Source organism: Cupressus sempervirens, chromosome 5 (assembly GCF_028749045.1).
Source record: "Cupressus sempervirens isolate cs-2001-9-10 chromosome 5, ASM2874904v1, whole genome shotgun sequence".
In the NCBI taxonomy this organism is placed as follows: domain Eukaryota; kingdom Viridiplantae; phylum Streptophyta; class Pinopsida; order Cupressales; family Cupressaceae; genus Cupressus; species Cupressus sempervirens.
In genome coordinates this window covers 572,439,837-572,584,015 of record NC_143122.1, presented here as the reverse complement: position 1 = coordinate 572,584,015, position 144,179 = coordinate 572,439,837, and the positions used below count along the sequence as shown (strand labels likewise).

Here is a 144,179-nt window from a genome sequence, read left to right as displayed (position 1 = left end):
CCAAATTCACATTCATAGCACCCCCTAGGTTTCCACTTAGCATGTTTATAACATAGACATGTCCATGTTTCAATGCAAGCCTTGCTCCTACGTGGGACCTATTGTTTGTTCCCTCCTATTTCCTCTTTATTTTTGTTACAACCTTCCTCTATTATGGCTTCTTTCCCTACATGGTGTGTCCTTTGTCCATTTCCTTCCTCCTTGACACTACCTTCTTCCCCTTTCACATGTCTCGGATTTCCCTTACTTCTTAAAAATTATTTGAATTCACTCCTCTCCTATTTTTTAAGTTTTGATTCTACTCTTCTCTAATCTTCTTTAGAAGTACCCATTGAGTGCTTCTTTTAGTGCATAACTATGTCCTCAGACCCTCCCCATGGAACTATGCATACTTCTTGACCTCTGATGCTTGATCCACTCAAGAGAATGACAATTTCTAAAGCATAAGGCTCCTTAAAAGTCACAAATGAAACTCAAGCATACCTTCCTATATATATGTATTGCATTCTCACACTCAATATATGGATACTCAAAAGTCATCATCTCTAACAAGCACATGCTAAAAGAGTAAATATAGATCAGTTCATTATATTTTTCTTTATAGAGTTCTGGGACTATGAATTTGGGTGCTCCAATAATGTTATCTACATGTGCCTGATGGAGAATATTCTCCATGCCAAGATCTCTAACTTTCACCCCATCTTGCCTTCCATTCACAAAAATATTGTCACACTTTAAGTCATAATGGATAATTGGAAGATTATGACTATACAAGTATAAAAGACCCTCCAATATTTGTCTTGATCAAAAAAAAATTATAGCTTTCATATCTACTTGTTTATGCCTCTTCTGGTATTGCCTAAGGGTTCCAGACGTGAATATCTCTATTATAATATTTATGTGGTGGTTCTCTACATCCACCTAGTAATTGTAGAACTTGATAATATCCTCGTGTTTGAGTCTTGAGTAGATGGACCTCAGAATATAGGTGTTCCAAGTCTCCATAACCTTCGGTGACCTTTTTGACTTTCACTTGGTTCCAAGCAACCCCCATACCCTCTAATCTATCAAAGGCCCAATAGACAGTCTCAAGAACTCCCTTTCCAAGAATCTTCTTATAATCCCTAAACAAAAACTTCATTCCCCATATCTTATTAGTCTAATGCAATTAGTCGAGCCCTAGAGTGGGTCTGACTAAAAAAAATTATTTTTGGACAACTGATATTCCAAACTAGTCTATTGAACATCTGATACCAATTTGATGAAGAATCAATCAATTTGCATCATTTTTTCAAAATTTTAAAACTCATTTCACCTCTTTCTGCAACTTGTCAATTTGGTGCCAGGAGCTCCTTTGACTAACTTTGAAAACTAACAAAAATTTTGACCGGGCTCTGAGATCAATAATACCAATTCTCTGTTCTGCGTACTCTTACCTTGTCAAATCTCTTCTCATGAAGAATTCTCAGTCAAAAGATATTGACTATCAAATTTTCCCTCTAAGAATTGCCTACAAGAAAACATCTTAGAAAATAATAAATTGTGTTTGGATTTGGCTTTAAAAACTAGGTAAACTGACATTTGGGGGCACAAAAAATGGGACATTGGTTCATTTTCATGAGGAGAGTATAAATCTTTGATTAGGGCTCATGATGAATGAGTAGACACATTTGTCAAATGGTCAAAGTGGGCTACTCAGAATTTGTTAAGTGGAAACAATATTAGAAAAGTGGTTTTTGCAAATGGAATTGACCTGGGAAAGTGTGTAAATGGATTCGTCATGACTTGTAAATTGGCACACTTGAAGTATTTTTAGATGAGACCATAGTGGTATAATCTATTCAATATCACCTATCATAGGTTTTGAGTTGCAACATCATGAACACTTCTTGACACCAATAAAAAGCTAGAAATTGCATTTGGAATTGCATTTGAAAACTAATCAAACAAATTCTTCATAAGCTCAAATTTGAAACATAACAATTTTTTGACCTCTAAAATGCAATGCAAAAGGAATTTTATCATTTTGGTCAACTGGGTCAAAGTTATAACAAGTCAAATAGGGCTTGCCAGAATTCGGAACAAATTCCATCAGCATGACAACAATAAATGACCAACTTTGAGGGATTCAAAACCTAGTCAAATAGATTCAAAATGACTCAAAATCTAAAACATAGGCTCTTTGGTATGGACACTAAATAATCTCAAAGTGGAAATTCATGAAACAATACTGGGTGCAAGATATTTAATTGCAAACACAGCCTCCTATTGTTGTTTCACTTGGGCAAAAAAGTAGATTTGGCAATTGCTCAAAGCAAGACTTCACAAAATGGCTTAGAATGAAAATTTACATTCATGGGACACATAGACATACTTAATGCATGGTGTTAGAAACATTAAACACCTCATGGGCCTCAAATGGATAGCCAGGTATAGAAGCATCAAAAGTGTTTATAGGGCCTAATTTTTTCAATGGTACTCAAAATCAGGGCTTCAAATTTTAGTCCCAACAATTCCCATAGTAACCATTAATTTGGAAATATTCGTAGTGGGTTTTCCAAGCAAGACCATTTTTATTTGATAATATTTTGGAGTCAAATGCTCAATATTTGCATGTAGAGGAGGGATAGAAACATGGGAAAACAAGTCTTGATTTTGATCACTCATAACAAAGGCCAATGTTCATGCATCACCTATGGCTGGTTGAGGTTTCTTGAGAGCTTTAATTAATTCTATCATTCCCTCTTCCTTAGTATAATATAGCTACCTTTTTTTTTTAACCATCACCTCTTTTCTCAACCATCTTGAAGTATCTTTCATCAAAAATTTACCCTTAGATGAAAAGGGAGCTTGTACTGCTAGGATTTTTCCCTTATCACTTCTCTCTAGAGTCTTCTCCATTTGTGAGAGATCCATATCAGGCATCTCTATATCTATTGAGTCCATAGTCCTCACCTCTATATCGTGGGAATTTTTTTGAGGTTCCTCATATATTTTTCCTTCCTTTGATACTTCATCGGTGGCTCTTTGTTGTGGCTCTTCTATCTGTTCACCTTGCACCTATTCTTCATTACTTGGAGGGAGAGGAGTAACTAACCCTTTATCCAAGAAAGATAAACCTTCACTTGGTGGTGATGGAGCACTTAAAGCTCCTTGTGGTTGAGGTAGTAATTGACTCCAATCTTTTTGAGGAGGTTGATTTGTTAGAGTATCCCTTATTTTATCACCTACTAGCTCAATGCCTACAGGCATGAAATCAAAATTTGACATCTTAAAGACATCACCCCCTTGATCATCTTGCTCATTGATCTATTGTTGTAACTCATCCTCTGAAGTCATAACCTGAATAGGTTCTGTGGGAATGGATGGTGGTATTATAATATAGCTTCTTCTCTATTCTACCTTTGTAGCCCTAGCAAGATGAGTCCTTTGACTCAAGGGAAGGTTATCTTCTTCATCTTCATCATCCTATTCTACCTTCTCCAAAATAACTTATGGGACTGATGGAAAAAGAAAAAAAATTCTTATCACCTTTTGCCTCCTATTAACTGGATTTTTCATCTTTCTTTTCTTGGGAGTCAAGGGAGAGGCTTTTCCCTATTGTGTAGGTGGAGACACTTCTTGTGCTTCTACTTCTACTCCTTACCCTTATTCTAACAGTGGCACTAGCAAATTATACTAAGTCTGGATGATGTCTACAATTTCTACCCCTTGGCTCCTAGGTGCTTGAGTTATCTCTTCTTTGGGCTCAACTTGTTAAGGGGAAGTTCTTTCCCCTTTTTTTTTTACCCTTTTGTGCCCTAAAGTATCCAACTTCTCTATCAATATGATGCACTATTTTTGGCCTTACTAGAGATTGAGTTGTGAATGTTGCACTGTCACGTTGGCTTCTCTACCTTTCATTGGGCAAGTTGTAGCTTGGGAAACTACAATTTGTGGAATCAGATCCAGCTTGTATGGTCTTTTGATCAATCCCTTAGTTAATTGTATGGCATGCCTCACCCTATAATTGATATCTACATTTTCTTCTCTATCAATCTTTTCATTCATGATAGGTTGATCAATATGTTATCTCTATTATATAAGGGGTCTAAAACCTCTTCAGTATCTTGCTGCACAATCTTTAGTGGGACCTTCATTTTTAAGGCACTACCTACCAAATAGAGATTAATCCTACAATAATCCCTTATTTAAATTTTGTAGTCATCCACTACATTCATCCAATGATCCTCTATGGCATCTTTATGTTGGAATTGTTTTCCTTCCAAGTACTGAACTCTACCAATGTTATCAAAATAGGGACAAGGAGAGTTATAATCCTCCAAGGGATATTGATCCCATTTAGACTCAAAAGTTGCAATATCTTTCTTCTGTTTAACACTAAATGACCTATAGTGATGAGCCATACCCAAGTCTTCTTATGTTGCTTCCTTACTCCCTCGTATGCAGACGAGAGTTGTCATGCAATCTCTAGCAATATGAGCATATCACATGGATATCTAGGTAGCTTCTTTGGATTAATAGTCATGTTCACTACCCTTAAATAAGTGAATGTCTTGAATTGAATGTAATAGGTGCCTATTTCTATAATCTTTGTTGCTGCCTCTTCTGACATCCTTTTTGCATAATCTCCCTCAATGAATCGGATGATTGCAAAAATGAAGGCATCATTCACTATTCTATATTCCTTTTTGTGATGTGAAAGCTTTTTCCTCACCAACTAGGGACATACCACATAAGTCCATGCATTATCATCTTGCAAGTTTCCCTTTTTGAACAACCCCAAATAATTTGTTGCTCTTGCAACTAACAGGTACACCAAATAAGATGGCATATAGAACCATTGGTTGTTCTTGACTACCACTATTTTTTCATTTGAATTCTCAATGAGAATTGAGGCCTAGTCAATTGGCATCTTCATCAATCTTATGGTTTCAATGAAGTGTACTATGGCCTAGCTTAGTGTCTCAAATCTTTGAATATGTATCCTAGAAGTGTAACTTTGCTAGAACACCTTGAAATTTTAAGTCCACCAATTTTTTAGCCATCTTTGCAGTGATAGAGGATGAAGAGGAAGCCATTTAATCTACCCAAAACCAATATCCATTAGTCCAAAAGGTTGAAAAAAATAATTTAACTACAACCCTAAATACTAAAAAATATGGCCCAGAATGTAAAAATTCTTTTAAAAAACACTTAAAAGCCTATTTTCTAACTCTAGAAGATTAAAAAAATTGGTGCACATTAAGGGTGCGCTAGGTGTGCCATCGGTAAGAAAAAACCCTCAACACTTAAGGGTGTGCACCTAGCACACCTTTTGGGGTGTGCTAGGTGTGCCCCCTAATAGTATTTTTGTGTGTGTTATGTATGCAAATCTTTGAATATTTGGTGCACCTTATGGGGTGTAGAGGTGTGCAATGAATTCAAGTAGAGGGAAGAATGAGTGAGAGAAGGGAGGGGGTCCCAACCTTTATGGGCCTAAGAAGGAGCACACCTTTGGAAGTGTGCACTTGTGCATGAATGAATGAGAGAAGGGAGGGGGTCCCTAGCTTTTATAGGCCTAGGATGGAGTGCACCTCTAGAGGTGTGCACCTATGCATGTGCATAGGTGCGCACTTCTAAAGGGAAGTACTCCCACATTAGCACCCTTAGCATACTAGCACACCTTATGGGGTGTGCTATGTGCGTTAGGTGTGCTAGTGCACACCTTTAGCTCAAAAATTCAATTTTCTCTCAAAATTTCTAATTTCCAACAAATGGGTTTTTTGGTAGAGAGTCAGACTAAGAAAAAACACTAGGTAAAACCCTAAAAAGACTTCGACCCTAGACTAGAGATCTGAAATGCTAGAAAATATACTAGGGGATCCCCATTTCTATGTGAGATGGGGTGTGCATTGTGAAACCACAATACCAACCTTCCCTACTCAATCCCCAATAAGGCTAGAAATGGTACATTAGCATGAGTGAGAGGTTGAGTACTTTGAAGCTAATTAGGGAAAGAAGAGGAAGAGAGCACCTCCTAAGGAAAAGAAACAAGCAACTTAGGCTCAATCACCTCCATAATAGGTACAACCTAAGCAAGCCCAATTTGACCCTCAAGTAGAGCCAACACAAGAGCCTCCATAATAGACACGACCAAAACAACCAAAGGAGGAAAAAGTAGAGATGTAGAGGGTTTCATTAGTGACAATGGTAGAGTAAGAAGCCTCTCCCTCTGCTCCAAACAAAGAATCAATTGTAATAATATGGTGGGAACTTGGTGGATGAGAGTAAGAAGAAATATAGCTCATCCCCACAAGTTCCTAAGAACATCAAAGAAGCTAAGGATGAAGAAGAAGAGGAATAAATAGAATTTTTCCCCTTAAGCTAAAGGACTTGCTCAGCCAAAGCCACAGAGGTAGAGAGGAGAAGAAGCTCTAGAGAAACACCTCCATCTACTCCAAGAGAGTCTATCCAAGTGTCAACTTCAGAAGATGAATAACAAAAATGGATAGCAGAGATGGAGAGTGAAGGAATTGATAGCTTTGATCTCTCTAACTTTGATTTTATGCCACTGGGTTTTGAGATGGTGGGAGAGAAAATTAGAGATACTCCCATGATTGAACCCTTAGGAGAAGATTGGAATCAATTCCACCTCTGCCTCAAGGACCTCTAGGAAATATACCACCACCATCTTAGGATTTTGTGGTTTCGAATAAAGGGTCAATAACTCCACTTCCTCTAGTTACCCAAGTAGAAGAACAAGAACAAGAAACCATTATGGGCTCACTCTAGGCTCTTAGTCCAAAGTCCTAGTTAGTTTGGACCCTACCCTAGGTATGGGTCAAACCTTAGTCTTTCATTTAGAATATTTGGGCACTTGGAGAGAAAATAAATTCAATTTTGGGGTCCTATTATGCTTTAAGTGCACATATGTGCACTTGTACACATGTGCATTGCACCCCTAGTTCAAGGATGCATATGTGCGCATCTGTGCACCCTCAAATGGTGTGTAGTTTTGTAGGTGTACACCAATGGGCATGTGCACTTGGAGCTTGGGGTCTATATAAGACCCTGACCCCCTTACATATCTCCATGTATTTCCATGCCCACTTCAGTCCCGCACCTTCATACCCTAGTATAGTGTGTAGTTCCACTTCCTAAGTCCCCTACACACAACAAAAGACTAATGTCAACATTCTATTAAGTGTTCACATGTGCTCCTTCATGATGTGTGCAAGTATGCACCTCTACACATTAAAGAAAACCAAATAAAAAATAACTAAAACTAAACTAAACAACTCCTAAGGCTAAGAAACAAGAAGCTCAAGCTCAAGCACCTCCACAATAGGTACAACCTAATCAGGCACAAGATGAACCTCAAGCATAGCCAACACAAGAGCCTCTAGAGGAGGCACAATTAGAATAAGTAGAGGAGTAGAAGGTTCCACCAGTGACAATGGTAGAGCAAGAGGCCTCTCCCTCAACTCCAAATAAAGTAACAATTGAAACAACTATGGTGGGATCATGGAGGAGGAGACTAAAGAAGAAAGATACTTTATCCCCATACATTCCTCAGACCATCCTACAAGTTGAGGATGAAGAAGAAGGGGAAAAAATAGAATTTGTCCCCTTAAGGAAACGGACTCACTTGGCCAAAGCCATAGAGGAAGAGAGGAGGAGAAGATCCATAATGACACCTCCATCTACTCCAAGAGAGCCAATCCAAGTGTCAACTTTAAAAGATGAATAGAAAAAAATTTATAGAAGAGATGGAGACTGAAGGAACTGAATTCTTCAACCTCTCTAAGTCTTATTTTATGCCAATGGATGCTTAGATAGTGGCAGAGAAAATTAAATATACTTCCATTGTTGGTTTGAGGTGACTGATTAGGAAAGTATTGTACATACTTCATAAATTCTTCAGGGCTTGACGCATTGCCCCAAAAAAAAATTGGGCTTTATTTTATTAAGATTTTGGGTTGACATGTAATTATTAATTATAACCTTAAAGCAGTAAAAATACTTGTATAAAAGGTCTTAGGGTTAGGGATTGTTTCATAAGGTGATGCAAAAATTGGTTCTTGTAGTGGTATTGAGTTGTAAGAGATTATAGATTGTAATCAGGTTTTAATCACTGGATCATAAAAATATTGGACTTGCTATTTGGTGAAAGTAGCCTAGGGTTTGGGTGAACCACATTAAATCTTAGTGTCTTGTGTTCTTTTCTGTGTGATCTATTATTTTTTGATATTGGTTATATTTACATGTAATTGTTATTTTTATCTATGGTTTAATCCTAACTATTGGTATCAGAGTGAGTTTATTTTTTCAGTTATCCTCTGCAAGAAAGTTTCATAGTTGAGTGGGAGTGATGGAAAATGAGGGTAAGCTAAGGGTTGATAGGTTTAATGGGAAAAACTTTCAGTTATGGAAGATGAAAATGGAAGACTATCTGCATCAAAAGGATTTATTGAAGTCGTTGGAAGGCAAAACCAATAATCAGGGATCTATGTCAAATGATGAATGGGATCTTTTAGACAGAAAGGCACTTGGAAGCATTTGATAATGCCTAGCACCATTAGTGGCATTTAATATTACAAAAGTGAAGATGATAAAAGAATTGATGCAAACCCTAGCAAGATTGTATGAAAAGCCCTCCACTTCAAACAAGGTATTTCTCATGAAGCATTTATTTAATATGAAAATGGTAGAAGGTGGATTTATTGCAATTCATTTAAATTATTTTAATACTATTACTATTTAGTTATCTTCTATGGGTATCAATTTTGATGAAAAAATAAGGGCTCTCTTGATTTTGTGTTTTTTTCCTGAAAGCTAGAATGGCTTGGTGATGGTTATGAGTAATTCTATTCCTAGATCTAGTACCCTAAAATATGATGTCGTGATCAGTGTCATTTTGAGTGGGGAAACTTGTAGGAAAACCTCAGGTGTATCTACATCAGGATGTGTTTTGAATGCACAAAGCAGAGGTAGAACGACTGAGAAAGGAAGTAATTCCAAAAATCATGGAAAATCAAGAGGAAATTCAAAGGGGAGGAGGTGTCAATCAAGAGGACTGAGAAACTACTGGTATTGTGGGAAACTAGGGCATAAAAAAAAATATTGTTGGAATCAAAAGAAAAATGAAGGAGATAAACCAAATGGAGACAAGGAGGCATGTGGTAAGTAACAAATCTGAAGAAGATTCTTTGCTTCTATCTTTAGAAAGTATTGATGATCCATGGGTTTTAGATTCTGGTGCTTCATTTCATGCTACACCTCATAGAGGTTATTTCATTGATTATGTCCAAGGGGATTTTGGACTTGTTTATTTGGGGGATAATGAACCTTGTCAAATTATTGGAAAGGGAAAAATTAAGATTAAGTTGTAGAATGGAAATCATTGGCTACTACATGAGGTAAGACATGTTCCAAAGTTGAGTAGGAATTTAACTTCAGCAGGGCAACTCGGTGATGAGGGTTGTGTAGTTACTTTTAATGATAAAAATTGGAAGGTTTGAAAAGGTTCACTTGTAGTAGAAAAAGGTGTGAAAGTAGGCACCTTATATCTTTGTATAGGTCATATTGTTCCTTCTAATTTAATTGTTTCGGAGAAAAATGAATATTTAGGAACAATTGTTGCAATTGAGTAGGGAGAACAAATAGCTGCTGTTGATTCTAATATAACATTGTAGCACAACAAACTTGGGCAAAAAGGTATGAAATTACTTCATTCAAACAAAGTTTTACCAGGTCTAAAATGTGTTAATATGGATTTCTATGAAAGTTGTGTGGAAAACAAAAGAGAGTGAGTTTTGTGAAGATTGGGAAGGAAAATAAAAAGGAGAAATTAGAGCTTGTGCATACATATGTATGGGGACTAGCTCAGGTATCTTCCCTTGGTGGCTTTCACTACTATGTTACATTTATTGATGATGCAACTAAAAAAAGTATGGGTTTATTTCCTTAGACATAAATCTTATGTATTTCAAACTTTTAAAAAATGGAAATGCTTGGTTGAAAATGAGACTGGTAAAAAATTAAAATGTCTCAGATATGATAATGGTAGTGAGTATTGCAATCATGAATTTGAAGATTATTGCTCCACTAATGGTATTTTTAGATAGAAAATTATTCCAAGGACTCCACAAGAAAATGGAGTGGTTGAACATGTGAATAGGACTATAACGGAGTGTGCAAGGAGCATGAGGTTGCATGTTGGGTTGCCCTTACACATGTGGATGGAGGCTATCAATATTGTTTTATATTTGATTAATAAAGGCCCCTCTACTCCTTTGGGTTGTGATATTCTAGAAGAAGCATAGACTGGTAAGAAGATGAGTTATTCTTTTCTCAAAACCTTTGGTTGTGAAGCTTTTGCTCACATAGATTCAAAAAATAGAACCAAGCTAGAAGCTAAGTCAAAGAAATGTGTATTTTTTGGATATGGCATTAATGAATTTGGTTATAGGCTTTGGGATTTTGAAAATCATAAAATTGTAAGAAGTAGGGATGTCATATTCAATGAGAAAGTGTTATACAAATATCTATTGCAACAATGTGAGAAGAAAGAAGATGATTGTCTAGTGTTGGATGATACTCCAAAAGATGATGTTCCAGTCATTCCTCATGATGTGCAACAACTGCGACAACAAATACTACACACACCAGTGAATTTTAGATGGTCAACAAGGCAAATTAGACCTCCAAAAATATTTTCTCCCTCTTTGTATTCTATTTTACTTACTCATGCTAGTGAACCTAAATGTTATGATGAATTTGTGTAGGTGGATACTAAGATTCAGTGGGAGTCTACAATGAAAGATGAAATGGACTCTTTGTTGAAGAATAAGACATGGGATTTACTCAAGTTGCCTACAAGTAAAAGAGCTTTACAAAATAAATGGGTTTACAGGTTAAAAGAAGAGGAAGGAGGTAAGAAAATATTTAAAGTTGGGTTAGTTCTAAAAGGATTTTCCCAAAAAGAAGGAATCAATTTTGATGAGATATTTTCTCTTGTTGTTAAAATGACTTCTATTCATATTGTTTTAAGTCTTGTGACTACTAACAATTTGCATTTGGAGAAACTTGGTGTTAAAATAGCCTTCCTTCATTGTGATTTGGATGGAGAGATATATATGGCTCAGCCACAAAGATTTGAGGTCAAAGGTAAGGAGAACTTAGTGTGCAAATTGAAGAAAAGTTTATATGGATTGAAGCAAGCACCTCAGCAATGGTATCTGAAATTTGATAGTTTTACGCATGAGCATGGATACAATAGGTGTCATTTAGATCATTTTTTTATATTTGAAGAGGTTGGATGATGACAACTACATTATTTTATGTTTATATGTTGATGATATGCTTGTAGTTGGGTCTAACATGGATCATATTAAGGGGTTGAAATGCCAATTAGCACATGCATATCCTATGGAGGATTTGGGGGTAGCAAAACAAATCCTTGGTATGAAGATTTGTAGAGATAGGAAGAACAAAAAATTGACACTATCTTAGGCTGATTATGTTGAGAAGGTGTTGCAACATTTCTCTATGGAGAACGTTAAAGCTATTAGCACACCTTTACCTGGTCATTTGAAGCTGATTAAGGAGATGTGTCCCAAGACACAAGAAGAGGAGAATAAGATGCCCAAGGTACCCTATGCTTCAATTGTAGGAAGCTTGATGTATGTTATGGTATGTACCAAGCCAGATATTACACATGCAGTGGGAGTTGTTAGCAGGTATATGAGTCATCCAAGAATTGAGCATTGGAATGTAGTTAAATGGATTCTCGGATATCTAAGAGGAACATCCAATAAGTGTTTACACTTTGGGGGCTCTATTATTAATTTATAGGGCTATGCTGACTCAAACTTGGCAAGGGATATTGATACCAGGCAGAGTACTACAAGTTATGTCTTTACTATTGGTGGGGCAGTTGTGAGCTAGGTTTCTAGGTTACAGAAGATTAATGCTTTATTCACTATAGAGGCCAAGTATGTAGCTACTATAGAGGTAGCCAAGTAGATGATATGGCTTTAGATCTTCTTATAAGAATTGGGACACCCTCAAAAGGATAATTATTTGTTTATAGATAGTCAGAGTGCCATTCAACTTGTGAAGAATTCAACTATGCATTCAAAGACCAAACACATACAATTGTAGTACCATTTTATTTGGTTAGTTTTGGAGGATGGAAAATTAAAGCTAGACAAGATACATATAGATGACAATCCAGCAGATATGTTTACAAAGGTAGCAACAAGGGATAAGCTAAACTCCTTTTCAACTTCGGTTGGTCTTTTAGACTAAACATAAATAAAAGAAAAATAGAGTCGAGGGTGGTGTTATCTAGTGGGAGCCTCATGGAGTAGCGGCATAGCTATAGGATCAGTCTCCAAGTGGGAGATTGTTGTTTAGTGTGGAGATTGATTAGTCCCTAAGTGGGAGATTGTTAGTTTGTGATGATTGATTAGGAAAGTACTATACATACTTCATAAATTCTTTGTGGCTTAGGGCATCACCCCAAAAAAAAAATTTGGGCCTTATTTTATTAGGATTTTGGGCTGACATTTAATTATTAATTATAACCCTAAAGCGGTAAAAATACTTGAATAAAAGGGCTTAGGGTTAGGGATTGTTTCATAAGGTGATGTGAATATTGGTTCTTATGGCGATATTTAGCTATAAGGGATTACAAATTGTAATCAAGTTGTAATCACTAGATCATAAAAATATTAGACTTGCTATTTAGTGGACGTAGCCCAGGGTTTGGGTGAACTACATTAAATCTTGGTGTCTTGTGTTCTTTTTTGTGCGATCTATTATTTTCTAATATTGGTTATATTTGCATGTGATTTTTATTTATGTTTGTGTTTTAATCCTAACACCCATGAGTGAACCCTTAGGAGAGGATTGGAATCAATTGTCACATTTTCCTCAAGGACCTCTTGACATTCCACCACCATTATCTCAGGATTTGGAAATTTTGGATAAAGTTTTAGTAACTTCACTTCCTCTAGTTACCAAAGAACAAAAACAAGAACAAGAACAAGCAACCAAGAAAGGGGATTTCCAATAGCTTCATCTTGATGATGTATCTAAGAAAGGAAAAATACTTGAAGAAACTTAGCAAACTCCTCAAGATATAGAGGATGGGACCTTATCCTAACAAGATATAGAGACTCCTACTGAAGATCTTCCTTGATATTAGAAGACTCTAGAGAGGAATAATAAGGGAAAGGATCCTATTGTAGGACCAACCTCTTCAACCAATTACATGTCACCCATGACCACCACACTGGCATGGTTGAAGAGGGGGCTTATGTTTCACCAAAAATGATAGTTGGACGTAACAGCTAAGGAAGGAATGGAAGAATTAGTTAAAGAAGTAAAGAAGCCTGAGCCACCTAAGGGTGACACACAAAAATTGGCCTTCATAATGAAGAACCAAGATTAGGACCTACTTTTGCATATTTCTATTCCTCCTCCTCACGCCAACACTGAACAACTAATTTTGAAAGATTACCAAATTAAGGAGGTCATGTTGGGAAGACTCACGGTGGACACAACTAAAGTGATGATCACCACAGGCATGAAAGAGGTGTGCTGGCACATGGATTAGGATGAATTAGAGCTAATAACATTGTGAAAGAATAATGAGCTATTGAGAGGCTATTTGAATGAATTTGTGGGCCTCATTGACCTGGAGAATCCAAAGATCACTCTTATAGTGGCATTAGGAAGAAAAGGAGTAGGAACATAGTTGGATCCATTTTTGGAGGCATGTCATCAATCGCATGACATTTTTTAAGAGAAAGAAGTGAAAATAATATAGGCTAATTTGAACCTATTGCACCACATCCAATCAAGTGTCGACAAGTTGGTTTCCATAGTGAACCAAGATTTTGGGTTAATGGAAGAAGTACATACCTAGGGTACGGACCTACATGAATTAAAATCAATAAAGGATCAAAGGTATTGGAAGATTATGGAGGTTTATACAATAGAGGAGCTAGATAAGCTCGATGATTGGATAGAGAAAACATCAACAGGTAATAAAGTTATGGCAGGATTGCATGAAGAAATCTAGTGGATTAAGGACTAGTCTCAAGAGCAATTTTTGGAAGTGGAGAGATACTACAATGCCACTAGCCTTGAGATTTTTGAAGATGAGTCAAAGACCAAGATTTTTTTAGTGCAATTAGTGGTTCAACAATTCAAAGGAACTTTTGAAGAAGCTTCATCAGAAGATGATATCAAACAAGCCTTCAAAATTGAAGAAGTGTTCTTTGAACTAGATACCAAGCTTGAGGATTTTGTGAATACAAGAATAGAAGTAATAAATTACCAACATGTAGTGAAGAATAGATATGAGGCTTTAGATTTACTAGAAGCCACTCAAGTAGCTGAGATAATAGAGAAGTTCAAGAATAAACATCCAGACATCATTTTGGTCGAAAGGGGAAGAAAACCTACATGTTGGAAATTCAATTTTGATAGTTAGAAGAATTTTGGATTTTTTGGAACCTATCACCAAGCTATGTAAGTGTGTAGGTGCACTTTTCATAGAGGTGTGTTGATAATTTTGAAGAATAAGTAGTATGCTGACAGTTAACTACCAATTCCTAATTTAGAGTATTCCATGCACAAGAATCACATTTTGACAATAGTTCAACTCCTAGAAATGCCTAGAGAAGATTGAGCTTCCATTTTTAGAGCTTCCAAAGACTCCTAGATCATCTTACAACTTCCTCCTTCCTATCTTATCATTCTTTTATTCTTTTGTGTCATGTAAAGGCTCATGCACCCATTAATTGATGTAAACAAGGGTAGAGACCTACTTAGCACCATTTAGAGAGTCAGTTTATATATAATTAGAATTGTTTTATTAGTTTTTAGCATGATTTTTCATTTTAAGAACTTGCACTCCTAAGACAAAGGGAGAAGATGAATTATTATAAATACATGGATATATTATTTACTCAAACTCATTATTTTGATGCAATAATATATGGTACTAGTGATTACATTTTGAGTGTACTTATTATTGTTGGAGCATGTTATTTTTATGAATACATGTTCATGAATAATACTGGAGCCAATGGTTTTATTGTGTTTTTATGATTGTGTGATATTTTAGTTCTTGTGTTTGCCTCATGTTAACAAATTCCACTGACATAACAAATTAGAGAAAGGATCATCTATTGTTCTTGCATAGTGTCTTATCTCGCATGAGCATACTTTATGTGGCCTTGTGATTTGATGAAATGTTTAACATCTTTTGGTTATTATTGAGTTCCCATCAATGATTGCATCAATGGAGTTGAGGAAGAATTTCTCCTAATTTCATTGGTTTCCTACCTAATCCTTTTGATAATTTTATTCACAGACGTTTTGTTACCTTGGTTTATGTCCATTAGGAATTTCCCTTAAAGTCATTTTCTTTAATCTCTTGTTACTTTATATTTATTATTTTCTTTTCTAACACGTGGTTAAAATAGGAATACATATGGTTGCATTGATAAATTTCATTTATCATAAAATAGAAAATACAAAAATATATCACTTTTGTGGTTACATTGTAGATAACAAAAGATCAAATAGATTATCTAAAATTGGTTCAAACCAGAAAAGGCCTCCTAATGAACATACACATTTGTCTTCAATTGAAAAAACCTAGTAGGTTGTAAGACCACCCAAAACCTTGGATTTGATTCCTGATCATATTCTCAAGAGAGGAGTTTGAAAGGATTCTTATCATTTAGCAGCATGCAAAATGATAGCTCAACAATAACCTACAATTCCTAATCAAGTTTTGACTTGTAGTGGCCTTAGCCAAGCCACTAGTGCAATAAGGGGTCTAGTGAGTCCTTGAGGGTAACCTAGCCATTAGGAGGTCTAATTAGGTCATTAAATGTATTCAATATTAATTTTTTGTCCAAAGTTGCTCGGTATTGTGTAATTATTGTCATTATTGTCCAATATGACATTTGTGCATTTAGAGAGATAGATTGGAAAAAGAAAGGGATGGTAGTTTCATATCCCAAGGTTGATATTTAAGCATTTGGTAATGTTTCATGAGGCTTTGACCAAGTTTTTTCTAACTATGCAAAATGTTGTCAAGGTGCATGACAACTTTGCAAAATTGCAAAAATTGTCATGACAACTTTTGTTGCTTTTAGTGCATCTTCAAGAAAGGGGTGGAATAACCACTTAAAAGTGGTTGGTACATGTGTTTTGAACCTATATAAGGCCTCCCTTGACCTATGACAAGGGTTGGATGATATTTTGAAGTAAACTTGATTAATTTCTAAGCAATTTTCTAAGCAATTTTATCACTATTAGTACATTTTCATTTCATTGGCTCACTTAATGGATTGATCTTTGCATTTTAACCTATGCATGATTTGGTGGATGGAAATACCATATTTTTCTATGACTAGATAGGTCATTCAATTTCATTTCTATATTTTGTAAATTCTTTTTTTTAACACTATCGTTGGTTTGAACTGGGTAGTTTTTGGTTATGGAGTCATAGCTCACCTTTCCACTATGGCATTTGCATGGTTTCTTGGAATGTGTGAGTTGACTCCTTGTACTATAGGTTTTCAAGATCTTGTGCCCTAGAAAGAAAGCTTAGCATTTTTATAGTGATTCCCTAAGCAAGCTAAAAGGAACATGGTTAGGGTCACAATAGTTGTAGTAGTATTTGATGGGATTGAATGCATTGGTTGCTTCAATCAAAGTGGATGGAGAAGAGGATATAAGTGTGAATAATACCTATTCCCAAGAAGAAGTTCTAGAGACATGTTTCAATAGGTAATTTAAAAAACCCTTTTGGATACTATTAGCACATTGGTGAAGCCCTTATTTTTAGGCTTAATTATAGCAACCCGTTATATGGATAGGTTGGGGAAGTGAGACCAGGTAATGTAAAATGTCTTCGAAAAGAGTGTCAAGATATGGAGTTTTTTTTCCACCTTGTTAAGAAACTTTCTAAGATGTGTACCAAAAGTTGTATTTGAAGGCCTAATTCCTTGTAGCCCTATTTGGCCTAGTGTTGAGAAAATTCTTGAAATTGTGGCAATGTCTTTGCATTTTCATTTGATGAGAATTGGAATGGATCCAATACCCTAGGCAAAAAACATTTCTACATTTTTAGGTAGTTTAGATCAAGTTTGAGCACTTGGTGTAGATGATCTAAGAAAACATCCATGGATCATTGGTTGGGTTAGTGGACTTCACTGTTGGTGTGGACAAGTTGAAGAAGGAGAGGATTGGTAATAGGATCCTCCAAAAAATAGGGTTAGTGGAAGAACCCTAATAGGCTAAGGAAGTGGCCTAGAGAAAACCCTAAGAGAAGATAGGGTTAGAGAGAAAGACTTGTCCTTAAATCAAAGTTGTATCAAAGCCTCAAAATATTGGGCTTGTGGTTAGATGTATTAGATTGAAGAATTAGTAGGTAAGACAATAATGGTCACTAATGTAGAGTTAGCCAATGAAATAGGTGATAAAAAGGAGAGAATAGAATCCTTGAAGAAGCCCTTGAGGAAATGAAGATAGAGATAGAAGAAGTTTTTGAGGCAGCAAAGAACAAAGACAAAGAAGGTGAAAGTAGTGACAAAGGTAAGGAAAAGATTGATGAGGAAGACCTTATTCCTAAACCAAACCCTACACTAAGTGAAGAACCATTCTTGAAAGCTATTAAGGCACTAGGAGGAAAATCTCTAAAAGGAACCCCATTGTTTAGTGGAAAGATGGACATTGATACAATGATGGAAACTATTGAGGGAATGGAAAATAATTTTGAGTGTGAAGGTGTCACAAAGGCACAAAAAGTAAAGGTTGAAAATTCAAGACTCAAAGGGTCAGCATTGACATGGTGGAAATACATGCAAGAAGAAAGGGTCAGAATAGGTAAGAAGCCTATAGCTAACTGGAATGTCGTGGTGACTAAAGAAAATGAAAATAGTTTGCTAGAAGACTATCAAATACAAATACATAGAAAGAGGTAAGGTCTGAACAAAAAGACTTGGATGTAGCCTCTTATATAGTAGAATTTGAAAAGCTATGCCTAAGGTTCAAGATTCAAGAAGAGGAACCTATTAAAGTAGCAAGATATTTTGTTCGACTAAAGTGGAACATCCAATAAGAGCTAATCCTATGGACTCCTACCACTATCTAGAAGTGTCATCAATTGGATCTTAAGGTGGAAGAGAATAATAGGAAGAAGGGAAACTCAAATTTTAGAGGTAGAGGTAAAGGAAGAAACCAAAGAGGGCATAGAGGTGGATAACAAGGAAGAGGTAATGAACAAAGAAACCAAGGTGAGTCCAAACTTGCTAAGCAGGGTAGTGAAACTACTTCAAGAGGAGGTTATGCAAGAGGAAGAGGTACTCAAGGAAGCTCCAATAGAGGAATAATTTTAGGCATAAGCAATTCATACCTTTCAAGTATGAAGTGTGATACTTGTGGACAATTGGGCCACCCTTCCTATAGATGTCCTGACAAGCCTACTTTTTCAAACAATGATAAGAGGGTTGCATAAGCTCATGAAGACACAATGAGTTCCAAGGAATCTAAGGTGGATCATATTGAATCAAAGAGGGGAGAGAAATTAATCTTCAAAAGAGTGTTGATTAGACAACTAGCCAAGGATGAACCCAAGCATAGGAGGGCCTTATTTAGAATTAGGTGCAAGATTTGGACAAGGTGAGTAAATTTATTATGGATTTAGGCTTATCATATAACATCATATAAGAAGAGGCAGTGGACAAACTCAAGTTGGAAAAGATACCTCATGTTAACCCATACAAGGTGATATGGTTGAACAAAGGGTAGAGTGTGTTGGTGAATGAGCAGACTTGGGTTGAGTTTTCAATTGCAGGCTATAAGGAAAAACTACTTTGTGAAGTGTTTCCTATGGATGAATGGCATCTTCTATTGGAAAGACCTTGGCAATATGATAGAGGTGATTTATATGATGGAAAAGAGAATTCCATTTCTTTCAAGAAAGATGGAAGAACTTTCAAGATTTAGTCCTTATTAGAGGAAGATGAGGAACAGTCCAAGACCTCTAGTGTATTGTTGAGTAGTGGAAAGGAAATCATTAATGTTCTTAAGCATGAAGGAAGTGAAGACATCATATCAAAAGAGGGAGTGGAAAAACTCAAGTTGGAAAAGATACGCCATGTTAACCCATACAAGGTGACATGGTTGAACAAAGGTCAAAGTGTGTTGGTGAATGAGAATACTTCAGTTGAGTTTTCAATTATAGGCTATAAGGACAAACTACTTTGTGATGTGTTTCCTATGGATGCATTTCATCTTTTATTGGGAAGACCTTGGCAATATGACAGAGGTCTTATCTCTAGTGGAAAAGAGAATTCCATTTATTTCAAGAAAGATGGAAGAACTTTCACGATTTGGTCCCTATTGGAGGAAGATGAGGCACTGTCCAAGACCCCTAGTGTATTGTTGAGTAGTTAAAAGGTGTTCATTAATTACCTTAAGAATGAATGAAGTGAAGGGTGTGACATTCTTCTTAAGCCTTAGGAAGAAGAGAAATCTAAACAAGAACCTTTACCAACTGAAATCTAAGAGATGCTTGTGAAGTATAAGGATATATTCAATGATGGAACTCCTACAACCTTACCTCCTAGAAGAGTGATAAATCATCAGATTGTCTTTGTACCTAGTGCATCATTTCCAAATAAAGAAGCTTATAAGATCACTCTAGGTTATAATAGAGAGGTATCTAGACAAGTGCAAAAACTTTTAGATCAAGGGTTGATAAAGAAGAGCATTAGTCCTTGTGTAGTGCTATTAGTTTTGGCATCCAAAAAGGGTGGAAAATGGAGGCTTTGCAAAAATTAAAGGGCCCTAAACAAGATCACCATAAGGTATAGGTTCCCCATACCTAGAATTGAAGACTTGTTGGATTGTCTTGGAGGGGCTTACTATTTCACAAAGTTGGATCTCAAAAGTTGTTATCATTAGATAAGGATAAAGGAAAGTGATGAGTGGAAGATGGCTTTAAAGACCATAGCTGGGTTGTATGAATGGCTTTTGATGTCATTAGGGATCTCAAATGCTTCTAGTACATTCATGAGACTCATGAATGAAGTGTTGAAAGACTACATGGGAAGGTTTATAGTGGTATATCTAGATGATATACTTATTTTTAGTAAAACAAAAGAGGAACATCTCAAACAAGTGGAGATGGTGTTAAAGAAGTTGTATGAATAGAAGTTGGCAATCAAATTAGAAAAATATGAGTTTTTTAAGAAAGAACTTGTATATTTGGGATTTGTGGTAACCAGGGGATCTTTGAAGATAGATCAAGAAAAATTTGTAGCTATCTTAAACTGGCCACCACCTCTATAGAAACAAAGCTAAGAAGCTTCCATGGGTTAGCTCAATTTTATTGAAAACTCCTTAGGAACTCCAATGGTATTTATGTACCATTGCTAGACTTCATTGAGGGTATGATGAAAATCAAGTTTAGGTGGAATTCTAAAGTAGGAAGGATTTGAAAATTTGAAGGAACAAGTGACAACACAACCTATCCTTAGACTACCTAGTTTTGACAAACTATTTACCCTAGAGTGTGATGCAAGTGGGATGGAAATAGGGGATGTCATAAGCCAAGAAGGTCATCCAATAGCCTTCTTTAGTGAGAAACCAAACGAAGCCAAGAAGAAATACTCTTCTTTTGACTTGGAGTTGTATGCTTTGGTTCAATCTCTTAGGAAGTGCAGCCATTACCTTCTACCTAAGGAGTTTGTAGTGTTTACTGACAACTAGGCCCTAAGCTACATCAATACACAAGAAAATTTGAGCGATAGACATTTGAAGTGGATGGAATATCTTCAAGCATTCAGATTCACCATCAAACACAAGAAGGGGAAAATAAAAAAAGGTTGTAAATGCACTAAGCAAGAGGATGTTGACCTCTCAAGAAGTTCAACTACATAGCATTGGCATAGAGAGTTTCAAGGACCTGTACAAGGAAGATTAAGACTTTGTTGAAGCTTATAAGGTATGCTCTAAATTTCATAATCATTTTCATAGTTCTTTTGTTGATTATACCTTGCCAAGTGGGTTATTGTTGAAAGGGAACAATTATGTGTTCCTAAGGGTTCCATGAGAGAGAACCTCATCCAAGAAAAATATAACGGAAGCCTAAGTGATAATTTTGGTATCAACAAGATCCTAGAGCTTGTTCAAAGGTTCTACTATTGGCCAAAGTTGACAAGGGATATAATAAGATATGTAGAATAGTGTGTAGTGTGCATGAAGGAAAAAGGAAGAGCTAGCAATGCGGGTTTGTACCAACCTTTACCAGTCCTTGATAGACCATCAGAGTGTGTTATTGTGGACTTCATTGTAGGGTTACTAAAAAAAAAAGGTTGTGATAGCATCTATGTTGCAGTGGATAGGTTTAGCAAAATGGGTCATTTTATACCTTGCAAGACTTCCCATAATGCTAGCCATATTGCACATCTATTCTTTAAGGAGATTGTGAGGATCCATGGACTATCCCTAGGAATTGTGTCAGATAGAGATGTCAAATTTATGATCCATTTTTGGAAAACATTGTGGAGTAGGTTGTGAACTAACCTATCATTTGGTTCATCTTACCACCCTCAAACTGATGGTCAAACTAAGGTAGTTGATAGGGTATTGGGTAACTTGTTAAGATGCCTAACTAAGGAGTATGGTCAAACATGGGATGTGATTATTCCTCAAGTAGAGTATGCATATAATTATAGTGTAAATAGAACAACAGGTAGGAGCCCATTTGAGACTATTTAAGGGATGCATCCAAGGGGTGTGTGTAAACTTAGAGACCTTGGAGCTATGGAATATAAGAGTGGTTAGGTTGAAGACTTAACTCAAACCATGAAAGAGATTCATAAATAGATGAAGAGGACTATACAAGAAACCACACAATTATTGTAGGCTAAATTGGATGAGAGGAGAAGGGATGTTCAGTTTGAAATAGGTGGCTATGTCATCGTAGATTTGAATAAGTCCAAGTTATATATGGGATTACCCACTAAACCACATATGAAGAGAGTGGGACCCTAAAATATCTTAGCCAAATATGGGGCTAATGCATATAAGGTGGATCTACCTAGTGATTTGAACATCTCACATGTCTTCAATGTGGTATACTTAACCAAGTTTAAGGGACCTTTAACTAAAATAGATGTGAACAAAAAGGAAGTTGGCAAGGATTAAGTATCTAATGTCTTACCTCCCAAGAAGCAACTAGTGGCAAAGAAAGTACTAGACTCAAGGGTCAAGAAGACTACTAAACACAAGGTGTACATGGAATATCTCATGAAGTGGAAAGATAAGCCAAGCTTGTAGGCAACATGGGTTACGGCTATAGACTTCAAGAAGTTGGGAATTTTTTATGACATCTTACCTAGAGGAGTGACATGACTTACTTTTGCTAGAAGCATGGTACAGGAGCACCTAGGTAAGACCACATGGTAACCTAGGGTTCCTAGTCAAGTTTTGGCTTGTAGTGGCCTTAGCCAAGCCACTAGTGCAATAAGGGGGCTAGTGCATTCTAGAGGGTGACTTAGTCATTAGGAGGTCTAATTAGGTCATTAGAAGTATTCGATGTTACTTGTTTGTCCAAAGTTGTTAGGTATTGTGAAATTATTGTCATTAGTGTCAAATGTGACATTTATACATTTAGAGGGATATATTGCACAATTAAGGGTTGGAAAGGTGGTTTCATGTCCTAAGGTTCATATTTAAGAATATCATATTTTTCCATGAGGCTTTCACAAAGTTTGGTCTAACTATGCAAAATGTTGTCAAGTTGCATGACAACTTTGCAAAATTGCAAAAGTTGTCATGATAACTTTTGTTGTTTTGAGTGCATCTTCAAGAACGGGGTAGAATAACCACTTAAAATTGGTTTGGACATATTTTTTAAACCTATATAAGTCCTCCCTTGGCCTATGATAGGGGTTGGATAATATTTTGAAGTAAAGTTGATTAATGGCCAAGCAATTTTATCAAAATTAGTGCATTTTTGTTCATTGGCTCACTCAATGGATTGATATATAGAATAAAACCTATGCATGAGTTTGTGGATGTAAATACCATATTTTTGTGTGATTAGATAGGTCATTTGGTTTCATTTCATTACATTTTGTAAATTCTTTTGGTTTAACATTATCGTTGGTTTGAACCTGCTAGATTTTTGTTATGGAGTCATAGCTCACCTTTTCATGGTGGAATTTTTATGGTTTCTTGAAATATGAGAAATGACTCCTTGTACTTTAGGTGTGCAATATCTTGTCCTTGTAAACAAAAGATTATCATTTTTACAATGATGCCCTAGCCAAGCTAGAGGAGCATGGTTGGGGATCACAATGGTTACAGTAGCATTTGATGGGATTCAATGCATTAGTTGCTTCAATCCAAGTGGATGGATAGAAGAGGATATGAGTGTAAATAAGCCCTATTCCCAAGGAGAAGTTCTTGTAATTTTTTTTAATAGGTATTTGAACAAACCCTTATGGATACTATCAATATATTGATCTTCCAAAATGGTGTGAGTATATGGAGTTTGTTTTCCACCTTCTTAAGAAACTTTCTGATTTATGTTCCAAAAGTTTTGTTTGGAGGCCTAATTCCTTGTAGCCCTATTTGGCCTAGTGTGGAGAAAATTCTTGAAATTGATAGGGATATATTTTCATTTTTAGTTGATAAGAATTAGAATGGATCCAATTTCCTAGGAACAAACCTTTCTCTCTATTTTTAGGTAGTTTGGATCAATTTCAAGCACTTGGTGTGGATGATCCAAGAAGACATCCATGGAACATTGGTTGGGAAAGTGGACTTCTAATGTGACAACTAGTCCAGCTCCTACCCTAGATTCCTCTAGGGTCTCCCTAGGTCTTTATCCTGACCTAATAGGGTTTCTAGTTACCCTACTCTTCTCAAGATCCTAACTATGAGATCCTATTCCATTCAGTTAGTGCACGTCAAGTAGGTAGAACAATCACTCTTTACAAATTCCAAAGCTTGCTTTGGTCTTATTGCTTCATCTTCATTAACTCCACAAACAACCCCAACTTCACAACCAACACCCCACATGAAGGCATGAACATCTCAAAAGGCACTAGGATACTCTCAAAGACTTATTACCACTATTGGAACTAAAACCCTAATCAAGTTCTAAGAAACCTTTAAAATTTCTCAAAATTGCTTAGAAAAAGGCTACAAGTAATTAGCCATCCAAGTCATGAAAAATTGGAACAACTTGAAAAATTCCTTAACAAGGGCATAACCTATTCATTGATTCAGACACCCTTTTCAAAGTAATAAAGGATTTTTTAGGTCTCAATCTCTCAAGTCATATGTATAGTACGACCTCTTCTAGGGCCTAAAAATCAGGGTTTCCAGGGTCATTGAACCAGTTTGAGAAGAAACAAGTTTTACCCTTCTTAGTGCCTTCATCACTGCCTCCCACTAATTTTTAGGATTCTCCACACATGCTACTATCCTTCCTCAATATTTTATTGAATCAATATAACAATTCAATCCCTCTTATTAGCTATGCACTTGACTGTGATCTGTAGTCATACATCTCTGGCTCGCCTAAAGCATCACCACAAAAATTGTTACCTTTCTTCATAGGGACCCACCTTCACTATATATTATCTACAAGGAGTCACATACCTATTCCCAAGAGACTATATAGATCCTACAGTGGGAAGAGAGGAGTTATGACTCAATGTTACCCAATGGCCTAGTTTAGAACAACAGCCAAACAAGAAACAAAATAATTTATTCGACCAAATTAAACCCTAAAAAATCACAAAATAAAGTTGAATAGAATCTCAAATAGAAATCCTCTAATACTTCCAAATACCACAAATCCAAATTCAATCCATGTAGATTCCAAGATCCTCAAAAAGCATAAAACGGTAACTATTATCTTGTTGACATTCTATATACACCAAAATGGCTAAAACTTCAAACCCTTCAAAAAGGTTGAGGATAGCCTTAAATACACATCCCAAGCCCTATCATAATTATTTTAGATCATTATCAAGCCCACACTAAAAAGTCTCTTGAATGTAACAAAACTTTTACATCTTCTAGTTTTTTACCCTTAAACTTGATCCAAAGGTTGACAAACCTTACAAAAGGTCTTAAATGGATACAAAACATGTAAAAAGGACCTTAAAACACTTATTTGGCCATCCTACCCTCTAAAACACAAAAATGTCCTATTTGACCTAGTCATGCAAATATGAGCAACTATGAGCAATTAAGGCCTCATAAGGCATCCTAACCTTAACACACTTCAACTTAGGACTAGGTTAGCCCTATTATTAACCTAGTGCTGTGGCTAGCACCATTACAGTCCAAAATATCCTAGGATCCCTAGGTCTTTCATGAGCCTACCTAGGTTCCCTTGCACCATACTCACCCATAAAAGAAAATTATGTCACTCATGTGGACAATAGGTCTGGGGAGACACTAGCTTTGTCAAAGTATGTCTCAGTAACCCAAGTTTTTTATGAATCTAGTTTGCCTTTCCACTTGATGAGGTGTTCCATGTATACTTTGTGTCTAGTGGCCTTCTTGACTCTTGAGTCCAACACTTTCTTAGTTTCCAACTTTTTTTATGAAGGTACTATTGTAGGTTCTAGATCAACACTAGCCCTGTGACTACTCTAAGGTATTTGACCCTTAAATTCAACCAAATCTTTCACATTGATAATAGGGGAGATGCCCAAATCTTATGGTAGATCAATTTCATAAGAATTGGCTCCATATTTGGCTATGATTTTGCAAGGCCCCACTCTTTTCATTTGTAGCTTAGCTGGAACACCCTTTTGCAAGTAGACTTGTTCAAATGCACCATGACATAATCCCCAATAGAAAACTGAATGTCTTTCCTTTTTTAATCTACCTTGGCTTTTAGTTTTTATGTGTTATTTTGGATAGTTTTCTTGACTTTCTCTTGGATTTCTTTCATATTTTGGGAAAAATCTTTAGCGTTTCCACTTATATGTTCCATTTCTCCAAGATTACTCAACTCACATACACCCATTGGATGCATCCCATACACAATTTCAAATGGAGTTTACCCTATAGTTATACCCCTATTGTCATCATAAGCATACTCTACTTGGGGAATGATGACATCTCATGTTTTCCCATACTCCTTAGTTAGGCACCTCAAGAGATTACCTAGGATAATGTTAACCACCTTAGTCTAACCATCTATTTAGGGATGGTAGGCTAATCCAAATGAAAGGTTAGTACTAAGTCTACTCCACAAAGTCTTCTGAAAGTGGCTCATGAACTTTGCATCTCTATCTAAAACTATTCTCAATGGAAGTCCATGAATCCTCAAAACCTCCTTAAAGAATAGGTGTGCAATGTGGCTAGCATCATTGGTAGTCTTGCATCAAATGAAGTGTCCCATCTTACTGAATTTGTCAACCACTACTTAGATATTATCATAACCCTAATTTGTCTTAGGCAGGCCTACTATGAAGTTCATGCTCACACACTCCCATGGCCTATTTGGGACTAGTAAGAAATGATAAATACCTACATTCCCCATTCCACCTTTAGCTTTCATACATACCTTGCATTTCCCAATATAACTAGTCACATCTTTGACTAGTTTAGGCCAATAGTAGAGCCTTTGGACTAGTTCTAGGGTTTTTCTCACACCAAAGTGTCCACTTAGTCTCCCATTGTACTTTTCTAGAATTAGGTTCTCCCTTGTTGATCCCCTTGGTGCACATAACTAATTACCCTTAAATAGAAATCCATTGTGTAAGGTAAATTTAGAGAACTTGCTATGGAAATGGTTCTCAAAATCAAAACACATCTTATATGCCTCTGCAAAGTCTTCATCCTCATGATAGAGAGTCTTGAATCTCTCTATCCCAATGATATTCAACTAAACTTCTTGGACTATTAACAATCTCATGCTCAATGTATCTCCTAGCTTTTTCATCTACCCTTTCTTATGCTTGATTGTAAAGGTGAAAGCTTGTAAATAATCCATCCATTTCAAGTGCCTATTACTCAACTTCTCTTGAGTATTGATGTAGTTGAGAGCTTTATAGTCAGTAAACAAAAAAAATTCCTTTAGGAAATAAGTAATGCATCCACTTCCTAAGAGATTGAATTAAGGCATAGAGCTCAAGGTCATAAGAGGAATACTTATTTTTGGGTTCATTTAATTTTTCACTGAAGAAGGCTACTAGCCTACCTTCTTGACTCAACACTCCCCCTACTGCTAGGCCACTTGCATTACACTCTATAGTGAAAATTTTCTCAAAGCTAGGAAATTTCAAAATAAGTTGGGTAGCTACTTGTTTCTTTATCATTTAAAAAGATTTCTCTACTTTTAAGGTCCACTTGAACTTAGACTTGACCCCACCCTTTATGGTGTCTAGAAAAGGTGCACATATGCCACTAAAATTCCTAATGATTTTTCTTTAGAACTAAGCTAGACCATGGAATTTTCTTACCTTAATAGATGTAGTAGGTGGTGGCCAGTTGAGGATAGCAACAACCTTCTCTTGATCCATCTTTAAGGACCCCTTTGACACAAAGTCCAAATACACAAGCTCTTGTTTGAATAAGTCACATTTTTCAAGGTTTATAGCAAGCTTCTCTTAATGAAGTCTCTAAAATACTGCTTCTACATGTTTGATGTGCTCCTTCATTGTCTTGTTGAAGATGAGTATATCATCTAGATCTAGAACCATAAACCTTCTTGTGAAGTCTATAAACACTTCATTTATGAGCCTCATGAATGTTCTAGGAGCATTTGAGAGGCCAAATGGCATCAAAATCCATTCATAAAGCCCATTTGTTATCTTTAATGTTGTATTCCATTCATCTCTCTCCTTAATCTTGATTTGGTGGTATCCACTCTTCAAGTCCATCTTTTTGAAGTACATTGCCCCTCCAGGACAATCCATGAGGTCCTCAATCCTAGGTATGGGGAAACTATACCTGGTTGTGATTCTATTTATATTCATTGAGTCTATACATAGTCACTAGTTTCCTCCCTTCTTGGATGTTAGAACAATAGGGACTATTCATGGGCTTATGCTTTTCTTGATCAATCCTTGATCCATAAGCTCTTGCACTTGTCTTGTTACTTCCAAGTTTTGATCTAGAGTGATCTTATATGCTACCTTATTTGGAAAAGATGCACTAGGAACAAAGTCTATTTGATAACTTATCACCCTTCTAGGAGGTAAACTGGCAAGAGTACCATCACTCATAATATCTTTATACGTTTTGAGCAATGCTTGGACTTCTATTGGTAATGGGTTTTTAATTATCTTGTCTTCTCCTTTGGCTCTCTTCATCCTTGATATCTTTGACAAATTCCTTCCCACTAAATAGAAAAATACTAGGCACTTTGGATTGTGGTTCTTCTCCTTCCAACAACGATTGGATTATAAAAGTTATGCCTCCTTTCTTGAATAATTTGGAGTTTGCCTTCCCATCATATATCACCTCTCTATCATACTACTAGGGCCTTTCCAATAGTAGATGGCAAGCATCCATGGGTAAGATATCACATAGTAACCTATCCTTATACCCTACTATGGAGAAGTCAACCCAAGTCTATTCATTCACTAAAATGCTTTGACCCTTGTTGAGCCAAGTCACCTTGTATGGATTCACATGGGGTATCTTAGTGAGTTTAAGATTTTCAACTGCTTCCTCTAATATTATGTTGTTAGTAGAGCCTAAATCCACCACTACCTTACAAACCTTCCCAAGAATCTTACATCTGACTCTAAGCAAAGCCCTCCTATGCTTAGGTTCATTAGGAGTTGGTTGCTAGATCAATACCCTTCTAAACATAAGGTTCTCATACTTTTCTAATTCTATGTGATCAACTTCATTCTCCTTACAACTAGAGTTATCCTCTTGAGCATATGTCACCCTTTTGTCATGGTTTGAAGAAGAAGGCTTATCAAGGCATCTATATGTTGGATGGCCTCATTGACCATATTTGTAACATTTCATACTAGAAAAGTATGAGTTTCTTTTTCCTAATCCTCTACCTCTTTTAGAATATTCTTGGTTATGACTCCCTCTATTGTAACCTCCTCTAGGAGTGCTTTCATGGATTTCTCAACAAGCTTTCTCTCAACTTAGTTCCTCTACTCACTACCTCTACTTGATAACCTCCTATTTGTCCTATCTAATTTCTTCCCTTGGCTCCATCTTTGAATTTTTAATCTCCTTTCTTCCTATTCTTCTCCTCCATCTTTAGGCCTATTTTATGGCACCTTTGAATAGTAGTAGGTGTCCACAAACTAAGCTCCTCTTAGATATTCCATTTTAAATCACCCAAATACCTAACCACTTTTATTGGCTCCTCCTCTTACTTCTTGGATCTAAGGCATAATATCTAAAACTTCTCTATATAAGAGGCCACATATAAATCTTTTTGTCTCAGTCCTTGTCTCCTCTTATGGAGTTTAATCTCATAGTCCTCTATTAGAAAGTTCTCATTTAGTTTAGTGACCATGAAATTCCAATTGGCTATATGTGTCTTATCCATCCTAACCCTTTCATATTGTACATATTTCTACCATGCCAATGCTGAGCCTCTAAGCCTTGACTTGGCTACTTTGACCTTTTGTGCGTTTGACACCCCTTTATATTCAAAATGGTTCTCCATGCCATCCAACCAATCCATCACTACATCTATATCCATCTTCCCACTAAATAGTGGCACACCTTCCAAGGCCTTCCCTCCTAGGGTTTTTATGGCTTTCAAGAAGGGTTCTTCATTCAAGACAATGTCTTCTTCAGGGACAAAATCTTCATCTACTACCTTCTTACCATTATCATTTTCTTCTTCTTCCTTTTTCTTGGTTGCATCAGCAAATGCATCCAACTTGATCTTCACCTATTCGAAGGCTTCTTAAAGGGCTCTATTTTTCTCCCTTTTCTCATCAACCTCTTTAGCTAGCTTTGCATTAGTCACCATACTTGACTCACCCATTGACTCTCCAATGGTTGTAGACATACGCTAACTTCTCAAATCTTTAACTTTCTTTGGTACCACTCTGATGTGACAACTAGTCTTGCTCCTACCCTATCGTCCTCTAGGGTCTCCTTAGGTCTTTCTCTTGATCTAAGAGGATTGCCAGTTACCCTACTCTCCTTACGATTCTAACTAAGAGATCCTAGTCCATTCAACTAGTGCACACCAACTATGTAGAACAATCACTCCTTTACAACCTCTTAAGCTTACTTTGGTCTTATTGCTTCCTCTTCATTAACTCCACAAAAAACCCCATCTTCACAACCAACACCCCACATGAAGGAATGAGCATCTTAGAAGGCACTAGGATACTCTTCAAGACTTATTACCACTATTGGAACTAAAATCCTAATCGATTTACAAGAAAGCTCTAAAATTGATCAAAAATATTTACAAAAAGGCTATAATCAATTAGCCCTCCTATTGATGAGAAATTGGAAAAACTTGGAAAAGTCCTTAAAAATGGGGTAACTTATTCAATAATTTAGACACCAATTTTAGAGTACTAAAGGATTTTTAAGGTCTCAGTCTCTCAATTCATCTGTATTGTACAACCTATTTTAGTGCCTAAGAATTAGGGTTTCCAAGGTCATTGAACCAGTCTAACAAGAAACAAGTTTTACCCTCCTTAGGGCCTTCATCAATACCTCCCATGGATTTGGGGCTTCTCCAAACATGTTACTATCCTTCCTCAAGATTTGATTGAAGCAATCTAAGTATTCAATCCCTCTTATCAGCTCTGCACTTGACTATGATCCCTAGCCATACATCTCTAGCTTGTCTAAAGCATCACCACAAAAATTATTTCCTTGCTTCCCAATGCCCCACCTTCACTATAAAATATATACAAGGATTCATCTCCCTAATCCCAAGATATTGTATAGATCCTATGGTGGGAAGAGGAGTTGTGACTCCATGTTGCTCAATGGTCTGGTTCACAATAGCAAGCAAATAAGAAACAAAATAATTTATTCAACCAACATAAACCCTAAAAATCACAAACTAAAGTTATAAAAAATATAAAATAGAACTCCTCTAATACTTCCAAACACTATAGATCCAAATTCAATCCATGTAAATTCCAAGATCCTCAAAAAGCATAAAATTGTAACTGTCATCTTGTTGACAGTCTGTACACACCAAAATGGCTAAAACTTCCAACCCTTCAAAAAGGTTTAGGATGGCCTTAAATATTCATCTCAAGCCCTACCATAACTTTTTTATATAGTTATCAATCCCCCACTAAAAAATTTCTTGAATGTAATAAAAAGTTTCCAATGTTGTCAATGACAACATTGACAACTTCTAAGCAACTTTTACATCTTCTAGTGTTTGACCCTAAAACTTGCTCCAAAGGTTACCAAACCTTACCAAAAGTCTTAAATGGATACAAAAAATGTAAAAGTGACCTTAAAAAACTTATTTGGCCATCCTACCCTCCAAAACACAAAAATGCGCTATTTGACCTAGTCATGCAACTATTATCAATTAAGGCCTCATAAGGCATCCTAATCTTAACACACTTCACCATAGGACTAGGTTATCCCTATTATTAACCTAGTGGTGTGGTTAAAATCACTACAATCTAAAATATTCTAGGATCCCTAGGTCTTTCATTAGCCTACCCAGGTGCCCTTGCACCATACTCCCCCACAAAAGAAAATTATGTCACTCCTGTGGACAATAGGTCTAGGGAAATGCCAGGTTTGTTGAAGTATGTCTCAACAACCCAAGTTGCTTCTAAATTTGATTTGCCTTTCCACTTGATGAGGTTTTCCATGTACACTTTGTTTATGGTGGGTCCAACACTTGTCCAGCTTCCAACTTGCTTGATGAAGGTACTAATGTAGGTTCCAAATCAGCATTGACCCCTTGACTACTCTAAGGTAGTGTAACCTTGAATTCAACCAAATCTTGCACATTGAAAATAGGAGAGATGCCCAAATCTGAATGTAAATCAATTTTATAAGCATTGGCTCCATATTTAGCTATGATTTTGCAAGGCCCCACTCTTTTCATTTGTAGTTTAGTTGGCACACCCTTTTGCAACCTAGACTTGTTCAAATGCACCATGACATTATCCCCAATATAAAATTGAATGTCTTTCCTTCTTTCATCTACCTTGGCTTTCAATTTTTGTATGTTATCTTTGATAGTTTTCTTGACTTTCTCTTGGATTTCTTTCATGGTTTAGGCAAAAATTTTAGCATGCCCACCTATATGTTCCATTCCGCCAAGATCCCTCAACTCACATACACCCATTGGATGCATCCCATATACAATTTCAAATGGCCTTTTCCTTGTGGTTCCATCCCTATTATCATTGTAAGCATACTCTACTTGAGGAATGATGACATCCCATATTTTCCCATACTCCTTAGTTACGAACCTCAAGAGATTACGTAGCACCCTATTAACCACGTTAGTTTAACCATATATTTAGGGATGGTAGGTTGATCCACATGAAAGGTTAGTACTAAGTTTTCTCCACAACGTCTTCCAAAAGTGGCTCATGAACTTTACGTCTCTATCTAAAACTATGCTCAATGGAATTCCATGAATCCAACCTCCTTAAAGAATAGGTATGCAATGTGGCTAGCATCATTGGTAGTCTTGCATGGAATGAAGTTTCCCATCTTACTAAATCTATCAACCACTACATAGATACTATCATAACCCTATTTTGTCTTGGGCAGACCTACTCTGAAGTCCATGCTCACACAAAATAATGTCTTCAACCAACTTAAACCCTACAAAATCACAAACTAAAGTTGTAAAGAATCTCAAATAGAACTCCTCTAATACTTACAAAGACTACAAATCCAAATTCAATCCATGAAAATGCCAATATCCTCAAAAGGTATAAAAGTGTAATTGTTATCTTGTTGATAGTCTATACACACCAAAATGGCTAAAACTTCCAACACTTCAAAAAGGTCAAGGATGGCCTTAAATACACATCCCAAGCCCTATCATAACTATTTTAGGCAGTTATCAAGCCCCCACTAAAAAAATTCTCAAATGCAACAAAAAGTTTTCAATGTTGTCAATGACAACATTGACAACTTTTGAGCAACTTTTACATCTTCTACTGTTTGATCCTCAAACTTGCTCCAAAGGCTGCCAAACCTTACCAAAAGTATTAAATGGATACAAAACATGTAAAAAGAACCTTAAAACACTTATTTGTCTATCCTACCCTTCAAAACACAAAAATGCATTTGACCTAGTCATGCAACTGTAAACAACTATGAGCAATTAAGGCCTCATAAAGCATCATAACCTTAACATGCTTCACATTAGGACTAGGTTAGCCCTATTATTGACCTAGTGGTGTGGCTAGCACCACTACAAGCCAAAATATCATAGGAGCGTTAGGTTTTTCATGAGCCTACCTAGGTGCCCCTGCACCAACTTCACTATTGGCATGGATAAGTTGAAGAAGGGGAGGATTGGAAATAGGATCCTCCTAAGCTATGGTTAGTGATTATGGGACTCAAAATTGCATTTTCATTTCGAGTACCATTCCAAAATTTTGAGTCACTTTGAGCCCTATAAGCACATTTTCTTGCTTGTGTACCTGGATGTCATTTTAAGTCTAAGAGGTGTTTTATGTTTCTAACACCTAAATTAAGTATGTCTATGCATCCTATAATGATAAATTGTCATTCCAAGTCATTCCATGAAATTTTGTTTTGAGCAATGTTCATTTCTACATTTTTGCCTAAGTGTTAAACAATGACAAAAAGCCTAGTTTGCATTTGAATATCTTGCACCCGTTTATGCTTCATGACTTATCACTTTGGGAGTGTTTTTTATGCATATTTTCTAGTTTTAGATCATTTCAAAGTTGTATTTCATTGTGTTTCTTGTTGTTGGGTCAAGGACCTAAGTAAATTTGCTTGATATTGCATTGACAGAACTACAGGGATAATAGGAGGATTTGATAAGTACAAACTTCATTTGAAGATTGATGTCTATCTAAAAGGTAGATAGATAGATTAGATATCTAAGTATATGAGTATATTTTGGGTATCCATGTGTATATTCAGACTTAGTTTATGCCCAATAGATAAGGGGTTGATCAACTTAGAGGCTACATGTCTTTGTTGTTGCATACCTGGGTTATGTTGATTCAATCTTTAATTGAATGTCTTTTCCCTTTGTGTTTAAGAGTTGAAAAGGAGTTTCCCTCACTTAGTTAATCAGGTTCATGTGCCCTATTATTATTTATTTCATGTCCATGAATGCTTGCATAAACATAGAAGATTTAGGAGTTTTTATTTTTTATCTACATTCAGTTATATACTTTTACACTGGTACCATATAATGAATCTAAGGTCCACCTACCTAGGTCTAGAAAAGCCTGAAGAAGAAGAAGGAGAGTTAAATAGCCTTATAGTTAGCCCTGGTGTTTGAATAGATGTATCGAATGTGGGAATTAATTGCACCTAGGTATAAATGTTCTTATCACTAGGTTATTTAAAAGCTATTAATTCAAGAGCCAATAAGTGGAAGAACCCTAATAGGCTAGAGAAGTGGTCAAGAGAAAACCCTAAGAGAAGATAGATTTAGAGAGAAAGACTTGACCTTACATCACCCCACTAACTCCACTGATGTATGGGGTCACGATGATCATGATCCTCGCTTGTTTGGCACTGCTCTCGTAGCCTAAGGCTGCTTAATTTTATTTTTTTGATGAATAGTTAAGGGTCTAACCTTTGGTCATGTGAACTCTCATAGGATGACCTTGTGTCCTCTCACCTATTTTTTTGTGAATCTATAAATTTATATTCAAATTAATAGAAAGGGACTTATACATAAAAATATATTATGATTTGTGAGGGAGACTTTTTAGCATAGTTCTTTAAAGATTTATAAGTTTGTTTTAAGGGAGAGAGTTATATATGAGATTCTCAAGGGTTGATAGAGGGATTTATTTCTATGGAATTGACTCTTCTTCTTCATGGAAATTTCTAAAAAAAGATAGAGTTTGAAAGATGCATCTCATGTTGGATTTCTCTTCCTCTCTTTGCCTACTTCTTCCTTCTTTGGTTGAATCTTTGCCTATTATGTACATTTGATTAGACTAAATATGTCCATTCAGGTTCTAATTTTTAGTCAATTTATCTTAATGGTATGGATTCTAAAAGTGATCTAAATATCTCAATTTGATATCAAATATTTTTCTCTATCTCATATTTCATTTAGCATGGGTTTAATACATTTTTGTTATATTTTATGAATGTTACAACCATTTTAGTGAAGTCAAGTCTTTTATATTTTAGAACAAAAGAAATAAATTCCACCCCCCTTATTTTATCTTCATATAAATTTTAGGGAAAGTATTTAATTCATTCTCACTAAAGTGATTATATTAGTTATCTGATTTGTGAAAGATATGGCTTTATTGTTTGAAATTAAACCAATTTTGAAAGTTGTCAAGTATTAGAGGCTTGTATCTTATCATAGGATTTTAGTATCTTATTTTTTATTAATTTGGTCATTTTTTTACATTTAATATTATTTTTATATTAAATGGTTTTTTTAGATGTCTTTGATATGTTTACATAAATCTAGAGATATAGAATCTCAGGAAGGTATCTAAACCTGTATTTTGAGTACTTCAATGGATTTAACTTGTTCATGTTGCTCTCTATTATGGAAGTGTTTGGAGGACCATCCCCAACATATATATTTCTAGATTTGTTTTCTTGTTATGTCAATATTCTTAATTTTAGGGTTAGGGTTTTTCCTAATGATGTAGATCACATAGAAACACCTAAGAACCCAAGGGAGAGATGTCTTGTTGTCAAGTCCAAAATTCCCATAGATGAATTTGTATGAGTAGAGTTCCTAGTTGTAGTAGGTGGGTATCTCACCATAGGATCCAGACTGAGGATGCTAGAAGAAAAGAAACTTAACATTAACAAAACTAGTTGGGAATAGGTAAAGGTTAACTAAAATTTATTAACAAGATAAATTATTAGATTAATGGTCCATGAAGGTCTTTTTGGGGTATTAGGCTCACTATAGCCACTAGAGAAGGTTTTGATGGCATTAGGGTACATGAATTCTGGGAAGTATCCCACATAGGCACTCACCTGGACCATATTCTAGAGAACTCTCCTCTTGTATATTTTGATGATGTATTATGTTTATGATTTGGGATTTGGGACTTGTGTTTTGATATTTTTGTGTTGAAATTTTGGATCCTTTATATTTATTAATGATTTGATGTTAATTTTTGGGGGTTTTGTTTTTACTTTTGATCTTATATTCTGATAATTATGTTTTTTTGGCATTCAGTATACTTTATTATGTCAAGAAAGGATATCCCACAACCTTAGACAACCCTAGTTTTTTGTGTGGACTTTGGTTCTATCTCCTAGCTTGGGGGAGTGAAGTTTTATGGATCCACATGGTTGGGTGGAAAAAAATTCAAGTACTATTCATGGTTCCATGGATTGTTTTTCTTATGTTCCATTCATGGCTATAATTGAAGACCTTTCTATTGTATCATGCACTTCATAATGATGTAATAAAAATGTTTTGACTTGATGTGAGCTCCTAAAATGGGACTCCATATTTATGTAAATTATATATGAAATAAAAATAAATCTAAGAGAAAATTTTATCTCTTAAAATGAACTGTCATCAAATTAGGTACAATAAAATGAACAATCAGTTGTTCCCAGCTAGCAAGATCAAATACAATTTTCTAATGTGATAAAATTGCATATGCAGATGCATCACTTGCATGTCAAACATGAAACACATTCCGATATAAGGATCTATGCTAATGCAGAGGTAAGGGTGGTGGGAGTCAAAACCAAGTTAATCCCACTTTATAAGGGAAGTACAAGGTTCCCCCAAACCCTCTACAAACCAAAAAGTACACAAATAACTCCAACACCTCCCCAGTGATTGGGATGGGTTTCTTAGACCAGATCAAAGTGGATTCAAAAGGTTTCAACTAATTTTTGGTCCTCAAGTAACATCCAACACCCAAATCCCTCAAACTATCCTAAAGGCCTAATTGATTTCCTAGTAGCCCTGTAGTGACACAAAAGTGAACTTTCCTCTCAAACTTTTGAGTAAAATCAAAAGGGTTCCATGTATTCCTTTGGACCATATCCTGTTGTTATCATATTGTGGCTCAAAAATGCATGAAAAGAGGGCAATTTAACAAAGCAATTACAAGTTTCTTGTATTTCCAAGACCCCAAACTCTAGATAGTCTCTCCTTATGTTGTAAATGTTCCAAATCCAAAAGGAATTAGTCCCAAAAATTTTGTAACCCCAAAAGCCCCAAATTAGTCTCCTATAAACCCTCAAAGGTGGATTTTTTAAATCTCTTCCTTCCAAGCACCTTCAAACTCAATTGAAGGTTGTTTAACCTTATATACAACATACCAAAGCACTTCCAATCAATAAAAATTGACCTCTAATGGATAGAACTCTTGATGTTTCTCCATAGCCATGAATTTAGTGCTCTTTACTTCATAAATTTCAATGGTGATCACCAATCCTTAGAACTTCCTATCAAAAAAATGTTAGATATGATTTGTACATACTATTACAAGATCATTCCATGAGAATCAGACTCCTACATTCATGGAATGATCAACATTTCAAGTAGAAACTCAAACTTGTTAATGAAAACAATGAAACCCTTAAAGCAGCGATAACAAACTTGAAAGGAATCACAAATCTCAGTGCATTAGGAATTGATCAAACAATATGAAAAAAGGATTATGAGATCATAAGACTACAATAAATCAATGATATTCAAGCCACCATGCACCAAATGCTTGAAAATAAAGTTTTTATTTGGCTTTGTTTACACAATTTGTACAATTGATCAATCCCAATATTGCTCTCTACATGCAACACCTCAAACTTGACTTAATAGTGTCCCTTACAACTATCCCAACCAATTTGGATTGATTTCAATACTTAGTTATGCCTAAAACTCATTAAATATAATTTCCCCACAAAATGGAACTAACCATTGGGATTAAAATATTTGAACTTCCCAACTTACAATTTATTGAATAAAATAACTAATTAACCCAGTAAACTTGCCTATTAGGTCCTCAAGACCAATTTAACCAATCTTAAACCTTTCTAAGTCTCCTAAGGACCCAATTAAATCCAATATTCCATTATGCCCATATTTCACTATCAAAGATCCTAAGGTCCTTAATAGGCCCTTTAGGATTCACCACATTTTTATCATCTCTAAAGCCTTCTAAGGCCATGATTGGCTTCAACACATGCCAATTGGTTGATTTAAACTCATCCTTGTCTTTGATCCATTTTTTTTCTTCTTTAGGGGCCCTTACATCTTATGATTCTCCTATGTCACATACATTGGTGCAACAATGGAAGCCAAGGATGTAACAATGCATGTATTGGCACAGTCTCTGTGCGAGGATCCCAAGTATCTATTGTTGATGTTAATTTGGGAATCACTGTATGATCTAGAATGTTATGAAGTAATGAGGCTGATAACTTCTCCCATGTCTCCAAAGAATGTAGCATAGTTTTAGGGTCCCTTGTCTCCCATGAATATGTAGCAGCTATTCTCATTGCTGGAAGAATAACTTCAGTGAAGAGTTGAGTGTAAGGAGTTGAAGAAGCAAGTTCTTCTTCTATGTAAATTCCATAATTATGAGGCTCATTCCCTTGTAGAAGCCTCTACCACAATGACATTACCTCTAAACCATGCAAAGGGTGTTGAAGTGGTTCTTGACCTTGAAATACTCTTATAAGCAATGACAAAGCAAATGCAGATGCCATGACAAATTACACAACTTGTAGTCCTCCCAATATTTGGATTGTAAATTCTCAAAGACACTTGCAAGTGATTCCAATGTCAATGAACCTATCGCAATACTTTCCTAGATTCTATCCAGTGCTCCCATAATATCCTCTATGTTGTCTAGTTGTTGTTTTTGTCATGCAGTCTCTTTCTAAAATATCTCCTTCTTCTTATGATATATTCCCACATACTCTCTCTCATGCCTTAAATTTTGATCAAAATCTTGAATATATGCCTCTACCATATCTAAAATCAAATTCACATTGTGTTGTAACTCTAGCATAGGTGTTTGATCCTTGACAACTTTCATTTCAACATTCAAGTTTTCAAGATTGGTCAACACCCTCACTTGCAGACCTCTCATGTCAAGCATTTTTTGTCTTGTTTCAACACCATTTTCTTGCTTCTATGTAAATGCCATAATCATAAGTCTCATTCCCTTATAGAAGCCTCTACCATAATGACATTACCTCTAAACCATGCAAAGGATGTTGAAGTGATTCCCAACCTTGAAATGCTCTTATAAGAAATTGCAAAGAAAATGTAGATACAATACATATATTACTCTTATTTATGTATATTTATGTATGTATGTATGTATATACATATATACATATGTATATGTATATATGTGCGTATATATGCATACATACACACATGTGTATGTCTGTGTGTGTGTCTGTGTGTATATATACAATTATATCTTGTCACAATAGAAAAATTGATCCAACTACATACATATTCTAGAATCCAAATAATAAAACAATAAAACTCACTTAACCCATGCTAAGTTACTTGCCTCAAGATCTTGCACAAATATAATGCAAACTAGGAAAAATGGGCATAGTTTGCAAGAAATTTTTCAAAAACATATCATAGTAGATATTTTTAGAAAGAAACAAGCCATAACCCAGTTAAATTGGTCTAGTTGTTGATTATTTGGGTTGATTTCAAATTCATGTAGAACTATCATTAGATTAGGTACAACAAAATGAACAATCAATTGTTCCCAGCTAGTAGGATCAAATATAGTTTTCCAAGGTGATAAAGTTGCATATGCAAATGTATGTATGTATGTATGTATGTATGTGTATATATGTATGTATGTATCTATGTATGTATGTATGTTAGTTAAAATAAGATGAAAAATCCCAATTTGTTTTGATTGATTGTGAAGAGCTGCATGCAAAAGAGGGTGGAGATCTCTAAACATTGGTGGAGATTAGTGGAGATATAGGATTTCATTGTCGTGCCCTTGTGATCTTTGTATATGAATGTGTGTATGTATATACATATATATACATATGTATATACATATATATACATATGTATATACATATATATACATATGTATATATACATATGTATATACATATATATATACATATGTATATATACATATGTATATATACATATGTATATATACATATATACATATGGATATTTATATATATGTGTATATATTCATACACACACATATATGTGTGTTTATGTATGTATGTATTTATGTGTGTATATAAATAGAGAGATCTTGGTACAACAACAAAAAAAAAAAAACTCACTCAACATTTAGCATGGCCACAGATGTGATGGAAATGCCTATTTGTAAGTATATTCCTCTTTTTTTCTCTCATTTTTCAAATGCTTATCTCACTTCAACTAATATTTCTTAGGGGGAATTTTTTAATATTGTATTAATTTTATGCAAGAGGCGATGAGGACATTCCTAGATGTACCTATGTTAGATGTACGAGAATCACTAAAGAAATATTTTAGATGTTAATGGGGAATTTAGCTGTTGGAGGGGGGGGGGGGTGGTTGTATGGCCAAATAGGCTTCCGCCTTCACATGATTGGCCCTGATTAGTATAGAATATTAAACTATTCTTAAAACCAAGTGAAGCTCAACATTAACATATGATTGCATGACAACTAATTGTGTGAATCTCTTGGTTTTAGGTAATGTAGAAGGAGGCCATAGTTCAATATGCAATCTCAATTCATACGCATATGACATCAGGTGGAGCTGAAAAATACAACATATTTTCATTTTTGTTAGAGGTATTTAATTAGGTATTTTAAGTTATAGACCATCACAAACATTAGAACTTTGACTCTTATAGTCAAGGGTAATGTCCTCAGCATGCAAGCAAATAAAGACTTTCTATGTATTGACTTGTTGAGGACATTCTCTTGGCCATAACAACTAGAGTTCTAATGTTCATGATGGTCTATAATTTTAAAAACTTAATAGACCTATTAAATAAATGTAATTGTGTTGTGTGTTTCCAACTTCGCGTATTGTCCATGCATAAACCTATGATTGCATGACAACTAATTGTGTGAATCTCTTGCTTTTAGGCAATGTAGAAGGAGGCTATAGTTCAATATGAAATCTCAATAAATATTCCATAGATTTTGGTCAATATGATAGCTCTACAATTTTAAATACTGTAAACATAATAGTTAAGAATGAGATTTAGACATTGAAAGGAACATTAATGTATGTTTGCTACACTTGACCATGAGGATAAGTTTGTACCTAGATAAATCAAACTAAGTAATCTTTCAACAATTTCATCATCCCAAGATCACTAGTTAGATTCTCACATGATTATCTCTATTTATCTTTAAAGATTTGATAGTGTTATGGGTTCCTAGTTTGAAATGGGTACATGTGATCAAGTGTTGTTTTAACACTTTGTTGGTTGATGTTGCACTTGCAGATAAACTTAACAACTATAGAGGAAGTTGAAATAGAATATGAAGTAGATGGTTGATTTTATGTGAGTAAACATATTTCATAAAAAATAATTCATTACATCTCCAGTGATGTAGTAAGAATTCAAAGGTACCCCACTAGAGGTAATCTAGATCCCTGCAAATAATCACATAGCAAAAACACAACAACAAGATACACAAATACAAGATCAGATACCCAATGAAACTCTTTATTCATAAAATAGTTGTTAACATGCAATGTGCCTAGTTATAAGGCCTTCCAAGCTAGGCCCAAATAGAAAAGAAGCAACTAAAAAATAGTTCTACAATATCCCTCAAGATCCAACTCCACACTAATCCTAGCTAGTCTAGATCTACACTCTAGAAGAAAACCCCAAGAAAATCTCAACTTGTGCTCACAAGCCGACCAAGAAATATCCTAATTTCCAAGCCTCAACAACTAGCCCTTTTCAAAGTTCACTCCTCTACTTTTATCCTCTTCTCCGTGATGGATCTTCTACCTTAAGACTCCATAAAATCCCCCTATTTATACCCAACTAAGCTATAGGTCGGCCCAATTCATTAAAAATTAAATTAAATCCTTACATTAAATGTTTGCATAAGCCACAAGCCGGCTACAACATAAATTAAATACCCATACATAAATTAAATGTCAAAGGTTGGCTCACTAAAAACTCGACACCATAGATCCCTAGACCAAACTAAGTGTTAGAAACCATCACCGAGCATTAACATGACTAAAAGCATTGTCAAGCTCTCATAGGCATTGTCGAGCAACCAACATGCACAACAGTGAGTGTTGAGCAACCAACACATGGTGAGCACAACAATGAATGTCGAGAAAAAATAGTAGATGTTGAGCTCCTATAATGACTGAGCCCCCTTCAATGACTGAGCCCACAACTCCAAAGCTAAATACCTTCAACATGTAGGATCACTAACAAGCCTAGGATGCTCCTACATGATCTAGACCAACCTATTTTGCTGACTAACCTTTTATATATCTAGATTAATGTAGGTAAGAAGAAAATAACCTGGAAGAGATGGTTAAATGGATGGACTGGTCCTTGTGCTTTATTTGAGCCCTTCCTAGAGTCATTTTTATGTGGCAAATAAATAGATATGTAGCCCTTTTGTCTCAATCATATTTAAATTTAGTCATGATCTAGCCTTGTCCTATGTATATTATCACCTAATTTTTTGTAGTTTTGTTTGAAAGTACATGTGCATTTAAAAAATAATGGATTTATGTAGATCCATTGGTTTTTAATTCTTTTATATTTTATCATCAAGTCGTCTATCTTCATGTTGTTTTCTATGAGCTGATGTGCTTTCATGTAAGTGTGAAGTAATATTTGCTTCAAGTAAGGCATTCTCCCACTTTATACGTGCTCATTTTTTTGGTCTAATTGAAGGATAATGTGTTGATTGTGGATATAATCCTATATTCCATTGTAGTATGTTCATTACTTTTTCCATCTCAATATTTGCAAAACATTTTTCAGAAGTAGTCACACTAATGTGGTAGTTTGTTGCATGATCACTCTTATGTATGTTCAATGTATTGTAACACCAGTTTCATATACCTTTTTACTCAATGGTGTTCTTGGAATTGTCTATTACTGTAAAATTCAAACATCATAGTATCAATTTTGTAAGAATTTTTCTTTTGGGAAAATTCACCCAAGACCAAGAAACTCAAACACAAGCACAACAGTAGACCAAAGAGAGAGTATGATCAGAATGATGATATATTCATTCAATATTCCATATGAAAGTACACTAGGAGTGCCTATATATTAAAGCATCTAGAGAGCTTCTAGAATGCATAGAAGTTAGCAACATGATAAGTGATACAACTAGGCACATGTCCACTAGATATAGGTTATCCTCCATTAAGCACAGGAGTAAGTGCGATGATGTGAGGATAAGCCTAAAAAGGTGTAGCATGAAAATCAATGTTGTAGACAATATGTGCTAAAATGGGAGTGTGAATAACTATGTTGTCTACATGACAACTCAATGAATGATGCAAACTCTAGTGTTGTAGACACCATGTGCTGAATTAGAGTTGCATACTTCTATGTTGCCAACGTGACAACTCATGAGAGTACACAAACTCCTAAGTGTCTCACCTAAATAAATAATAAAATAATGCATTAACCTAAGTAAACTTAAGTGTAAATAGTAAATACTTATTTACACCAACAAATTTGTTATTTTGATTGGATGTATTTCTAGACATATCAAAGAATTCTTTACATTAAGAGAGATGATTCTATTAGCTGAAATAATGAAAGTGAATATTGTAATTGTTCCTATATTAGATTGTATCATAAGATGGACTCCATCAACTACATATCTTCATTTGTGTATTGGCAGTTTCTAATGCCTTGTCTTGCATTATAATTATGACACTAAATGGGCAAAGGTATGAGTCACTACACTTTCCTCCTCTTACTATTATATGCAAAAGAAATTTGTGGTCATGGTTAAATATTAGAATACCTTTGTAGATGAAAAAATGGAAATCATGGGAGAAAGATACTAAAATGCTAGATTATGAATTTTCAACTGGTTAATCTAATATTTTCCATTTTCTTGTTGAATGATTGCATTTGATAAATTTTGTTGTAAATTGGGAGACATGAAGAAGAATTTAAATGGTGGAAAAATGATATTAGATCATGCTAAAGTATACATTGATTCATGGTTTTTTTTTCATTTTTAAATGAATCTTGTCATACAAATTGACTTGATATGTTGGGTTGACTATAAATTTAGGTGGTAATTGAGAAACTAAGTTAAATATTAGTCTTTTGATTTGTAAAGTATACATTTGATTATTATGTTGTATATCTTTTGATTTGTAAAGTATACATATGATTATTATGTTGCAGATCTTTCGAGGTTTAGATTTACTTGTGAAACTACTTTTGGAAGAAGGCATATGACCTTTTGGTCTACGACACCAATTTTTACTTGGATTGTAAGTAACTTAACAATTCAAAGTCATTTTTTCCTTTCACATTTAAATTTAATCCCACTACAATTTCTATGCACTAAAATCTTGAGTCTTCCATTTACAGGTATGTGTTTTTAGGGAGTTTATTAGGTCTATGCCCAAAGTGGATTACTTAACATTATGTTATGGATTCATACTGGTAAAATTTGTTAAAGAATACTTCATAATTTTTAGATTGCATAGTTAATAAAATACTTGTAGTTATATCTATTTTTAATTTTGCAGGCTCACTTTGCTCCACATAGTAGATTTGATTTTCAAAAATTATATAAGAAGATCATTGAATGATGATTTCAGTGTTGTATCTATTCAATGTTGTATCTATCAGGTGTACTTTGTAATTCCAATTTAAGAATTGTTAAAAAAATTTCTTGTATTGTTGATTTCACTAAATTAAGATTGATTTGTTTGACAATTTACATCATTTTGTGCAGTCCACCACTATGGTTTTTTGCCATCTTATTTGTACTTCTCAATTAAAGAGGTAAATCTAATCGACACTCTATTATCATAGTTTTTTCATTGTATTACTTCTAATCAAGGGACTGGTAACAATGATAACTAATTGTATAGGGTGGTTCATATTTTTATGGCTCTCCTTTATTCTGTTGATTATAAGTGAACACAATATTCATCAATTTATTGAGTTTTATTGAAATACTTGAGCATGAAAATAGTTTTTCAACCAAATACATGATATTCTAGAATGGTTGTATGGTATCACATAGGAGCAAACAACTGTTTAAGCCCAACTCACATAAAAGATATCACATCCTTTTAACACCATGCAATTTGAAAGTATCAGATCTTTAATTTTTAAATAGTAATTAAAAAAGATTAAAATACTCTTGTCTCATAGATTCTTTTGATAGTGGGAACAAAACTACAAGTTATAATAATTAGAATGGCATTAGATATCCAAGATGAAAATTCGATTGTGCAAGGAGCTCCAATGGTGAAGCCCAACGATCGATTATTTTGGTTTGGTCTACCCAAGTTGATTCTATCTCATTCATTTTACATTATTTCAGGGTAGACAAGCTTTTTTACACTATTTTACACTATTTATTTTGTCTTTCTCTACTTCACAAATTATAATGATTGAATTTTGTTCATTTTGTAGAGTGCATTTTGGTTAGCTTTCTTCTTTTGGGCATGGGTGAGAAAGAAAAAGCATCATCCAAATATCCTCATACACCTACTTTCAGTTAATCTCAAAGCTTGGATTTTCATCATTTTTCCTATCTCAATAAAATTACATTTATTTGTTATGACTGATGTAGTATGAATATGGTCCAAAATCCTGCTTCCATGATTAGACGATGGGCATTGTAGTTAGAGTAACTTGTGGGTAAGTTTATTTGATGTGTTAAATTTCTTTAAATAGTTAATATAATGGTTTCACAGTACCCTAGGATTAAAAATCTATATAACATCAATGTTTTGGATCAGAAGAAATAGCCTAACATTTCAATTGTGGGATGTAGAAGAAGCAAATTTTCTTTTAATAATTTAGTTGTCTGTCGCAATTGCAACGACATGCTCCAATGGATAGCCATCACTCCCACAGCACAACTGTCACAACACTATCACAACTACGATGGATAGTTTTGATGGTTAGATGTTGCTTCCATATCACAACTATCACATGGATGTCCTAATTGAGATGGAGGACTGGAAGATTAAGATGTCGTAATTGCGATGGTCTAGTGTCACAATTGTGACAACATCAACATGAACTCTTGCCATTTATTTCTTCCAAGTTATGACAATTTTATTCATCGCAACTATAAGGGAACTCCTTTCTGTCACAATTTGTGATAGCAAAAGTCTGACACCCATCCAACGGGAGCCAATTTGTGGTTCTATCACTTGGGCAATGGGTGGGCATCACAATTACAACAGCCTGCCATCCCAATTTGGACCCAAATGTAGTAGTCTATACATTCAATTCATCTCAAATATCCTTGATAAATATGTGTGAAAGGGCACATTTACCATTTACCATATGCTTCTTTTTGTTATGCTAAAGATTTCCTCAATTCCTTGACTTTCTCATCAAGATTTTTTAGATCTCCTGTAATGTTTTCATGGAATTTTTAAAACATTTTTGCATCATTTAGAGTTTATACCTTCATGGTTTCTACTTCAAATACATGTGTAAATTCATTATCAAAATCCTTGATCACTTCTTTTTCTTTATCATGGGGTTTTGATTTAGTCACTTTCTCTGATATAATGCTTTGTAATTTCTCTATCACCTCCATCAATGAGATTTGAAGACTTTTATCCCTTTTTTTCTCAATAATCTTTCTTAGTGATGTTTCAATTCAAATTCATCATCATCATCAAACTTATTTCCTAACAAATCCGCTAATGTGGATTCAAGTGGTGACCTAGAAGAACTAGGTCCACTTGCCTTTGTTTGCCTGTTGATTTTTCCTTCTTCTTTCTTTTTGTTTTCTTTGTCTTCCTTATATCTCTTCTTTTCTTCCCCTTCTCTCTTATTTCTTGCTTCCTCCTTATTTTCTTCTTCTTCTTTCTTTCTCTCTTCCTCTTTTTTTTCTTTTTCTACCTTTCTTCTTTCTTCTTCCTTTTTCTTTTCTTCAGCTTCAATTTTTTTCTTTTTCTCCTCTACCACTTTCTCTTCATCGGAGCTTGCATAACTTACCAAATTGTCAAGATTTTATCCATAATTCTTAAAAGGATCCTCTATGGTATCAACTATGACATTTGTGTTGTTTATCTACATGGTGTCGACACCTATAGTCACCTATGGAGTTGTTGATAATGTTCTTATTACTATTGTACTCTCAGGGATAGGATGTTTAAGATCCTTCATCATTTGTACCATAGATTTCTTAGTCTCCTTTTTTTACTTCCTCATAGTTTCCTCCCATGATCACTATTTCTCTTGTCTTGTTTCTCAGTGATATGAATTAAGAATTCAGGTTACAATACCTAGTGTTGAACCTGTAGTATTGTGATTTAATTGAAACCAATTAAACTGTAACAATAGATATTTTTTGCAAGCCAAAAAGTGATCCATTCAATTTGAAAATAGAGTTTATACAAGTTTGATGGACCCCAAGGGTCACCACTATCCCTTGGAAATGAAAATAAAAAGTCCACAAGCTAATTAATTACAAACTAAACACTAACAGCTATGAGAACTACAAAAATCTATATTAAAAATTGTGTCTACTTGTTGAAGTCATAACTTTATACTCGTAGCTCAAAATCACAAACCGCTAAAATTTCTAGAAAGATCTTCTAAAAGTCTACATTTAAGGGAAAAATATTTAAGCATAGCTGCACCTTCTTGATACTTCCAAAGACTAGAAATTCCACGAAGGCCTCTGAAAATTTTGAAATACTAGAACATAGAAAATACTAAAAAAAATAGATTTCATTATTTTCCCATTTTCACTTGTGCCAACATCCTCTACATCTTCTTGGACTATGTTTTAATCACTTAGATAAGGTTCAATACTCTCCAATAGACTTTTTAAGTTCTCTACACTATCTACTGCACATAATTTTATGATCATATTCTCTCTAATCTTCCTATCTTCTTCCTGTAATTTGTTCTTTCTATTACTTAGTTTTTCATATAGATTGTTAGGAATCTAGCCTTGTATATTGCCAAACTTTCTTTTAAACATTACCATATGCATTATTACTACATTTTCTAACTGAAACTTGTCAAGATTACTATACAATTCACAAAACTTGTTCAACTAACAAAAAATGCCATCATTAATGACTCTGTGTTCAATCTTTCTACCTTAGGCTTCCATGTTGGTGCACAAGCACCTAGAACAACGAACATAAAGAATACATATCTCATTAATGTTTGTTCTGAAATGTCAATTTAATGTTTTTCAATATATTTAATTTCTATTTGAGTCAACGTGTAAGGTTAAGTTAAGCCTTGGAATCAATTTGTAAAATGTTGTCAATGTTGTCCATTTAAGTTCATATGGTCAAGTTTGACAAAAGTAATTAAATGTCATATAGTATGATAGAAATAATGTGTTTATGTTTTATTTATCATATTTTTATAGTTTTAGGAGTCTTGGAGGTCATTTATGGAAATTTTTAAAAGTTGTCAAATATGTAAATAAATATTGTCATTAAATGTGACAATATGAAAAAGATGATGTAAGAGAGAAGGTGAAAGGCCATATGAGGTATCCAATAGTTAGAGGAATTGAAAAGACATTAAAATATCATATAATGGTCATTATTTAAAAATGGAAATGGTTGGAAATATTTTTGAGGAGAATAGAAATGAAAGAAGTTTTTGTTTTGCAAGTTTTATGTTAATTTTCTATGTAAATTTCTAGAAACCTGCCTATTGTTTCTATTGGTAAAAATTCATATGAAAAGATAAAGACCTAAAACTTATATTTTTGGAAATTTATTTGAGTTATATTTCTTTTGGTTTTAGTTTGATCAAATTCAATTAAGTATTGTAGAAGTTATGGTCATTTTGGTGAATGCAGATTTAAATCTGTCCTAGAGTTGGTAGTTTTGGACAAAGTTTAATAATTTTTTTCTATTGAATGGATTCGGCTATAAATCTAGAAAAAAATCTTTATATAATCTCTGAAAGTATTTTTATTCATTACTTCATTCGTGAAATTTATGATCATCTCTTCTCAAAGTGGAAAAGTATGTCCTAGTTTGTTGATTCGGTTAAAAGTTTGCAAAAATGTGCAATATTGCCCTAATAAGTTATAAAGTTGTGATTATGTGATTTGTGAGTCCTTTTACACTTGCATCACATGCCTTCCTTCCTTTGATCACACTTTCTAGTTTATTTATCTCTTTCTTTTCTTGTTCAGTATCTATAGGGACATCAATTTGTCCTCCCATTTTCTTCTTCTCATCAAAGGTCATCAAAACTTTATGCCTTTTGTGCAACCCAGCTACCATCTTTTTTACTCTCTTCTAATTTGGAATTTCTTTTAGTTCCTTTTTTACTTCTATCAATTTAGCAAACTTTCTCTTAACTTCCACAACTCTTACCACTTCTTCTTCACTTGTTTGCTAAATGAATGGGCTAACTGGGGGAATAACTAGAGTAGCCTATGGTTATATCCATGAAATCGCTACATAGGGTATAGTTGATGCTTTATCCAATAACTCTAATATAGTTATATATTTTATCAAAGGATGTGCTGGCAAGGGTCCTATTGCTAGTGGAGTTACAAACACTATACCTTCTTATTCACTCTTTTGTAATCGTATTCCTTCCATTTTTTGCTTTACTGCTAAAGATTCCTCAAGTTTCATATGTGCCTCCTCCATCATATTTTTCATGGTTTCATCTACCTTCTTCTTAGTATACTTGTCAAGCTTCACTTAATAAGTCAATTGCATTAACTCATCATAGGTGCCAAGTTTGTCAAACTTTTCATCTTTATTAGAATTAAGAATATTTTTTGCATATCCTTCAATTTCTATTTTTGAAAATTCATACCCAAGAGGTTCAACATACATCATTTTGGGTTCAATTGCTTCTATGTAAATTAAATTAGTTTTAACCATTAAAAAAATTTAATTCTTGTATTTGTTGAGTACAAATGGTGGATTTATGTATCTCTACTTCATCTCAGTTTGGAATTTCTTCATTATCAAGTCTATGTTTCTCTCAATCTTCTCAATAAGGTGCCTTTTGTAAAAATATGTTATCTTTTCCATAGTACTCTTATCACTATTAATCAACTCTGATATAGACATGAATGGAAATATCTTTACCAAGTGGAAAAATATGTATTTAATTAATGATTGGAACCTAAACTAATTGTTTCTTACTTCTTTATCCCTTCCAAGCTCTCAACTAATTGTTCTCTCAATATTTCACTCGGGTTCACTTTTTCTTTCTCAACACACATCATATAGGTTGCATGGATGAAACCTGTTATCATATGATCTTCTTTATAATTTGAACATGTCCTTAATGCCATGATGCTTCTGATGAACCTTACATCATTTTTATTTATTTTTTCTTATCACACTTCCTCTTCCATTATACTTAGACTTGATGTTTTCTAACACAATTTTCTTTACATTCTTCTCATATATAGGTATAGAACCTTCATTGCTTAGACTAGTGACTTCATGAATAAGGTTAGCTGAAATTTCTTTCACATTGTCACCTAGCCAAAACTTTCCATCATGAATCCTACTCAAAATGATCTCTATCCTTTCTTCATTATCAGACTTACAAGGAAAAAAGTACTTGACTAGGCCATTTTGTCCTAGGTATTCATATCCATATTTGAAACTCATGTCTTGATTGTATATGAAGTCAATTTTTATTATCTATGTTTCCTTCTCCTACAAATTCATACTTGCTCCTAGTATAACTTCCAATATCTTCTAAAAACATAGTTCTATCTAGAATTATCAAAAATGTGACTGAGGGATCATCTTCTAAGGGTTTATCTTAATCTTAGGTTTAGGTTCATCCTCAACATTGTGAATTAAAGATTTATCCATCTCTATAGTAAATACTAAACTCAATCTAACAACTTCATCCTTTGAAAATATTTAAAATACCTCAATTTTGTAGAAATGGGGTTTTCTGATAAATTCACTTCAATTTTGCCTCGATAGCCTTTGATTAGCTCTTAATTTTCTTCTTTACAAATCACATGTTCAAATGGTACTCTTAAATCTTATTTAGATCCTTAAATCCTTTTCTTTTACCTACTCCATTAATTGTGCAAGTACCCAATCAAAAAAAAGTTATTATTATTTTACCAGTAAAGTTTTGTTTTACTTTGCGCACTCACATATCAACTAAAAATCATATGTGCACTTAATCTCAACTTCCATTCATTTTTTTCTACCTCATACTAATGTTGGAAACTTACAATTGGAATGATTTTTGCTTTCTCATTGATGTCAAATCTATGGATGAGACATATTGCTACCTAGTTGAAATGTCATATCTATTTAATTGATAAAGAGGATTTGAGAGTTACTCATAACTATATCACCTAGATGAAAGGTTGAAGTTATGAAAAGGAAGTTACAATTGACATTTGATAAGATATACTTTGATAAAGAAAACTAATTATTTATGTCAAGAAAGCTAAGCCAAGTCAAGTAGAAGAGTAAAATACTAAGGAGTGTCGAATAATGCTAGTGTTAACTAAGCCACATTTAGTGCCGAGAAAATATAGTTTTGACTGAGCATTAGCATTGACTGAGAAAGTTAGTTGATGCCAAGCTAGAAATCTTAAACAATGACTGAGTATTTTAGTATTAACTGAGTGTTAGAATTTAGTGATTGTTGAGAGATAGTGAAAGATCAAATTCAAAGAAATCATAAGATCAAGCTGACTTAGTTGATTTCTTGAGAGATGTAAAATGTGTTGAAGATAAGATTGATGAGTTGGACCATTAAATTCAAGGTGGTGATTAGATAGAAACCTAATAGAAGGATTCTAGAGAATGATCAAGAAGATGTATAGATACATTGAATCATGTTAACCTAATCATAAACCCTAAGTTCTATGGTGGATGTAGAAAATAGTGAAGCACAAATTTGCTATTGAAAGAGATATATAGAGCCAAACTTTTGCAACCCCAGCTAGTCTGTGTGCATGCTTATATGTGAAGGAATTCATAAAGAACAAGGTTGAACAGAAACACACAAGTGAATGTATGCAAAGCTAAAAGAGAAAGCTTGCAGATGTGATGTTGTTGTTGATAAGTGAATTTGAATAGAAGGCTTAAGTGTTGATGAGAAGAGTGGATTGATTGCTTGAAGGGTGAATAAGCAGATCAAGATCAGAGATGACAATGGGAATCTTATTAGTTAACCAACATAAGGATTGAATAGAGATCTGAACCAGAAAAAGTGAGTTGCAATCACATAGATCAAAACCTATTGTTTTTTTTTTTATCATTATAAATCATTTGTATTGAAATCCTTTTAACAGAGTTTGACCTAAAAATCATTTGAAGACTTAATAGCCTATGTAAATCCTTTAACTAGCTGACATTCTAAATGGAATAATCAAAGTCCTCTTACATGGCCACTCCTAATAGGGTGATTAAATCCTCTAACCAGGTTACATTTAACAGTGTGTATTGTAACTTTAATAAGGTTGGCTCCTAACAAATCTCACTTTGAAAGAGTGAAAAAGAGTGACATTTTGTTGTTGGTTTTTCCCAAATTGGGTTTCTACATAAAATCCTAGTGTCAAACTATGATGAGTTTCTTATGAATGTTTTACATGTGATGATGTTTTCATTATGCAATGCAAGTTAAGTTTATGATAGTTTTATAGTAGAGACCAAGCAACAATAGGATAAGTAGAATAATGATGTATTTAATGTTTAATTGTTCAAATGGTACATACAAGCCTTGAGTAACTGATTCACAACCCACCCCCCCACCCCCCAAAATTATTATAAAGATTTATAACAATTGGTATTAGCGCTTAGTACTTACAAAGAAAAGTTTGAAGGTACTTAAAGCTAAGGATAATGATGAACAAGAGAGATGTACCCAAGCTGAATAAGGAGAACCTTCCTGCATGGTAAACCTTGATGAGATGTACATATCCAGTATCAATGATGTTGCTCTTGATTTTTTGAGCAATGAATATGTAGAGGTAACAACTTCTCCTTTGACTGTTGAAGAAACATAAGTTAAATCACAACCAAGCAATGTTGGCTATTGCCCCAGTCCTAAGTTATGCCAAGTTTGATGATCTAAAAGATTGCAATACTCTAGAGAAGATGTGGGACAGATTGAAGACCATATATGGAGGTGATGATAATGTACTAAGAGCCAAAGCAAAAATCTTAAGAGGTAAATTTGATGACATGAGAATGATGGAAGATGAGAACATAGTAAAATAGTGCACAAGAATCAAAGAGGTAGTCAACGTTATTTGAGGTGCAAATGAAGAAATCAACAATGATATAGTGATAAGTAAGGTATTGGGGACTCTACTCCCTATCTATGCCACTAGAGTCTCTACAATTCAAGAACTGAGATGCACACCAGGTAAAAACTTGACCTTAGAAGGTGTAATCAATAGACTTACTTCTTTTGAGATGTCTAACTTTGATAACTACACACCTGCTGCCCTTGAATTTTCTTTCAAGTCACAACTAGTTCTTAGTAAGAAGAAACATACACATGTGAAGAGTAAAAGAGATAGTTATGATGATGATATTGATGAACTTGAAGCCCTCATTAAAAAAAGGTTCGGAATAATTAAATCCAAAGGTAAATTACCTATCATTTATTTTTAATGCAACAAAGTTGGTCATATTGTTGCTAGATGTCATGCCATAGAAGATAAGGATGAAAGGAAGGAGAGGAAGTACAAAGGAAGAAGATATGACAAATACTACATAAGAAACAAGGATGAAAAAGGTAAGCAATCTTGGTACATTGCTGAAGAAAAGACTGATAATGAATCTAAGAGTAATGATGATGAAGTTGTCTATGTTGCTATAAAAGAAGATTTCGATGAAGACGAGAAAACTGCATTAATCTCTTATGTGAACAAAAGTGATAGATGGATAATTGATAGTGGATTTTCCAATCATATGACTAGTGATAAAGACAAATTTGAAGATATAGATTCATACAATGGTGGATGTGTTAAATTTGAAGTCCTTCAACCCAATAAACATTTTCACACTTCTCAAGTGACTTACAAGATAACATGTGAAAATGTTTACTAGGTTGAAGGACTTAACTACAATTTTTTGAGTGTTTCACACCTAAAAAAATTAGGTTATAGAGTTGAATTTCACAAAAGAAAGGCCAAGATACATGATGGTGATGGTAAGATAATTGGAACTAGTGAGTAGACAAGAGGTAACTTATTCTATCTAGACCTATCAGGAGAGACATGTATGTTTGCACAACAGGAAGATGTTTGGTTGTGGCATAAAAGATTATGTCATGTGAATTTTGATAATTTGGTGAATATCAGTAAGATGAAGAAAGTAAGAGGGTTGCCTAAACTAAAGAAGCCTGACAATGCTATGTGTAAAAAGTGTCAATTAGGAAAGATGACCAAGTCTAATTTTAAGAGTAAAGCATACGTTGCTAATGATATTTTGGAATTGGTTCATACTGACCTATGTGGACCCACTAGTGTTAAAATTTATTGTGGAGATCAATATTTCATTCTTTTTGTGGATGACTACTCCGGAATGATGACTATGATGTTTCTTAAAGTTACATCTGATGCTTTTCAGTTATTCAAGTGGTATTTAGCCAAAGTTGACAAAGAAACAAAAAAGAGTTTGAATGTTTGAGATTTGATAGAGGTGGTGAATTCATTTAACTTGAGTTCAATACATTCTGTAATGATAAAGGAATTAAAAGACAGGTGTTAGCTCCAAGGACCCCTCCTCAGAATGTGATAGTTGAAAGGACAAACAAATCAATAATGGATTATGCAAGAACACCAATGATGGATAAAGGCATATCACAAAAATATTGGAGAGAAGCAGTTAGTACTGTTGTCTACACCCTAAATAGAGTTCAAGTCAAGAAAGGTACCAACACTACACCTTTTGAACTATGGTATGGTTATGCTCCTAATGTTAAATATTTCAAAATCTTTGGTAGTAGATGTTATATACTAAAATATAATAGGAATGGATAGCTTGATGCAAAGAATGATGAAGCCATATTCTTAGGTTATTCCACAAAAAGAAAAGCTTATAAGTGTTTAAATTCTAACACTAAAAAAGTTGTGGAAAGTGAAAATGTGAGAGTTGATGAGTTTGGAGAAAAAGGTGATGCTTCATGTAGTGAACCTAAAGACTATAGTGCATTCATCTATGTGTGATGATTCTCCCAACACTTAATGTGAATAGACACATCAAGTTGCAAGTTCCCATCAAATAGGAAATGATGGAGTGCAAATGCAAATTGTCGAGCAGTAGAATGTGGGTGTCGAGACACATACTGAAAATGTTGAGTCACAAACATGCAATATTGACCATCAGATAGTGAATGTCAAGCATTTAGAACCTAAACCAAAACCTGAACAAGGAAGAGGAAATGAGCCTGAGATTGTTTTTCAAGATGAATCTGAAGAAGAGCCAAGAAGACAGTTACATGTATTAGCAAAATATGTGAGAGGACATCATAAACCTAATCAAATCGTTGGAGATGTTGAATCAAGTGTTATGACAAGAAGAAAACTCAAAGTTGACACATGCTTATTATGTGAGTGTGAGCCCAAGGAAATAAAAGATGCTTTATATAATCAAGTATTAACCTCTAGGATGTTGTCCATAATTCGTTAAGTAATTATTTTGATAAACAAAATAATTCCTTAACCCAAAATACTCATTTTCTCAAGTTCTCTCTATTCTATCTTTTCATCACTATCACTATAAAACTTAAATATCTCTATATGTCTAGAAATGCACTCATGCATACATCATCCTAACATACATAACTCCCTCCATATAAGTGCATACATGCTAATCTTCTCTTAGTGAAGCTCGCCAATCAAGTCTTTACCTCTGCTAACAAGAAAACTAAGTAACACTTAGAAAAATTTCTAAATTTATCTACCAAAACTGTATCCTCACGTCTTGCTCAATTTACATTGAATATATACTGTGATAAATGACAACATCGCACTATCTAAGTTAGTCAAATTGTCAAAAATTATTTCCCTCTAGCCATAATGGTTTATCGTGTCCTCCATTCTTGTTGTCCATCTAAATACCCCAATTATTTTTTCTCCTTGCAATAAAATCACCAACCATAACTATCTCTCTTTAAATTCTAAAAATCGATATGTAGTTTCTGATGTTGCATAAGGATCTCCATCATCAACTTTCCTCTTTTTGTAGAACTTTGAGGTTTTTGAGGAAAAGTAAGATAAAACCAATTAAATTGTGACTTTATTATTTTCTTTAACCATATAAATTTCTTATTTAGATCCTCCTTTTCCACTTGTATATTACCTCCTTATCACAACCCCCATTTCCCATTACCTATTTATGACCCTTGATTTCATACTTAGATTTTCTTATGACCTTTAAAATCCAAAACTTTGGAACCATCATGCTCATGTATTTCTATCAGAATATTAATGTTTTTACCTTCTTCTGTAGGCTCCAAACCGAGTCCTCTTCTCCATGGGAGTCTTCTACAGATCCAACTTACCATACCTAGGCACTCCCAAAGGGACTCACATCCCCATTTCTTTTGTGAAAGTCATTCATTTATTTGAGCTTTACCATTTTTTGGCTAAGCCCATTTCCCTTCTTTTCTTGTTGTTTTTACTTTCTCGCGGTCTCTCCTTTGTTCTTCATGTTGTGAAAATACCAATTCTTCCTCAAATTAAATCTAAGTGCCTCTAAGCCTTCACATTTCCTCTTTAAGATTGCATTCTTGTCTTCTACATACTTTAGCATGAACCTTACTTTCCTATATTTGTTGTAATTTATTTTCTTTGTTACTCTATTTACTTGTTTAATACTGCCTAATGACTTGAACTAATCCCAAAGAAAATCTCTTACCAAAATATCGATCATTTCTTTCTCACCAAAGTCTTTGAAACCTTTGATTATGTAATGTGTAGCCTTATCTTGTTTGTCATTTCTTCTCACATATTTCCTAATCTATTTTCCTATGATTATTGTTTTCTCATTTTATGGACCATTCACAAATTGTGCCTAGAATTTGGCCACTTCTATTTGGTCCCTTATATTGTTTTTTTTTAATTCTAATGTTCTCCATTGCTAATTAAATTTCTTCCATTTGTATCGTGTCACTTATTGCTACCAACTCTGAACTATCCTTTGTCATTCTTATTTTGTGTAGCTCTTATTTTATAGAAATAAATTCCTCTTGCTCTCTTTCCATGGTGATTACAATTTTACAACTTCCTCTTTGAGTATTTTGCTTTCTTTTTCAACTAGGACTTCCCAAGTTGCTCCTTTGCTTCTATAAAGGCAAACCTCTCTTCAAACAACATGACTTCATTTACCTATCCTTCATATGTGCTTGTCTAATATGATGGTCTTAGCTTGTACTACCTTGGCCTCCTCTTGAATGAATATAACTTTTTTCTTTTGTCTTTCATTCTCATATTGTTTAGATTGATTTTTTGTAGTATGAGGTGCCTTTGAAGGCACACTAGCATTTATTCTAGCTTCTTTTGGGAGGATCATAAATTATTTCTTTTTGGTTGCTTCTCTTGAGAATTTTCCTATGCCTTACAAATATTAGTTTGTAATTCACCTTAATAGTATCAACTTCATTATACCCTATCCAAAAAGAGGCCCAATGCCCCAATTATATTCCTTACTTGTACATTAGGGTAATACTTTGAAAGTCCATTTGTGATTTGAATGGTATTACTTTGAAGAATCATTACACCTATTAGTATTAAACACAGACATAAATAACAATTACATGTAAAATAATCAACATCAGAAAATAATAAATTGCACAGAAGAAAACATAAGACACCAAAATTTAATGTGGTTCACCCAATATTTGGGCTATGTCCACCAAACAATGAGTCCAATAGTATTACGATCCAATGATTACAACCTGATTACAATCTGTAATCCCTTATAGCTCAATACCATTGCAAGAAGCAATTTTTGCATCACACTTTGTGAAAATCCCTAACCCTGAGCTCTTTTATAAAAGTATTTTTTGTGCTTTAGGGTCAAAATTAGTTACAAGATGTTGGCCATAAAATGCTAATAAAATAGCCCCAAAAAAAATTTTCTCCCCCCTGAGGAATTATGGAATATGTACATTAATTCCCTGATCAATCACCACAAACTAACAATCTCCCACTTGGGGATTGATCAAGCTCCACACTAGACAAAAATCTCCCACTTGAAGACTAATCCTATAGCTATGTCACTACTCCATGAGGCTCCCACTGGACCAAATCACCCTAGACTCTTTTGTTCTTTTATTATGTTTAGTCTAGAAAACCAACTGAAGGTGAAGAGGAATTCACCTTCGCCCTTGTCACTAACTTTGTAAACATATATGTTGGCTTGTCATCTGTATGTATCTTGTCCAATTTTAATTTTCCATCATCCAAAACCAACCAAATGAAATGGTATTGTAACTGTATGTGTTTTGTCTTTGAATGTAGAGCAAAATTATTTGCAAGATGAATGACACTCTAACTATCTTTAAACAAATAATTATCCTTTTTTAGATGCTCCAATTCTTCCAGAAATAAATGAAGCCATATCATCTCCTTGGATGCCTTTATAGCATCAACATACTCTGCCTCTGAAGTGGATAAAGTTTGTTCACCTTTTGTAACCTACAAACCTAGCTCATTGCTACCCCAAAAGTAGTAAATACATAACCTACAGTACTCCACCTAATATTAATATCCCCTGCCACATCTAATTCAACATAGCCCTGAAAGTCAGTAGTAGAACCCCCAAAGCGTAAACACTTACTAGATATTCCTCTCAAATATATGAGAATTCATTTGACTACATTTCAATGCTAAATTCCTAGATGACTCATATACCTGCTAATGACTCCCACTACATGTGCAATATCTAGCCTTGTACGTACTATAGCATACATCAAGCTTGCTACATCTAAAGCATAAGGTACCTTGGACATCTTATCCTCCTCTTCTTGTTTCTTTGGACACATCTCTTTAGTCAACTTCAAATGATCAAGTAAAGGTGTGTTGATAACTTTAACATTCTCCATAGAGAAACAGTATAACACATTCGCAATATAGTTAGCTTGAGATAAAGTTAGTTTTTCATTCTTCCATCTCTAAAATTTTTTAGACCAAGGATTTTCTTTGTTGCTCCCAAATCCTTCATAGCAAATGAATGTGCTAACTAATATTTTAGCCCCTTAATGTGATCCATGTTAGACCCAACAACAAGCATATCATCAACATATAAACATAAAATAATGTAGTTTTCATCATCCAACCTCTAAAATAAATACAATGGTCTAAATGACACCTACTATATCCATGCTCATGCATAAAACTTTCAAATTTCATAATATATTGTCGAGGTGCTTGCTTCAAGCCATATAGACTTTTCGTCAATCTGCACACTAAGTTCTCCTTACCTTTGAACTCAAATCTATGTGGTTATGCCATATATATCTCTTCATCCAAATCACCATGAAAAAAGGTTGTTTTAACATCATGCTACTCCAAATGCAAATCTTTAGTAGCCACAATATTTAAAATAGTATGGATAGAAGTCATTTTAACAACATGAGAGAATACTTCATCAAAATCAATGCCCTTTTTCTGTGCAAATCCTTTTACAACTAACTTGGCTTTAAATCTTTTCTTACCTCCATCCTCTTCTTTCAACCTATAAACCCATTTATTTTGTAAAGCCCTTTTATTGACAAGCAACTTGCATAAATCCCAAGTCTTATTTTTTAGCAAGGAGTCCATTTCTTTTTTCGTTGTAGACTCCTACTAAATCTTAGTATCCACCTGCACAACTTCATCATAACATTCAGGTTCACCAACATCTGTTAGTAAAATAGAGTACAAAGAGGGAGATAATCTTTCTAGAGGTCTACTTAGCCTTGTTGACCGTCTAACATTAAGTAGGGTGTGGGGTATTTGTTGTTGCAGTTGTTGTAGATCATGAGGAATTGTTAGAACATCATCTTTTAGAGTATCATCCAACACTACATAACCATCTTCTTTCTTCCCATGTTGCTACAACAAATCTTTATATAACACTTTCTCATTGAATATGACATCTTTGCTTCTTAAAATTTTATGATTTTCAAAATCCCAAAGCCTATAACCAAATTCATCAATGTCATATCCAACAAATATACATTTCTTTAACTTAGCTTTTAGCTTGGTTCTATTTTCAGAATCTATATGTGAAAATGCTTCAGAACCAAAGCTTTTGAGAAAAGAATAACTCACCTTCTTACTAGTCCATGCTTCCTCTAGAATACCACAACCCAAAGGAGTAGAGAGAACTCTATTAATCAAATATAAAATAGTATTGATAGCCTCTGCCCATATGTTTAAGGGAAGCCCAACATGCAACCTCATCCTCCTTGCATGCCCCATTATTGTCCTATTCATTCGTTCAACCACTCCATTATCCTGTTGAATCCTTGAAACAAATGTTGTCTATGAATATCATTAGTGGAGCAATAATCTTCAAATTCATTACTACAATACTCACCACCCTTATCAGATCTGAGACATTTTAATTTCTTACTAGTCTCATTTTCAACCAAGCATTTCTATTTCTTAAAAGTTTGAAATACATCAGATTTCTATCTATAGAAATAAACCCATACTTTTCTAGTTGCATCATCAATAAATGTAACATAATAATGAGAGCCACCAAGGGAAGATACCTGAGTTGATCCCCATACAACTATATGCACAAAATTTAATTTCTTATTTTTGTTTTCCTTCCCAATCATCACAAAATTCACTCTCTTTTGTTTTCCATACACACAACTTTCATAGAAATCCATATTGACACATTTCAGACCTGGTAAAACTTTCTTTGAATGAAGTAATTTCATACTTTTCTCACTCATGTGCCCAAGTTTGTAGCGCCACAATGTTGTATAATAATCAACAACAAATATTTGTTCTCCTTGCTCAATTGCAACAACAATTCCTGAACATTCATTTTTCTCTGAAATAATTAAAGTTGAAGGAACAATATGACTTGTACAAAGATATAAGGTGCCTACTTTCACAACTTTTGCTACTACAAGGGAACCTTTTGAAACTTTCCAATTTTTATCATTAAAAGTAACTATACAACCCTCATCACCGATTTGTCTTGTTGAAATTAAATTCCGACTCAGCCTTGGAACATGTCTTACCTTATGTAGTAGCTAATGATTCTCATTCTGCATTTAATCTTAAGTTTTCCCTTTCCAACAATCTGGCAGGGTTCATTATCCCCCTAATAAACAAGCCCAAAATCCTCTTGGACATAATAAATAAAATAACCTCTATGAGGTGTACCATGAAATGAAACACCATAATCTAAAACCCATGAATCATCAACACTTTCTAAGGAAAGAAGAAAAGCATCCTCTCATATTTGTTACTTACTACATTTCTCTTCTTGTTCCCTTCTAGTTTATCTCCTTCATTGTTCTTTCAAGTCCAACAATATTTCTTCTTATTCCCTGGCTTCCCACAGTACTCGCAATCTCTTGGTCCTCTAGATTGAGATCTCTTCCATTTTGACTTTCCTCTTAATTTTCCACGATTTCTGAAATTACTTCCTCTCTTAGTCGTTTTGTCTCTGCTTTGTGCATTCAAAGCACTTTCTAATGTAGATCCACTAGAGGTTTTCCTACGAGTTTCCTCACTCAGAATAACACAAATCACATCATCATATTTTAGGGTATTAGATCCAAAAACAAAATTACTCACAATTATTACCAAGTTAGTATAGCTTTTAGGCAAAAGAACACAAAATCAAGAGAGCCCTAATTTCTTTATCAAAATTGAGATTCACAAAAGATAAATGATTATTAACATTATTAAACTCATTTAAATGATCTACAACAGATCCACCTTCTGCCATCTTCATATTAAATAAATGCTTCATGAGAAATATCTTATTTGAAATGGAGGGTTTTTCATACAATTTCACTAAGGTTTCCATCAACTCTTCCACTGTCTCCACTTTTGTAATGTTAAATGTCACCAATGGTGCTAGGCATAATTGAATACTTCCAAGTGCCTTACTATTTAAAATCTCCCAATCCTCATTTGTCATAGTTCCCTCTTTCCTAGTTTTATTTTCCAATGGCTTCCATAAATCCTTCCGATCATGATAGTCCTCCATTTGCATTTTCCATAACTTATCAGCCCATTAAACTTATCAACCTTCAACTTATTCTTGTTTGCCATCACTCTCACTCAACTATGAGATTGTCTTGCAAAGGATAACTGAAAAAATAATAACCTTGCTCTGATACCACTTGTTAGGATTAAAGATAGACATAAATAACAATTACATGTAAAATAATCAATATCAGAAAATAATAAATCACACATAAGAGAACACAAGACACCAAGATTTAACATGGTTCACCCAATCCCTAGGCTACATCCACCAAACAATGAGTCTAATATTATTACAATCTAGTGATTACAACCTAATTACAATTTGTAATCCCTTACAACTCAATACTGTTGCAAGAAGCAATTTTCGCATCACACCTTATCAAAATTCTTAACCCTAACCTCATTTATACAAGTATTTTTGCCTCTTTAGCATTAAAATTAGTTACAACATGTCAGCCATAAAGTACTTGTATGTATAGTACTTCCCTGATTAGTCACCACAAACTAACAACACCCTCCTGGCATAGCCACTTCAACGCATACTTAGAAGTTTACATGTTGAAACCTTGTAGAATTGGTCCAAATTTTATCAAGTGCATGTTTCTTAATAGCACCTAAGTTTTTCATGTTAGAAAAGGTGGTTTTCTTGATGAGAAGTCCAATACTTTTGTGACTAATGAGTTTGGTGGGCTTTCTTGATGCAACATCAGAAATTGCAAGGAGTAGTTTGAAGAGATACTTACGAAAAGACATAATAATATATGTCAAAAGGCAAAGAGGGAGAAATAGTGGAAGACTTGTTCTGGCTCATCTCGATTAGGTTCCACAAACTCTTTGACAAAGCTCTCTTAGTAAGCGAAACTTGGTCCTATATGCTTTTCTAGTTTGTGTTCCTGAGCTTGCCTTTGCTTCCAATTCCTAGACTAAACCCATAGGATTTTCTAGTCTATATTCCCCAGCTTGCCTTTGCTTCCAATCCCTAAACTAAACCAATATATTTACTAAAGTTTCCTTGTCTCTGCATTTCTCTATGCCCTATGTCTTATGCATTTCTCTATGCCCTAAGGTCCCATTTGGTAGCAGGAATTGAGCTTGAATAGGCAAATGTAAATGTTGGAATTATTATCTTCGTTGTTTGGCTGTAAAAAATAAAAATAGAATTAGAATTGGGGACTTCTAATTTTTTCCAAAATGGGCATGGTGGTCTTCCCTCAAAAATTGTGGAATAGGAATTAGCCTATTCATATTCCATATTTTTCTAAACCAAATTTGATGTGGGGTCGAGTCCAATGTGAAATCATTTTTAGTGACCAAAGAGAAACAATGTGGTTGGAAGCTGAAGCTGCATTATCCTCCCTGCATTTCATGAGCTCAAAGAGAGTGTAGGAGTTGTTGAATAGATCACTCTTGGGTGAGTTCTTAGCGACAATGATCTAGTCGATGTCATCTGCTTCCTCCATTACAGACACATCTCAACCCAGCCAAACATTGATAAACACCGGTGTGATCTCCACCAAACATGAGCTTCCTCTCCGTGAAATTGGAGATCAATTTTTGCATCAATCATGTAATGCTCTACGATCTTAGGAACGACCAACATCAAACATTGTGATTCCCGATCTGACTTGGTAGATTTGACACTCAGCTTGGCGATATCCACACGAGATAACATAGTTCTCAGAGACGTTGTCTTCCATAGTTGACCTTCATTTCTCAATGTGGTGATTTGCACTGAAGATGAACAATGAAACATTGACATTTGAACCCCTACGATCGAATTCACCGTCTGTTGTTGTAGCAACACTTTATGCGTGTTCTCGTTGTTTGCCTCAACGACCTCGTGCTTCACAAATGGACTTGTTAGTTGATCGTAACATAGCTTCAGATGCCATTGTTCTCTGCAATGACAACGAAACAAGTCTTATTAACCAAATTTTCTTTCTCTTGCAATGTTTTTTGTATTATGTTTGAGCAGTCCCCACCATTTATTTAAGAATGTGCAGAAGATTTCGTAAAGCTATTATTAAAATTTAAAAAAGAAAACTTATTTCAATTTCAATTTTTGCAATCAAACACAAAAAATGCATCTTCCGACTCCTCTTCTAAGTCAACCAAACTAGTCTAAGTGATATTCTGGAAATTATTTTAAGAATGCACGAGTTCCAGAAATGATCTTATTTAAGCATAGCTAATTGTTGCATTCGACAATTCCTTCAACCAAAGGACCCCAGGTGTTGGAACATCAACACTTGATAATTGAATGAGATAACAATATCGTAATGTGACTTGCATTGGAAAATATCTCATTTTTATCAATCTATTAATTTTGAACATATAAAAATATTAAACAATGATATGAAAACCAATCCCGTGAAGTAGACCCATACATTGGAAAAGCGCATGAAAGTTGACAAAATGCAAAAGAAGCATGATAAATGAGAATCGTGCATTAGGGAATATATTTAAGAATATTCACATCTAGCCTTTTCAAGTCGATATGCGAAGGATCTACGCCTTACTCATCATCTCCCTGCGTGCAGTTCCACAGCTGAGCGAAATATCTCACCAACGACCAAAAATGGGGGATTGCTGTAAGTCTAGTAGATTATTTGTTTTGAGTTTACCAAAAATTCCAACTGCTTTTCTTCTTCACTGAATTTTGCGTGGCTGCTAACAGCGGACAAGCTTGCTGCTTTTCTGTCCACTGCAGTGGAAGCAGCGAAACTGGCAGGGGAGGTCAGATGATAAATTTATATTGTAGAATTCAAGTGCTTTCTTTCAAAGCCATGTACATCCTCTTATGAAAAACCTGTAATGCAGATAATTTCCCGGAGTTTTCACAAAACTAAGGTTGTGGAGCACAAAGGACGGGTAATTTTTTCTGTTTCTCTTTCTTGTTTGTAAGCATTGGCTGGAACTTTTGCCAGTTCTATTTCACATCAAATTGCAGCTTTGGTTTTGTGATTATTTAGAGTTGTAGGCCTTACGGACGATAATAAAATCAGTACACTGCATTTACAATGTGGATATGCACACCATAATTGATTGCTATTGTAGCCTCGCTATGTGTCCTCTAGAGTTTTGCTCCTCGTTAGTCTGTCGAGGATGATTTGAATTCGGATCATAATCTTATTATTGCTTCCTTTACCATTTTACCTTGATTGCTTGGACAAGCATGTCGTATTAGAGAAAACATCATGCAATTTCTGGAAGATAAAGGCCCCTATTGGAACTTTGTGTAACCAAAATACTTAAAATGCCTCCGAGTTTTAGCTATACTTAAAAAATCAATAAGGGAGACCAAAAAGAATTGGAAAACCAGATTTTTTTTTACATTTGTAAAATTAATATACGAATTAAATATTCTGGGCTGAATTGGACAGAATTGAGAAACTGACCAGTTCAAAAAAGGGTATTGGACCAGATCTGAACCAAATCCATCTAAATTTGGCATTATAATTTCAGCTCAACCAGGTTAATGTAGCTCTGAGGTACATTTGATTATAATAGTAAATGGTAAAAGAACTGCAGATCCTGAAAAGTATCAAGCATAAAGTACATAACCTAAAATTATAAATCAATTGTTGATGGACCTTGTTCTGCTGGTGAAGCTGAATGGTTCTTAACGACCCCACCAAGGATCAAGTCTTTCTGAGTGCAAGGCTTCAACATTATAAGGAATGGGGATGGAATTGTACCCTGGACAAATTTGGCAGAACAGATGCCCCTAAATTCTTGACTCTTAGCCAAAGAGCTTTCAGTCTAAGGCCCGTGCTCTTATATCACTAGCTAAAATAACTTTATGGATGAAGATCCCTTCGATAAAAATAAAATAAAAAACCATGTAGCAATTTATTATAGTAGGTAAACACATTGTAGTTAAAATCAAAAGCATATTATCCAAGAACAGCTATATTTAATGGTGAGAGCGAAGGGCCACTCAATAAATCATTTGAAGCCAGGATTGCCACAGGTCCGTAACTAGTTTGGGGCTAGAGGAACCACCAACATCATCATCTACAATTCTGAGATGATCAGCACATTGTTTTTACTTTGGATTTGTCTACTTACAGCTGAAATTCTTTTCACTGATTTTTTTGTTGTATAATTCTTATATTTGTATTTAATAACTAGCATAGCTTTCTTGGAAAACAGAAAAGAAAACTATCAATAATCATATTAAATGAAGTAAAAGTTACAAAGACCACTTGGCTTTCATATAACATTACTAGGCTTACCCACCATAAATTAAATAGTATCTTATAATGGAATTCTATCCATCAAACAAAGATTCAACTTTTCAAACAGAAGCAACTAAGTCTACACCTAATAAACAAGAGTAATTATTTGCTATCTACATATGAATGCAGTCTGGAAATTACAAATGCTTTTGATTTTCTAAAAGAATTTTAGTTAAAATTGACAGAGCGTTGAATGCAATAAGTGCTGGAATTAGTATTCTCAAGATACTGGAATGAAACAGTCATATAGCTGCATACAACAAAGATGAAATCATGAAACAATCATGATAATAGTAAAAGATAACATCCATAATAAATATGATTTATGCAAAAGAAGCTTTTTCCTTACTAATAGGTGTATTCTTTGCTGCAACAATGAGGAAACCATCAATCATATTTTTTTAGCATTGTCCTTTTGCCAGGGATATTTGGTCATTCTTCTTCAGCAGAGTTGGTTTGGCTTGGACTTTCTCTCTATCCGTCACTGATTGTTTTATGCAATGATCCTCCCCTCTCTCTTCTTCCAAGGAGTTCAAAAGATTGTGGTCTTTCTCTCCTCCACACATCCTTTGGGGTATCTGGAAAGAACGAAATAAGTAGAACCTTTGGAGACATAACTTCCACATCTAAGGTTGTTTTCTGAAAAATTGCGAAGGCTACCATTGAGAACTATAATTGTTCTGGCTTTCAATCCCTTCCTTTCTGGTTGCCTGATTGGAAACTGCTTTCTGCTCCTTGTTCTAAGGCTAGTAGCCGAGAAGAGAGTAAATGGCTTTTCCCTTATGGGCTGGTTTAAAGTCAACTTTGATAGGCAGCTAAGGGCAATCCTGGGCTAGCTAGGTGTGAGGGATTTCTAAGGAACCATTTTGGCCAGTGCATTGCTGCTATGGCGCTCCCCTTGGGAAAATAGACGAACCACTATGCAGAGGCAACGACGGCCCTTCAAGCTATTAGATTGGCTAAGGAGATGGGTTTTATAAAGATATGGCTTGAGGGAGATTCAAATAACATTGTTAGATGCCTAAATGGAGTGTCTAATCCTTCTTGGACAGTTTCCAACATTATTTAAAAGACTAAAGAAATTCTCCATTCTATGGATAAATATTGCATTTTCCATACTTTTAGGGAGTTGAACTCTGCTGCTGACTCGTTGGTGGCAGCCAGGTCTACTCAGCAGATAAGGTGGCAAGGGGAGGGGAGTCTTCATTTGAGCTCACATTTCATATTAATTATGATAATATATATGGAAATGAGGGTGTTTTACGAAATAAAAAAGTGGTGTCTTTATGATCACAAGGAAAAGTGATTGGGCTTTGTGACAGTAGTGGTAATAATTGCCACTTTAACCCACACGTTTTGTGGGTATTTTTTATCAATGTTGGCCTCATCTTGTTTACCCTAGTTGTTTATTATTTCCTCTGCATCTAGTGTTTTTGGGTGCTTTGCAATATTTGTGCTACTTGGCTCTATATTGCAAGTGGTTTGAAGCTTGGGTGGTGCTCTACTGTCAATATGGGAGGCCAAAGTCGTCATAGAGAACGTGTATCCTATGAGAAGTGGAAAAAATGGAAAAGGATCTGTGAGATTCCTGAAGCTGGAGGTCTCACCCCATTTATGGAGAGGCTTCATGGAGGTAACCCCACAGTCACAAAGTTCTTTTACAAGAATTGGGATGAGGGCACTCTGTTCTTTCAAGGTAAGAAATTTACCATCAATGAAGATTTGATCTCTCAAGTTACGGGTATCCCAGTGGTGGGGAACTTTATTTTAGGGATATGAGATACTCTAAGTCTGTTGTCATTTCCTTCCCTAAGGGCCCGTTTGGTTGCTGGAATATAAATTAAGCATTGGCATTCAAAATGCTGGCTTTGGGATTCTGGAACTTGGAATCCAGATTATGATTAGGGAATCCAATTTGGGACTGTTTGGTTGACTAAGAATTCATTGTGAGAATACATATTTCCTTCGTGAGAATTCAATACTTATTTGGTTTGTTGAAGTCCAAACATTTTTAACAAGTATAAAAAGATTAAGTCATGTTGAAAGTAAACATTATCATAACGGATGAGGACGAGATTGTACTAATGGATACTAAAACTTTTATGACTCTTGTTCTATAAAAAAAACACCATTGATTATAATTCACATAATTACTGATATGAAATATGTATATTGTTCAAGTCTCGTTGAATGAATCCGAATCACAAGAATTGATGAAATAAGAGTCAGAAACATCCCATTAAAAATATATATATTTGTAGGGATCCAATAAAAAATTTGATCATCACAACATTCAAACTCACAGGTGCAAAGTTTAAATTTTTATATTAAATTTTTACGAAATCTTACCTGGGAACACTTTTACGCCAGAAAAAAAATCAATAGAGTCGATTGTTTTTGTCCTGCATACAATTCATTTAACTGAGAAACAATGTATGTGAAAATGTTATTTCACCAAACTTTTTTGTAGTAACTACTGAGGCGGATGAGGCGGAAAAAGCTTGATAAATTACTCAACAATGGCAAATATATGAGCAAGTAATAGCGGAAAATTTTCCCCCCATTTAAAAAAATTAAATTTCAAAAATTAGTGCAAAAAAAAGTGCCCCCCAAATGGGCATCCAGAAGTCAAACCCAATCAAATTTTACTTTAGTTGAAATCCTCATTTTCAAAAAATAGGAATTAAAACGGGAATTTGAAATAACAAGTATTTGAAAGAATTTGGAATCCTTGTTTTGGGGGTCAAATGGGGATACCGGATTCCACTTTTTTCCAATTCCAATTCCGATTGTGCGGACCCAAACAATGGATTAGAATTTTTTTAGAATTCCGAATGCCAATTCCATTCTAATTCCAGCTACCAAACGGGCCCTAAGAATGAGGATAAAAGAGAAAGGTCAGTTAAAACAGGTAAAACCTATTATTCCCCAGGTTCAATTAAGAAAATTTGGAGAATTGTTCTCAAGGCTATAATGTACTAAGTCACTTTGGATGGGCGCTTTTCAAGAATCTGTACATATCACTTTGTGCTACTGAATCATTTTAGGCACAACAAGAAAGTTTCCATCCCTTACTATTTGTTTACGTCTCTGAACACCAACATTAGTGGGATTTGTTCCCAAGAAGTTACTAACCCTCCAATGCATGATGGGCTAATGGTCCTAATATATGAGCATCTCAAGGCTAATTTTGTTGGGCCTTTCTTTCAAGACAATCCTAAGTTAGGGGAGGAGACGAAAGATTTTGCATCTTTTGGTGATGAGAACTTCTCTGATATGGATGTGAGCAGAGAGTCGAAGTTGGAAGATGATGAGGGAAAGAGCACTGAGAAAAAAAGAAAAGGGAATACTCCTAAGAAGACTCCTAAAACCAACAAGTTTGCAGGGAAGAAGCAAAAGAACACAAATGTGGAAGTCTCATTTGATGAGGACTATGACAAGAATGATGCAAAAATGGATTTGGATAGGGATGAGTTGGGGAAGCAGAGCAAGAAAAAGAAGTCTCACATCCAAGAAGTCACCAAAATTCCTGAGAAGTCGACTAGGGATACCTCACCCCTTTTATCAATTTTCTTAATGTTAACAATATCACCTCTACCCAGGATGATATCCCTAATGTCAACACTACCCAGACCAAGGATCCAGGGAATCATAAGCCTGGGGACATGGAGAAGCTAAAGATTAGGGTCCCGAGGCAAAAAATCAATATGGCTATCAATGGCAAGGAGACGGCTGATGTGAACTTGGACTAGTTGATTGATCCTTCTATGCTTATTCTCAATGATGCTAGCAGAGAATGTGGGCTTGATGTTCTCCTTATTGCTAGGAACGGGGTGTTGGACTTCTACAGTGCAATTAAATGGTCGTTCCATGAATTCAAGGATGTCCATCTCAACCTCGGGCCTTTAGAAAGAAAAGTTGACATTTAGGAGGCGGCTGATGTTGCAAGGAAGATGGTGGATAAGATCAACTTGAATGTGGGGGACGACGCTGATGTGATAGGGAAAGAAAAGGATAGTGCTGAATTTAAAGGGCTGGAAGAGAGGGTCTTGGCATTGGAGGGTAAGGTTTCAAGCTTAGAGTCTTCTTTGAAGAGTATTGCTGATCATAGTTACGAGATTTTGAAGGCTTGCGATGATCACATCAAGATCCTCCTCGATAAGCTAGAGAACCCCAATGCGAATAGAGCTATTATCTAAGTTGTCAATGATAAGGACTCCCCTGCGGACTCTCAAGCTGGTCCTAGTAGAAGAACCAAAGCATACACAAAGAAAAAGGACTTCTTCCCTACTAATGAGGTCAAAGAACTAAAGAAAGTTGCGAGGGAGATGGAAAAGTTGGAGCTTGAGGTGACAAAGTTGTTGAAGTGTCTGGGGTAGTGCTTCTTTAATTTGTCCACCTATATTTTGTGTGGGCTTAGGTTGCTGGTTTTTTGTGGTGGGCTTGACCCTTTTCATTATGCTATCTGTTCGTTTGGCCGGATTTTGTCTTTTGCCATGCCTTTTTTATGTTTGCTACTATTTTGATGTTGGGCTTTAAGGTTTCTATCTCTTGTTCCTTGTTGTAAAGGGTTTCAGGGCTCCTTCAAAACTTGTTTTCACTTAATCAAAAACATCCATAATAAATATGAAAATCAATTTAACTTGGAAACCGTACATTAGATGAAACCAACTAGAAGTGGCAAATGCTTAGTTTTTTCTCATTCTATTGACCAAAAGTGGTAACGATGAGCTTAGATAATCACAGAGTCTAGTTCTCTCCTTCTCTTTGCTGTCCAAATGCAACATTCAAGCATTTTAAATGGCAAAGAACCCATAAATCCTTCAAAAGGTCACTTGTAAGATATTATTAATTAATGAATGTATGAACTGTCTTAGTACAAGAGCATTTAGTATTGTATTTATTAATAGTGTTTAACTTTGTCCAACCCAAAAAATAGAACACTTTTGAGGTAGGAATGACCTTTACCTTGAACATCTAGTTCATTTGTCTTCAATTGCTGATATGTCCTCAAAATTGATATTTTTAGCATATGCTTCCTTACAAGCCGTTTTGGTGAAAGGCTCAAATTGTAAAATTGTTACCACAGTTGAGTGTTAGTTTGCAATTGTGGCCTAGATATCGTATCTGCTTCTACATTTATGTATATCTCCTTGCATTTCATTGCGAATTGGATTTGTTAACAAAATCCTTGTACAAGTACTTACATTTATTTCTTATAAATAGGTATTCTTGTACAATCTGAGATAAACAATTGCTCTTGCTTGAGCCCTTTACTTGGTTGGCTTATGCTAATTCGGTTATTCATGTTTTTTCTCATTGCATTTAATGTGCTACTTTTTATTCTTTATTAAAGTTTTGTAGGAAAAATGTTATTTGTATTAGGGATCGAAAACTATATATCACTTTGAAGGTATGCGTTTCTTATTTTGGTGGATTAGGGAACCCTTTTATTATAAGAGAATTTACTAAAGGCGATTTATCTCTTTAAAGCATTTGTCCACTTGAATTGTAGAATTTTAGTACACACATATTTAGTATTTCTTTCTCTAATCTGATTGTGGGTTGTCACTGCTGTTAGTTTAGCAAGGGAAACACTACTGAAATATAATTTTAAGGTAAATGTACAATGAAGTCTATGGACATATTTCTATGCTCACTTTTTGTTGTAACCAATCGTATGAAATTTCATGCAAGGTGCACTCTTTCGTCTTTTTTTAACTTGACACTTATTATATAACTTGTCAATGTACATCATCGAATTAATTACAATAGACAACAACAAATAAGTTTTGTATTTGTGTAAATGGGTTGATATTGGTGGTTGTAACTTGTGACATTTGTGAGAGGGCTTCGGCGAGAGGATGGCAATGCGAGTCTGTGCGTTCTGAGCTAGGGCATTCGTGCCCTAGCTAAGTCTGATATCTGCTTCAATCTGCTGCGCCAGGGGTGACTTTGTGTCTGCAGGGTCGCGCGTTGGGAGGCTCTTCTTCCTGCGCTTGGGGTTTGGCCGAGCTGCGAGAAGGGGAGAAGTTGAGGGTGAACGGGTTGCAGACTGCGCCTGTTACTCCGTTTTTGCCGCGAATGGGGGTAGTGGGATCCTTGCCACCTCTTTTTTTTTTATCAGCTGGCGTTTGGTCTCTGAGCTAGGGTGGATACAGAGGTTTGTTGGGGGAGTTGGCTGGACTCCGACTCAGGGTGAGGGGTGGATTGCCTCTTAATCATTTTGGGGTGGGTTTGGTGCCATAGCATTATGGCAGATTCCACGGAGGAAAGGATGGTGAGAGGTTCTACACTGGATTTTCGAGCAGCTTTAGGCTCGAAGTCTTCGTATCAAGGGATGAAGACCTTTGATAGTAATTTGTTTGCACCAAATTCTGGGAACGTTGATTTGGGGTCATCTAATGGTTCAAGAGTTTCGAAGACTAATGGTTGTCTTGAGAAGTGCAAGGAGAGGCCTAAGCTGGTTATCCTAGTTGCGATGATTGCTGAAGATGTTGAGTACTTTTCGAATCACTCATTATACTGTAAGTTTTTGGGGATAAGGGTGTCATTGCAGTTTTTGGAGGCGTGGGCTCGGAGGACTTGGGAACCTGAAGGGGAAATGAATATTATGTTATTGGCAAACAATTATTTCATGGTTACCTTTAATTGCACTGCTGATCGCAATCGGGTTTTTGAGGGGGGGGGGGCTTATTTTTATAATAAGGTAGGGCTGTTTATCAAGCCATGGCATGCCGGATTTAACCTTGCAGAGGAACTTCCAAACCATGTCCTGATGTGGGTTTGGTTACCATGGCTTCTGGTGGAATGTTGTCGTGAGGATGTGCTGCATCTTTTGGCCTCGGTGATTGGTAATCCCATAGGAACGTCATCGCAGACCTTGGGCAAAAGGGTAATGACTTTTGCTCGTATTTGTGTTGAAATTGATCTAAGTAGGCCATTACCAGATGCAATAGAAATGTGTGTGGGTTCATATTCTTGGGTGCAACAGTTAGATTATGAAAGCCTCCCTTTTCGATGTCGGCTTTGCCGAGAATATGGTCATTTGTAGCGGAGGTGCCCGAGATTGAAGACTAGGGAGGCTCAGCCTTCTCAACCTGTGAATAATCTTCCTACAACAGACAAGGGAAAGGGCATTTCTTCGGATGAGGTCGAGGCTTCAGATGGTTTTGTGCAGGTTAAGTCTCGCAATCAGAATAGGGGTCGCAAGAGGCTTTTTAATGAAAAGCATGATGATGGTACATTTAATAGGTTTGAAGTTTTGGATGAGCTCAGTCAACAGGAAGTGAACCCGAGTTTGATCAACTTGGATCAGGGGTTTGTGGATTTAGTTCAAGAGGAGCCTGTTCTGGAGGCTTCTATGGACCCACAGGAGGAGGGATGTCGGCACTTGGAAATAGATCAGCAAGGAGGAATCCCTGAGCTACAGGAACCCTTGGGCATTGTTTCTTCAGCAAGAGTGAACTCTCAATCTATGGGGGGGGGGGGGGGAAATGGCTCAGACTCAACAGCAAAGCCCAAGCCTCCTCCTAGGCTGGGCATTTTGTAGAAGGACATTAAGAAGAGTGGGGTAGAGAAGTTTGGGCCGCAAAAAGGATATGGAAAAGATTAAACTTGTTGGGGAGAATTTGGTAGAGTCAGGGGCTGTTAAGCCTTTGGATTCTATTTTCACAAGCCCCTTGAAATGATAGTTCTTTCATGGAATGTAAGGGGCTTGAACAGCAGCCCTAGACAAAAGGCGGTTCAAGAGTTAATCAGAAGGCAAAGTCCTGACGTTGTTTTTTGCAGGAAACAAAGTTATCTGTTGAGAATATGCAAGGTCTAATTCCTAAGTTGTGGAGAAATGGGAAGAGTCAGAGTATTGGAGCTCATGGAGCTTCTGGGGGTCTGGTTTGTTTATGGAATCCTAGGAGAATCCAACCGCTTCGGTGGATTTCCTCTAGGTCCTCTATGTCTATGATTGCTACTAGCCTGGAGACAGGAGAAGTTATATTATTCTCTAATATTTATGCTCCTACTGATTTCCAGGGTAAACGAGGTTTGTGGTCTCACATTAGATTGTTTCATAGTATGATGCCCTTCTATCCTTGGATTATGGCAGGAGATTTCAATGCGATTTGTGAGCTGGATGAGAAGAGTGGAGGTACTGGAAGGTTGGAACCCTCTGCATTATTGCTTAGTGAGAACATCAATTCCTTGAACCTTGTTGATATCAAACCAAATAATGGTCGGTTTACTTGGAACAACCGTCAGGTTGGTGAGTCTTGGATTGCAAAAAGGTTAGATCGCTTTTTGGTTTCTTGTTATTGGGTTGGAGGGATGTGGTCTTCTTGCTCGGAGATCTTGGATTGGAGAGGATCGGACCATTGGCCTATCAAGCTGATTACAAAATCTACTCGCACGCTCCGTAAGCCTTCCTTCAAGTTCCAACTCATGTGGTTACGGGATCCTTCACTAAATGATTTGGTTTCTGAATGGTGAAGGGGGAGACCAGCTTTTGGCACATCAATGTATGTCTTTGCTAAACTCCTTCAATATGTTAAATTTGAGCTTAAACGGTGGAATCGTCTGTATTTTGGGAATGTCTTCCAAGCTAAGGTGTTGGCTCAAGCAGATCTGGATGATATTACAAGGAGAATTAGGGAGGAGGGGCTTACAGCGGATCTGCTTCAGGATGAGGCTCGGGCTGTGAAATTGTTGGAAGAATGGGAGTTGCGGGAAGAATTGTACTGGAAACAAAAGGCTCGGATTGAGTGGCTACAGGAAGGGGATAAAAATACTGCTTTCTTCTTCAACTCTGTGAAAGCTAGACGACAGGGTAATTCTATTACTGGATTGGTTAATGACAGGGGTGATCGTCTTTCTTCCTTCCTGGATATCTCTAGTGAGGCAGTGCGGCATTTTGAGTCTCTATTTCATGAGGACCTGCAAGGGGGGTCTCTTGAGGAGGAGCAAATTCTTTCTTGTATCCCTTCTCTTGTTTCTGAAAATATGAATCAGCAACTCATGAGGGAGATTTCATTAGAAGAGCTTGAAGGGACTGTGTTTAATATGAAGAAGGGGAAAGCTCCTGGTCCAGATGGTTTCCCGATTGAGTTTTTCCAGGAATTCTGGGAAATCATCAAATTTGACCTCCTAGCGGTGGTTCGTGAATCTCAACAGAATAAGGGCTCTCAATGCTACTTTTCTTGCTCTTATCCCCAAAATGGAGGAGGCGGATAGGTTGAGCCAATTCAGGCCCATTTCTTTATGCAATGTTATTTATAAAATTATTTCTAAACTTATGGCTGACAGATTAAAGAAGGGGATTGTTGATTTGATCTCTGAAGAGCAAAGTGGTTTTATTGCTGGTAAGCAAATTTTTGATGGGATTGTCATTGCAACTGAGGTTATCCACTCTATGGCCAGGTCAAAGGAAAAGGCGATGTTTATTAAACTGGACATGGCTAAGGCATATGATAGAGTTAGATGGTCCTTCCTCTGGCGGGTTCTTAGCGCGTTTGGATTTGCGGAAGACTGGATTCAATGGGTCAGAAGCTGTGTTACCTCAGTAACCTTTTCAGTGCTTATCAATGGTAGTCATTCTGATCTTTTTGGAGCCTCGAGGGGTCTTCGTCAGGGGGATCCTCTCTCTCCTTATTTGTGCATTCTTTTGGCTGAAGGTTTGGGGAGATGGATTAAACGAAATGTGGAATTGGGCCTTATCCAGGGTTGGAAGTGGGGGGGTGCATTACCTCCGCAAACTCACCTGCAATTTGTGGATGACACTGCTATGATGGGGTTGGCCACTATGAGGGAGGCCTCTAATCTTCGAAGGATCTTGGATGTGTACATGATTGCGTGAATGAAGGAAAGTCTTCTATCTTCTTCTTCAATACTCCGGGCCCTATTCAGCAAAGGATTGCCCAAACATTAAGATTCCAGATTGAGAGTCTTCCATTGATGTAAGTGCATTACCTCCTTAAACTCACCTGCAATTTGTGGATGACATTGCTATGATGGGGTTGGCCACTATGAGGGAGGCCTCTAATCTTCGAAGGATCTTGGATGTGTACATGATTGCCTCTGGTCAGCAAATTAATGAAGGAAAGTCTTCTATCTTCTTCTTCAATACTCCGGGCCCTATTCAGCAAAGGATTGCCCAAACATTAAGATTCCAGATTGAGAGTCTTCCATTGATGTATCTCGGTATTCCCATCTCGGTGAGTAAACTCCCCAAAGAGTCCTGGCAGATTATTTTGGATAAATTTCGGGTGAAAGTTAATCATTGGACTCATCGCTGGCTATCTTTTGCTGGTCGGGTCCAGTTGATTAAGTCTGTAGTGCAAGCTCTACCCATTTATAGATCTATGCTCCAAGTTGCTCCTATGGGCTTTCTGAAGGATCTTGATTTTGTGGTGCGCCAGTTTTTATGGGCTGGTTGCTTGCAGTCCTCTAAATGGAGTTTGGTTAGATGGGAAGTGGTATGTAGCCCGAAATAGTATGGTGGATTGGGCCTCAGGCAATCAGCTTTGACTGGGGAAGCTTTGGCGGCTAAACTGTATTAGCGGTGGTGGATAAGAGCTGGGCCAGAATTATTTCTCATAAGTACCTTCCAGGAATTTCCCCTCTTGCCATCTCTAGATACCCCCTTATGGGAAAGGGATCTTCGATTTGGGACACCCTTAAGAAAGGTGCAAAGCTTATCAAGGATGGATTATTTTGGATCTGCAAGGGAGGGGAGGCGGCCCAATTCTGGTCGAATTCTTGGGATGGGTATCCCCCCATCAATTCTCAGTTCCCCAATTTGGGGCTTCTTTGTCAGCAGTTTCAGGAGGCTGGCTGGTCTCGGGTGAGGGATTTCAAGTCCTTTTATCTCTGTGATCAGTTAGAGATGGCAAGATGGAAGCCCCCAGAGGAATGGCCAGTTAATGGGTTACAGGAGGAGTGTGATGTGCTGCATAATATTCTATCTAGTCGAAGATGCTGCTCTCTCCAGGAAGATGACATGCTTGCTTGGTCTCCCAATCCTAAGGGGATCTATATTGTTGCTTATGGTTACAATAGGTTGATGTCTCATAAGTTGGTTGGGCCTGAAATGCAATGGTGGAAAAAGGTTTGGAATAAGCTTTCGTGGCCAAAATGTAGTTGTTTTGTTTGGATGTTGGCTTGGAATAAGTGTTTGACCTGGGATAATATTTGAAAGAGAGGATTTCTTGGCCTGTCGATTTGTGTTATGTGTGGGGCTAATGAGGAGGATTCAGCCCACCTATTCTTTCGTTGCCCTTTTGCCATGCAACTTTGGCACTTTTGGTGGGGTGTTTGGAATACTCTGTGTGTTCATGCTTCTTCCCTGATTGAGTTTTGGCAAGGAATGGGTCGACCCCCTTCTGTGGCTCCCTTTTTGCAGGAGGTGTGGCTTGTGGGGCCTATATTCTTGTTGTGGCAGATTTGGCTGGAGCGTGATCGGAGGATATTTCGTGGGGAGCAGAGGTTAGTGCAGCAAGTTTGGCTAAGGGTTCTAGGCATGGTTCAAGAGACAATTGCAGCTAAGTGTGATGTGGAATTCCCTTTGGAGAAGAGTGATGCAAAGTTGGTTGAAAGATTGGGGTTTCTGGGATCCTCTATGGCCTTGGCCAAGGATAAGAGATGGCATCATGAGAGGCAAAAAGTTGACAGAGTTGGAAAGTGGCAGGCCCCTCCCCTTGGTGTGTTGAAGATCAATACTAATGGTTCTTCAAGGGGTAATCCTGGTCCAGCTGGTATTGGCGGGATTGGTAGAGACTCTCGGGGCACTGTGATCTTTATCTTTTCGATCTATGAAGGGGTTCAGACCATCAACTGGGTTGAAGGCCTAGCTATTCTTGTTGCTCTTGAGAGAGCTCATGCTTTGGGGTGGAAAAGGATAGTTTGTAAGTTTGATTCTGAGGTGTTGATCAATCTGCTCATTAAGCAGAAAGTGGCTGATGTTAACTGGCAATTGGCCAGGATTGTCCAACAAATTTTAAGGATTTGTTCTCTAATGGAAATGGTGACTTTCATCCATATCCCAAGGGAATGGAATAGGGCTGTTGATTGTTTGGCAAAGTGGGCTTCTGAGTATGCTGAGGGATGGAGAATAGAGGAGTGGGAGTTAATCCCTCAGGAGTGCCGTCTGGACCTAATGAATATTCTGGATGTGGATGGCATTGAGAATGGTGATAGATGATGGTGAGGGTTGTTTTAGTTATGTGTGGGGAGGTGCTTTGGCTTTCTTGGGACCCTAGGTCCGTGCTTTCTCTGTAATGGTTCTTTCTGTTCTTTAATACAGTTTTTACCCCTTTTTAAAAAAAAACTTGTGACATTTGTAAAGAATCTTTTTTTTTGAGAGATTGCAATAAGGTGTTGCTATTGAACTTTTGTAATAAAGGATACTCTCTTCTCATTTATCCTTTAAAAGAGTCTTGTTTTTGTAAGAGGGTTGCTATTAGGAACAAGTGTAACATGCTAAAATTTCCAATCCTATTTTAATTGATTTAAATACCAAAATAACAATTCCTTTCACATTCATAAGGATAGCTATAATAACCATCATATCATTTACACATGAAATACAATTTTATATCAATTTATATATACTAGGATGGGTGACCTCTCGGAATTCCCGGTGCTTCACCCCTGTGAGCATCACCTAGATCAAATGAGTGCTAAGTGTTCCATTTATTCTCATGAGAGATGGATTCATGTTGAATCACTACTTATGAAACATGGATCAATGAGTTTGACTCAAAATCACATAGTTAAATCCTAATAGCAATATCACAATTTGACTTGCTATGGAAATTATCTCCTACTTATCAATTGATGAGCTTAAGGGGCTTTCTAATGAATGGTTCATAAGGCACAACACTTGGTGAAGTTTTTGTAAATGGGGTTGCAAGCTTTGGGTTTAACCATGAAGGAAACTCCATAGTTAAGCGTGCTCAGGCTAGAGTAGTACTAGGATGGGTGACCTCCCGGGAAGTCCCTATGTTTCAACCCTGTGAGCATCACCTAGATCTAATGAGTGCTAAGTGTTCCATTTATTCTCATGAGAGATGGATTCATGTTGAATCACTATTTATGAAACATGGGTCAATGAGTTTGACTCAAAATCACACAGTTAAATCTTGATATCAATATCACAATTTAAGTTGCTGTGGAAATTATCTCTTACTTATCAATTTATATATATTTAAGTAAAAGGAATAACAGATTTGACTGATTCTTAATCCAATGAAAAAAGGAACTAATTTTACTATAATAACCATCTAACAATACATAAATTAGAATGCAGAAATATAAAAATAAAATACTCGAAATGTAGTTATCTTGCATGCAAATCTTATCCTTGAGTTGTGCAAGCCTTGGCATCTGGAAGAGAGGAGAAGCATTGCCAAGGGCTTAACCTCCCAACTGCAGACCCTCAAGTATCTCGACACAATCTCTATTGAGAAAGGCCCTCCCTACCTTGGGATTAGGCTTGGGGCACCATTGTCCAACCACAAAGCATCTTGGTGTTAGAGTGTCAACTAGACAATTAGCTAGGCTTTGGATACCTTGCATGCACCTATCTTCCATCTGCTAGCAACCTTGACCTCTAGTGATCACAACAACAAGCATGCCACTAACCTAACTTGGCCAAGGATTGGTGTAGGCATGCTGTCTCGATCACCTAGTGCTCGACTTGACAACAAGACCTATACAATGGACTACCATGAGCTGACTCAGTTTAAAACACTTTTATTAATTTCTTATTTGTTACTAATAATTCTTCTTCTTATCATGCAGGGATAACTAGTGGTTCATTGGTTATCAATACACTCCCTTCATCTCAACCATGCTAGTCTTCCTTGATGAATTTTTGGGGTGATTGTCTAAACATTATATATTCACAACCAATGCATTCTACCCGACCTAGACCTATGGCTTTACAAAAGATTCACAATACTTGAAAATTTTATTCTTGACTTTCATAAGAGTGCTGAAACATTATATATTCACAGCCAATGCATTCTGCCCGACTTGGCCCTATGGCTTCACAAAAGATTTATTCTTGACTTTCATAAGGGTGCTACCTCTGATCTCCGAGAGTATATATTAAATACCTTTGTATAAGCTTGCACTATCAGATATTACTCCAAGTTAATTAATAATTGTGAAAAGAAAACATATATGCAAAGTGGCGCAGTTTGCTCAATATGGAGCGTATTTACAATCTTATAGGAATGAAATCAAATAGATTATTCCAAATCAATGCTCTACTAGGGCTAACACTTCCTTCTTAATTCTGGGCTAATAACTACGAGCCTTTCATATAAATTTTGAAGAGCTTAAACGAAAACAAGTATTTCATGACCTGACTTTAATGTTGCTTCTTCAGCTAGTCTTTAAACAAGGCTGGTGTAAGCAAGACCCAAGGTTGCAATCGTAGAGCATAAAGTATTGAAAATCAGTTCTTGATGCACGACACTTTCATGCTTGTGTCTTACAATAGAAAACCCGACACCATATGACAAATGTGCAAGAGAATTCTTGGTGGTATTGGTACACCATAGTGGTGACTGATGAAAGAATCTAAGGCGAAAGAATGATTCACTGCAAATGGAATTAGTAGATTATATGTGATTGCATTCAAGAAAGTATATGGGATTCACAAGCGACCTGAGAATATGTAATGCGATTTCGAAAGCAATGCAGGTAGTATGAAATATTTTAATAACTCTATTGCCGATATCAATGTTGCTCAATATAAACCATTGAACGAAATAGATCTTTGCCTTACTCGGCTGCAAGCTTGATTACGAGCAAGAAGTATGAAGGCAACATGGAGTTACAAAAAGCCATTGGCTCATATATGTGGCAATATTATCAAAATGGTCACCGAGTAATAAAGCTTAATGAATTATAGAAATATGGTTGCTCAAGATAAATTAATAAAACTATTGCCAAGGAGTAAAAATAACTCATAATAATATCTCAATATAAAAATACGATACTATACCTACCTATACTTGTGTATGTATGTACACATGTATACCTTTACTCGCTTCTTAAGATTTTCCTTTCATGCATTTGCATTAGTCATTTAATAATTAAATATTAATTATTAAATGTCTTTTACCTCTTAGGGTTCCCCTTTTAGGTTTTACAATCTACTTTCAATTTGATAATACAATCAAGCATATTGTCAGAGCCAAACCCTTGCCTTCTCTTGTCTTTGCTTCTTTGCGATAGGTTTTTGCATGCAGGTGTTCTCCAGGATTTGTGGATTTGTATTGCTCAAATCCTTCATGGCATTAGAGTCAGATCTGCTGCAGCTTGTTCGGGTTTATTGAAGAAAACAAGAACCAAGGTTTGTTGGATCAAATCTGGTATTTTTTATACAAATAAAGGGGTCACTTTTTTTGGATCACTTTAAGCAAAAACAAATCTCACCGTTGAGTTTGCAGTATCCAAAAACCTCTATTTTGATATAAAATATGTCGTATTTGGACAACTTTGCCAAACGAGGCAATTTATTTTTGCTGTCAGGGTCGTATGACCCTTTGCACGTGCCCCAAGGTGGATTTTCATCAAAAAAAAAAAAAATCAATTAAAAAAAAGCGCTTTTAAAAAACACTGCACATTTTTAAAAAGCACATCACTTGCAAGGAGCTCCGACCTCCGTTGCGCCACCGCATAGCGCCCTTCGCGCCTCCATGCAACCCCCTCCGTACCGCTAGACTCTCCGCTTTGCTCCACACTACCACAACACTATTCTTTGGCCACCATTACCAAAGAGCTTTTCCCTCGCCCCACCCACAACCTGCCTGGCCCCTTTCACCCAACCCGTAGTCACATGAGCACCTAGGGGGGCTAACTTTTTGGCTCCTAGGGGGGTTTCAAATTTTCTTTACCTTACAGAGTATCCTATCTTTTTTTTATGATATCTTGAGCATGTAGTGGCATCTTTTGGAAAACGAGATACTATCGGAAAGCTAATTTCAAGACAGATGCGGTGGTGCAGGTTTTTCTTGGCTTTTTTCTAGTATGGTACCTGTTTTTGCTCTTGAACCCAATTTATCCTTCTTGCATTCTAGGGGACCTAATTTGTTCAAATTACCTCCGATTTTCGATTCAAAAGAAGCCCCAGAAAGCTCTACTTGAGCTCTTTCTAGATGCCTGCTCTTTTTCATTAGAATTTTTCAAAGGTACACATGATACTCAACTGAATCGTTTTTTCTCTTCTCATTGTATAAGCATTATTTCTAGCTGATGGGGTTGGGTTTTTTGCATTGTGGGGAGTGTTTTTTATTCTTGTTTCTGTCATTTAAATTAGTAAACCAAAATTATATCAAAACATGAGAAACCCTAATGACACAACTTCTCCATTCAAAAGGGTTGTGGTCTTGTTTAGATGAAGTGCGACCAGTTTTATAGAGGTCCTTTGAGGTCATGCAACACAGGAACAAGATGGATGAAGCCATGTGGTTGATTGCTTTGTAGGTATCACACAATTTGCAGTTTCATCTCGATGGGTGCAATACCCCTTGAGATATGTAGACTAAGCTTGAGGGCTTGTTTGGTACTGTTAATGAGTTCAAGGCACTTCAGATTGAGGCAGGTTTTACCTCTCTTGTACCTAACTCTTTTCCCTCCATTGAGGACTTCCTGATGAAGTTCAATCAATAGAGATCTTCATTACAGGGTTGTGGGAAGAACAAGATTGACACAGAGTGCATTTACCTAATTCTTATTAAGCTTCGTGGGAGCTTTCAGATTTTTTCTTCTACCTTTTATTCCACCAAGGATGCTTTGGGTCCTTGATTTACCATGTCATCCTTTGAGGTATTTTGTGATCGTTTGACTTGAGAGCAGGCTAAGCTCTCTCAGTTGGACTCTCACATAGGATCGATGAATCAAGCATTGGTAGCTCACAAATCTTCAGGAAAGAAGGAGAAGAAACAACAGTCACAACCTACAAAGCCTTAGAAGGATTCTAGTACTCAACTCTTCTCAGGCCCACCTTCTCTTAAGGGAGAAACATCAAAGAAAGAAAGTCTCAAATTTGCTTATTGTCAAAAGCCCAATGATGATGAGTCACGTTCCTATGAGAAGAAGATAGATGAATAATCAAAACATCTTTCAGATTTGATCGCTCTTCATCAGAAGAGCAATATTGACATTCCTTCTACTTCTCACAGGTCTTTTTCATCATCATCTCAAACAGATGGGAAAGACATAGGAAAGGGTCATGCATTATGTGCAACTACTATTCCATATTCTTCTAGCTAGCTATTGGATTTAGGTGCTTCACACCATATGGCATCCTCTCAGGATTTGTTCTCTTCTTCTGAGGCTTCTCCTATGCCACACATTTTGATGGGGAACAACACTGTTATGACTATGTGGGAAAGGTTCTATTGATATTGATGATGGTACATTTCATGATGTACTATGTGTTCCATCCATGTCCTCTAACCTTCTCTCTATTTATCAGATTACTCATAGTGGGGCAGGGGGATAATTGAGTTCACACGAGATTTAGTGCACATCAGAGATAGTGAGATAGGCAATATTGTTGCTACAGAGACTTTTGATCATTCTTCCTGCTTGTACTCTTTCTCTCATTTTGGTCCACCATCTCCACTACCCGAGAATCACTCTCTTTCTTCACGAGAGCCTATTGAGGTGAAGTGGGTCACTTGAACTTATGTGTTGTTCCTGAGACTAGTGTTGTGACTTCTACACCTCCACCTCTTGTTTAGATTACATATGTTGCACAAGATTATGCTTGACATTGGAGCTCCATTCATCAAGCCACCTAGAGTAGTTGTTGACGATATATCGAAGGACATTCATCTCTTCTTGGATGACAGATTCAATACACTTGTTATCCCACCTCCGTTGGAGATTCTATTATAGAATTCTTATGCATTCTCTTTTGAGCATCAACTAGGACTTCTAGCTTCACCTTTCATTTAGGGTTTTCATCTTCCTTGTCCAGTGCCTTTGTTTCTCCCATATTAGAGCCACATTGGTTTGATCATCGACGTAGGAGTTCTACCATTCTGGGGGAGCTATGGAGTCTCATGCCTCTATCATGGAGGGTTTCATTATACTTATGGTTTTGAGAAAGTCTCTTGAGACATATCATTTGTACTTTCTTTTCATCTCTTTTTGGGGTAGTGTTTTTCCCATGTAGCTTTCTCTATTTTTGCACTTTACAGAGATTTGGTTGTGATTGGGTACCTCATCAAGCCTTGTTGCTAGGACCCAAGTTTGCTTTTAGCATTGTAGTTTCCTTGCTTTTTCTTGCATTGTTTGTAGCTACATTGTTGCTCATCTTAAGGGGGGTATTAGAGTAAAGAATTATTTTAATTAATTTGATTAAATTATCTTGACTTCCTTCTTAAGATTTCCCTTTCATGCATTTGCATTAGTCATTTAATAATTAAATATTAATTATTAATTATTAAATGCCTTTTACCTCTTAGGGTTTCCTTTTTAGGTTTTGTGATCTCCTTCTATCAGGATTGATTTCTTGTATTTTCAATTCATTCTTTCAATCTGATAATACAATCAAGCACATTGTCAGAGCTAAATGTTTGCCTTCTCTTGTCTTTGCTTCTCTATTACAGGATTTGCATGTTAGTATTCTACGGGATCTGTGGATTTTTATTGCTCAAATCCTTCAATATATATATATATATATATATATATATATATATATATATATATATATATATATTCCAACAGCGTATCTAATGTATACGTCATATATTAAGTGGGTGTATACGTACGTCTCATTCAAATTTACACATACATACATATATGTGCATATACATATGCAAGCATATGTAGATACTATTATGGTATTGTTATATTAAGTCATGACAAGTATCACATGAAGCTCTGAGATCATTTGATTTATAAGGTAACACAATAGTTCTTAGTTTTTAATTTAATGCCTAGTGATCTTGTCTTTAATAATACATATTTATTGATCAGTTAGCTCATGATAATCCATAGTATATTCTTGCTTGCTTAGCCATTTACCCCTTAGCCTTGGTGGTTAGAACTCATACCTGTCGACCCATGGGTGGATGGGTAAGGGGCACATTACCAATCGTCACACTACTGCAAAAAAGAGAATTGCCATGATAATAACATATTCCTCACTATAAAATCAAGGTTACTATAACAAGTAATCATTTTCTTAAAACATCATAACAGATTTAACCACCATTTCACTTTCCATGAAAATATAACAAATAACCAACTTTTCCATTTCACATGAAACCATAATGTTTAACTAATTTACCAGTCAACGGACTTCGCATGAAATTTCAACAGCTATAAGAACATTTTTAAATTAGGCAAAATTTGGGATGTAACAAGTTTTATAATCACTAAGAATTTCCATTATGTGTAGGCATTGTTAAACATTAGTTTTTCTCTTTTGCAACCTCTAAGGCTAGGTTTACTTAAATATTATTAGTTTGATCGAAATAGGGCTTTGCCATGAAATATTTTCCTAGTTTTGGACTACTTAATCTGTTCAACTTTGATAGGCTTGTTTTGCCATTTTGGAAAGTTGCTGCTGTCACGTGCTAGCAGATACGTGTATCAGTGTAGCCCAGGGATGTATCCCCCTCATCCCTAGCATTATTGGAACAGGGATGCGGGGACGGTGTTCTGATGTCCTTAGTGGCTTCGTCTATTTTGCCACAATTTTTCGGAAATGTAGGGACATCTTGGTGTCCTCAAATTGGTTAGGGGCATGCAACAACATCCCTCAACCACTCTGGGGATGCTTGTTGGGTGGATATTTTGCAATTGATAGTTTTTAGAATTGCTGCTACAAAACAGTAGTTTTAGCCATAGTATGCAGAAATTTTTTCTTCTGCCTTAAAGGGAAGGCTCTCCCTTCTTACTATTGCTTGGATCAATTCAAGGTAAGCATGAAGTCGAGAGAATCTAAAAAGGGATGCTACCAATATTCTTTCCTCTTTTTAAGGAAAGAATCCAAATACTCATTAAAACATGTAATGGGAACAATGAAACTCTAACTATACTTCTATCTCAAAATGGAACCGTGATACCAATAAACTCAAATCAACTCACAAATTGATCATGAGTGGACTGACTTAGATCTATGTCTAATTTCTAAGCTATAAGGACAAATAAGGAGCTAATAGACTCCTACACAATCCTTCAAAGATGAGTTTCCACAAATGGAGCACACAGACTTCTACAGGAGGATAATTTCTAACTCTAATTTCACCACCACAAATGGAGCATACAAACAGTCATAAACAATGATTTCTTAATTTTAAATCCCTAAGTTATCCTAGTGCACAGATTGAAAGTAACTAATTCTATGGAGGCTCTGAATATAAACAAGATTGCATTAATTTAAGAAAGCAATACAAATTGCAAGCACAACTTACAATGTACACCACCACGACCATTCTCAAACACAACTTTGAAACAAATTGCTTCTTCTATTCACTTGTCTTTGAAACTTGTACAAATAAATCACAGTTATACTTGCATCAATTATGCATAGTTTTCTTGCATGTATAAAGTTACAATCGAAGACGCTCCCTTATATAGGCAAAGGAGTGAGAGAAAAGAGGAGAAAAAGGTGGGAGAAACTCAATCACCTTGACTAAGTCAAAAAGGAAAGAAGACTTATTCAATTACATTGTTGAAGGTTCATGTAATTTGATTGCATGCAAATCAATTACACACAAGTGACACAACATGTCATATGAACGACAAGCAAAAAGTTGAAAACAAACTAAAGCAAAATGATGAAAATGTTGAATTGTTGAATTTGAATGAATCAATCCTATAGATTATTAGATCGTTGACTTTCTCACAAAAGTCAGTTCTATGCATCACCTTTGGCCATCTAGAGAAGCTGATTTTCTTGTTGATCACCCACTTGTCATTTGAAAACTGAATGTAATCAAGCTTATTCTCATTCCGCAGTTGTTGTGAATTCTCCTTTGTCATATTTGCACATTTTGGAAGTTTCGATATTTTGAAAACCTTCTCTATGATGTCCAGATGTAAACTCAAGACAACTTTCCCATCAACATCTTTTACTAATTTTGTTTTTGAATCACAATGCTTGGCACATTCCCACACAAACTCAAGTTCTAGGGCAGCCATTGGGAAAGTGGAGATCAAATAAATATTGCTTCTTTTGATTTAGAGCATTTCTTCTTGATAGGATGTCTATTCTTTAAAGAAATTCTGACATATCTACATGACCAATCTTTGTATCTCTAATTCCATTGTATGAGGACGAAACTTGGGATGGAGTGATATGAGCCAATTCCTTGTCATGTTGATATTTTATTTTATCTTTACCTTTGGAAGGTGAAGATTCTTCAGACATATCTTGGCTTGGAGAGTTTGCTGCAACATGAAAATTCCAATGAAAACATCTTCTAATGGGATTGAATCCGTGAGGGTTTCAAGATTTGGACAACATTGATAGATCCATGGAGGACAAATGCTTTGGGTATGATTTAGATACTTTCTGAACACTTAGATAGGCTGGAAAATCTTAAGGCTGAAAATGTCTGTGAAACCTTGAATTTCTTGAGACAACTTTCATCATTTTCCTCAAACTAACTCTCTAAAGCACCAAAAATAAGCAAAACATCTAAATAATCAAACAAATATATTTACAAAACAAGGAAAAGAAAGAAAAAACATACCTCTTGCAATGACTCAAAACAAAGACTTTTAAACACCTCAACCTTGCAAGCAATTTCATTTTAGAGGGAAAAGGAATGAGAGCTTGAATCTATTTGTGATCAAGAACAAAAATCTAGGGCTGACAATGAACAAATGGAAGGAAAAGAGCATAAGAATGCATCAAATATGCAACAAAATCAAGAAATGCAAACAAAATCAAAGATTTACACTTACTTGGAGGGCAAAGAGTAAAACTTGGAGCAAGAATAAAGTTGGAACGAAACACCTCCCTCCAAATCGGGTTTCTAAATGCATTTACATATTGCATATGTGATTTTTTCAAAACTCTTCCTTTCAAACCCTAAATCAGACTTCTCAAAGAATATTACACATTTTCATGGTATGTAAATGAGATACATAAGTGCAGATCATACTTTTTAGTTTGCATTGTATATTATTTCTCCTCTCTATGCAAATCACACTTTTTATGGCGACTTATACGTTATATTTTGGAAGCTATTTGCAAGTATGAGAGAAATCACAGTTTTTATCTTGGATTGCACATTGCTTTTGCTGAAACATGAGCAGCTAAGAGGTAAGTCACACTTTTTGGCTTGGAATGCATATTGCATAAATTGGAGTTGCTTTTTATGGTTTTAGAGTGCATGTGTAATGTCACTTGAGAAGTGCAATCACATATGCGTTTTAATGCAATGTAATGCTCAGCCAAATGGTTTTGAAAAGATACCGGCGGTTTCTCATGGAAACAAGTTGTTTTGAATATGGAAGCAACCAAAAAACATGATTTTCACCTCTCATTTCATATTGCATATGATGGTGAAGTAATGAATGTGCAATGTGCTTGAAGAAGTGCGATTTGGCACTTGAAAGGAAACATATTTAACTAAACAGTGGTTTTCAACTCTATTTCCATATTACACATTATGCAAATTGCACTTTTCATATGCATTTGCATATTGACTTGCAAGCATATGTTATTAACTTGTTTTAACTTGCACTTTTCACTTGGTTTGTAATTTGCACGTGTCTAATTGTTTCACTTAAGTCCAATTGCACTTTTTGGACTCTATTACACATTTCACTTATAGTTGCATGTGTAATGTGTAAATTGGTTCAAAAAGTGCACTTTATGACTTTAGTGATTTAAATTATAGCTTAAAAGATCAAAAAGTGCATGGGTAATGTGTAAATAGGTTCAAAAAGTGCACTTTATGACTTAAGTGATTTAAAAGATCAAAAAGTGGAATGTTTAAAAGGTATTTACACTTTTAAAAATCACTTTAAGCTAAAAACATTAAAAAATGCAACATAACAACAAAATAAAAGATTTAAAGGTTTAATTTTAATAAAATATGCAATCAAGTTTCTAAAGTCCGATTACAAATTCACTCAAATCTTTATATTTTTTGATTGGCAACCTTGATTAAGGCCTATGATAGCTCAAAACAAGTGTTTGACTGAGAGCAAGAGATTAAAGGTAACAAAAGGACCAAAACAACCAAGACAAACACATTAAAATGCAAAAAAAGATTTTGAAGGCCTAAAAAGTTAAGCATATGCCATTAGATTCGATAAATCTAATTAAGCTTATAGAAACAAAGGAAACTTGACGAGAATCTTTGATAGAAGGATTCATAATATGAATTAGGAAATGTTAATTGATCAACTTTCACCAATCATATAGTGAATCAACTTAGAGAAATACGAAGTTTTTAATGTCAAAATTTTGTAGTGTTGCCTCCATTTTGTAATCACAAAATGGAGAACAACAATGCATAGGCATCCCCTGTCATGGCAGAAATAAAAAGCACAATTTATAAAAAAAGACATTTTTAATTTGATATTCCGGTGATGACGAGTTTGCGGATCTCTTGAGGGATGATTAGAGGCCTACTTCACTACATTTTAGCATTTTGATTTTGTAGTTTGTACTTGTTTTGATATCATGCTACTCAATGTAATCATCTTTATGATAGGATACTCATACTTTTGATTTCTATTATATAATATAACTCTTTCGTTTGCTGATTCAACTTTTTAAAATTTTATTGTTTGAACTTCAATGTTCAATGCAATGTTCAAGTATTTAGTAATTCTAATTTACTTATTTTCTGTTTTAAATCTTCATGTCTTATATTGGTATACATCTTTTCATCACTAGCATTTCAAGTACAACATGTATAGTATATACACCCCCTAGTCCCCCCGTTGTCCCGAAATTGAGGCGCCTCTGTCCCCCCCACCTAGAAATTTGTCCCCCGGTTTTGAAATTGCCCCGTCCCCGAGGGGGGTGTAACTATGATGAATTGTAAATTCTTTTCTAGATCTAGTAGTGTTAGGGAATGTGTTTGTGCTTTCTTAGGGACAATGATTACTGCTGTTTTTTGTTGTCCATTCATTTCGTTTTGTTTTTCTTTATAACCGTCTTGGGAAAGGTTATCTTAGAGAAGTTACAAAAAAATACTCCCTAAAAGTTTTCCATTACTAGTAAACCTTTGATTTCATTCATGCTTGTTGGTATCCTCCAGTCTTTGCATTCATGGGGTCTACTACTAGATTTTCGGTCCATTTCTTAATGAAGCCACATTTGTAAAGTCTACTGTAGAATTTAATTTCTTTAGTAAGTTTAACCACTACTTCCAGGTGCTTTATATGTTCGTCTTCGATCTAGTTGAATTATAATATATTTCTTGAAAACTATGCTAATTTTTTATAGATATTACAATGATGTTTGTTTTCTTATGAAGATTTCTGATGTGTTTGAAATGCCAAAAGGAATGCCGAGGAATTTTCACTGGCCATAGCCAGCTACAAAAGCCTGTTTTTGGGATGACTACCTGCTTATTTTCTGTTATTGGATTGACAGTGGCTTACAGAAATTTAAAGTGTTTGTTTATCACTATTTCAAGAGTAATTTGTGCTTTTCTCAAGGCAGGTGGATTTGGTTACGGAGACTGATAAGGCATGTGAAGACACTATTTTTCAGCATCTAAAACAAACATATCCAGATCATCAGGTGTACAATTGGTGTTGTAGAAGATTCTATTTCTCTTATTCATTCAAGCAGAGTTAATGACTTTAGTTTTCTTTGCAGTTCATAGGGGAAGAAACTTCTGCTGTTAATGGTACTGCTGATTTGACTGAGGCGCCAACATGGATAGTCGATCCTCTGGATGGAACAACAAATTTTGTTCATGGGTACAATGTCATCTGTTTTTCAGTATTTTAAAAGGAGACTTTACCCTTTAGCAGTTGGATATAGGCTTTGCAATCTTGAGATATAGCATTTTCTGTATGTGAAACTCCCTTTGAAAATATTTTGGGTTATTAACTTATTAGTACATGTCAATAGAATACTTATTTTGATTTCAAAACAAGAAGAGAAAACTAAAGGTGAATGGTGAAGCTTTGCAAGAAAAGTCTATTATTTTTATGGTATCCTTACTTATTATACAGGACTTGGTTGACAGGTTTCCTTTTGTTTGTGTTTCAATTGGACTGACGATTGAAAAGATCCCTATGATTGGTGTTGTGTACAATCCGATTCTTGGTGAGGTGAGATACATGTTTGTTTTGTGACACTATTTATAGATGAACCATGTCAAAATAAGCTTCTTTATCTGCAAAGGCACTTTGTAAAAAGTTTAACCAAATACATTTGGTTGGTTTAGTGCATAGTTACCAGGAATTATGCTTCCTACATTGAAATGCATATTCATACTTTTTGGAATATTTAAGTGCTTCATCACACAGAGTCACACAACACTATTTCAGATCAGAAGTTTGTTCAATATAGATATATGTGCACACTTTGTAAGAGACAAAACCTCCAGCCTAAATTGTTATGAAGAGTGAGTATGAATGATTTTATTTTTCTGTTTATATCATACCAAGACAAATTAACGATACAAAGTATAAATTGTTTGAGGATGAAAGTTTGGACCTTAAACAGAGGAACATGCTGATGTGTTGAAATGATAACTGTTTTACACTTTTATATAGTGGATTCAGCTACTAAATTGATAAGTTGCCCAATGTTTTGTTGTATGATTTCTTCTTGATGTCCTTCGTTTGTCAATCTGGTACCCAATCTCTTAAGCACCAAGTAAGTTTATTTTAGGTTTTCTCTTGACTGAGTTTGGGAAATTTAATATCCTTTTAAATGCTACAAATTTTCAATAGTGGGAACTTGATAACTTTAAGTCTTTATGATATGTCATTATTTTCCTCCAAATCTATCAATGGCACTCAAAAACTTTGTCCTGTTCTGTGGGAATCAGCAACCGTGTTAGGAAAAAAAGGACCGAGGCTTTTGTGATTGTGTATGTTGTCTTCTTAACCAAATCCTAGTGTATTTCCTTTTTCATGGGGTTACTATAAGTTTTTAATACATGGTAAAAGATTGCATACTGATCATGACACAATTGTGGTGGGCATGGATATCCACAATACATAAGCCAGGTCATATACCCAGAGGATGTAGAAGGTCAATTATAAAATTAGTATTTTGTCAAGCTTGTACATGGGATGGGAAATGATTGTGTTATATAGAAAAAAGTCATGAATCACAATAAGGTTAACATGAAAAAACTTGATCTTTTAACTTAGAATGCTACTCAATTCCTTCAAACAGATGTTTATGACCCCACCTACGAGCTAGTATTAATGAAACAAAATAACATAACTTGTATTAATTTCTTATTTGGAAAGGGTTTGTCCTAGTTCTTGTATGGATCCATCTCATTTCTTACCTCTCTTGTAGTTTGATGGTGGAAATGTGGCTTAATATTGCATGACAGAGTAGTTTTCTAGTTGGATTGAAAAAACCTAGCTTCAATTTTTTTTTCCAAATTTTAGGAATTCATTTTAATCTTGGGAATTTTCTAATCAGTACAATTCATGTACACACACAGACATATACATATACACACAAATTTTTTGGAAGGCAAGCATACCTATAATCGTCTTTTTTCACAAATTTTAAGAATTCATTTTATCTTGGACATTTCTAGATATGTATATATATGCATACATATATATTTTTGGATATGTATACATACACACATACATACATATATACACGTAAAAGTTTAACTCACATTTTTGTAGACACAAAAAACGTACATAAAAATATCGACGCAGGTCAAATATAGGTTACCATGCATTTCTCACTTGTGTTTTTGCTTTGAAACCATGTATTTTCTCTTGCAAGATGTCAATTGTAAATTTAATACACTTTTATGATTGAATTTTTAAAAATATGTTTTTTTCAAGAGATTTTAAATTTTAGTACTTGCTAAGTTGCCAAGTTGAAAATTTTGGGCTTGCCAAGTACTTTCTGTAAAAAATCCGGCTGGCTCGCTTTGTAGTTATGTAGAAGTGTTTGATCTTTATTTTGTTATTTTGGTTTTGCAATTTTTGGATTTTCAATTGAATAATAAATGCTGAAATAAGTATAAGACCAATACAATTTCTAGCTATGCCAAATATTGGATTCCAACTGTAAATTGTAAATGTAAAAAGGATCTCTGATAGGAAAATAAATATGCTTTTAGTCTGAAAATAATAGTCTGAACTGAATTCAGACTCTTATATATTATTTATAATAATACTCACAGTAGTCTTTATATGAATCTGAAGTATATAATATAACTTGTTCTTGATAATTCCTAGCACTTTACCGAAGACCAGATCACAGATTATAAGGGAGCATTACCAATGTGATTGCTGTCTCTATATCTCACAGTCGGTCAACAATATATACTATGGTGAAAGGGCTCATGACCTTGTAGAGACATGACTCGTACGTGGCCCAAGGGCCATGTAGAGTCATGGCTCTACGGTGCCATGAATCGGTATTATTTAAGGAAGCCAATACAACATAACATAGCCCGATTTAATATAAACACAGCCCGATCCATTAAAGAACAAGTATATATATATATATACACCATAACAAGGATTAACATTAGTGTATGATTATCATCACAGACTGCTTAATATATATATATATATATATATATATATATATATATATATATATATATATATATATATATATATATATATATATATATATATATATATATATATATATATATATATATATATATATATATATAGGATAATCACAAATTCATATACTTATGATAATGTGTACTTCACTTCTAATAAAGCTACACTTTAACACTCCCTCTTAGCAAGGGAGAAGTGAGATAACAAATATTTCTCATGAATCTTAACATGATACAACTATTAGAGATATCTAACCAAATAATAGTTTATCTGACTTTAACACTCTAAAATAGTGACTTGTCAAATAACTATAATCATAATGTTATGAACTCTATCATAACAAGTATTATGATCTCCAACATACTGGATCAACAACTAAATTGATCATAATACATTTGTTATCAATGACTTCCGGCATATCTAGAACAACAGAATCTGTCATGATAATATACCCATCATTTGTAAGATTGTCACCTTACAACGATTACCTTCTGAATATATATGTCTATGAAAGATTGGCACCTTTCATTACATATTTGATGCAACTATAGAATTAGAAGCATAAACACACATAACATTGAACTTAAGTTCAATATTCAAAATTACAATTTAGTCATACCACGTTTTCCTTTGAAATATTCCAATTTAAGCTTGGCAAGAGATTTGGTAAGAACATATGCAGTTTGTTCATTTGTACTTATGTACTCTAGTTTGATAACATCTCAATGTACCATATCCCTAATATAATGATAAGGTATTTCGATATGCTTAGATCGATTGTGGAAAACTGGATTTGCAAAAAGCTTGATACAACTTTGATTATCGTAGTGAATAAGAGTTGGCTTCAAGGGTTTCTTGGTCAACCCAAATAGCAACTTTCGCAACCATACTACTTCTCTGGCTCCCATGGAGGAGACTATATATTCTGCTTCAGTGGAGCTTAAGGCAATTGAAGATTGTTTTCTGCTGAACCAGGAGATTGTTGCAAACCCAAGGCCGAAACAACATCCTGTGGTACTCTTACATTTAGTAGAGCTGCCTACTCAATTAGAATGTGAATATCCATGAAGATTGATTTCAACTTGATCGTATTTGAGTCCCATATCAACTGAACCTCTTAGATATTGTAAAATGTTCTTAGCTGCCATAAGATGTATTTTCTTTGGTTCACACATGAATTGACTTAAAGTATTAGTTGCATAACAAATATCAGGACGAGTATTAACTAAGTGGATTAGTGATCCGATGATCTACCTGTAGTAAGTAGGATTAGTAGGTTCAGATTCAAATCCGTCATTCTTCAATTTCTGTAAATTAGCTTCCATAGGAGTAGGTACTGGTTTACAATCCATCATTCCAAACTTAGTTAAAATATCAACAATGTATTTTCCTTGATTTAAGAAAGTGCAGTTCTCCCGTTGCCAAACTTCTAAGCCTAGGAAGTAATGAAGAAGCCCTAGGTCTTTCCTGTTTGCATTTAGCTATAAGATGTTTTTTACCTGTTATTAGTAAGTCATCAACATATAATACAAGAATAATCATATCATCTCCATTTATTTTGAAGTATAGGTTAGGAATCAGGATCAACTTCATTCTTGGAATACCCTAATTTTGTGAGATAGCTGTCTATTCTTTTGTACCATGCCCTGGGTCCTTGTTTAAGGCCATAGTGTTTTCTTTAATTTACATACATGAGAATTTTTGTCATGAGTGATGAATCCTTCTGGTTGGTCAATATATACTTCTTCAATTTTTCCGTCTAAAAATGTTGTTTTGACATCCATTTGATGTATCTTCCACCCTTTGAATGCTGCAATTTCTATGATAGTCCTAATAGATGTGTACTGGGCGATTGGAGAAAATGTTTCTTCATAATCAATTCCTTCTACAAGAATCCATGAGCTACAAATTTGGCTTTGTATTTTTCAATATTGTCATCAGGTGCATGCTTGATTTTGTATAGCCATTTAGAAGAGACAATTGATTTATTCTTCGGTTTGGGTACAACATCCCACACATCATTTTTTAGTATTGATTGATATTCTTCAATTATTGCATCTTTCCAAGATTTTCTTGATAAAGCTTTTTCAACACTTGTAGGCTCTATTTTAATGAGTTCAAAGAGTAGTGCTACATAGCAAGAATGATTCCTTGTTCTCTTATTTTCTCTGACTACTTCATCAGGTTCTATATGATTTTCTTTTATCATTTTTCTAGCCCAAAGTGGTCTCTTTTTATTGTTAGGATTTTCGGTATTCTCTAAATTTGGAATAAGAGGTGTAATGTGTTTAGTATCATTCTCCCTCTCATTCTCTATTGAAGGATTCTCATCTAGTTCAGTAGTAGGTTCTGAGTATGATTCATCAATGTTCTTGGAAAGATTAAAGGCAATGTCTTCTTCAAATTTTACATCTCTATTGATTTCAATGGTTCTTTGTCCAGGGACATAGATCCTGTAACCTTTCGTTGATTCACTGTATCCAACGAGTATACTCTTCTTTCCAGATGGTTCTAATTTTGTTCTTTTTTCTTTAGGAATATGAATATAAACAAGACACCAAATATTCTTAGGTGTCTTAAGTTTGGTTTGATGCCTGTAAATACTTTTTCAGGAGTTGCATTTTCCAATATTGAGTGAGGACATCTATTTGAATATAAACTATAATATTAGAAGCTTCAGTCCAAAAAGAGGTATGAAGATTTTGGTCATGCATCATAGCTCTGGTTGATTCAATAATGGATCTGTTTGTCCGTTCTGCAACTCCATTCTGTTGAGAATTATATGGTACAAATAACTCCCTCTTAATCCCAATAGAAATGCAAAAGTCTTTAAAGATTTCTGAGATGTATTCACCTCCATTATCTGATCTCAAGGTTTTGATTTTCTGTCCAGATTGGTTTTCAACTAGGGCTTTGAATTCTTTGAGTTTGGATAATACTTTGAATGACTCCTTTTGTTTAAGAAATTAAATCCAAGTTCTCCTAGAATAGTCATCTATAAAGATCACATAGTAGAGACATCCATTTAGAAAGGTACAGACATAGGACCACAAAGATTAGTATGAATAAGTTCAAGTACAGATTTAGATTTATGTTCACTTTTGGGAAAGGAACGTTTTGTGTTTTTACTTAGGGCACATCCTTTGCAAATACCTAAATGATCAGGTTTAAGACTAGGTAATCCAATTACAATTTTTCCTATAGTTGATAAGGCACGAAAATGAAGGTGACCTAGTCTTCTATGCTATATTTCATTTGTGTTTAATGCTTCATGATTTAGGGCTAAATTTTGTTGGTTACAAAGTTTATATAAGCTCCCATCTCTAAATCCAATGGAAATAGTTTTCTTGATGTTGGAATTTTTTGGCCAAGATAGTACTTTATCTTCTTGGAAGGTGATTCAATACCCTTGATCAGCAAGACCAGAGATAGAGACCAAATTTCTTTTTATGCCAAATACAAACAAAATGTTCATAAGTTGAAGAGTAATACTTTAATTTAGTTGAATTGAACATGATCCAATACCTTTTATCGAGTGTGTAGAGTTGTCTCCAGTGGTTACTTCTTTAGAGGAGTATCCTTCAAATCTTTCAAATTTATCTCTAAAACATGTGATATGACGTAATGCTCCACTATCTATAATCCAAGTGTTTTTGGTGGAGTTTAATTCACTTGAGGGTTCTAGATAGAATGTGAAGTTTTTCATCTTTTTCATCTTTGATTTTTGCTAGAGCTGCTTGAATTTTCTTTCGTTCTTGGAAGAAGTTATGAGTATGACCAAATTTGTCACATTTGAAGTATTGTACTTTTGAACACTCCCATTTCTTGTATGATTTGTTGAATTCCTTTCCATTTCGTTTGAATTTACCTTTATTTTCTTTATTGTTGATATTGGCTTGAAGAGCTTGAATGTCTCCCTCTTGATTTAGACTGATTCCTCTAGACACTAATCTTGATTCTTCTTGAGTAGATTCATTTTTAAGTAGTTCAAATTTAGGAAGATCAGGTCAAGAACATAGACCATGAATAAATGTTTCCCAAGATAGTGGTAGTTCCTTTTAGGGCTATAATGCTTAGTTCTTTGTCATCTACTTGACTTCCAATAGTTGCAAGTTGATCCTTCAATTCTGAAATCCTTATAAAATAAGAGTCTATAAGACATTATCAATTCTCCATTATTCATTTTGATGTAAAGTAGATCTTGCTTTAAGGTTAGCAATCTACTCGTGTTATTAATTTCAAAGGTGTTCTTAATTGTAGAAAACATCTCAAAAGCTGTTTTAAGACTTGATATTGACGAAAGAATGTGATCCCTTACGAAATCTGTGATAATCTTCATGGCTTTATAATTGTGTCTTTTCCATGTTGTCTTGTTTGGATCATTTCCAGGTATTGGTTTATTTGACTCTATGTATATCTCTAATTCCATCTCTCATAAAATAATCATTACTCGAATTTTCCATGAAGCAAAGTTTGAAGCTCCTTCAAGTCTATCTTCCAACCTTATGTGATTCACCATTTTGAAGAAATCAGAATTTTATATCAAAACATTTAATTGCTCTATCAGGATGGCTCTAATACCATGTACATGTAAATAGGATCTCTGATAGGAAAACAAATTATCTTTTAGTCTGAAATATAATAGTCTGAACTGAATTCAGACTCTTATATATTATTTATAATAATACTCACAGTATTCTTTATATGAATCTTAATTATATAATATAACTTGTTCTTGATAATTCCTAGCACTTTACTGAAGACCAGATCGCAGATTATAAGGGAGCATTACCAATGCGATTGCTGTCTCTTTATCTCACAATCAGTCACCAATATATAGTTATGGTGAAAGGGCTCATGATCCCGTAGAGACATGACTCCTATGTGGCCCAAGGGCCAAGTAGAGTCATGGCTCTACTGTGCCATGAATCAGTATTAGTTAAGGAAGCCAATACAACATAACATAGCCTGATTTAATATAACCACATCCCAATCCATTAAAGAACAAGTATATATATATATATATATATATATATACACCATAACAAGGTTTAACATTAGTATATGATTATCATTACAGACTGCATAATAGTAATTTTATATATATATATATGATAATCACATATTCATATACTTATGATAATGTGTACTTCACTTCTACTGAAGCTACACTTTAACATAAATTTGCAATTATGAAAGTTGCAAAGAATTATTCTCTCAATAACAATGAAATTACAATTAAGAAGAGGAACCTAGAGGAATTTCTGTCTTGAAATTGTATTTGCAGCAAATACAACATGAAATGCCAATATTCCCAGCTGAATTCTAACACTAAACAGTGAACCTTGGGCTTGCTGAAAGAAATGCTTCCTCACAAAATATAATCGCAGGCTCCCACTGTATATAAACACAGCAGCAGGGAGTTGCCAATGATTGCAACAATAGACTGCCTTCTAGTCACAGGAAAATTACAGTAGAGAGGACACACAAATCAGATTATAGAAATGATTCAATTCAGTATACCTCAGCAATGAATGGAATGCAAAACTCAGATTCAGAAAACCCAATCCAATTTGCTTACAACAACAACAAATTGTTGAACAATTCAGGAGGAATCAGTCTCAAGATATTTCATAACTCAGACCCTCACAAGAAAATATATCAAAAGCAATAGACAATTGGATAATCAATTCTCTTAATGGGAGCCATATATATAATCTCCATTGTGAAACTTAGCTTCAACTACACACCTTTCACTTAAAAGCCTTTTTGCTTTATATTTAGGCACATAATATAATTTATTAATTTTCTTTTGGCTCCCAAAAATGACCTTTTCAACCATATCATGATATTTTGACATAAGAGGTCATTGTTTCTTGTGCCCAAGAATGGAAATTTTTCAAACCAGTTCCAACGAGCTATGACATTAAGGTGCCCAACATCCAATACCAACAAAAATAACAACCTCAACATATTTAGTTGGATAATAATAATAATTAAACTGTCTTGCGAAGATGATTGAAGAAGCATTAAAATCGAAATCTGACAAAACCAGAGTGATCCTCATGAAGAAAATAATGAATGAACCTGATGGGGTGACTTACTATAAATAGATGCTCCTTCCAAGGTTCTTGGGGCCCAAACCAGAAGCCATAAATAAAAACTTAGAGCATCACTCAGCTCCTCTAAGTCAACCGCTTAGCAGAACCAACTGTTGACTTACTATTAAGAGCAAGTCCCTCAAAATGGAGCCAAAACACACCATAGGCCACTAGAAAGCCTAATAACTCCACAACTGAGACCCTCAAATCCCACTATCCTCTCACGAGGGTTGCAATGATGAACTAACCAAGCCAACTATAGGAACCTGCTAAAAATGGGGACATTATAGTCTTCCCTCCCTAAGAGTGCTTATCCCCAAGAAATCCCAAAGCAAAAATGTACACCACAGTCCACCTAGATCCCAAGGGTAAAACTATGCAATTTCTCTTTCGCACACAATGAATCTTGTAGCACCAACACCCAAATAATGGATATCAATAACATAATCATCTGAAAACTGATTGTAGGCACTGATGGAGGCAACAACTCATTGGAACTCAACCCAATTGAAACACCATGTCAACCCCTAAGTCCCTATCCAACTGACACTCACACGCAACTGTACTATGGAGATGGTAACAACCATAGGTGCCTGAAACACTACCACCAACTCCAGCCTCTGCTAAGTTGTCTTGGGTGTGTTGATACTGCAAGTGATCCAACTTGCAGTTGCACAGTTAAATCCTAATAGTGATATCACAACTTGACTTGCTATGGAAAATATCTCCTACTTATCAATTGATGAGCTTAAGGGACTTTCTAATGATTGGTTCATAAGGCACAATGCTTGGTGAAGGTTTTGCAAATGAGGTTGCAAGAAGAGTGGGTTTAACCATGGAGCAAACTCTGTAGTTAAGTGCGTTCGAGCTGGAGTAGTATTGGGATAGGTGACCTCCTAGGAAGTCTCTGTGCTTCACCTTTGTGAGCATCACCTAGATGCAATGAGTGCAATTTTTCAATTCATTTTCATGAGAGATGAGTTTGTGTAAAACACTACTCATGAAATATGAGTCAATGAGTTTGACTCAAAACTACGCAGTTAAATCCTGATAGCAATGTCACAATTTAACTTACTCTGGAAAATATCTTCTACTTATCTGCTGATCCCAACTGCAAAAGATGGTGCTAACCCATCCCATTATGGATGTTATAAAAAAGGAGCCAACCCATACCAACGTGAAACTAAGCCAAGGTCTCTACAATCTTTCCCACCAACCTCTATATACCACAAGAGCCCTGAATGAGAGTACTCTTAGATGCTTTGTATGACCCCCCCACAAATCCACACTCTCCAATAGATACTCCATGAAAGACTTTGTTTAGTAGAAATTATATGTAGAAGCGTCAACTTACTCCCCTGTAATCTACTGTTGATCCTTCTAAAATCGTGGCATGAACAACTGTCCAATGCTATCAGTTGTATAGGATGAAATAAAATGTTTGTTTTCAGCAAAAGGAAACAAATCCTCATGAGAGCTCATCCCCAAATCATATGGTAACCTACCCAATGCTTGTGAAGGAGCGGGAATAGTGTTAGGGACTGGCATATGACTCCCTAAAGGATCCATTGCTATCCCCTCAAGACTATCAATAACCTGCTTTGCACCATTTGTCAGTGTGCTAACTACTAGGGAACTTGACACAACAAGAGTCATTCCATAGTCCTCCATTGCCGCTCTCATCATCTCTACATCTACTGCTCTCCCATCTTGGACGGATGCAACTGCCTCATCATCACGTCCATCACCCCTATTTGTGGAAGTAAACTCACCACCAACTGCCACTATATGTAATTGAACTAGATTTGGGGTTGGTGTCGACTATATTTGATCTAACTCCATGGTAACCACATCCAAACATGATTGTGACTCTTGGAAAGCCAACTAAGTATATTGAAGAGAGTCCACAGTCACCTCAAGCTCATGGATGAGCTCAACCACCTCCTCCTCTTTCCCTAACGATGTCTCATAATAGGTGCTACCCCACTCTAGAAGGTAATCTTTGTTAACAACTTACTGTGAATAATTATGCTTCAAGACCCTGACAACCTTTCGAAGTGCATGAACCTCTACTAGGGAAAGACTATCATTATGCTCTTCTGACATAGGAATACTCGAACTAGATGTGGCCAACATTTGACGAATAGCACCATAATGCTCAAGAGCTGAAGAGATGTCTCTATCACTCACCTTCAGCTAACTAGTCACATGATGCCTCTGTAACCCTCGACTCCTCTGCAAGCTCACTGCCTCACTAATTGCACTATGATAGGAAACTAAATCTAAATTGCTCACCCATGATTGCTAACATCATGTGCGCTCTTGTCCTTGCATACATCAATAATTGAGGTACAACTACTCGGTACCCCTACCAACTCCTCATTTGAAGAAGGGGAAGCCCTTGCAGTACCAAACTCCTCGCATGTCTCAGCTTTCCCCTCAATAGTAAGCCCCTATAGAAATCGATTCTAGGACCCATCCAAAACCTCCTCAGAGTCATCACCAAACATCTGGCAAGGAACACCAAACCTGCGACAGCTCATAGCATCCTCAAATGGATCATCAGAGATGACCATACTATCTATATCCCCATTACCTAACTAAAATCCCACTATTGTTTCTTGACTTTGCATAGACAACTCAATGTCTTGTTGTGAGCCAACAATGTTGTAGTACAAACCAACATCAACAAACTCCAATGTAACACTTAGATCACAAGTATCATAGCTGGGTAGCTCTAAGCTCTCATCTATTCCACCTGGAAAGGCTTCTACCTCTGATACTACATCAACACTATGATAACTATCATATAAATTCGAGCTCACACTCTCTGCACAATCTCCAATAACAATCCCCTCCTCAAGGGAGTTTGAACAATCAATGTTAACAATTGCCTCAACTACCTTTGCGCTATCCACAACATCAACTCTAGAATCCTCAATTTGTTGAAGCTTTGCGCTACTGTCCTCCGTTAGCATTGACACATCCACATGCCTCTGTGCAGTAAGTCTATCATCACAACTACAGATAAGACTAGTGGCTGTTGTACCAAACACAGGCTCATCTACATCATGAATGCCTGTCGGGGAAAAATCTAGCCTTCTTCCTTGCATTCGTAGTGCCGACCTACTAAAGGCGGAAACCATGTACCTTGCTACCCTATCAATTGTCATCGGATTTGATAGTCTCGCCTCCAACCTCTTCTAGTGTAGCTTGAGTCTTTCCATACTCTCCCTCAAAGCATTTATTTTCTTGTTATTATCTTCACTACTCTGTCAATTCCTAAAACTACTAGTTCTCCTATGTCGATCCATAGTTGAAAAATGCTAGAGTGTTGGTAACGCCAAATACAATAAGGAATTTCCTACCCCACAGGATGGCTGAAAGCCACTTTGATACCACTGTAAAAAGCCTGGATGGCTCGCTCTGTAGCTATGCTAAAGAAGTCTTTGGTTTTTGTTTTGTTTTTTGGTTTTGCAATTTTTGGTTTTGCAATTTTTGGATTTTCAATTGAATAGTAAATGCTGAAATAAATATAACAGCAATGCAATTTCTAGCTATGCCAAATATTGGATTCCAACTATAAATTTGCAATTATGAAAGTTGCAAAGAATTATTCTCTCAATAACAATGAAATTACAATTAAGAAAGGAGCTTGAAGGAATTTCTGTAATGCAACATGAAATGCCAATATTCCCATTTGAATTCCAATGCCAAACTGTAAACGTTGGACTTGCTGAAAGAAACGTTGCCTCACACAATATAATTGTAGGCTCCCAATGTATATCAACACAATAGCAGGGAGTCGCAATGATTGCAACAGTAAATCATCTTCTAGTTATAGGAAAATTACAGTAGAGAAGATATGCCCAAATCAGATTATGGAAATGATTCAACTCACTATACCTAAGCAACAAATTGATGCAAAATTTAGATTCAGAAAACCCAATCCAATTTGCTATACAAAAACAACAAATTGTTGAACAATTCAAGAGGATTCAATCCTCAAGAAATTTCACAACTCAAACCCTTACAAGAAAATATATCAAAAGCAATCGACAATTGGATAATCAATTCTCATAATGGGAGCAATATGTGTAATCTCCATTGTGCGACTTAGCTTCACCTATACACCTTTCACTTAAAAGCCTTTTTGCTTTATACGTAGGCTCCCAAAAATGATCTTTTCAACCATGTCATGATATTCTGAAACACGAAGTCATTGTTTCTTGTGCCCAAGCTTCAAAACTTTTCAACCCAGTTCCAACGAGCTATGACATTAAAGTGACCAACATACAATACCAACAAAAATAGCAACCTCAACATATTGAGTTGAATAATAATATCTCACTTGTTTGAGAATTAATAATAACTCACTTGTCTTGCGAAGATGATTGAAGAGGCATCAAAATCAAAATTTGATAACACCAGAGTGATCTTGATGAAGAAAAATGATGAATGAATCTAACAGGGTCACTTACTATAAATACATGCTCCTTCCAAAATTCTTGGAGCCCAAACCAGAAACCAAAAATAAAAAATTAGAGCATCACTCAATTCCTCTAACTCAATTGAGCTCATCAAAACCAATTGTTGACTTACTATAAATACTAAGTCCCTCAAAACAGAGCCAAAACTCACCATGGACCACTAGAAAGCCTAATAACTCTACAACTAATATATATATATATATATATAGCTCTAGGACTTGCTTGGATTCACTTAGTCATTGAGTCTAAAGGCAGGTCGTTTGGCCAAGTCCAAAAGCCTTTGGACTCGAACTTTTCGAGTTTTCTCGAGTCTTGGTAGACTCACTTAGTCCATACGACTCACCAATCTTGGAGAGTCTTGCAAGCCAATTGCAACCAAGATTGGAGGGAAACATAGAAAAAGGATTAAAAAAACAAATGTAAAGCATTTATTTGATCTTTTAGTTAATTTTTTTAGGAACTTAGAACCTTTCAATGCTTGTTTGGTTTTTGAAATGCCCATTTAGGATTCTCCCCATATGACTTTCCAAGTTAGTCTCATTCTCTTAATCAGAATATATCTGTGAAATATAACAAAGTCCTGGTTCCTACTTCAAGTTTTTTTCATGTATATATTGGCAAAATGTTTGAGAGTTGTTTCAAATCTCTAGAAGTTATAATTATGTTTCTAGGGTTTAGAAGATCTTGTAATTTTTAGACAATCAAATTCTAGTAATTGGCAAGCTCCTATTAGTGTTATCTAACTTTCTTTATTTCCCTTGAATTCTAAACTTATCTTTCTCCTTATCACTCTTCTTCTATCCACTCTCTTTACCTTTCTCTATCTCACTCTCTCCTATCTCACCCCAAGATCTAGATCTCTCTCTCTCTCTCTCTCACACACACACACACACACACCCCAAGGCCCCACAAAGAGCACTACTCTCAACCTTGTTTTGGTGTTCCCCCTAACCTTCATCAATATATAAGTCTAAGCAATTAATAGGTCAATGATGAATAATGATCATAAAATCTACAAATTATATACCTTTTGTTGCAAAGCTCTCCATCTCTCATAGTTAAAGCCATAGTAAACGATTATCTTGTCATTGAGCTTGAGACAAAGACACGAGCTGATGGCATGGCTGCAATATTGTCTAAGACTCATGTTAGGCACACACATAGGATGACTAGGGTGCCAAGTGTTATAGGCTCCTTTAAAGCTTGAGAAATAGACTTCTAACTTTTGTTTTGATATTTGTTTGAAACTTTTGATAGCATGGGTTCTATATTCGTTTTGTAGAAATTTGAAACTATTTATGATCTTATTTGTTATTTTCTTTAGCTAAAATTTGTTTTTGTGCTTATCTAATCAATGTATACTTGTGAATGTGTTCAAAGAAAATTCTATTGGATGAAATTATTTTGTCTTTAAAGTCTATTTAGTAAAGGGTGCATGAAACACATTTTAAATCTTCAAGAATCTTTTACTTTCTTGGACTTTTTGATTTGCCAAGGTTGGGTGCTGAGTCCAAGTCTAAGCCAAAAATCAGCTTGCTGAAATTAAATTGTCTTTAAAGTCTATTTAGTAAAGGGTGCATGAAACACATTTTAAATCTTCAAGAATCTTTTACTTTCTTGGACTTTTCGATTTCCCAAGGTTGGGTGCTGAGTCCAAGTCTAAGCCAAAAATCAGCTTGCTGAGTTTGAGCCGAGTACAAATCTTGCAACACTATATATATATATATATATATATATATATATATATATATATATATATATATATAGATATAGATATAGATATAGATATAGATATAGATATAGATATTCTTAAAAGTTGCTGGTTGCAATAAAACAAATCCAGCTCAGTGTTCAATCCAGTTTAGTGTATTGTGCTATAGCTCATTAGGTGGCCCAACACAAAAGCTATTAAAATTATATACAAATGTTGTTTCATGTTAAAAACACTTAAATTGAGTCATAAAAGTGGTCTTCTTGGTAGATGAAGATTGGATAACTAAAGCACATTCTATAGAGGTATTTGAAAAATCATGAGGAAGATTGCACATTTCTTCCGCTGACCAAGGTTTTGACACCAGAATTCAATTAGGTTTCATAACAATTTATCATTGTTATCTTGTTCAACTCTTTTTGTGTGAAAAAGGAACTGCTTTGTTTTCCTTCTCTGAGGGGATCCTTTGGGTGGCTATGGCCAAGGGTGACCTAAGTTCGTGGCGATTTCCTTTATGCTACCAACCCCTTGCTTGTTGCTGGATCTAGACCATTGTTAAATTCTATGTTGCATTGCAACAACCTCAATCGTTGAATTCTTTGGTGTAAAATCTCCTAGTGTCTTATAGTTTGATGTCGACTCTTGTTGGCCTAACTTGGATAATTAGACAGTGATTGTCAATTATGTTGTAAGGTTCCGTTTACATTAGTGTGCAAAGTGGTTCTATTAGAGGTGGTAGAATTTCTTTTTTCTAGTTATAATATCTGTATCATGAGCTTTTTATTGTACATTTAGAAGTGTTGACTGTTTTGAAGTTTTCTATTCCATTTTATTGTTGCATGACAGATGAAATTTGTAATGTCTGTATCTTTGGAAAACTGGGCTGCACTTCCATGGTACTTTTGCAATATCGGGCTAACTGTAATGCTTTCATGCCATTGAGAAATGCGGCTTTGTGTGCATTTATAATAATTAGAGAAGCCCGTGAATAGAAGTTGTAAATAGTGCAGCACCCTACTTGTGCAATAGTAAAAAACACACAATTTAAACTTGTAGGTAATATACGAGCCTTTAGAGGTTCCATATATCATGAAATTAATATGCAGTTTTTTTTGCACCAATGTTTTAGATCACATTAAATGATATATCATTAGGATGAGGAGAAAAATCCTAATGGACTCCAGAATTAGCTAAGGGCCTGTTTGGTTACAAGCATAGGAATAGAAAATTAGAATGGAAAATAGGAATGGGAGTGGGAATGGAGAATGAGAATGGAAAATGACAATCCCATTCTTGTTTGGTTCTCCTAAAATGTATTTGGGAATTCATAGAGGGATGGGATAAAAATTTCAACTGAGGCGCCTGCTGCACAATCCTTCCTCAATCCCCAATTCGTTCTGTAAATCCCTCAAGCAACACCATCGTCTTTCCTTGAGCTATGTCAGGGCGTATCGCCCGCATAAAATAAACTCCCTCCACCGTCACAACACTACCAATAAACAGAGCAACTTACCCCCAAAACCATCAATTTCTGTATAAACAAAAACTCAGCGATTGCTTTTACTCACCCATGGTTGAGAGGGAGGCCGTCGAGAATAGTAAGAAAGCGGATCTGGAGACCCTGCTGCTGCAACTCATGAGAAACCTGCAAAATCATTAGAAGTTTTGAAGATCTGATGTTCCGTCCAGTCCGTGTTGATAAAAGTGATGCAGAATAAAGTGACTTAGAATCCTGTGGCAGCCAGGAGCTTGGCAAAGTGCATGAGAGGATTGACATGGCCCTGACTGAGAAAGGGCACCACTACTGCGTGTGAGGTCGTGGGATGGAGGTCATCCCTGAGAGGTGGGACGATGACACATCTACAGTTGGAGCAACCCCAGATGCAAGATGAGAGGCAGTAGGGAATGGCTTGTCCAAGAAAGAAGTATACCTATTCTCCATTCCAATAACAGGTATTTTTGGAATGGACCTATGCTCATTCTGGGGCTAAAATGGAATACGTATTCCTATTCCCCGTTCCCATTCCACGCACCAAACGAAGAATACAATCAGATATTCTAATTTTCAATGACTGTTCTGGTTGTATTCCAGCAACCAAATGGGCCCTAAGTAAATACTAGAAGAGGGATGAGTAAAGAGCATGAAAAATGAGAGATGAAAGGATAAGAAGAAGAAATGAGCACATCACATGGTCGTCCATTATCATTAATACTAAAATGAAAAGAGATTTTTAAAATTACCCCTCTAAATCGTGGGTTATATTATTTGTAGGTTCACTCAAACCCAAAGAGAAACAGAAAATAAGCTTTCCATTTGCATCCTTGCAAGGCTGCCTGTACTGGTAGCCCCAGGATTTATGCAAGAGACATCGTTAGTGTTCATTTTTACCTAATGAGCCTAAGGAGGTTGTCATCTTGTATTGACTCATTTCTTTTAAGCAATTTTATTATCAGGGGACTATAGAAATTTTGAAAAAATGTTAGCAGAAGTTATTATTTGAATGGTAAAAAATAATTATATAGAATTGTTATGTCTAATATAATGCTGTTAGCCACAAGTAATTTCTGTTTCCTTTGATGTTCATCTTAGTTGGTACTTTTGAACTTATCTCCAATTTCCTTTAATTACTAGCATTAATCTCCATAAATAAAATTCCTTCTATTTTTTATTGTGTAGCAAATTTCAGTTTCCATTGTTGTTGTTCTTTGCCTTATTGCCTAATTATGTTTTGATGAAACTTTCAGTTATTTACTGCCATAAGGGGAGGGGGAGCCTTTTTGAACACAACCCCAATAACTTGTATGTTAAGGATGTTTCATCATTATTTAATATTTATTCATCTGCAGTATTTTCTTCTCAGCATTGTTAACTTAAAACAGTTGCTAGTTTAACTGAAGTCTGTTTTTCTTTGGGTCTTGCAGCATCTTCTCAGTCTGAGTTGATGAATGCTCTAGTTGCAACTGAGGTATGCAGATGCCTTATTTTAAATATATTCTCTATTATGACCAGTTCTGTAAAATTGTTATTTTCATGATCAACAAAAAAATATTTTTTAACCATAACTAATTATGTGGGAATTTACTTCAAAGTCTCCATTTTTTCCCTAAAGAAATAATATGTTCCCTTCTTTCTTCTATATGGACAAAAATGTATATACCGTCTTAATTTCTATTTATAAACATGATAAAATTGTCATATTTATAGAAAGGAAAAGGCCTATTTCTCAAATTTATTTTCCTTTACAAGTAGACGTGTGCAAATATTGTTTGGAAACAGTGGTAAGGATGGGTGATCTCATAAAGGCTGTGATCTTGTTTGCTAATTTTTGCCAGCCACAGTTTGGTGGGGCATGACATCGTTCCCCTAGAGGAAATTGCAGTCTTACAACAAACTCTGCGTATGAACACAAATGCCCTTATAGTCCAGAGCCCCACAATTTGAGCTTATTTTTTTTCATTTGTTATAAAGGGTATGGCAGCTCTATTATATGGAAGATTAACCTTTACCAATCCTTGTCACAGCACTACTGTATTATGTATGACCTCCTCTCGAAGGTTTTAAAAATAAACTCATCAATAAAGCTAGCTCCTTAACAATTAAGTTATTAACCAATATGGTATGACGGAATATTATAAAATATCAACCAATAAATGATATTTTGAAATCAATAGCAATTGACAGTAAATGTAACTGTAAATACAAATTTGACAAATTGTAAATCCTTCAAACTTTGGTTACCACTTTGGATATCTTTGATATGCTCTTGAAGTGAACTTTCCAGGCTTATATAGTTCGTAGATGGAATCACCTCTGTTGGATAAGAGGGTTTTCATCCTCAATTTGGAAACTGAGAGGTTTTTCATCCTCTTTTGTCAGCAAGGGGATTTTTTCTCTCTAGCCAAAAGATGAATACAAATGCCCAATTTTCAAGAAAGAGGGTTTTTGGTGACAATAATGGTTTCTGTTCCTGACGCCTAGCTCTTTTTTTTAGAATCTTTTGTTTTTTAAATTTCTTCCTCTAAGAAGTCTCGAGAATTGCTACTTCTTTTTTTATTTAATATTTCAAATCGCCCCCTTATCCTGATAATGTGTTTGAGAAACATATCGAGCCCTCTTTTGACAACACTTTATAATTTAGCAATGAAATATAATCTGTTTTTTGATTCACACAAAGTTTCTTTTTGGACAATTTAAATTAAATTATAAAGTAGTTCCTTAGTCATATAAAGGAACATGATAATCTGCCCTTCCCAAAGATTGCTTTTCCTCAAGCAATGCTGATTCAGTACTTCCTGGCTGAACCATTCTACAAATACGTATATGCCAAATCAATCTTGAGAATTTCCAATTCCCAGTACTCGATCCTTCCTGTGATGATGTTTGTTTCTGCTGCATGACATTGATATTATCACAAGCTAAATAACTTGAACGAGAGTTATCTCTACATTCATGTTAAAGAGTGGGTTTTATGTGACAATGGAAACTAGAAATAGAGTGAATCTTATTTTTTCGTATGTAGACCAAAATTTCACCCAATTTTATCCAGCTGTACTCTGAAGCCATCATTTCTGAGTCCCATCTAGTATCTTCTTGAAGTTGCTTTGTTTTCTAATCCACAATTCTGTGGAGAACTTTCTCAGTTGTCCCTGTATTCTGCAACTTCTAGCTTCCTTGGAAACTGTCCTTTTTTCTATGACCATTAAGCTTCCACTATGTTGAATTGTGAACATGATGAGCTAACTTTCATAGTCAGTGTATCAACCCTTTCCTTCATTTCCTTGGATGCATATATGGCCTCCCCTACCAGTGTGCTGCCTATGTCTCTATCTTTAATCAAATGTAGATATTCTGATTTTTCTTTCCAATTTATTCTTTACCATTTGCAATTCTGCAAGAGTGGCTATATGCTTTGTCTTGACAACACGTACTCCATCAGTTTGTGTTCCTTCTTTCCCTTAATCTGTGCCTTCTCTATATTTAGAGTTAGCTCTTCAGTAAGCCATTTTGTGCTATCTAGTTCTTATTACTTGTTCTCCTATTTCTTTTGTAACCAATTATTGTTTTTCGTTCTCATGATAACTAGAACCATACAATGATATTAAATTACTACAAAAATCAGCATTCTCTAGTACATACCTTTCAATAGAATATGTTTGAAATTGAAAGTCACTTTGATTGATTTCTTGCCTCAAAATCTCACTCATGTTCTGAACTAACATCATTAGTTGTTTAAGTGCTTAAAATTCTCTGTTGATTCTTTTAATTGATCAATACTGTTATTCAAAAGATTTTCTCACCTTCATTTGATAAATATTATGCAAATTATTCTTGATGGTTGTGTTTGCACAACAACATCTTTCTCACTTATGCATTCAAATAGTGATGGTTTCTCTTTGACTTCATGTAAATGAACTTCTTGCTGATGTGTAGACTCAGCAGTCAATAATTCTTTTTTCCTTCATTGAATTCCATATCTTCCATCTGCATGATGGATTTCTCCAAAGTTTGTTTCATCTTACTTTCAGCCTGCAATGCATGTTCTTCCTTCTTTGGTTCATGTTCCAAATCTTCTTCATTTGGAAGTGGTGGCTGAGGTATATTCATCACTTTTTTTGGTTCCATGTTTTTCTTTTCTAGCTCTTCTTTTTCTTCCTTTAACAACAATTACACTTGTTCTTTTGCATGAGAAGCAACATTTCTATCTTCTAAGCTCATTCTTGTTATCATTCTTTTTTGCAATAGGAGAGCTTTTCATTTGTTGATGACTTGAAGTAAGTCTGTCAATTGTCAAATAAGTTTCAACTTTTCTTCACTCTGATTAACAATGTTTTTAGCTATATCATTCAACTGTAGAAAATCCACACTCATACTCAATAATCCCACAAAGTGCCACACAGTGCCACGTAATAAATTATGGGATAGAATGGAAGAGTTGGAAGTTCCTAAAGAACTTAGGTCAGCAGTTTACAGATTATATGAGCAGGTCAAAGCTAAAATCAAAACGACAGAAGGGCTATCAGAAAATTTTGACAGCAACATCGGGGTTAAGCAAGGGTGTCCGCTATCTCCAACATTATTCGGGCTCTATATTGACAAGTTAGAAGAGTGGATAAACAAGACCAATGGTGAGGGGGTGCAGCTAGCCCACTTTGTGATAAGATTGCTCTTATATGCAGATGATCTCATAATTCTTGCTAGAACAGCTAAAGGTTTGAAAGAGCACTAGAAATTTTTTGTCATGAAGTAGGAATGCAAGTTAACACTAGCAAAACCAAAATTATGATCTTCTCACTGAAGAAGAATAGGGGCATACAAGACGAGTTTCTATTGGAAAATAGCCCACTTGAGATTGTGGAAAAGTACAAATACTTGGGCATCGATTTTCATAACAAACTCAATTGGGATACTTGCAGATCAAAAAGGATCCAAAGGGGCTGGAAGGTGTTATACTCTTTACAAAACAAGTGCAGGAACGCAAAATTATGGGATTGGACGACCATGAAAACTATTTTTGGTTTGCTGGTCAAACCGGTTATTTTATACGGATGTGAAGTGTGGGGAGGTAGTATGTCCGAACAGAAATGGCGGCAAGTAGAAAGAATTCAAAAACACTTCATCACATGCAATCTTAAAGTCAAGACCACAGTTCCGTGTGAGATCCTTTTGGCGGAGGTGGGTTCCTTTCCATTAGAAGCCGTTGCTTTGGTCCGAATGATAAGCTACTTAAAGAAAACCCAAGGTCTGGAAACACATCATTGGCCCAAGTTGATCATAGAGGAAAAACTTGTGAGGCCGAAAAGCACATGGATGAAGCAAAATGACAAATAGATGCGAAAATGGGATATCAACATCCAAACTTGCCCGGATAACATTATAGAAATAAAAAAGTTTGTCAATGAAAAATTTCGCAATATTCTGTGGACAAGACGCATAGGGCGGAAAAAATCCTATTACATTAAAGAATTTAATCCCAGTTCTAGTCATGATGAAAAGGCCTATATAAGAGCACCTATTAACTGGAAAGCAAAAATGTTGATGGTACAACTTAGAACTAGTTCACATCAGCTGCGATGTGAAACTGGTCGGTGGCAAGTTCCAAAGGAAGAGTGGGCAGACAGAACATGTTTATTTTGTAATATGGGAATAGTTGAGACAGAGCAGCACTTTGTCAAGGACTGCCTGGCTTACAATGACATCAGATCTGGACCTCTGGTTATACAAAAATACTGCAGAACAAGGACTTCAACTATATATTCGAGGAAGATCAAGTGAAGAGAGCAGCGGATTTGATTACCAAACTTCAGAGAAGGAGAGACAAGTTAACCAAAACTTTACAACTGACTAGTTCTGCTCCTGATTCAGGAGGGTGATTGCATGGGTCCCATAGACTACTTTAGTCTCGTGGATGTCATTAAAATCTATCATATCATATCATCACAATAGCCAATAAAGCTTATAAGAGTTATTGGAAGACATCATCACTCTCATTCAAGATCAAAGACAGAATTGTCTGCATTGAGGTTATAACATTTTTTCATATTGAGGTTATAACATTTCTCTAGTAATTCTTTCTTGATTCACACCTTCAAACTATATCTTATTTTTATACTTCTCCGTTAAGTTTGCATAGACTTTCCTTCTCATTTTGAATCAGCATATTCTATTATGTCTGCATATATTCCTTATTTATAAATCCATATACTTTCCATACAATTCTGCTATAAACTCTTCTTATAATTATGCCTTCAACCCTTTTTGATGATCATCCCTTTTATATCTTCTCATTTGCAGATTTGTAAATGTAAATCTGGTATAAACACTTCTCCCCTCAAATGCACTCTGCAATTTCTTAATATATATTCTCAAGAGAGGTGTCTCTTTCACTTTTTAAATGCTCGTAAACTAATCTTGATTTCTGCTCTTGATATCTAATTCAAGTTTATTTCTGAATTCTTCTTCCGAGTCCTTTTTCCAGTGTGTGGTACCAAGCAACAGCTCGGTCCCCCTCTGGACTATACCAGATCCATGAAACCTCGCGGGGACTCCAGAAAGCAGCGGTCTTCTACTTCCTCCAGGGATCTTCAGAGGTGGCTTGGGGTCCATTCTTGCCCTATAGCTTATCCTTTGGTTCTGGATTTTTTCATGGTGGCTCCAAGCCTGTAGTTTGTTTCTTGCTTTTGTTTTTTGTGTTGTCTCTTTGTGGGCACTGTTTGGTGTTCCTGCTGTGGGCTGGCCTCCTGCTTTGTTTCAACAATCATTTGGATCCTCTTTGTGGTCATTTGTCGAACATTAATAAACTGATATCATCTCTGATTCCAACTTGATAATTCCATATTTCAGTTTCCAATTTTCCTTGCTCCATCTACGCCCCCTTTCAAACAAAATCTTCTCCCTTTCATATCTTATGTTGAGGGAGTCACTACATGCCACTTGACCTTTCATTAAGCTTAACCAGCTCCTAATTATATATTATTATTATTTATTTATAAAATACATTTATATATTTTTTATTTTTTTAAATTATTATTGATTATTAAATCCTATTTCAGTAAGGGGACATTACAACAAGTTATTCGTGTGTGTCTATGGCATCAGAAGAGTTCCTTTGGAATGTAATTGTAGAAGGCCTTCTCATTGCTCCATCTCCAGTTTATACAATGAGGACTTGATTCTCAGAGGTGCATTTTAAAATGACAATATGAGTCAAGATTAAAGTTCATGGCATGCAACTGTGTTCTCTCTGTATAATTGTTGAGCTTTGTGCAATTTGAACTGGTTCTAGCATTGAAGTGCGTGAGCCCAAAGGTTCACCATACAAAATAATTCTTTGATAGCTAGTGTTTTGCTGTGAAAGAAAGGAAGAGTACAATCACTGGGAACAGGGTGCCCAAAGAGGTGGCGCTTGATCCCAAGCATCTCTAGGCCCTTTGAATTGCCAATTGAGAAAAAATAGAAACAGCTTGCGAAGCTACACACCCTTTTACGTGGAGCTGACCCAGAAATTATGAAAGCCTCAGCATTATTCTAATGTCTCAAAGATTGAAGGAGCCCATAATTTCTTAAGTGTGTTGAACAACTTGAGATCAAGAATGAACAAAATCTTCCATTGTGTATCACCTTTTATTGCTTTCACAATTATTTTCTAGCATAAATATGTTAGAGATTCATAATGCCATTGATCCTTCACATTGTGTAGCTCTCCTTCGACACCAATGAATACCTTTTACTTAACCTTGTATGCCTGAAAGAAAGAACTTAGTACCCTGACCTATGGTACTTATCCCGTTGAAAAATGTCCCTGCATTGGAGACACCTATGGAGATGTCACCAAATGTTAGGAGACTTGAGATAAAGTTCTTTGCATCTCTCTATGTCTCCTAGAAGATTCTGTAGAAAATTGAAAAACTTCCTATATAATTTTCTTATCTATATCACATAATTCTGAGTCACAAGGTTCGAAATTTGAATTCAAGTTTGTCAATCATAAAGTTCAGATGGGATTTGGGAAGGGTAAAGAAAAATAATCACCATTAAATTTACCTTATATAAATTTGCTTATTTTCAAATATAAGTAATATATACACAAAATTGTCAAAATAGCTTGACATTGCTAAATAATCAAACTAAACAACTCAATATTATTTTAAAATAAAATCATATTATATTAAATATCATAAAATGCAGATGAAGTTTGGAAAGGGTAAGAAGTCGCTGAAATTTCAATTCATGGATGAAATTCGACGTATCTTGTGACTTAGATCACATTACATTGATTATTTTCCTTAAGTGCTTATATTTCATTGAGAAATTCTAAGAATTAAGGAAATACAGTAGAACTAGTAATTTTCTATTTTTTTGCGTGGAAGTGCATGAGTTCTTTTCTGGCAGAATATTTTCTCATCAAAGCCCAATTATGCACCAATAAGAAGAGCAGCAACAAGAAGCTCTAGGATGCCTGTATTTGCTCAAGTTTTACCAGTTCATAAAAAATATAGTCATCTCCATAGACTGCAATAGCATTTTTTAAATAATGGCTTTCCGATTGCAGTTTCCATTTGCTGTCTCTATGTGATTATTGTCTAAAATTTAACTATTTATGTCTTAATGATGATTATCAAATATTAATGAAATTAATGTCTGCTTTGGTTGACATTTATTTAGTACTTCTAATTGTCTTAATGTAAGCATTTACTTTTTTTTGAAGTTGTATAGTCATTGTGCATTTTTTTCAGAATTGAATGGTTTTTTACATTTGTCATTTCCATGTACCCATCTCCCATTATTTTGAAAAATTGTGTACATTTACCCATTCCCACCTTCCATAGCAGTCCCAGCTCCCGCCAATTTGTATTTATGAATGAACTAGAGAGCCTTCTCGAATTATTGTTCTCTTCTGGTAGTGCAGAGGGAGAGATTTAAGTAACAAACTATTGTCATTTTATCCTGATCACTTCCTTTTATCGTCAAGACACGGTCTCACAAATATCTTGTTTAATCAGAGTTCAGAATCCTCAGCATCTAGGATATTGACAAAGAATCCAAATTCTAATTAGTTTCTCAAAATCCCACAGCCAGAGCTTGAACAATGAGCTTAAATGCTCTTAAGAACTAACCCAAATAAACCTTAGTTTTACATCTAGCATAATCATCCCATGGCCTCTGACATGTATTTTAACACAGTTGAATTAGAATCTATTTCCATGACATAAGCAGACATTCCTGATAAGGATTTAATATTTCTCCTCTTTACGTTTTATTGAAGGTCTACAATAAAATAGTTACTATCAATAAGTACACCAGTGGACATCAATAGGACATGCCCATTTTATGTCAGTACCCTCCAAGACTTTCAATACTAAATTAGATAAAACAACCATTTACATCACAAATACTTCATTTGGAACTCATCAAATCATTGAGATAGAAAGGATCAAGTCCGATATCCACTTTACCATGTGTATATATGATCCCAAATCATCTTTTACCAGTCTAATAATTACACAAAAACATTATTTTTACCTTAAAGCAATTGCCAAGATCAGAATTTGTATGCACATTGTAATGCCAATATCAAAGCCATAAAAGAACCTATTTTTCATAATACTCTACGTCTTGCAAAGCATTGATACCACTATCATTAACCATACAAGATGACAAGACCACACCTTGCAAACCTGAGTATTACTAGGTTCCTTCAGCTCCAAAATATATGTCAGAAGAAGCATATCTTTACACAAAAATATCATCCAATGCTTGAACATTAACACTTGAATAAGACCCAGTACACAGAAATTCCAAGACTTGGATAATGGCAATCCCCATATACAATAGTCATAAGACAGTATAGTGAAAACTATTTCACTGACTCTCTGTTACAGCATTGATCAATAAATCACCTGAATACACGACCAAAACATATAACCAAGAAACCTCCATCGGACATTCTCCAATATGATCAACAAAGAGAGTCACATTTCAGTCCTCTTATGTAAGGCTTTTACATAGACATGTTATATCCAAACCAACTAGGGTTTTCAGTTTCAGTCAACAGTCATATTCACAGTTTGTTCATTGCTTGCCTCAAAACTATAATGCTTATAATTGCAGAGAAGGAAGTTTGCAGCAAAAGTCCACATTAATGAACCCATGCTACATGGCTTACAGATACTCGTAATCATGACATTGCCGCTATTCACAAGTTAAAATCTACCCTCAGTGTACAGGCAAGAGAGTGCTTATCCTTTTCCCAAGACAATTATACAAGTATACTATCATTCAAGAACAAAAACTATATCATCATCATGGTATAGTGGAAGAGTTATAGCTTATGGCTAGTTGACCACCATAATTCAACACTGACTATAGACCAACAGTAGTCCAACTCATGACATCCAATTGAAGTCATAACCTAGCTTAATAGATCTTTTACATCACAACTTCAATAGTGAAAACATAAAACCATGAAGTATAGCATAAATTCCAATTGTAGTGCTAACTATAAGTATATATTATAATCTAACAATACAACAAGTAAACAATTGTCCACACAAGTCTGCCATGCGCAGGCTCAAGAAACACATCAATGTTGTCCCCAATTGACCCCCTCCAAATACACAGGTAAGGTCTAGGGTGCAACTAAATGCCAACCATGGAGTACTACCAAAGCCATCTGCCTAGATAAGAGTAGCTCATTCACCACAAGCTTTATCTGACATGCTATTTTTCTAGGGTTAATGACCTAAAAAAAACTTAAGGGATCTTATCCTTAGGATTTAACCTCAAATAGGTCTGAACTCTTATCCACATAATGTTCAATCTAATGATTAGTACCATTACAAATCTTATCTGAGATGAATTACAATGCACAAGACAATCCATAAGGAACAATAAGAAGTTCAAAACATTGACAAACCAAGGGAGATAGGGTTACTTGAAACTCTGCATGTATTGATACACAATCCAATAGTGCTTTACGAACCCTAAAAGGTTTTAAAATCACAAGAGAATAGCATAGGCTTTCAAAAGTAGTCATCAGCATGATTGGCAAGGATCAAAGATAGGAAAGTCAATAAGGTTCAAACTAAGTTGCACGGGTACCTCCCCCCATCTCCAAACCAAGGTAAGTTCGAACTAGTTTGAAGTTTGGGGCCGGTTTGAATTTGGTTCAACCAGGGTGTGATTTTTGCACTCCTGGTTCGATTTGGGTTCGACCCTGGGCGAACCACGTCAAAATTTTCGAACCAAGCTCGAACCCGCAAAGACAGACGGCTGGAAAGGTGTTTAATCAGCAATTTTTAATAATAGTTTGGCATCCATTAAGCCTAAAAGGTGTTATTAATTGGTTTTGTGCCCTCTCATTGTCATTCTATGTTTCTAAAGAGGTTATTTTGTCTTAAGGGAGAGCACATAAGTTTTTTAGCAAGCATCCGGTTGTGCAAGGAGGAGTTTGAAGATTGATTTGTTGGTGTTCTTCAAGTGTTTGTGCATCATTCATATACATTTGCAAGCTTGCAATGGCTGGAAAAGATAAGATCTTATTCCATTTGCTATTGTTTTTGCTCTAGTTTTTAACTTTTTTTCATTTTTCCATTATTTCAATCTTCATATGTTTTTTCAAATCTTTTCCATTATTCTAAAATTTCTCATTTTCTTGCATATAAATTATGAACATGTATCTAATTTCTTGCCATAGGGAAAGGAATGTGATCTACCTCTTCATCAATAGGCAACACCAAACAAAGAATGGAACCCAACTCTGATTCTGCTCTATGGAAGTATGTAGACATTTTAAAACCTCTTCCAAAAGGTGGTGCATTCCATTGGAGATGTCAAGGATGTGGTGTAGAAAGAAATAGTTCTTATTATCGTGTGGTAGGTTGTTTATGTGGTTACACTGGAAGAGGAGTCAAGAAATGCCCTGGCAAAAAAGGTGCCCCTATACCAAATCTAACTGTGTTAAAATATATTGAAGAGCATGAGGTAGCAGAAGAGAGAGGACACAACGCAGTAGAACAAAGTAGCAATGCCAACAAAAGTAAAAGAGCAAATGGAATGCAACCCCCCCCAAATGTTATAGTGCAAGACCACCCCTTCTTTAGTACTACAACGAACATTGACACTGAATCTGTCCCCATTGTACACAAAAGAAAGGGGCCACTAGAAACTGCTTTTCAAAATAAGGGCTGGGAAATTGCTGACATTAAGGTGGGAAGGTGCTTGTATGCAAATGGGTTGTCCATTAATGTTGTCTGCTCTCCATTTTGGAAGGACATGTTGAGGCGTATTGTGGCCCTGGGTATGAGAAAGTGTGCACCACCTTGTTGGATGATAAGGTCCAATGGATTGAAAATCAATTGAAGCCCATAAGGGACTCATGGATTGAGACAGGGGTGACGATTGTTTCAGATGGCTGGAAGGATTTTAGGAACCGTCCGTTGATCAATGTCCTTGTGGTGTCCCCTAAAGGGGCAATGTTTTTGAAAGCGGTGGATTGTGAGGGCAAAGTAAAAGATGGGCCATTTATTGCTGGTATCCTAATTGGGGCCATTGAACAGGTGGGTGCAAGAAATGTTGTCCAAGTCATAATGGACAATGCAAAGAATTTTAGAGCAGCAGGTTTGTTGGTTGAAACACGATATCAACATATCTTTTGGACACCTTGTGCAGTCCATTTACTCAATCTTATGCTACAAAAGATTGAGAATCAAATTGAGTGGATCAAAACAATGTATGAAGAGGCTGAGGACATACAAATGTTTGTCACAAACCACCACATGACCCAATCACTTTTCCGGAACTACTCAAAATTGGAGCTATTGAAGGTAAATGAACTTGAACTCAAGTTAGTAATTTATTTTGTAATATTTGACAATTTCTAATTTTTCATATTTCATTTGTGCAATGTGTATATGTTGATGTGAGTTTTTGTACCACTACATAACATATTAGCAATTGAATATCTGATATGGAGTATCAAACACATAATTCCTCTCTTGAAAAGTTGATGCTCATGGGATATGAGAATAACTCCAATGTTCCTTACACTTGTGGATACTCGCTCAGTTTATCGATGTGATTTATTGGTAATCACGTAGGTGGCCTTACGGTATTCATTCGAGGATGACTTGGGTTTTTGGGAGATGGTGATGATTTTGTATGAGTGCCAGGTGATGTTGATGGTGATAGTGATGGTGGAGGATGTAGCTCCAAATAATGTTGATTGCACGAGGAGGAGGCAATAATGCTTCAATGACTTTAACCTTCCTTTCTAACTTTATAAGAACGAACTCCAACTACCAAACTACTTGCTATTCTACTCCTACTCCTATGAATGGAAAGATTACTAGCGGCTCCACCTCCATAGATGCAATGATTCAAAGGAAAAGAGAACTAGTTTACCACACAAGGCTCCTTAACCAGTGGCCCAGTTGTAGATCCCTATCAAACATTCACTAACATCAGCATACAATTAGCCATCTACTTCTACTTTAACAACATGAAATGAAATCCTACTTTAATTTGAGAGATGAGAAGAACCATGCAATACACCAAAATGATCATGTATATCCACCATGCAAGCCACAACAATGAATAGAGAACAATTTTGATAGTATCTTCGCAACAATTCTCCAACATAACTTCTTCACAAATGAGAGAAAAATGGCCTTATATAGAGGCCAAAATTACAACCGACGATAGAGATCAAAAGCAAAATCAACGATCTAGATTGGATCCTAGAAACCCTAATTAGGGTTGCCACCCCATTTGCCAATGAGAAGATGCCACCTCGTCAATGGACCAATGAAAAAAGTGGAAAAGTAGCAACCAATGAGAAGGCACCAAAATGGTGGCCAATCAGAATTAGACACTTGTCCTATTCTAGAAGAAAGAAAAATTGCCACTTGGGCTTTACATCAAATGATCTTCTAATATAAATCTCCCTTTTTCTTTCATTCTTTTAGCTAAGGCAATGAACCTAGCTAGCCTCTCATTGACTTCCTCCATGAGAGGACAAGGTGTATACTTCATCTCGAGTTCAGCTGATTTCATCATGCTGCTTGTAGCGTCTTCTCATATTCCTTCTCATATTTTTTTGCGTATCCAATAAAGGTGTTGAGGGAGGCAAGGGTGCCCAAATGTTTCTTCTTGATGGCAACCTTCCCCAACTCATCCAATCTTGATCTAAGTCTTGTCTCATTGATATCCTCTTCTCTGATGTCTTCAAAATCAAGTACTGCTCCAATGTCACTCATCATGGTTGTAATGGAAGTGTCGACGCCTGGGCTGTGATGTGCAACCGCATTTTGTATATCTTCTTTGCCAACAGGGATTGTCCTTCCTTTAGTTTGTTCTTTACCTGTAACATATGTACTCTACCGACATTGGTATCAGTTATTTGCCTCATTTTTGACAAGAAAGTTGTTTTGGGCATCATATCCTGTTTGTCTTTCTTAGTGTTTGTTCTCTTAGGATTCTTGCTTGCACTAACATCTACCATCTCGTCGACCTATGATAGGATGGTTGAGTGGTGGATAATGAATGCAAGAAGAACGAAGGGAGACAATATCTAGACAAGAACGAAAGAAGGAAATTAGGTTAAGGACCCCTTTCAACTTTAAATGATTTAAAGTTACCCTTTACCAATAGCCGAGTCTCTTTTTGGATTTTTACCTGTATCATGTTTACTGTACCAACATTGGTATTAGTTATTTGCCTCATTTTTGAGAAGAAAGTTGTTTTGGACATCATATCCTCTTTGTCTTTCTTAGTGTTTGTTCCCTTAGGATTCTTGTTTGCACTAACATCTACCATCTCGTCAACCTATGATAGGATGATTGAGTGGTGGATAATGAATGCAAGAACCAAGGGAGACAATATCTAGACAAGAACGAAAGAAGGAAATCAGCTTAAGGACCCCTTTCAACTCTAAATGATTTAAAGTTACCTCTACCAACAGCCGAATCCTTCTTTTGGAATTTAGGATCAGACTTCAAGAATTTCAAACTTGCAAATCTTGGGGCTCTAGCAACAAAATCACCCAATTTCTAGGAGAAAAATTGCAACCGCTCTTGAAAATCAGAATTTTGTCTTCCACAAATTTTGGATCTCACAAAATCCAGCTCCCTCAAAATTTGGCTTCCACAAAATTCGGCTCCCTCAAAATTTGGCTTCCACAAAATTCGGCTCCCTCAAAATTCGGCTTCCACAAAATTCGGCTCCCTCAAAATTCACCAAGCAAGAAGAGTGCAGATCTGCCCTCAATCATGGAAAATCGCCAAACATGGAGATCTCTACTATGAAGAAATTTGCCAACAATAATGCCAATCTGCCCTAGCTAGAAAAATCACCCAAAGAAGATGCCAATCTCCCTTAGGAAAATCACTCAAGGAAGAGAAAATCTGCTCCTAGTCAAAAAAATCGCCTAAGCACAAAAGGGGAGGAGTGAGGAATGAGAAAATGAGAGGAAAGAGTTTCTTCTTATACCTAACTTGCTCATCCTTCCTAGTTGGCCGATTGGGACCCTAGGAGCAAAAAATAAATTAATTGGAACACAAGACATGGCCCCCAATTAAATGCTTAGCCAAAAATTAACTTTGCCAAGATGAAATTTACTTTTAAAAATTGCTAATTAGACCAAAATTGCAAAAAGAAAATAAATAATGCCTTGGAGGTGCTAAATGTCTCCATTTAATGATGATTTAGCAATTAATGTCATTAAAATCAGATTTTGGCTAGCCAAAAGCCATTTTTTCAATATTAAATTACCAATTTTATTAAAGGCTTAAAAATTTTCAAGGCAATTTTAATCCATTAAAGCCAATTTTTTGCAATTCAATTCAAATCGATTTTGCCAAGCAATTTAAAATTTTGACAAGAATAAAATCATTTCTAGAGTCTAAAATCGATTTTGCAATTTGATTTCATCTTCACAATTTTTTATTTTTTATTTTCACCAAAGAAATTCAAGATTTTCCAAAAACCTAAATCCAACAAAATTTCACCTTTTGAAAATTATCTAAATTTACAAAATTATATCCAAATTTTCAAAAGAAATTGTCTAAGTACAAAATCTACAATTTTATCCTACTAAGTGTTGCTCTTTGAAATTTGTCTAGCCTAAGATGAAATTGGTTGTTCTAGAAAATCAAGTTGGAAGCGGGTGAAAATAAATCTAACCTTTTCTCCCCCCTAGCCTTGAAGGCATCCAAGACTCAAAATTTTCAAAAAAATCAAAATCAAAATTTTCAGAAACTTCGAAAAAATTTGCCAAGGCAATTAAAAAGGGGGGTCCCCAAAAATTTTGGGGTGATGGTGTGAAAACTTCACAACAGTATACTTTTCTAAAATATGTATCTAATAGTTCTTGTTTTTTGCTCTAATTTATGTCACAGGTTGCTGAGACCCATTTTGCATCACATATAATCGTCTTAAGACGACTTGTGCAAGTGAAAGATGCACATCAAGGTATGGTAATCAGCCACAGTTGGGGTGTATGGAAGCAAAAGAACACAAAATAAAGGATAGGCTATTGGCTGAGTCATGGTGGGAATGTATGGAATATCCCCTTAAGATCACCAAGCCCATTATGAGCATGCTTAGGTACACTGACATGGATAGGCCTTGCCTTAGAGAGATCTATGATGACATAGACTCAATGATTGAGAAGATCAAACAAGTTATAAATGAGAAGGAGCAAGATTCGCAAGAGACCTTTTCCAAATAAGTGCAAAAAGTTATTAATGAAAGATGGAACAAAATGACCACTCCATTTCATTTGCTTGCCTATGCCTTGACACCCCCAAATACTATAGCTCACAATATTGTGATCCATCAGGAAGGTTGCCCCCGTATAGAGGTATGGAAGTGTTTGACGGGTACTAGGCAATATTTAGAAGAAAATTTCCTGATGATGATATGAGAGATGTAATCATGGATGAGTTCATAGAGTTTGTCAATGCTAGAGGCCTAAGTAATGATGCTCTTTGCCATCAGTTGAAGAAGGATGCTCATGGTTGGTGGTACCTCCATGGCCGAAAATTCCAAACATTGCAGCCCCTTGCAACCAAAGTTATATCACAAGTAAGTTTTATTTTTAAAAAATTAGCTCACTTTATCTTCAAAAGAATCATGACTAGAAAGTGATTTTAATTTTTTTATAATATTGAATTAATTCTTTTTTAATTGCTTACCCTATGTTGTCTTTATAGGTTGCTAGTTCTTCTGCATTAGAAAGAAATTGGAGCACCTATTCTTTCATCCACTCGGTGAAGTGCAATAGGTTGCAATAAAAAAAAGCAAAGAACGTGGCATTTGTGCATAACAACTTGCGCTTTCTTTCGCACAAGAGTCAAGAATACAAAGAAAGGGAGACAAAGAAGTGGGATGTAGGTGCAGAGATTGCGGACTTGGATGCTTCCACTGCTCGGCTTACAGCTGATGATTTTGATGACTTTGATGTCAATACTATTGTTGATTCTACTGCTGATCCCATTGGCCTTAGTGCAAGTAATGACGGAGAAGAAGAAGATGAATATGAAGAAGAAGATGGAGATTGAAGAGAGAGAATATTAATAGATTTTCATTCCATTAGTTAAACAGTGAACATGAAACGTGATATTTTAAATGTTTTGAATCGTTGATTTTGAAGTTGATTGAACTATGTTACTATATGATTGTATTATCACTATGATTACAAGTTTAACTGTTTATGGTCTTTTAAAATTTTAGTTGTTTAAATGTGTTTATGCTACTATGCTACATTCTAATTTTAACTCATGCTTCATAAAAATGTCTATATATATATATATATATATAAATTTTACATGGTTTTGTACTAACGAACCCAAAACAAACCCAAACTCCTTTCCAAAATTTTGTCGAACTTGCGCACCGGTTCTCAAACTTTGACTTGGAATCGGCAACTTAGGGTTCAAACAACCCATTGGTTCCTTTGAGGTGAAACCTAGTAGTACATAAATTGAAGGTACTCTAAGGTTCTCAAAACAACACGAGTTCAATATTATTATACAAAAAGATAATCACTCTTAGTAGTCCACTTGATCATTTTCAATTAACAACAACAATCAATACATATGTCCGCATAGCTGTGAATCTCTTGAGGGTTTTCATTTTTCATTACCACCGAGATAGAGATAATTGTAAATAAAAGGGGTCTAATATACCTTATGAAATCCATATTACAGTAGCAAATCCATCAACAATTTGTTTGAAGGAGCACAATTACCTTTCCAGATTCTTTCCACTGTAAAGTGAACCAAACACAAGCAACTTCACATGCAATGACACTTAGTTTAGACTGATTATAGCTTGAACATCTCTTGTAAGAAATTTCTCATCACAAAGTAAAGACCATCTACCAAAATTGAAAATAACCCTCAAGAATAGCACAACTAAAGTCCATAGTCCTAGGTTGGGGTCAAGTGACTTAAAGGACTATGAGTCAGTCCACATAATGACTAACAAGTCAGTAAACACTCATGCATAGATTTATTGGATCTTCTGGTGAGAACAAACATGGATGCACAAATTTCTAAGTAAATTGCGAAGATTAAGAATCCATTCTCACAAACATGATGATTGCTAAAATAAACATTGATGTTTGAGGTTTTAACTATAAAGGAGGAAAATACCGAAGTGTTGGAAATATTGTCATTAATGTCAATAGTTCATGTGCAAGGATTGATAGACATAATAGTTAATCTCAATGCTAAAAGAAGGAAATCATTGTTGAAGTATGAAGGGATGATTGACTTCATCGAGATAATTCACACATTGATTCAAACAGGTTTGGATGAGACTATTAGAATATATTATTGTTGATGTCAAAAATGAAAAGAATGTCGTTGATATCAAAGATTTCTAGTTCGGGTTGATGCTGAAGTATGTGTATGTGTGACAAGAGATGCCAAAAGGGTTTCATAGAGATCTGAAAACCACCAATCTGTCAATAAAAAATAATGACAATATAAAGGATTCTGATTTTGGTCTCTATGCATTAAAGACAAAAGAAGAAATGAAGAGGAATTATTTATAGAAAACAATATGTGGAATTGTTTCCTCTGTCGCTTGAGAAATGTTTTCCAACTAAGGCTTCAGTAGCACCAAGACAACTATATGAGAATGTGGTAGTATTTTGTATACTATTTTGACGGAGGATGTTGTTGGACAAATATGCACCTTCACATATTTGAGAGATGTGTTGTCATTGATAACATATTTCTCTACTCCGACAATGTTGTAGAGTTCGTATAGGAATGTTCAAGTAAGATGACTAGATCAGTGAGACCACCATATGAAACATGACTAGATCTATAGATGACATTGTGAAGTTGCTAAGGTTTGCTGCACTAACTATGGAAGTTACACAAGATTTACTAGGTACTTGTGAAATGGGGATCAAATAGTAGTCAGGAAAGATAGGGTGATAGTCTAGGGATGTTAGTGGGAACAAGTTATGAGTAGTGATGGCTATAGCATATCAAGGACTCCATTATGCATCCTCGACATGATTAGTTTGTAATAATGAGCAAAGATAGTTAGGTTTTTGAGGCAATAGAATTGATGGTTTGTAGATAGACAGTGTTTAAGGATGACTTGTGGTGAAACGTGTTGAGGAGGATTGTAGCATGTTCAAGGATTTTTTTTATGTGTTCGAGGATGTTGTTAGCTAATGTTCAATGGATCGGTTGTATTGTAATTATGAAATGATTTTGTAAATAAGTGTTAACTAAGGCTGACCTTGTATTGCTTCTAAAAGTGGATGACTTGTATAAATAAATGTAATCTTTTGAGGATGAGAAGTGTGTGTGGTGTGGATGTGGATGTGGATATGAGCCATGCGTTAGTAGTAGATGAAGAGGTATGAGTGGAATCCAATGAGCTTCAACAAAAATGAACATGCATAAGGAAGATGCTATTAAGTTGTTCATGTAATATTGGATTGTAGTCCAAACCTATAAGGCAGTGAGCCTTCCAATGTAATTGAGCAGCGTGTCTGAATGCAAGTGCATTCTCCTTTGTAATAAGTTATACTTCTAACAAAGCATAGTTTATTTTAGATACCAGCCCCACTATGGTTTTTCTTCTAACAGGGTTTCCATTTAAAAAATGATGGTGTCTTGTGATTATGTGTTATTTTGCTTATCATTAAAATCTAAGGTTTTAAAGTTTAATTGGTATAATTTTGTGAGATCTTGACACATCTAATTCACTCCCTCCTCTCTAAGTTATGTGTTGTTGCTAGTATTCTAAGTTCTAACAATTGTTATCAAAGGGAGGTTCCTCTTTTGAAGCCTAACAACTTGAGGAGATCAAAATAAGCACTTTTAAGAAGGACAGTCCTAGGTTTGATGGCAACAACTATTCCTTCTAGAAGGATTGGATGGAGACACACCTAATGTCTTGGAAATGAGCATTAGGAGCTTATTGAAACATTCTACACTATTCCTAATCTTGCACAAACCAATGTCAATGAGAAGTGTGATGCCAACTAATAGAGAAAAAGAAGCCCTATTAAGTGCACTCCTTGATTTAGTATATTCTAATGTCATGAGATTGGGAACAACACGTGAGTTCTGGAAAAAGTTGGGAGACTCTCTATGAAGGGGACACGTATGTGAAGATGGAAAAATTGCAAACCCTAAGAGGAAAATTTGAAGCCTTAAAGATAAGTGAACATGAAAATGTTACTTCCTACATCCAAAGGGTGACTTAAGTTGTTTGTGGCTTGAGAAGTACTAGTGCAGTTGTAATTGAGGATGTCATTGTTGGTAAAGTTTTAAGATCCTTGACTCTTGTTTTCAAACATAAAGTTTCTTCTATTGAGGAAATTAATACAGTATCCACAATTACAAAGGATGTGTTGCTTAGCAAGTTGACTTCTTTTGAGATGAGTGATTTTGGAGATGCATTACCAAAGGTTGAAGCCACATTCAAGGCTTCTGGTTCTAAGAACAGGTAGAGAGATGAACATGGAGAAAGTTCATCACACAAATTAAAGGATCAAAGGGACGAAGATGGAAAGAAATTGTGGAGAAAGAAAGAGAACTTCAAAGCCTTGAAGCATTGATTGCCAGGAGGATACCAAAGGGTTCTCGTAAGTATGAAGGTAAATTGCCTTTGAAATGTTTCTTGTGTAACAAGATTGGTCATTTTGCATCAAGATGCCCTAGTAGGTTTCTAAAGCCTAGAAAATATCAGTCTAGACCTCCAAAAGAATGTTACATTGCTAATGAGGAAGTAACCGATGAAGAATTTGGAAAAGGTGGGAAGAGTTATGAAGAATGAGGATTCATTGCTATCAAGGAAGAAGACCCTAGCCCTACCATGAATGAGGAAAGAGCACTAGTCTCTCATTTGGAGAAAATAAAAGATTGGGTCATTGATAGTGGATGCTAACATCATATGACAAGAGACAAAAGTAGATTTGTTAAGCTAGAAAGATATATATGATGGTGGTGTTGTTATGTTCGGTGATGACACTCCTTGTCTTATCAGAGGCAGAGGACGCATTATTCTTGATGGTAAGACAAATATTGATGATGTTTTGTATGTTGAAGGCTTAAAGCATAATCTTTTGAGTGTTGGAAACCTGGTTGACAAGGGATATGATTTGCAGTTCAAGGATGACAACTGCAAAATTTTGGAAAGCTCAAGAAATGAGATTACATGTGGAACAAAATCAAGAGGTAACATCTTCATTTGACTAGTAGTGAACAAAGATGCTTAATTGTTCAAATTGATGACAACTGGTTATGACATAAGAGAATTTGTCATGTAAACTTTGATAACATTGTGAAGTTAAGTACTACAAGTGTAGTTAAAGATTTACCCAAGATGATAAAACCTACTAGTCCTATGTGGAAGAGATGTTTGATGGGTAAACAATATAGGGCATCATTCAAGGGAAACTTCATCAAAAGGATTGCTAAATCTTGTGCATATAAACTTGTGTGTTCCATCTAGGACTAAGAGCTAACATGGAGATAGATACTTCTTGCTATTTGTAGATGACTACTCAAGGATGATGTGGGTCACCTTCCTAAGGGAGAAATCTGAGACCTTTGAGAAGGTCATAGTCTTCAAGGCAATGGTGGAGATAGAAACATGTTAGAAGCTCAAATGCTTGAGATCAGATAGAGGTGGTGAATTCACATCTGGTGAGTTATATGCATACGAAGAACATGGGATAAAGAGTTAAACTTTGGCTCCAAGGACTCCACAACGGAATGGTATTGTAGAAGAAGGAATAGATCAATCCTAGAAACAACTATGCCCACGATGATTGAAAGGAATGTGTTACATATCTATTGGAGAGAGCTAATAATGATAGCAATATATATGTTGAACCAAGTATAGATAAAGAGTGGAACTAGTAAGACTCCTTGTGAACTCTGGTATGGAAACAAGCCTATTGTGAAATATTTCAGAGTTTTTTGAAGTGAATGTTATATCAAGAGAGATGAAGATATAGGAAAGCTTGGTCCTAGAAGTGATAAAGGTATCTTTCTTGGAGACTCCACCAAGAGGAAGGCCTACAAGTGTTGCAACAAAAAGGTTGAGGACGATAGTTGAGAGTGCAAATGTTAGAGCTGATGAGGACATTCAGATGTAGCCAAGAGCCAATTGCTATGATTTAGATGAAGAGGATACAAAGGTAAATCAAGGAACATAGATCCAACCACATAATCAACTTCAGATTGCTTTTTTCGTACAAAGCGCTCAAAATGAAGATACCTTGAAGAAGAGTGTCGTGAATCAACAATTCATGCAGCACTGAAGGCACCAAGGTACGTAAAGCTTAATCATTCTGAAAATGAGATTATAGGTGATAATCATCAAGGTGTGCAAACTAGAAGGAAGTTAGCTAAAGCTAGAGAAGATATTTGTATGATTTTAAAAGCAGAACATGAAAATGTCTATAAAGCATGCAAAGATGAGAATTGGATAAATGCCATGAATGAGAAACTGGATCTGTTTCACAAGAACAACACTTAATTTTTGGTTCCTAGACCTAAGGACAATAATGTGATTAGTACCAAATGGATGTTCAACAATAAACTCAATGAAGTAGGTGAAGTGGTAAGAAATAAGGCTAGATTGGTTTGCAAAGGCTACTTTCAAATGGAAGGTATTGACTTTGATGAAACTTTTGCTCGTGTTGCTAGAATTGAGACAGTTAGATTGTTTCTTGCTTATGTTGCTTTCAAGGATTTCAAGGTATATCAGATGGATGTCAAATATGCATTCTTGAATGGAGAGTTGGAAGATGAAGTGTATGTGAAACAGCTTGATGGTTTCATATTAACAGATGAAGCTAATATGGTTTATGGGCTGAAAAAGGCTTTGTATGGGCTGAAACATGCCCCTAGAGCATGGTATGCAAGACCAGATAAGTATCTCCTAAAGCTTGGTTTTTGCAAAGGTATTGCTGATAGTAATCTATATTATAAGGTTGATCAGTATAGCATGCTAATCATTGAAGTAACTGTTGATGACATTATCTTTCAAGGTGATGATGTTTTGAGTAAGAAATTCACAAATGAAATGCAAAGTGAGTTTGAGATGTCTATGATAGGTGAGATGAAATTTAGTCCAAAGTTTTAAGGCAGTGAACCTTCCATTGTAATTGAATAGTGTGCTCTAGGCTGTGTGCCTGAATGCAAGTGCCTTCACCTTTGTAATAAGTTATACTTCTAACATAGTATAGTTTATTGTGGGTACCAGCCCCACCATGGGTTTTTCCCTAACAGGGTTTCCATGTCAAAAATGATGGTGTCATGTGCTCATGCGATGTTTTGATGTTATGTTATCATGCTTATCATTAAGAATTAAGGCTTAAAGTTTAATCAGTAAAAGTTTGTGAGATCTTGACACAACTGATTCACACCCCCCTTCAATTGTGTACTGCTGCTAGTATTCTGACAGATGTTTCATTTGGTATTGCTAATAAATACTGATGAAAAACTATAATGCGCAATGATTTACTAAAGGAGCGCTGACAAGAATTATGGTCAGTGAGTTTAAGAAGACTTTGATCATTTATATGTCAGTTGACTTGCAAATTTGATAATGATTATTTTTATGTTAATAGATTAACATTATTAATGGACAATATACTCTGGTAGTGCATAAGCATTTGTATACAGATAACAATAAGGTTGAAGAGCATTGATATGCAGTAATTAAGGACATAGGTCAACCATACGGTCAACCATACTATTGGCACCAAAATTAAAGTACAAACAAAAGAATTTTAAATCACCAATGTTTATCACAACATCTCATACAATTCACAAGACAGAAGATACAAGAGATAAAAGGCAGGGATAAGATAGAATAGTAAAGTGCAAAGAAGAGATTAAAGATTATGAATAACATGTATACAGCGATACTTAATGGGTATTCCAAGGATGCAATGATGTAAGTAATTTGTTGGCCAATTTGTCAAGGAAAGAGCATAATTAATATGATGGTCGATTTGGCTAAGAAACAATTCGTTATAGTGTAATGACATAAATAATAGTATTGTCAGTAAACTAATATTTGCCAGGTAAGACAGGTCAGGAAATAGTTAAAAGGCAAAGAGGCATGCTTCTTAAGAGATGCATCTTTTTTAATCCAAAAGATGTGCTTTGGAGAGTTTTGTTTTGATAACAGGTGTCTTTCTTCAATGAAGATGTGTCAAGATGAGTAGTATAAAATAAGATAGAACACAGAAGAAAAAATATGTGGAGTATTGAAATAAAAGATTTAGGAGAGTGGGAATTGTATGGAGAGAACAACTTCTATGAAGAATTGAGAGAGAAACATATACATTTAAAAGATGGCTTAAGAGTAGAGTTGTGAAGAAAGTTAATGACAGACTTCTGATCAAGTAATGTTGGATTTGAGAGAAAGATTGTGACAGTTCGAGGATGAGAGTTCTAGTTCTTGTGAAAAAAAATTGAATGAGGTTGGCACCTCTAAAGAGAATGAGGAGTTGGTGCCTCTAGTGTGTTGGTGCTCACGAAGTGAATGTAGGGGTCTCTACCTCTAGTGAGTTGGTGCTCACCAAGTGAATGTAGGGGTCAGTGCTTCTAGAAGGTTGGTGCCTACAAACTTTGTAAAAGAACAATTATATAAAGCATTGATTTGTTGTGGTTTTCTCCCATTAGGGTTTCCACGTAGCATTGTATTCTTGTGTTCATATGTGCATAATTGTTAGAATTCAGTAAATAACACTATTCGGTTGATAAAGTTTAAACTGGTAAAAATCATTTTTCTATTTATCCCCCCCCACGCGTGCTTTACACAAAGCAGGGAGCAAATATTATCTTATCAAAATCAACCGAACTAGTCTGAATTCATTGAAATTACTCTTCTATCAGGCTTAATATCTTATACAAAGCTAAAGCATATGGTTAACAATGAATTTTGTGTAGACAGACAATATGTTTAAAAAAAATTAGATAGACTATCCATCATGAAGAGGTAGATTTGACAATCATTTCTTACCTAAATTACCAAAATAACTTCGATTTTCAGATAAATATAAAATGGCCAATTTCATTTTTCTCTTGAATGCACTTGAAATGCCTATGATAGCTCGTTTGTAACTTGTAAATGTTTTATATGACTTTTTCTGTTGAGGATAACTCTTTGCGCTTATATAATGCTACATAGAGTTTGTAATAGCGAATGAATTGTATAATTGTCACAGGAATGCACACTTGATGCGATTTATAATGTGAAGACAATATTTTTATTCATGGAGGATCAAAAGACATTATTACCCTATCTAGCACATTATTAGACTAAAACCATTCATGCTGACTTTGCGGAGTATTTTGTAAGAGATAATGTAAGCATTCAACTTGTTCTCACTACATTGTATCTCAACTATAAAGTCAGTAAACAGACTGTGGAAGAATATATTGGACCATATTATAAGAAAATTAAGTGTCACTGAACCTTCCATCAACATTTTTATTTGTATTAAAGTTATTTTTGTAGCTTGCTTAGACATGAGTTTTGTGGAACCACACTATTTATGACACTATATACTCTACATACCATGTACTAATGGCTGATCCAAATATTGACTACTTTACTGCGAACAGCCATATATACATCTTAGAATTTAGACTTTAGATTGTATATATCATGAAATGTGTCCAAATGCGTGCTAGTGAGTCAGTGACACCTTTTTTGTCCAATTTCCTTGATCTCAATTCTGTTGTGATAGAATTATTTATTTCATAAAATAAATCTCTAGAATGCTCTTGAATTTGGTACAAGCTTACTAAAATGTAGTAACCCTTTGTGATACTTCCCAAATTGCATTATTTTTTTAAAATATGGGTAGACACTTTTGATGGGAGCTATGATATGGAGAGATTTATTTTTGGAAGGGCCCAAACCTTTGTAAATGAATCTAACATTGAATCTAATGGAAATACTGCTGCTACATGATTCTGGCTGCGCATCTAGCACCATCTGGCTGTCTTGCTGCATCCTTCCAACATTCTCTAGCTGCAAACCACCTGCAAAACAAGCACTTAGATATTCATTCGGCATGCCATTTTCAGCACTAGGGTGTCTTTTTGTTGTTTAAACTGTGGTTTCTTTCATGAAAACTAAGTAGCCCAACCACTTCACCAAAAGTACAATATTATGTTTGAATATGCAAAATAAGTACTTCTGAAATATTCTAATGCTTGTGGGATATACAATATTACAACTGAGTTTTTTTCCTATAAAAAACTTTTTCTCTCATCCATGCAAGGTTAGTCTACTTCACATTTGTGTTCTACGGAGTTTCCTGATGGTGAGATGTGGGGATGCGGGGATGGGTTTCGGAGATGGGGGACCAAGGGCATAAATTTGGGGATAACAAGGGGACAGCAGGGGGATGGTTGTGAAGTAGTGGTGAAGGAGGTGGCACTGATGCAAATTGAAGTGAGTTGAAATCTTCACAGAAAAATCAGCAGTATAACAGCTCTGCAAGTGCCCAATGAATAGAAAGCATTTTTTTTGAAGTTAAAAATTGTATGTGGTAGGAAATGGCATGTGCCATATATCAAGCAACCTAGGAGCATCTCTAGTAGAGGTAGTTCTGTTGGGGGATGTTTTCCCTTAGTCCCCAAGTCTCAGAAACAACCTCCTACAAGGGGCACGATTTTATTTTTTTGGTGGGGAGGGGTTAGACACATCCCTGTCGAACACTTTTTATTATATTCTCTCTAGATTGAAGATAATGGTTACAAGGTACATAAATCTTTTTTACTAATTAATGAATTTCAGAATTTGTAACAAAAAATTTCGTGGAAATATATTATAGATTACTATAAAGTTCTGGAGGTAAATTGCCTCTTTTAGGTTATACTGACAAATATAAACCCCTTGAGATTGTGATCTTGTATGGATAAAAGTGTGGGTCCTCATTCATCTATCAGTCCTTATGGCAATTCAAAAGAATCATATTATGTAGTGGACAATTGTAACATTCTCATCCACGTTTGATTCTCAGGTTGGTACAAAGCGTGATAAAACAACTGTTGATGTTACTACAAATCGCATTAATGGATTGCTTTACAAGGTAAGTCTGTCTTCACATGTTAAGCTAAGTAAAATTAATGTTACAAATTTAATGTCCTTCACTTATGTTTGGCAGGTGCGCTCACTGCGCATGACTGGATCGTGTGCTTTAAACTTATGTGGAATAGCATGTGGAAGGCTTGATGCCTTTTATGAGTTAGGATATGGAGGACCATGGTATGTAAGATATACTGTAGCAACTTTTTATTATCTCTAGTAAGCTATTTGAGAAGTTTGTCACAATTGGATTTAGTTGAAGTTGCTTTAATGTGTTAGGGATGTGGCTGCGGGAGTTCTATTAGTTCAAGAAGCTGGTGGTTGTGTCTTTGATCCGTGAGTATTTTTTTGCTTGCACCAAAAGTATAAACATTTTTGCAACTAATTGGAATCCAGCAATGGAAGATCAGATTTCTTACAGATTTATTTTGCTTTGTCATAAATGTAAGTGTTGACTATTTACCAAATTTTATTGACTTCTTTAGATCTGGAGATGACTTCAATATTACATCTCAACGAGTGGTAGCATGTAATGCCCATTTGAAAGAGGCAGTAATTGATGCATTGAGGGACAGTGAGTAGATGGGAATTATTAATCGGACATTTAATTATCATTTCTTCTTGGACTTCAATAATCCATCTTGCCCTGTATTACATCTCAACGAGTGGCAACCTGTGGTATCCATTCAAAAGAGGCAGTTATAGATGCTAATTATAAGTCAGACATTTGCCCATCTTGCTACTTATGTAATTGAGGTGAAGCTTTAGTTTCTCCTTATGGTAATTTACATAGATAGCACATTTGCAGTTTATGTTAAGTAGTTTGTTACAATTTCATTCAATTGACGACTATAACATCTCAGATAAGAATTTCAGTGCCTCTCGAGTTGGGTTGTAATTTTTTTACTGTGGTTTTGGCTTCTAGCTTATTAAGAAAAACATCTCCATAAGAATTTTTATATGATTTATTAAAATGTCAAGCTCAAGCTTTATATCTTTTAAATAATTAACTCAGGAATCATGTTACTTTTTGTTTTGCAATGGTTGAGCAAAATAATAAAATGTGGCAACAGTTTTCAGTAAAATTTGTTTGTATAAACTGATCACACGGGTGAACTTAGAAGCCGTAGTATGCAAATTCAGGGCCAAAAATCAAAATCATAGTAATTGACCAAATTTCTTTTGATTGAGAAGAACAATTGATCAAACATGTACGTTGTTGAAGGATTTTGTTTTTCATTTGCTTTGTGCTCTGTTGTTTATACAATCATGTGTAATGATGTAATATGTTAGGCTAGGATTCATGAATAGAATCGAAATGGTATGGAACTTATTTATTTAAATAAATAAAAGTGCATTCATGTTTTTATCCGTAGTGAGAAGCAGGTTAATTGTCACTAGTAGCAAATGTTTTAGGTTGGGTATGTTCATCACAAATATTACACATTACATCATTAAAAATATGAGTGTTTTTTTTGTGTCATTTTCAATCAAAGTTTCACCAATCATTGTGGCAATAGATTGCACTGTATTTTATATATATATATATATATAATTGTACAGATTTTGATTTGGCTTGTTGTTTTCTTAGTTTATTTTTTATTGAAAAATAAAGAGCGAAAAAAAATGAAAACAGAATATCAAATTGCCTTATTGCCACTATCACAGTTTACAAATGTCTTTGAACTCATAGCCAAATATTTGCAAAATGATGTTGTGTTTCCCTTGCACAAAATGGTATTATTCCTTTTCGCTACATTTTTTTCCTTTTTTAATGGTACTCTCCTTTGTTAATTTGTAAAAATGAGCAAAAGATCAAGATTATCGTACCCTGTGTTGTGATCCCATTTTGTAGATTAGAATTTTATGAAGATAATTGTAATGGTATAAAATTATTATGTTATAAAATGAAGATACATTCATATTTATAGACAATTTGAAAACAATTAATTACAAAAGAAAAAGAAAAATTGTAAACAACAAATTGTGTTGACAGATTAACACATGAATAATGATGTACATCAATGTAACTTTAAAAAGCCAAATGCAGAATATTATTTTATAGTAGGAGGCTATTGACCTTTAGGATAACATGATTTTGCCAATGATAGGCATGATCCTTAAATCTTTGGGATCACATTCTTACAAAAGATGGTCACTATATTGTGATAAAATATTGGTCATTGTTAACAATTTCATTACATGAGTTTTTTATAATCAAATTGTTTAACACTTCTATCTTGAGTAGTTGAATTTGAGCGAATTTCTCATTCTGAACAACGCACATACGCAATGCATGTGCACACATGCTTGATGTTATTTTCAAGTCATGTACACAAATAATTGGCTATTAATTTGAAACAAAATGTTGCATCAATTATAACATTGACCATTTACAAAAGAATGCTTTAAGGTTAAATTCTCATAAGCTAAGGAAGATTTTGAATAGAGTTGCAAAGGTGCTTCCCTATATTGTAGGAAGCTTAGTAAAGGGAACCATGACCAAAAGAACTGTAGCAAGTTTACTACATGGAACTTGAGTGTATTCCAAATTTTCTAAAAACCAATATTTCATAAAAGATAATGATTACACCAAAACAATTAGGACACTAGAACATGAAAAATGTAAAAGGCTCCTCATTTTGAAACAGAATCACAATATAATGAATATCACTCAAATGATAAATGAAATAACAAAAAAATGTCATGTATAAGAATTATGGTGCACGTGTGACTTTATATGAAAATCCTTTAAGTGACTTTAACTAGTCTAGTTTATTAGTTTTTGATTAAGTAAAATAGGTTTTAACGGTGCCTGAAACCAAGCAGATTACAAAAGAAACAAACATTAACTCCTGAACCTAAACAATCAACAAACAAACAACAGGCCATAGAAAGGCAGGTGAGCGTAACAAAAAGAAACAACCTCTAAAAGAGTAGGTGAGCAACAAGTTATCAAAAGACCCGAAACCTCGTTCAAAACAGACCATCAAGATTTACATTTTGGTTTCATCTTTTGAGAACACAAAGACATATCAAACGAAGGAATGGAGGACTTGCCTTTTTTCCTTTTTAATGATGTGCATCCATCCTCCACCTTCACAATGACCTTTAGTCAATTAGGACAATCAGCCCCACAACCACCCCCCAACACCCTCACTACAGGAGATAAAACAACTAAAGCAACACCAAAAACAATGTTCTGAAGAACAATAGAAAAAGGGACTTCAACACCAATCTAAATCTGAGCCGCCAAAGGGACAACATTCGACTTAACATCTTCAACAGCAGAAAAAGGAACATCAACAACATTATGAGTCACTACCGTAGGGACAACAATTGAATCATCAGAGACAGCAATAGATTCCTCCACCAAAGAAAGATCATTCTGAGAAGAACTATCCAGCCCATCCACAACTGTGCATACTTTATGAATTGTGTAGTGATCATCTAAAACCCCGAACTACCAAGAAGGTGTTTTCTTCAATCTAACCTTTTCAAAGGAGCATCATGCAACAAAATGGCCGATTTTATGACATTTCTTGCATTTGAAGAATTCTTTCATAATCAAGAAGCTGAATCCAAGAACCATTTGGAGAGGCTAACTTAATCTTTTCAAGGAGCCCCTTGGAGATATCAATCTCCACAAGAATGCGAGCATACATCATCTAAAACACATTGGAAGATCCTAAATCAACCAACAAGAAGTCCCTAAGGGCCTCCCCAACAACCTCCAGGATTGAATTTGGCCAAAAGTAAAGGGAAAGATTCGACAACCTTACCCCAAGAGGAATCTTATTAAAGGATTTAGTAGTCAGGTCAAAATCCTTATACCAAGGTTTGGCCATCAAGGGGAACCTCTCCTCCCAAGAGAAACCATGACACAAGATGGAGTCTCTATCTACAACATTTGCAAATTTCACAATAAAAAAACCCCTTGCCACAGGGTTAATCTGAGATAATAGGTTCCCAATATTTGGAAATCCAAGCAAGCAGATCCAAAAGAGAGGGTTGACAACCCCTAAAATGAAAATAGCAATTGTAGAAGAGAAATCCACCTCATATGTGGAGATCTCATCAACAATTTTTGAATCTAAATGAAGCACAAGCGGGTTATTTATAGAGACGAGCACAATCGAACAGAGACCTGACTTCACAACAAGACCCCCAATACCTAGCTCAAAAGTAGTCACATCAACATGAGAGATTGCAGAACACCCCACAACAACCCAAGACTTAGCATTAGGAGAATGGTGAGCCGCAACAACAAGAGCAACTAGATCAACATCCACAATGATCTGAGCCGCTGCAGGGGGACGAAGAGCATCCACAGCTACAAACATTGAATAAACAACACCCTCAACAGCAGCTAGAGGACAATGGGGGGGAGAAACCAAAGTTTTAATCTTTTAATCCCAGCCTGAGCAGTGTAGGCAGGAGCAGGAGTGAGAGCCATTTCTTAATCTGTATATTTTTTAAAGTTTACTTTATTTGTTGAATTCACCCTTTCATATGATTTACTTCTCTTCAACTTGTTCATTCATTCAATGGACATATGGGAGAGGACTTGTTAGTTTAACACCTTAATTTTACACTTCTCGAAATTTTAAGTGGAATTTTCAAATTGCTCCCAATTTTTTTATATCATCTTACTTGATAAGTCTCTTGCTTATAACTAAGGTTTCAATGCCATGCGATCAAATATGATTGTACATTAGCATTTTTTTTTTGTCAATATGTTCAAAATTGAGGGAAAAGGTGAAACCAATAGTTAGCAAAAGGGACACCCATACTTTTGTAGTTGATGTGACATCATATGATTGGTTAGATTTAAGAATGAGGGATACATTTAATTAATTATGCGTAGTCATCATCAAAAATAATAACTTTAAGTTACAATTATTGGTGCAATATTTTCAAATATATTAGATATTAAATAAACAAATGTAAGTATTAAATAAATGATCGCTATCAAATCTATTAGAAAGTGCTTAGATACTAGAACCTCTCCCTTACAAACAAATTTGATTTAATAAATGAAATCAAAACATATGCATTCATTCGTTCAAGTCTGATTATTCAACATTGATTTCATTAATAATACACCAACTTTATTTCAAATCTTATATCTACCCATGTGTTATAAATAATTAGATCATTACTCATGGATTGTTTATATTTTAAATTTTGAGAAATATCAAAGGTTCTCAACCGGTAGAATCTAGATACTAATAATTGTTTACAAAATATTAAATTGATATTTTTTATTTGAAACTTGAAAATGGTTTTTATTTTGGGGGATGATTTTTTTTTAACAAAAATAAATTGCTTGCACCTTGGCAAGTATGGTTGCATGAAGTACATTCTTTTGATAATTCACCCCAATCTGTTGATTCTTATCTAGGATTAGGTCATTATGTTAGGACAAGAAAAGTATGTAAAGATATGGAGTGGCCATGATTACTCTACTCTATTAGATATCATCTAAGATTAATTACTAATTGGACTTGTTAACTAACAAACTTTTGGTTCAAATATACTAAGAAAGGGATTGAAGATAGCATTATTTTCCAATTTTATTAATGTTCTATATAAAGGAGTTCATGTTATGTAGGTGAGAGAATAATACTCTCTAAAATATTTAGATTTGTCTAGTTTAACGAGAATATTTAAAGTAAGACATGTAATTTTTTGGGTACATCATGTAATGTAATAAGTGCTACTTCAAATATTTGTATGTTCAAAGTCTTCTTTGTGTCTTATAGGAAAAAGGAAAAAATACTCCATGCATTATGTTTTATTTCATCTTCCTCTTTTATGAATTGTGTTTCTTTTATAGAACTAATTTGTAAAATGGCACCCTACTTGATTATATTGCATATTTGAGGTTGGTATCACATGTTGTGCTTATGTTTACAATGATTGGTACATATTGTATACCAAAAAGTAGGCACACTTTTCTAAACTCTTATTGCCAAAGAATCCTATGAAGAGGGAGACTTGAGAGGCAACTTATAGCTCTCTATCTATGATGTGCAAAGGTACAAGATAGTAGTGTGGTAGCTCTCCAATGAGCCAAGCTATGCAACCTTCGCATGGTACACCACAGAATGTGAGATTCAAAGATAAGAGCAACGATGCTAGTATCCAAGAATCAATATGGAAATGCAATGCAAGCTAAATGAAAGATGCAAGTGCAAGTTAAATTAGCAAAATGAAAGTATGACACAACCTTCCTATTTAAGCTATGTGAGCTATTCTAAAGTATAAAAGAAAGATAAACTAAGCATGCCATGAAGCTACTATGAGAATGCAAGTATGTTGATGTCAACGCAAGAATGCTCCAAGCTATCCAAAGCTCCAAAGTCCCCAAGAAATACTGCAGCATGACATTAGTAAAAAGAATAAGGTTTGGAAAATTAGGAGAGAGCCCTCATTTTTAAAGAAAAATGGATGGTTGAGATTAAGTGGCAAAAGAGACTTAATCAAGGGTGAAGAATGCATCTTGAGTGATCCATGTGCACAACTATCTCACCTAAGAAAGATCAACAATGATGTTTAAGAGGCAAAAGATGCATGGAGGAGGTTTTAAGGGTATTTTGAAAATAGAAGATCCCACTCACATAAAAAAAGCGTGCATTCATGTGTAAACAAAAATACATTTTCCTCTTATTTTAAAAATAGGAATAATGCTTTATGTGTGCAAAATTAAGGATAAGTGGGATTCATGATTTTTATTTAATTAAAAGGGAGAAAGTTCTTTCAATTAAATAAAAGACTTAGGATGAAGTTGTCAAACCATAGGGTAGATTTTTGAAGATTAGATCAAGAATTAAAAAAAAAAGAAATTAAGCAAAAATGTTAGAAAGGGGGTTAATAGTCTATATGACCATTTTTGGGTGATTAAAATTTGCCCCTCTTTGACTAATGTGTGTTTGATCTAGGAACACATTACGCCAAAGAGTGAAGAAGCAAAGCAAGCAATAGATAGATAGGTCTGACTCCAAAGAACAAAGCAGAAAGAGATAGTAGATCCTAAATGCACAGTTGGTTAGCACCAGAACTGAGCACTAGGAGAGAAATAAACCTAGAGCAAATGGAAAGTTCAAACATAAGCTCTAGAAAGAGATAGAAAGATCAAGAGAAAATGGAAATGGTCAAGCATATGCTCCTAAGAGAATAGATAGACATAGCATAATCAATATGCAGCAAAGCAAAGCAATGATGGCATATTCCTACTCCCCCCTGATTGAAATGCAGATGAAGTAGAAGACATGCCAAAATGAGTGAGATTTGAGAAAATTGAGATAAAACAAGGTCAATGATGATAGATAAGCAACTAAAACCAAAGAGTGACCACCAAGTAATGAAGAGATGCCCTAGTTTGACTAAGTTTGACCAAAAAAATTAAGCATCAAAATTAGGTCAAAGTAAGAAGAAATGTGAATGGAAATGAAATGGAATGAACAAGAAGAGTGAATGAGAGTAGAAATGATGAAGGAATGAAGAAATGATGAATGCCCCAACAAGATTCAGAAATTAAGCCTCAAAAGGTCAACCAATTGTGTAGGAGAAGAAAGAATTTAAAATGTGATTTTGACCAACAAGATGAACCTAGATTTCAATTTTGATCCCAAAAATGGATCTGGGATGTTGAAATTAGATAGGCATACAATTTTTTGTGCAAATCTGAGGAGTTCAAAAATTAGATCAAAATGTTATATAAGGGATCCAAAAGGGTAGATAGATGTGAGGATGATATTAACCCCTTGTGATGACACTAAATGAAGAGAAGTAGAGAGATGCCAAGATCAAAAGGAGATAAAGACATGGTTGAGAAGAATCAAGGAGATGAACGTAGTTGATCGACACATCCACGAAAGATAAAGGAGACTCTCTCAACACACAAAATGCAAAGCTAAGCTAAAATGCAAACTAGTATGCAAAAGTGAAATTGCAAGGGTTATATAAGTAGGCCCTAGTTTTTTCATTGATCCTTATCAGGGACATTAGAAGATTATGTTAGTGTAAATTACTATTATTTACACTTTACTTAAGTTAGTTAAATGCATTATTTATTAGTTTGTTATCTAGGAGTAAGCGTACTCTTACATATTGATTTGTTGACAACACAAGAGTTTGCACGTACCTTGTCATACTTATCCTCTCGTCTACATAGAGGATAATCCACTTTTCATGGACATATCTTAGTTTTCATGCTTATCTCCTAGCTCTTTCTAGCTCATTCTAGAAGCATCCTAGAGGCCTTTATAAATAGGCTCTCCTAGTGTA

The 144,179-nt window shown here is 35.3% G+C and overlaps 1 protein-coding gene across 1 annotated transcript; it reads left to right on the top strand.

The window, feature by feature from the left end:
• Positions 1-64,863: 64,863 nt before the first annotated feature.
• On the top strand, positions 64,864-136,861 carry LOC149557223 (inositol monophosphatase 3-like). The gene is made up of 12 exons (XM_089831943.1): positions 64,864-65,105; positions 65,192-65,250; positions 65,335-65,385; positions 91,411-91,491; positions 91,570-91,673; positions 91,946-92,030; positions 109,538-109,592; positions 109,715-109,758; positions 135,823-135,891; positions 135,967-136,067; positions 136,167-136,223; positions 136,373-136,861. Exons 1-12 carry the CDS (start codon positions 65,012-65,014, stop codon positions 136,467-136,469), a joined length of 897 nt encoding a protein of 298 aa, XP_089688069.1. The 5' UTR covers positions 64,864-65,011; the 3' UTR covers positions 136,470-136,861.
• The last annotated feature ends 7,318 nt before the right edge of the window (positions 136,862-144,179 follow it).

Coding starts and splice junctions, on each gene's coding strand:
- LOC149557223 (XM_089831943.1), top strand. CDS start 65,012: ATGCGAAGGATCTACGCCTTACTCATCATCTCCCTGCGTGCAGTTCCA. Junction 109,593..109,714: donor GAACACAACCCCAATAACTT/GTATGTTAAGGA, acceptor TGGGTCTTGCAG/CATCTTCTCAGTCTGAGTTG. Junction 136,068..136,166: donor TTAGGATATGGAGGACCATG/GTATGTAAGATA, acceptor TTAATGTGTTAG/GGATGTGGCTGCGGGAGTTC.